Source organism: Choloepus didactylus, chromosome 15, assembly GCF_015220235.1.
Source record: "Choloepus didactylus isolate mChoDid1 chromosome 15, mChoDid1.pri, whole genome shotgun sequence".
In the NCBI taxonomy this organism is placed as follows: Eukaryota; Metazoa; Chordata; class Mammalia; order Pilosa; family Megalonychidae; genus Choloepus; species Choloepus didactylus.
Window position 1 is genome coordinate 21,126,043 of NC_051321.1, and position 131,045 is coordinate 21,257,087.

The 131,045-nt window shown below is 43.3% G+C and overlaps 3 protein-coding genes across 5 annotated transcripts; 1 reads left to right on the forward strand and 2 right to left on the reverse strand.

Moving 5' to 3' along the window:
* The first annotated feature begins 3,195 nt into the window (after nucleotides 1–3,195).
* LOC119510415 (guanylate cyclase 2G-like) lies at nucleotides 3,196–44,873 on the forward strand. 3 transcript variants are annotated; one of them, XM_037804698.1, is made up of 18 exons: nucleotides 3,196–3,582; nucleotides 4,641–4,776; nucleotides 6,348–6,451; nucleotides 7,125–7,288; nucleotides 8,538–8,675; nucleotides 10,866–10,949; nucleotides 11,655–11,756; nucleotides 12,258–12,329; nucleotides 21,132–21,300; nucleotides 22,381–22,533; nucleotides 27,717–27,894; nucleotides 29,183–29,323; nucleotides 30,197–30,389; nucleotides 32,121–32,295; nucleotides 33,181–33,279; nucleotides 34,516–34,607; nucleotides 36,287–36,392; nucleotides 44,740–44,873. In XM_037804698.1, the coding sequence occupies exons 1-17, from the start codon at nucleotides 3,501–3,503 to the stop codon at nucleotides 36,389–36,391; spliced, it is 2,187 nt and encodes a 728-aa protein (XP_037660626.1). In that variant the 5' UTR covers nucleotides 3,196–3,500; the 3' UTR covers nucleotide 36,392; nucleotides 44,740–44,873. The 3 variants fall into 3 exon arrangements, with proteins under 3 accessions (XP_037660626.1, XP_037660625.1, XP_037660627.1); XM_037804697.1 differs by lacking the exon at nucleotides 44,740–44,873 and adding an exon at nucleotides 40,748–41,028; XM_037804699.1 differs by lacking the exons at nucleotides 22,381–22,533; nucleotides 44,740–44,873 and adding an exon at nucleotides 40,748–41,028.
* Nucleotides 40,790–56,495, reverse strand: TECTB (tectorin beta). The gene is given in 10 exon segments (XM_037803878.1): nucleotides 40,790–40,839; nucleotides 41,905–41,937; nucleotides 43,079–43,151; nucleotides 44,819–44,981; nucleotides 48,917–48,984; nucleotides 48,986–49,001; nucleotides 49,161–49,264; nucleotides 54,624–54,696; nucleotides 54,803–54,945; nucleotides 56,286–56,495. Coding segments are annotated over 10 exon segments (933 nt in total).
* Nucleotides 56,496–58,678: 2,183 nt separating this feature from the next.
* LOC119509846 (beta-tectorin) lies at nucleotides 58,679–67,063 on the reverse strand. The gene is made up of 6 exons (XM_037803879.1): nucleotides 66,943–67,063; nucleotides 66,063–66,253; nucleotides 64,580–64,722; nucleotides 64,401–64,473; nucleotides 58,924–59,027; nucleotides 58,679–58,766 (listed from the first exon to the last, which is right to left on the reverse strand). The coding sequence occupies exons 1-6, from the start codon at nucleotides 67,016–67,018 to the stop codon at nucleotides 58,679–58,681; spliced, it is 675 nt and encodes a 224-aa protein (XP_037659807.1). The 5' UTR covers nucleotides 67,019–67,063.
* Between the last annotated feature and the right edge of the window lie 63,982 nt (nucleotides 67,064–131,045).

Here is a 131,045-nt window from a genome sequence, read left to right on the forward strand (position 1 = left end):
AAGGAGAGTGCTCCTTTCACACAAAGTCAAGGGATGAGGATCTGATCCAAACTGAGTTACTCATTCCAATATATTTGAATTTGAATGCAGCTTGCTAGGTTCATCATCAGCAACATTGCACAATTACTTTATGTCATTTAAGAACCATGGAAACAAATGTTAGGAATGTTTAAAGGCCTCACCAGGCTCTCAATAATTTTGTAGAATAGTTCAATAAATATTGCTTATATGTATATAAAATTCATCCCATCCCAAGCTGGGGGAGGGGGGCAGGGAAAGGCATCTAGGAATTTCAATTTCAATTTTAAAACAAAACTTAGTATTTACTAAGGGCATGATCCTATTAATCCACAATAAGAATTTCAGCCATCAGCAAAAATCCAGTAAGTGGAACAATTTCATAGATCTCTAACATGACACAAAAACATGACTGCACACTTACTATCTATTGCGTACCTCACTTTCTTGACAGAGCTTTATTCAAAAAAAAAATTCCAAGCTGATGGATTTCATAAAGTAGATGACAATCTTAATATCATATTGTATTTTACATTCACTCTGCTAAACAAAAGCTCTTAAACAGGCCACAAAACACTGCAACACATTTACTTCCTAATAAAATAAACCTTTTTAATAACATTGAAGTAAAATGGTTTCACTTTTGCATTGAACTGCATACCATGAACTTCTGAAATATAAAACCACTTTAAAAATTAGTATTGGAAGATACTTACAAACTACAGTTTTTAACTCCTGCAGGCTCCTCCTCCACCTGTGCACAGCCCAATCCAGTTCACCTGCCAAGTGCCCAGGAGGGAGTAAAGCCCTGTTCAATAAACATAATGTTTCCAACACCCCCAAGGACCATGGACATTTTGCATGAAACATGAAACACAATAAGGCAAACAATCATGATAGAAGCATAACTTTCTGCTGACAAGACTCTTTGAGGGTCTTGTCTATAACATACATTCTCTGTCCCTGTAATTCATACTTGAAAAACAAATAAAATGCAAGCATTGAAAAGAACCCATCAGTCTTACCTTTCTAAAACAAGTTTGTTTTATGTGATCATGAGAAGCTGAAATGGGCAAAAGGGATTAAAAATGTATAATGATATTCCAGATTTCTTTTCTTTTTCTTTATCATGAAGTATTTCAGGTTGTCAAAAAGTGTCTCAGATTTCTTTGGAATTCTAAATGTGTGCCAGACTTTGCAGATCACTCCCCACTTTCCCTTTTCATTGTCCACCTCCCTTTGTCTTTACTTTTACCCTCCCCTCTGCCTTCAGAGAGCTGAGAAGAGGAGTGGGTAGGCCAAGTGTCAGGATAGGCTGGAAGCCCTTCCAACCCCCTGTCACTTTCTCCCCAACCCTTAACAATCGAAGTCTGATTGGCTTGTAATGGCAGAGAGACTATAGGACTGAAATACACCTCACAATATCCACACAATTGAATTGAAAAGAATAGCATAAAAAGAATAGCATAAATCCATTCTATACATGTGTTTCCAGTATAAGTTTAAGTGGAAAAAAATCAAGCTGCAGAAAAGAATTATCGTGTGACACCATGAGTGTAAAACATATACACCCACATGCAGACACACACACATACACATACATACACCTCCATACATGGTCACCTCTCAGAGTGGGATGGGAGAGAAGAATAGGGAAACTATTGGCTTTCATATATATGCATACAATGTGTGGGGATTACTTTCATAATAGTAACAATATAAATAGTAATAATAATAAAACACATAAACTGCAATAGAGAATTGACTGTACTACATTTTTTCACATTTTTACCACCCATTTGTAGAAGGTAAACATTCTGCATCTTAGCAGACTGAAGCCCCAGGTAAGTTTCTGTTATTTATTTATTTATTTTTGGCTTCCTTCCCACCGTTTATATGCTAGAAGGGGCTAGAAAATGTGTACAGCAGGTCTTTTGGAACTGCTGAGTTTCTAAGGGTAAGGATGTAGTGATTGAAATTCAACATTGACTTAAATGTAGTTCTGTTTCCCAGGTTATTTCATACAGAATGGCTATATTTATTTCATTACTTCTCAGGACAGTTTTTGGAAGGAGGCATTGACAGATTGGAAGACGACGCACTTCCCCAAAGTATATGAGTCAGTGTTTCTCATCGCCCTCAGTTCCTACAGAGACAACCCCGGAGATGGAGGTTTCCGGAAACAAGTCTACCACAGGCTGAAGAGACTGCCCTTCCACAGCTCCATCTCCTCAGAGGAGCAGGTCTGATGTGGGGTTGTCCTGTCCCTTCAGTCTCCCCTTCTTTAAGGATGAAATATTTGTGTTTGGCTTTTGCATTTCTCCCTCTTCTTTCCCCTCTTCCTCCCACCCGCACACACACAGACACACACAGACACTTCCCCCATCTTCTGCTGTCCAAAATAAATAGCAGATTGATGCCCTCTTGTGAAATCTGCACCCGAGGACCACAGAGGGCACACAGGTTACTGGATGAAAGGCCATGTGACCTTTAGAATTGGATACCTGGCCTCCCATCCTAGTCCTGCTACTTATTAACTGTGAGGCTTGGAGTGAATTGCTTACCCTCCCTACACGTCAGTCTATTCATCTGTAAAATGGAACTGATAATGGCGTCTTCCATCCAAGCTATGGTTTGGAGTTTCTAATAGCATGTGGTACCTGAAGGTACGAGAACAGAGCCTGGTGGGTGCTCAGACCATGACAGTTTCGTTTCCTAGGAGGATGCCAGGATGAAGACCAGAACAGAGACCCCGGGGAGGTGGAGCTAGGGCAGGCCCAGGCCAGCAGAGGGGCTGGAACATGGAGAAGCAGTCAGGAGAGAGATTAGCAGCTGGCGGGGATCTGAGTATGTCTGAGGATGAGGCAAAATATTTGGCTCCTGCAAAAAATTTTGTGTAGAGAGACCATTGGCCAGAGCTGGAGCCAAGCCCAGAGGTGATGATGACAGGGGCTTCAATCAGGAATGAGGGGACAACTGTGGACTCCTACACACAAGACACGGTGATTGATCAATGACTATTTGGGGAGCCATCTACGAAATGTCAGCTCTTTTAACTATCTGCCTCATTTAGCCATCTTTATACTCACTATGACAGGTGGTTTAATCTGCATTTCATAAAGGAGGGGGCTGAGAAGCAGAGAGGTGATGGAACTTACCTCAGGACTCACAGCCAGGAAGTGGCAGGGTCAGGATTTGAACCCGTCTTCCTGACTCCAACATCCACGCTCTTTCATTTAATCATTCCACCTTCAGGCTATGGCCTCCAGGGCTGTCCCTGACCTGAGGAACCATGTGATCTAATTGGGGAAACAGGGCAGAAAGGGTGAAGGACTCCTGTGAGTGGAAGCAGAGTGCTCCCAGCCGAGCAATGGGAGGACACGGGCCTTCCCAAGCCCCGTTTGCTGTCCTTTTTGCAGGTGAGCCCTTATGCTGCCTACCTGCATGACGCCATCCTGCTCTACGCTCAGACCGTGAAGGAGATGATCAGGGCAGGAAGCGATTTCCGGGATGGGCGGCAGCTGGTCCGCGCGATGAGAGCTTCCAGCCAGACGGCACTGCAGGGTGAGGGCTTTGACTGCTGCTGGGTTCTCTGAACTCGGGGCTGTTGCTCTAAGATCAGCTCCCTGCTGTCATGGTGGATTTAGCCTGCTCTGCCCAGAAAGCTGCAAAGGTCCAGCGGGGAGGCCTCTGGTGGTGCTTGGGCCCAACAGAGCTGGGTCTGAGTCCCCACTCTGCCTCTTCCTGGCTCTGGAAACTCAGGGAGTCTGTGTCCCCCAGCCTTGCTTGTTAGGAGCTGATGATGGTGCCTCCTTTTCAGGGTAGCTGGGACTAGACCTGTCAAATCTCCATGACCACAGTGCCAGGTACATGTAAGTGCTTAATAGATGGTAGTTTTGCGTCACGTTCCTAATGGGAACACATCAGAGCTAAGTCCACGTGCATTAAGTAGGGTCTGGGGGAGCTGCACGTTACTCCTCTCAGGTCTCTGATTTGTTCCTTTGTGGGTGGCGTTTAACACATGCTAAGCAAGAATAAAGAACAGACTGGAGTGGAACTAAGCAGCTGACCATTGCCTCTGCACAAAGCCAAAACCAGGGGAGAAGGACCCGCCTGAGAACAAAGCTCTAGAGCTCGTGCCCCGGGGGCCTGGCGGTGTTGGAGGGCACGGCGGGCAAGGAGGTAGATGGCCTGGTAGGGCTGGGCCCCCTTCTGGAAGGAATAGCTGCTCCTCAGCAACTGCCAAATACTGGCCTCCTGTTGTCAGATCTTCTGCTTGTTGGCAGGAAACATAAATCTGGAATTTCAGAGGAAATTAATTGGAAAGAGCTTTTTTTTTTCTTTCTTTTTCTCTTTTCTTTTTGATGCTGGATGGGCCCAGCATGGGTCTAATAAAACACTTCTGCTTCTTGATGTGGCCTTGAGCCCCACCGGGTGCAGCCTCGCAACAACCTTCCTCCCCACCTTGACTCTCAAATGGCAAAAACCTCACGCCCGGGTGTTAATGGCTATTTTAGCAGGGATGGGGGAGTATTCTGCTGATTTGAGCCAGCAGGTTGGCATTCGAAGCCCACGAGTTTCTCTTTGTCCTCCTTACCTTGTGCAATCTTCTCTCTTTCCAGGAATCACTGGCCCCGTGTCTGTCGACTCCCAGGGAGAAAGGCACATGGATTATTTGGTCTATGCCCTACAGAAATCTGGAAATGGGCCTGCTTTTCTTCCCTTTCTTCATTATGACAGTGATCAGAAAGAAGTCAGGTACCTGTGTGACATTTCACTGGAGGAAGAGACCTGGGGTAGGGGTGGGCGTCCTGCTGGGCGTGAGGGGATACTTCCCAGCCAGTCTGGGATCCAGTTCCTAGAATATGCCGAGTTGTCCACTGAACTCATAAAGCTTGAATTTGGCCTTAAAGGGCATCTTGCCCTTGACTGTGGGTGTGGTTTGGCCCCTTCAGACTCCAGTTTAGTTCCAAGAACCCCCTAACTTCACCTCCACAGGGGTCTCAGCCTTCTGTAATGTTCCCGCCCAGGAATCCCTCTTGGGTGTTTCTTTGCTCAGGGTTTCTTGTTTGTTGGTGGAAAGGCTCTGAACCCAGAGGGGGTGATGGAGCATAGTGCCCCCACAAAGAGTTGGCAGTCAGAAACTCTGACTCCAAAACAGATGAGACACGAGCACTCTAGGACCTCATTGCTTGTTCTGGGCTCCGAATAACCAGGAATCCCTGGGAAAACCTGAATTTGTTCTTTCAGCTATAAATCAATTAGAAAACTAAAAGGAAATCTAAATGGGGGTGGGACCACTTGATTAGGTTGTTTCCATGGAGATGTGACCCACCCACTGGTGGGTGGGACCTTTTGATTAGAATATTTCCATGGAGGTGTGACCCCGCCCATTCAGAGTGGGTCTTCATAGCCTTGCTGGAGTCCCCTATGAGAGGATAAATGGCAGAGACATTCTGAAGAGAGCTCAGAGAAGCTAAAATATGTAATCCAGAGTTTATCCTCTGGAGAAGCTAAGAGAGAAGCTAAGAGAGAGAAGCTAAGGCAGAAGCCCAGAGACTTTTTGGAGAAAGCCACAGAAACCAGAAGCTAAACATGGGAGACGACCTGCAGACTCTGGCCAAGTGCCTTCCCATGTGACAGAGAAACCCCAGAAGCCATCGGCCTTTCTTCAGAGAAGGTATCATCCTATTGATGCCCTAATTGGGACATTTTCATGGCCTTAGAACTGAACATTTGTGAACTAATAAATTATAAAAGCCAGTTAAAAAAAAAAAAAAAAAAAGGAAATCTAAAACTTAATTCAATTTCTACTTGTCCCCAATGCTATCACCCCAATTCAGATTGCATTTAAGACTCTCACCCCCCTCCCTTACCCTTGTGGAATTTTAATGTATCGTAATGGTTCACTGTGGTTTGGCCTGTGCAATGTCAAGATGCTATATAACAAAATTTGCCTACATCAAACATGGGTAGAAATCCCAGCAATGATGGCGAATTGGTATAGCATCTTTTAAACTGAAAGAGATAGAATTTAAATGAAAAGATTGAGTCAGGTATTCTCCCCAGCAAAAAGATATTGCTTTTCCCTCTATTTGTAACAACCAAAAATGTCTCCAGACATTGCCAAAGACCCCTACTGGGCCAAACTGCCTCCCTCGCCTATTGAGGGGAAAATTGGGTGGATCAGCAGCAGTTTGAATTGAGTCCAAGGCCTGCTTTTTGCAAATTACATATGTGTTTCAGTTGCCCTTGCCACACCTGAGGGAGAGACAACTAGAATAATTTGAGTGGGCACTGACCTTTTACTGTCTTTTTTTTTTTTTAAGGCCCGTGGGGAATTCCTCCAATATTACTTGGACCCAAGTAATAATAAATAGACCTGGCTGTGGGTTCTACAATGAGCTCTGTGAAACCAAGCCTGCTTTTACAGGCAAGTATGGCTGTTTGGAGAAGTTGGTAGGGCAGGATTCTCCAGGGCAGGGACTCTCAACAGCAGCACTGTTGACATTTGCAGCCAGATAATTCTTAGGTGTTTGGTGAGAGGGTTTTGTCCTGTGGCTTGTAGGATGTTTAGCTGCATCCCTGGCCTCTGAGCCCTACATGCCAGTAGCATCCCTCTAGTTGTAACAACCAAAAATGTCTCCAGACATTGCCAAAGTGCCCTATGGGGCCAAACTGCCTCCCTGACCTATTGAGAACTCTAGGGAAACCTGGCTCAGGAACTTCGTTTCTAGGGAGGTAGAAAGAGTTGGGGCAGGGGGAGCATTGCCACGTTTTAGGACCCCAGGCCATGGACTTAGACAGATCATGCCTAGAGGATAACCCTAAGGAGAGCACATAGCAGATGTTTGATGAAAGGTGGTGGTGGTGGTTTTAGAAATCATCATTATTATTTCTCTACCATGGAAGGTTGTGTGGAAGCTGGAGGGGTGTCATGAGGGTATCCCTAGAAGAGATGAAGTCTGAGTGGACTGAGAGTGTCCTAACCCAGCCCCACACTGAGCAGCCTTTGGGGCATCTGCTTGACAGGGCAAGGCAGGGCAGGCATGCACTTACTCCTGCTCTTGGGCAGGCCTGTCTAATTCCATGTCTCTACCCACCAGGTGTGACTGCTGTGATTCTCACGCTGACGCTCCTGATTACCATCGTGGTTGCTGCCAGTGTAGGTGTGATTTTAAGGATGCAGAAGGGAAAACTGCAGAGGCAAAATAAAGACTTCTGGTGGCAAATCAATTATGAGGACATCACCATTCTGCCCCAGAATAAGGTGAGGCCACACCTGGCCCAGACCTGCTCTTCCCTGCTTGCTGCTGGCAATCTGTGGAAGGGACCTCACCTGGGAGCTCATGGGAGCAGGCGGCGGGCTCATTTATACAACCAGCACTTAGCAGAAAGTCTCAAGACCTGAGTTCTTGTGCCACAAGAGTCTCTCTGGGAACATCATTTCACCTCTCTCGGCCTCTGAATCCATAAAGATTCCTAGGTAGTCTCTAAAGTTCCCCTCAGTTCTGTGGGTGCAGGAACCCATATATCCTGCTTAAATGCTACCTCTGTCTCCTGGGAGCATTTAGTTATTTTCAGAACCACATTAACTCCTTTAATCCACTGATGACTAGTTCAATAAGGCTCATTTGCTCAACAAACGTTTGTTGAACTTCTACTGCAGCCCAAGCATAGTGCCAAGCATGCAACCACAGATGAGATGCCTTCAGATGGAGGCAAGTGCTCAAAGAGGGGTCTACAGGGTGAGGTGGAAGCCCTGCAGATTGAGGGGTTAAATGTTTCGGCATCAGGAAGGCTTCAGAGAGGAGGTGACATCTGGGAGAGAGTAGGTTTGCTAGATAATGAAAAGGAGCAAAGTAGCCGAGGATTTACTAGGATGTGGGAGTGGGGCTGAGATCCTTGGTGGGCACCAAATGAAGAAGGCTATCAGGGGCTAAGAGCAGGAGATTGGGATGCATTGGTATTCTGTGCACAGGATTCTGGGACTTTGGGCAAGTGTTGGGGTGAAGGATTTACTGGGGTGGGAGTGGGGTATAGGTGGGGAGGAGCCTGAGCCTAGAGGATTCTGAGCCTTCCTTTTCCCTCATCGACCAAAGCAGCTCTGTTTTGATCTATCTGGTTTCTACATTAGGGTTCCATGGAAGATCCCTTTTGAAAAAACAGAGTTCCTCTGTTTAAACTTCTTCTCTAGGTGTTGAGGAGGCACTGGGTGTTTTAAACAGAGAGGTAGAACATGGTTAGATGTTCATTTAGGAATCTGAGCAGTCTGACCGCAGAGTCTGCCCTCTTAACCATTAACATCCCACTGTCCTTTGTGGCACAGATGCAAAGTGTGATATGCGAGTGGCAGTTAGGAGCTATCACCTCTGGTCAGAGAGATCAGGTTTCAAGTCCTGGCTCTCCCATTTGTTAACTGTGATCTTGGCCCTCAGTTTTCTCATCTATAAATTGCACAGTCCCTTCCATCCTTGACCATGCTACTGAGAGCAAATGAATTGTATCCTTTTTTACAGCCATCACAGAGAGGCTTACCTGGGTCGAGGGAGGACAACAGTACTGCATCGAGTGTGATGATTTCTGGGGACCTCAGCTCCTTTGTCAAGAGCCAGTCAGGGGAAGAGCTCTTTTTTGCCTCACTGGGGCTTTACCAGGTACTTCTGATGGCGAGATGGCTGGATGTCGGGCTCGGTGTGTGTCTCTGTCCTGTTCACGTGCCCTTGCTGTCAGGCAGGGCATTCTGAATAGGAGAACTTCTCCAAGCAAAAGTCAAGCTGGTGCTGTGGCTCTAGACTGGTGCTTCTTCAGACATAACGTGCATATGAATCATCTAGGGATCTTGCTGAAATGCAGATTCTGTTTCAATAGGTCTGGGATGGGGCCCCAGATTGTGCATTTCTAATAAACTCCCAGGTGATTCCCATCTTGCTGGTCCATGAGCACATCTTGAGTAGCAAATATTCTGGTCTAGACTCAGCTCTGCCTACCTAATAGAACTTTCTATGAATATGGAAATATTCTAAATCTGTACTGTCCTCTATGGCAGCCACTAGCCACATGTGGATCTTGAACACTAGTTTGACTAAGGAACTGGATTTTTAATTTTATTTAATTTTAATAAATTTAAATAGCCCCATGTGGCTAGTGGCTACATTACTGGACAGCACAGGGGGAGCATGGATTATTTATCCTTGGTAGTTAGCAATGATTAATCAGTCGTGGGTACTGGTGCTTCTGCTCTGTAAATAGTGGCAGCTGCTGAAACCTGGATCTTAGTTCCCACCTGTCCTTGCTCACCCTCCTTCCTACACCCTGGGCCCTTTTAGCCACTGGTGCTTAGCAGTCCTTCAGAAGTTCAAGTCCCCTGGGGGAAAGTTAAGTAAAGAAGAAAAAAATCTGTATTTATTATTTAAAATTGAGGTCCCTGAGCATAGGGCAGAGAGTTCCAAGCAAGGGAAGAATTGCTCCTTGCTCTAAATTGCAGTTAGCAAAGATTAGAGCCAAAGCATCCTCTATGCAAACAGTACTTTTTTTTTTCCCCTAAATGTTTACTTGCTTCAGCTTTCAAACTACAAGAACCTCTTGGGATATTACCAAATATCATAAGACCCACCATTCACAACTAGATGTTGTGATCCATTGGCCATTTGGAGAAGGAGGCCGTGCATCTGCCATGCCCACCACCGCCTGGTTGACTTCCCCAAACGTGTTTCCCTGCCTGCCCCAAACACCATCGCTGGCTTACCCACTTCATTGTCATGGGGCTACAGTGTTCAAACTCCTGAACAAGGGACTCAAGGCTTTCTACCACCTAGCCCCAACCTCCTTTTATTCTTTTTTTTCTGGAATAAATCCTATGCGTATCAAATTGGTCTTCTGATTATACCATGTATAGATCATCTTCTGACAAGCCATGCCTGCTCTCCCTTCCCCCACCCCATCTGGAATCTTCTTTTCCTTCATGTTTCAGCTTGATCACTTCTTCCAAAGGCCTTTCCTTTATCCCATAGGATCATCGTCCCCTCATGGTCCTGCATCTGTGGCTGTTAATCCCACACTGCCCAATGGCAGATGTTGGGTTGATATTTAACACATACTGAAGTTTATCTTCTTTTGTGCACAGGTTCTCTCTTCTACCCAGCTCTTTCCACATTGTTGTATGTTTTGTGGTGATTGTCACTCTCTAAAAGTAGAGTCAATAGATAATAACAGGAAGAGATGCCATTTACTTAAAACTTAATATGTGCCAGGCTTTGAGTTAACCGTGTTACATATTTTAACTCATTTAATCCTTGCAATCCTTTCTATAACATAGGTATTATTTTTATTCCTTATCTTGCAGTGAGGAAATGGAGGTTTGGAGAAGTTAAATCACTTGTTTGAGGTTACACAGGTAGCAAGTGGTAGAGCTGGGCTTTGAATCAGACAACTGGCTCCTGACTTAAACTATGTCCTCAACTCATTATTTCCTCCAAACGATATTGGGACATGATTGTATAATAGAAAGAGTATACTCTTGGGGTCAGATGTTCAAATTCTTGCTGTACTATCCACGATTATGTGACCTTGGGCCAGTTACCTAATCTCAGTGATCCCATCTGCAAATGAGCTAATCAAACCCACCTTGCAGGGCTGTGATGCCAATTAAATGAGATCTTACATGTTAAGCACCCAGCACAGTGCCTGGACACAGCAAAGGGCCAACCACAGGGGTTGGTTTGGAAGGTGAGGAGTTTGATAATTCCTTTCATAAGTGGATTTCTTGCTAGTCTTCCTGCTTTCCTGGGTGAGCTTTCTCTGGATTGTTCTGGGTTAATAACATTCAACTTTGTCTCTGGTTCCAGGGAAACCAAGTGGCCATTCGCTATGTTGGTGACCGAGCAGAAGCCAGGGTTAGGAAGCTGTCTGTTCTGCAGGAAATCCGGCTGGTGAGGCCACTGCCCTCTTGGGCAAGAGAAAAAGCAGTGCTGCCCTCTGCCCCTGGCCGCCCCTCCTCTGCCAGCTTCCGGTTCCCACCTGTGAAGATAACAGCCGGAAGCTGCTTCCCTTCCCTTGCATCTCCACCAACAGCCCAGGCTTTGGATCTCAGGCCCTCTCTCCTGAACCAGGCACCTGAGTGAAGACTGGGTTCTTCCCTTAATTCTTCCTGGCCTTAATTCCGGCCCTTAATCCTCTGTATCTGTGATGGCCACTCACTTGCCTTCAACCCGGTCCTTGCAGAGAGTCAAGTTCATGGGATCTGACTTCTTGTTCCACATCCATGATCTGCCATGGCCCACACATTGGCGTCAGCAGCCATAAACCCAGGGAAGCAGAGCCAGTCCACTTGGTTCAGTTAATCCCCATAGTTAAGGTTAGACTTCGATCTTGTCTATGGTTTATTTGCTGGAGGCAGACTGCCTGGGTTTACATTCCCAGCTCTGCCACTTGAAAGCGATATGATCTTCGATAAGTTACTTTACCTTTGGACCATCAGTTTTCTCAAATGTAAAATAGGGCAGCAATAGTTCTTATCTCACAGAATCATTTGTGAGAATTAAATGAGAGGAATTACGCAAAGCACATAGCATAGATCCCCAGCATGGAGGACACACTCTATTAACCTGAACTATCATTACCATTATTATTTTCAGATGTGTGAATTAAGGCATGAAAACATTGTTCCTTTCTTTGGTATTTGCACAGAACCTCCCATCTGCATTGTCACCCAGTATTGCAAAAAAGGAAGTCTTAAGGTAAGCAAAATAGTAAATCTTACCTCAGATTTAATTGGCAACAACTAACAAGGAATCTTAGCAATGCTTTTGCCTGTTCATCCCAAGACCTGAATTATCTTGTAGGGCCATCTCCAGGAGATTAAATTAGCAGTCGAGTTGCTCAGTATCTTTTTCTTTGTTTGGGATGGAAACTGCCTGAGCTTGGTTTCATCTCCTAAGATGACAAAAACTACTTGAATTGCATTCCTGGGCCTGTCCTACACACAGCTTATGGTGATGGACTTTATGTCAGGAACGAGGGCATGTATGTAAAACACAAGACTGCGTATTTTCTCAGTCTCAAGTCAACTTAGGGACAGTGATCATGGAAAGATTTCTGATCTCTAGATTTAGATACTCGGCCTCAGGTTGTATTAGTTCTGGCCAAAAATATCTGATGTATTAGTATCAAATCCATTCAACCTATGAAGCATATAGTGCTCCAGGTTGTCACTGATAGTTTGAATAACTATTTTTCAGGATGTCTTGAGAAACTCAGATATTGAAATGGACTGGATATTCAAACTCTCATTTGCATATGACATAGTCAATGTGAGTATAACATAATCTCATTTAATGAACAGATACCATAGAGTTCTTGAATTGGATTAGAATTTTTTTCCTGAAATCTCTGGCCCTCCTTAAATCTTCTTTACAAAGTGATTCCAGCTCTAAAATCTACCACTTTAATCAGATTCTCCCAGTTTTTCTCCCTCCCTGATTTCAAGCAAATTTTGAAAGAAGAAAGTATTTTACTCTAAAGTTGGAATGGATGCTGGGCTGACCCAATTAGGGAAGAGCAGGGTGCTTACATTCTGGGGACTTTGTACCCCAAAGAGAATCTAACTCTTAGACTATGAAGTGAGCTGGGGAGGCAGATTACTAAAACAGCTCCCTTCTTCCTAATCCCTGATCCCTTTCCCCAGAAAGTGGGGATCAGTGCCACAGTAACCACAAGGCTGCTGACCTAAGTGAGAGGTGGGCAATGAATGCAGATCCAAGAGGGTGCATAAGCAGGCAGAACTTGACTTTAGCAAAGGGGGCTGAGGTTGCTGCAAAGAAGAAGACGACAACGACACAACAGCAGAAGCAGCAGCTAAAATATATTTAGTGTTTACTTTGGGCCAAGTGCTTTCTAGCACTTTGTATATCTTAACTCATTTAATTCTCACAAGAAAATATGAGGTAGATTTATTATTGTTTCCACTCCACAGATGGGAAAATGAAGCAAGGAGAGTTTACAACTTGCCCAAGTTCTCATAGCTACTAAATGGTAGAGCTGGGATTCAAACCTAGGCAGTTTGGTGTCCTACACATTTAACCACTATGTAGGAAGTAGGAAGCCCTTCAATGGCAGGAACTGAAGATTGCTTTCATCTTGCGCAATAGGAAGGACTCAGTCAAATATCTAGAGACCCTTCAGCGGCTGGGAAGGGCAATTCAAGGAGAGGTGGAGAGAGGTCCCTTCCTGCTTGTAGCCACGCAGGCAGAGGGCATGCTGAGAGATGGTAGTTAGATCTGAAAGTCCAAGATGACTCATTGTCTCAAAGGGCCGCCATCCAGCTGTGCAGCTGCTGGCAATGAGGGCTGGAGGGGGCAGGAGTGGAGTTGAGGAGATGAGCTGTGTTATTGGGCTGTGTCAGTATTGACCAGCATCCTGGGCTGCTCCCTCAACTTGGGCTAAAATCCAGCTGCTCTTTCTGAGTTTGCTGTGTGTGCTTTTACTGCCAGAGGGGACTAAGCCAATGACCTGGGAGGAGGCCCTCAGCCTGCCACATGGGCAGCAGGGCAAGGGCTAGTTGTTATCTGTCAGTCGACAGTCCATCCACAAAGAAGTGCCAAGAGGCTCCTGTGGAGAAGGCCCTGCCTAGGCGTAGAGAGGGGTACAAGGGTGAAACTTGACACCTGCCTTCTTGGAGTCCTGGAGTCCCATCCTTGGAATATTGGGCCACTGTCTTGCTGAGGGACTTTGGCAGGCTATTTCCCCTCTGTGGACCTTAACCTCCATGTGGGTATAATGAATGAGGTTGGCCTTGTTGACGTCAAAGGGCTTTTCTTCTTCAAGGATTTTATTGCTCTTGTTTCTAAGGACTGTCTTAATGGCCTTGCGAGACTTTGATTTTCTGGGCTTTTATGGGAAGCCAGCATATTGTTACCAAGCAGGGTAGACAAACAGAAACCTCTCATGGTTGGGTCTCCATGGGCAACCCTGAGCCACCACTGTTGTTATTTCAGTAAAACTTTATTGAGCTTCTGTTTAGGGTACACTTTGGTAGGAAAGCAAAGACTTGTTTCCAGCTTTGAATGGCTTTAAATCTAGCTAGAGGGAAAAATAAAGCAACCATCAAGAAATGTACCTATGCAATTTTTAAGTGGCCATGGAATGGTGGTAAAATGGGAGGATCTGATGCGGCCTCCTTTCCACTCTGGACTCCTCTCTCCTTCCCTTCAGTCCCGTATCTTACCCACCAAACCCGGGGAAGTATTCTAGATGCCAATTATTAGTGTCCTGCCCCAATCAAAAGAGTTGATATCATTTATACTGGATGTGAGAAGCAAGCTACTAAATAATTACCAAGGTGTGAATAACTAAAAGATTTAGTGTTTTCAGTGTTGGTGTTTGGCTTTCAAGAAGCATTAACTGAAAGGTTTCTCTGGAGAATATTAGGGTGGGGGGTGAGTGGGTACCTTGAAGGGGGTGGTCTCACCTACTCTAGGTCACTGAGTCTACTCCCTACTCCAGTGCCTGAGAAACAGAGGACAGCTCGACACCTTGCTTTGGAAGGATCTCTGCCTCCTGAAATGGGATCATGTAAGGATGTCACTGATGACAGAATGGGCTAATCCAGGGCAAAGGGACATTTAAGCTCTTCAAGGCCAAATTATTTGGCCAACATTCTTTGGAAGGGGACAAGACTAACAGGAAATGGCAGAATAAATAAGGCAAAGAATGCTTACTGGTCACTCTGCAGACTCTTAGAACTTTGCCATGGGTGGCTTTGACACGAACCCAGGCACTGGTCTACACTCTGAGTCAGACTGTGCTTCTGACCATCATAAAATCGATTCCAATCATAAAATCGATTCTTCTCTATACATCGATTTGACCAGCACCTCCTCTATACCAGAGAGCTTCTGAGATAACTCTGACATCTCAAGCCCACAGACATTTTGATGGGGTACCTAAGCTGGGTCAGGTCCAATTCTGGACATGGCAAGCTCAGAGGAATAAGGCTCATTGTCCTGTCCCTAAGGAGCTCAATACAGTGGGCTCAGCCTGCAAAGAGGCTTTGGAGTGTATAAGACCAATCTCCTCTTGAGTCAGGAATGGTATTCATTGCTAAGGAAGAGAAGCTTTGGTGGATTAAAAGGATGAAAGGCAGTTTAGCATAGAAGTTGTCTTGGGGGTTTGAACCCTGGCTCTGCCACTTGCCACTTGGTTGGATGACCTTAGGCATGATGCTTAACCAATCTGAACCTCAGTTTCCCTGTGTATAAAATAAAGATAACAGCAGTACCCACCTCATAGGGTTGTTGTGAGGTGCCTTCCACACAAGAGGTGCTCAGTAAATGTTAGTTATTAGTAAAGTAGCAGTAGTATTACTTCTGCCACAGATAGCTCCATTGCTAGTACCAAAACACATAGATTTTCTTATTTAATTCTCCCAACAATCCTATGGCATAGGTCTTTACTCTCCAGTATGGTGTCTCCCAGCCACATGTGGCTGTTGAGCCCTGGAAAAGTGGCTAGTCCAAATTGAGATGTACCATGAGTATAAAATTCACACTGGATTTTGAAGCCTTGGTAAAAAAAAAAGTGAAAATACCATTTATATATTTTTTATGTTGCTTACATGTTGAAATGAGATTTTGATATATTGGGTTAAATACAATAAATTAAATTAATTTTACCTGTTTCACTTTTTTAATGTGGCTACTGGAAAACTTAAAATTATACATAGGGCTTGCATTATGTTTCTATTGGACAGTATTATTAATAGAGACCCATAACTCCTGTAATCTGTAGTGACTCTATTGAGGTAGGTGGTATTACCACCCAAAGCTGTTAGGTAATCTGCCCCAGGGCACATAGCTGGCCAGTGCTGGAGATGGACTTTCAACCGGCACTCTGAATCCCAAGTTAGTGCTTAAAACTTACAAACAAAAATAGGATTCAGAAGACCCTTTAGAGAGGCATTGGCATTTTCACTCTAGCTCAGAAATCTCTTGGGTGGAAACAAGTGTGATGGAGGCCCAGGCTAGCCTTAGTTAAGTAAAAGGGCTCTGTGACAGCTCTGTATCCTGTGAAATCTGGAGACTCTCAATTCTCTACCAGCTCCCAGTGTATTTTTTTTTTAATTTTTATTGGGATTGTTCAGATACCATACAATTATCCAAAGATCCAAAGTGTACAATCAGTTGCCCCTGGTACCCTCATACAGCTGTGCATCCATCACCACACTTAATTTTTGTTCAGTTTTTAGAAACTTTTCATTACTCCAGACAAGAAATAAAGTGAAAAATGTGAAAAGAAAAGAAAAGGAAACTCTAATCCTCCCGTATTCCTAACCGACTCCCCTCAATTGTTGACTCATAGTGTTGGTATAGTACATTTGTTACTGTTTATGAAAGAATGTTGAAATACTACTAACTGTAGTATATAGTTCGCAATAGGTATATATTTCTTCCCTATATGCCCCTCTATTATTAACTTCTAGTTGTATTGTCATACATTTGTTCTGGTTCATGGAAGAGATTTCTAATATTTGTACAAGTTAATCATGGACATTGCCCACCATAGGATTCAGTTTTATACATTCCCATCTTTTGACCTCCAACTTTCCTTCTGGTGACATATGTGACTCTGAGCTTCCCCTTTCCACCTCATTCACACACCATTCGGCACTGTTAGTTATTCTCACATCTTGCTACCAATACCTCTGTTCATTTCCAAACATCTAAGTTCATCCTAGTTGAACATTCTGCTCATACTAAGCAACCACTCCCCATTCTTAAGCCTCGTCCTGTATCTTGGTACCTTATATTTCGTGTCTATGAGTTTACATATTATAATTAGTTCTTATCAGTGGGAGCCTGCAATATTTGTTCTTATGTGTCTGGCTTATTTCACTCAGTATGTTGCCCTTGAGGTTTTGTCATCAACCCTTTTTTTTTTTTTAGGAGGTTTTGTTCACACACCATACATTCCATCCTAAGTAAACAATCGATGGTTCTCTGTATGGTCACATATTTATGTGTTCACCACCTTCACCACTATCTATATAAGGGCATCTGCATTTCTTCCACAAGGCAGAAGGGAGAGTCAAAGAAGGTAGAGAAGCAAAAGAAAGAGGAAAAAAAAAGACAGCTAGGAAGTAGCAAAAGGAAAAGTAGCCTTAAATCAAAGTAGAATACAGAGTCAGACAACACCACCAATGTCAAGTATCTAACATGCCTCCCCTATCCCCAACTCTTATCTGCATTTACCTTGGTATATTGCCTTTGTTACATTAAAAGAAGCATAATACAATGATTCTGTTAGTTACAGTCTCTAGTTTACGTTGATTGCATCCCTCCCCCAATGCCTCTCCATTTTTAACACCTTGCAAGGTTGACATTTGCTTGTTCTCCCTCATAAAAGAACATATTTGTACATTTTATCACAATTGTTGAACACTCTAGATTTCACCAAGTTACACAGTCCCATTCTTTATCTTTCCTCCTTTCTTCTGGTGTCTCACATGCTCCCAACCTTCCTCTCTCAACTGTATTCATAGTTATCTTTGTTCAGTGTACTTACATTGCTGTGCTACTATCTCCCAAAACTGTGTTCCAAAGCACTCACTCCTTTCTTCTCCTATCACTCTGTAGTGCTCCCTTTAGTATTTCCTGTAGGGTGGGTGTCTTGTTCAGAAAGTCTCTCATTGTCTGTTTGTCGGAAAATATTTTGAGCTCTCCCTCATATTTGAAGGACAGCTTTGCTGGATATAGGATTCTTGGTTGGTGGTTTTTCTCTTTCAGTATCTTAAATATATCACACCACTTCCTTCTTGCCTCCATGGTTTCTGCTGAGAGATCCGCACATAGTCTTATTAAGCTTCCTTTGTAAGTTATAGATTGCTTTTCTCTTGCTGCTTTCAGGATTCTCTCTTTGTCTTTGACATTTGATAATCTGATTATCATAGGCCTATTCTGATCTATTCTGTTTGAAGTACACTGCGCTACTTGGATCTGTAATTTTATGTCATTCATAAGAGATGGGAAATTTTCATTGATTATTTCCTCTATTATTGCCTCTGCCCCTTTTCCCTTCTCTTCTCCTTCTGGGACACCAATGATATGTACATTCTTGTACTTTGTTTCATCTTTAAGTTCCCGGGGTCGTTGCTCATATTTTTTCATTCTTTTCTCCATCTGCTCCTTTGTGTGTAGTCTTTCAGGTATTTGGTTCTCCAGTTCTTGAGTGTTTTCTTCTGCCTCTTGAGATCTACTGTTGTATGTTTCCATTGTGTCTTTCGTCTCTTGTGTTGTGCCTTTCATTTCCATAGATTCTACTAGTTGTTTTTTTTGAACTTTCAATTTCTGCCTTATGTATGCCCAGTGTTTTCTTTACAGCCTCTATCTCTTTTGCAAAATATTCTCTAAACTTTTTGAATTGATTTAGCATTAGTTGTTTAAATTCCTGTTTCTCAGTTGACATGTACGTTTGTCCCTTTGGGCCATAGCTTCATTTTTCTTAGTGTAGGTTGTAGTTTTCTGTTGTCTAGGCATCTGACCTCCTAGGCCACCCCAATCAGGTTTCCCAGACGAGAACAGGCTCAGGTCACAGAAGGAGGTAATATTCAGTATCTGGTTTCCCTGATGGTTTTTCTTAGATGATTGGTATACCTGTGCTTTTCTGCCTGGCAGGTGCACCTGTCAGCCTGTCACTGCCTGTGTAAGAGGGTATGGCCTGTGGCTCTCCTTCCCCAGGCTTTGGGGTTTGGTTCTGGAAAGGCAGGCAGTAGAACTGGGTCCCTCCCTTTCCTCTTGGGAAGCTATGCCCCCTCCAGAGAGGTCATTTGCATATCAATAAGTTCTTTGTTTCTCTGACTCTGCTGATCAAAGTGTTTTGATTTAAAAATGGCTGAGGCTGTCTTTATTCCGAAGCGCTGCAGGCTGAAAACAGTTGAGGTTTTCTCCACAGAGAGAGAAAGGGACAGAAAAGCTCCCAGGTTCACCCATCAGCCAGAGATATCACCTGCTCCTCTGGACTCCCCATCCTGAGACAGATATGTCCCCCGACTCTCCCAAGGTCAGTTGTCACCAAAAGCCTCTGTCTGCTTGTTGAGGATTTGCTGTCTGTATTGAGCAGTTAACATTAAAACCCCAGTTGGAGCTGGGCTGAGAGAGTTCTGCTCTCTAGCACTGCGCGGCTTCTGTGAGGGAGGGGCTCTCAGCTCTCCGCTCTTAGCGCGGGTCTGCAGTTCTTGCAGATTTTTTGCTGCAATCTCGGGCATTCCTCCCAATTCAGGTTGGTGGATGGTGAGTGGACAGTCACTTTTGTCTCCCCGCAGTTATTCCAGGTTATTTACTAGCTTTTTGGTCATTTATGAATTGTTCTGGGGGGGATTAACAGTCTTCCACTCCTCTCTATGCTGCCATCTTAGCTCCTCTCTCCCAGTGTATTTTGAGAAGGAATGATTCCAATTCAAGCTAGATAAAGCCTTAATGTCAGTACTTTAAGTCCAAGAAGCTGGAAATTTGGATAAATATTGTTTGAGTGCCTCTCACCACAGCCATCGAGGAAGGTGAGGAAAACACGCAACACAACAGTTGGTCCCCATAGCTCCATGCACTATTATGGTTCACTTCTGAAAAGAAGTTGGCCTTTTCTTAACCTTCATTTCACCACTTCTTGGCTGCCTTGGAAATTTCAGAGAAATACAGACATCCATCTTTCCAATCATGTTTCTAAATATGATAGTTCTCATTTGTCAAGTTAATCTCTTCTCCTACCTGACTTGTCCCAATTATCCTTTCCCTCCTAAACTCCACGCCTTTCTTTAAGCTACTCCCTGACCATAGACATCAGGGCCTTCGGGCCCCTCTTCTCCAGGGAGCTGTCCGAAATTAACCACCCTTCCCCCCATCCTGCTCACTTTCTTGTTTTTACTTTCTTAGCACTCCTGCTTGGCTTGTTCTAGGTGTAATCTGTACCTTGTACTTTTCTTTACTAATAAAAACAAAATTGGTATTTCTTTTTAAGCTATTCTTGGGATTCTAATGTGCAGCCAAGGTTGGGAGCAATGGATCTGGGCCAGGTTTCTCAGAGCCTAACAGGCACCTGGAGCCTATGGGGATCTTGTTAAAATGTAGAGTCTGATTCAGTGGGCCTGGCATGGGGCCTGGCATTCTGCATTTCTGCCACACTCCCGGGAAATGTGGCCACCCTTTGGGTGGCAGGGATCTGGGCAGTCTCATCTCACAGAGCGGAAAACAGAGGCCCAGGGAGATCGCAGGCACTTCTTGCAGAGGCTTTAGTGGTAAAGTCTAGGCTTAAATGCATCTTTTACTCTCATCATATACAATCCTACTTTATTATTATGCAATATTATATATTATGTAGTTTTCTATATTATATAATAATAATATATAACCCCCTTGGAACCCAGTGGATGACATCAGAATTTTTCCGTGTTCCTCATTTTGTGGCTTTTCCCTGTGAGCTGCTCAAATAGGACTGTTAAGTGCAGGTAATAGCATATAATTAACAATATACAAGTAATAAAACGATGTCCTTAATTACATAGAGTTATTTCCATATTATTGTATTATTGACATTATTTAACATATTTATGTGTTTATTACATCTATACAACTTTTTCCGTGATAATCTTTTTAGCTTTTACTATTTGCCAGGCACCGTGTCTGGAGCCTCCCGTGCATTATCACATTTAAACTTCACACCCCTCGATGAGATGAGTATTACTGTCACCCCCATTTTGATCAGAAAAACGAGGCTTACAGAGGTAAAGTCACTAGCCCTCTACTAAGCAGTAGAGCTAAGATTTGAATTCAGGGGTCTGACCACTGGGATATATTTATTTTAAGTAGCCCTAACTTCTTGGCTCCATGTTGAGGGTCCAGGGACTGTTTTCTTGTTTTTTGATGTCCCTGCCCATGTTTAGCCCCTTGAGTTAACATGGAGAAGGGGCTGTGTTAGTGGCTCTTGAACAAACAAACATGGACACAGGCAAGACCCCTTTTCTGGGACTATCTGTCTTTCTCTCTATCTGTCTCTCTGCCTCTGTTTCTTCCAGCGGTGTCCAGTGGCTCACGCTCTGTTTCATTTGCTCCCTTTCCCTCTTCCAGGGCATGCTGTACCTCCACAGGAGCCCCCTGGGGTCCCATGGAAACCTGAAGCCTTCCACATGCTTGGTGGATGGTCGGATGCAGGTGAAGCTGTCAGGGTTTGGGCTGTGGGAACTCAAGTATGGACAGACGTATAGAACATATAATGAGAGGACGACGGACTACTCAGGTAACCACTGAAAGATCTTGCACCCACTGGCTATCTGCAGAGTGGTAAAAGGGGCTCCTTACCCCACCTTTGCTTCCTAAAAGCTCACGTGTACAGGTACCTGCAGGTGGGCCTTCCTCTGGAGCTGATGGTATGTCCCTGCTCAGCTCACCCAAGGAGAACAAGAAAAAAGTAGCCCAGTGGGTGGCACTGGGACATGGTGTGATGTCTGGATTACAAGGCTGGGTTCTGTCCCGGCTCAGCTGGGTGACCTGAAGCAGGTCACTGCCCTCATTAATCCTTGGTGCCCTGTGCCATCTTCATCCTTTGTTCACAGCGTAGAATAGGAGGCCTGCCGGGCACTCCACAGGTCCTCACTGCGCTCCAGGATCACTTGGAAAGCCTAAAAAATATATAGGAGCCTGCCCCCTGACCCCATTTCAACCGAATCAGAACATCTGAAGATGAGGGTCTGGGCATCTGTAGAGTTTTTTTAAAAAAAAGCTCCTAAGTGATTCCACTGCCTCAAGTCCAACCCTCCCGGACATATGAACAAACTGAAGCCTGGCGATTGGGGCCCCTTGAGTCTCAGTTCCCCGGCCCTGCTATAAGCCCGTTGTTCCCAGCCCTGACTGCCTCTCTGCTGCAACAGCACATTGCCAGCAGCCTTTCTGAGTGGGTGTCAGGAGGTTTTTGTGATACGGGATAGGATAGTGTCTTGCAGAAAAAGACAAGTGGGGAACTGTCAAGGACCTGTAAATAGCCACTCCTAGTTCCCCCAACCCCCAATATATTTCATTCAGTGATTATGAACCTAATACATGCTCACTGCAAAAAAAAGAGTAGATGACAGAAAGGGAGAAATAAAGTGAAAACCACCTATAACTCCACTCTTAAGTGTTAACCACTGTCAACATGTTCATGTGTGTTTTTCTTGATGATTTTCTCTATTTGCACACCTGGAACCCTATTCACCCTTTAAGTCAGACACTATCAGGGCTGACTCTTCGGGGGCCAGATGCTTTAATTTCTCCCATTTTTCCCCAAGAAAGAGGGGGTGGCGTCTCCAGTTCTTCATGCCGATGACCTGTTGCATTGCAGAGCTCTACTGGACGGCCCCAGAGCTGTTGCGGCTCTCAGAGGCACCCCTGTCAGGCACCCCAAAAGGGGACGTCTACAGCTTTGCTATTGTGATGAGGGAGCTGATCCACCACCAGGACCATGGGCCCTTCAGCCTCAATGAGGGACCCGAAGGTAAAGCTACAGAGTCTCCCTGGAGGCTCTGGTCGTCCGGGCTAGCTTTGCAAAGCTGTTTTTATTAACTGTTTCATTAAGTTTTAAAATTTACAACTTATTCCATTCTTATTTTTTGCTGTTTTAAAATAGAAAACCAGGTGCATTCTGGTTACCAAAAAAAAACCACAAAAAAACAAAACAAAAACGAGTGACTCAGAATTCCATACTTTATTCTTTTATAGCACCCAGCGTGAACCTGTTAGAAAATAAGTCAGATTATGCCCCTTCTCTACTCCAAACCTTCCCCTGACTTCCTGGCTGACTGGGGAGTAAAACTAATTCCTTACCACTGGCCTATTAGACCACTGAAGATCCTAAACTATCTGCCGTTACCTTAGTTTCCTAGGGCTGCCGGAAACATATGACAAATGAAGTGGTTTAAAACAACCGATGTTTATTCTTTCACAGCTCTGGAGTCTCAAAGTCCCAAATCAAGGTGTGGGAGGGCCGTGCTCCCTCCATCAGTGTTGGGGGAGAATCCTTCCTGGCCCCTGCTAGCTTCTGCAGCTGCTGGCATTCTGAGCTTGGGGCTGCAGCACTCCATGTCTGCCTGTCTTCACTCTGCCTTGCTCTCTGTGGATTCTCCTCTGTGTGTCTCTTCTGAGGACATTGACACTGGATTTAGGGCCCGCCTGGATAATCCAGGACGATCTCCTCATCTGAGATCCTCAGTTTAATTACAATTGCAAAGACCGTTTTCCCAAATAGGATGACATTCACAGGTTCTGGAGATTAGGACATGCGCGTATCTTTTTGGAGGCCCCCATAGAGTGTACTGTAAGTCCCTCTCCCACAGGCTCACTCCTCTCCATCACCCTGGCCCCCTTCGTGTGCCTCTGACACACCAGACTCGTTTCCTACCCCAGGCCCTTTGCATATGCTTTTCCCACTGCTTGGAATCTCTTACCCCATTTTCCTTCCCTCTGGTCTCCATCTTTCCTCAAGACTACAGTTTTCCATTGTAAGGATATGCCACCCATTTATTGATTGATACACATTGTGGTTGTTTCCCAGTTGTTGCTTTTTCAAACTGCTGCAGTGAGCAGCCTTGCTGTGTCTTTGCACACGAGCATGAACATTTCTTAAGGATAGCTATCTAGCAGTGCAGCCAAAGAGATGAAGGGCATACACATTTAAAAGTTTTGATAAATGCTACCCAAGTGTCCACTTCCAGAGATATACTCAAGCCTTTTTTTTTTTTTTTTTTTTTTTACTGGGTTATCTTTTAACATACTCCATTAAGGAATTAAGGGCAAAAGTAAGAGAAGATAGAGCAAAATTTAATCAAGATTGTTGAAAACGTATACTAGGCTTAATCCCCTGGAACTGTTACTTTCCACCTTGGCTACCCATTGGAATCAACTGGGAGCCTTAAAAAAAAAACGCTGATGTTCTCACTGTCAGAAATTCTGATGTAATTGGTCTGGGGTGCTGCCTGGGCAGCAGGGGTTTAAAAGCTCCCCAGATGATTCTAAGTGCAGACCAGGTTGAGAAACTGTCCTGGAGAGAGGGTGGGTGTCTGTGCATGGCGGGAGCAGGTTTTAAGTAAACCCAGTCCACCTGTCTCTTATTTTCTTTCTTTTTTTTTCTCTTTTTTTCCTTATCTACCTACCATTTCTAACCCATCCTTAATGGCCTGTCTCAAGCCTTATCTTTAGATTATCGTGCATTCCTTAGAGTCTTTTTCAAGTCAGGGGACTCAATGAGTATATGTAGTTGATTTTAAAACAGATTCCAGTTTCTAACTTATCTACAGAAGATGAAGCAGAGGGGAGAGCAGTCCAGAAAGAGGCAAATCCCGAAGCCAGGCAGAGTCACAGATATTCCCAGACTGAGCTCGGACAGGAACCCACTTCCCTCCCTAAGCCCAGGTACAGCCTGGCTGTGCCAAAAGCGGTCTGGGGGCAGGCAAGACTGTGGACAAGCAGTAGATTTTCCGTAACTGTGGTCCTCTGCCCACAAAGTCAATGGAGCCTGGCCACATGTGACTGTGTATGCACAAGATGGCAATCAGGAAAAATACAGTGTGTTCCTAATTTATGGACAAACACACATCTTTCCTTAACTCCTCATACTCCTCTACAAACAATCGTGGTACTGGGATCTGAATAAATACTGGTTCTCTGTGCACACTGGACCAGTATTCCTCAACCTTTAGTGGGCATCAGAATCACCTGGAGGCCTTGTTAAAACAAATTGCTACATCCCACTCTCTGACTCAGTAGGGTAAGATAAGGTTCTGAGAGTTCTCATTTCTATCAAATTCCCAGGTAATGCTGCAGACCCACAGTTTGAGAAGCACTCAAGTGTGGTCCTAGGACCAACAGCATCTGAACTGGGAACTTGTTAGAAATAAACTCCCAGGCCCCACTCCAGACCCACTGAATTGGAAACTCTGGGATCGGATCCAGCAGTTCTCTGTTTTACCATCCTGATACATGTCCAGCGAGAGAACAATTGCGGTAGCTGGGCTAGTAGACCATCAAGGAGTATAGGATGGAAACAGCTGGCTACACATTACTAAATAATAAGCACATGTCTGCTGAGGTGCAGACCCATGGTTTGAATTTGCTCTCAAAGTTTGGTATTATTTTATGAATTCTTTCATGACAGTTCTTAGAGTTAATGTAGGAAAGCAGAGGATGCAGTAGTGGGAATGTGATTCCCTCGAAGCTGTGTCATGACTTTTGAAGCTGTTGTTGTCCCATGTCTCAAATCACTCTTCATTAGGGAAATCAAACACAATTGCCCACCCCACAGTATTTTTTTTTGTATATCCTTTTAGATTATTTTTTAGGCATTAAAAATGTACACCTAACACAAGCACACATATTTACAAAAACAAGATCATATTTTACAGTTTTGTCACCTGTTTATTACAAACTAAAGGCCATAGTTTGTTCATATTTCCTTAGTTTTTACCTAATGTCCTTTTTTTCTATCCCAGGATCCCATCCAGGATCTCACATTGCATTTAGTCATCAGGTCTCCTTAACTTCTCTAGGACAATTTCTTAGACCTTCCTTATTTTTGATGATCTGAACACTTTTTAGGAGTATGGGTCAGGCCTTTTGCAGAATGCCCTGCAATTTGGTTTTGTCTGATGCTTTTCTCATGGTTGGACTGGAGTTATGGGTTTAGGGGAGGAAGACTACAGAGGTAAAGCACCATTTTACATCCCATCATATCAAGGGTACATACTATCAATATGGTTTAACACTGTTGATGTTGACCTTGACCACCTGGCAGAGGCAGTGTTTGTCAGGTTTCTCCTCTGTGAAGTTACCCCTCCACTCCTTCCATATTCTTCTCTTTGGAAGGAAGTCACTATGTGAAGTCCACACTTACAGGGAGGGAGTTATGCTCTGCCACATTGCAGATAGACTTCTTGTCTATGGGAGATTTGTGTCTTGCTCTCATTTATTTATCAAATTATTTATTTATATCAGTAAGGACTCATGGATATTTATTTGATTTATTGGGTTATAATTAATACTACTTTATTTTGCTGCTCAGGTCACTCTAGCTTTGACCATTAGAAGCTTTTTCAGTTGGCTTCTGTGTCCCTTTGACATACCTGATCATTGTGGAGGTTTTTTATTCTGTTTTGTTTTGTTTTTAGCCCTTCTTTACTTTCCAGCACTACCAGATGCTTCAAATTCATCTTGTATGTTCTCTGCCTCAGCTCTAGAAGCAGCCATTTCTCCGAGAAGCAGCCATTTCTCTGAGAAGCGTTGCTTCCTTTTATTGGAAAATGGTGCTAGAAACCAAGATCTGGATGTTGGGTGTGCTCACTGTGATGGGGGTACCATTGCTCCTAGGCCCTCTCAGCAGGCAGAGCAAGGAAATATATGTGTATATACACATGCATCTGTAATCTATCCAAATCTATCTTCTATCCATCTGTATCTACATTAAGCTGAATTAAGTTCATACTGATGTCTCCAACTCATTCATTTCCCCATGGTTCATTCCAGCCTACCCCCTTGTTTATCTGTAATTTTCCCTCTCCAACAGTGAGAATCCTGGCTCTTCCTATCCTCCATCCATTCACTTATTTGCTCAATCCCAGAGTATAGGTATACCAGATTCAGACTTGCTCACCTGTATTATTGTGGAAACTTTGCCAACTAGAGTTCAGCGATTATGATCAGTTACTTTTATCTTTAGTCCTATTGTCTCCAGCCATTTTCAAAGTCAGCACCTTTTCTCCTCTACCCCCTTTAGTGAGGCTGTGTCATACACTGGTAATACAGTTGGATTCTTTTGTCACAGTCTCCATCCCATCCTGTGGTTCCCTAATCTAATTGATCTTTTTAAAAATTTTAATTCCTTCAGGTTGACTCTATGTGCTGAAGAGTTCTATGGGTTTTGACAAATACATAATGTCATGTGTCCACCACAAAAATATCACATAGAATAGTTTCAGCCCCTAAAAAATCTTGGGAAACCACTGATCTATTTTTCACTCATTAATTTTGCCTTTTCCAGAATGTCAAATAAACAGGATTATATACCATGTAGCCTTTTCAGACTGGCTTCTTTCACTTACTAATAATGTATTTGAGATTCATCCATGTTGTTGTACTTGCAGTTATATACCAAAATATTGGTACATTATTCTCAAAGGACTATTTCCTTCACAGAACTTGGATTAATAGGAATATTTAAAAACCACTGTGGAAGCCAATAAGGAAGTACAAATAGGTTTACAAAATTGGACAGAGGGGCCAAACATAGCAACGTTTATTATTTGCTCAAATAGCTTTTATGTAACATACTATATGGAAAGCAAAATTGCATATGGCACCCTTTGGAAATTTCCAGCACTGAATGCTTGTATACTCCTGAACTTGTATAGGGGAATGCTTCACATCAAGAAAAGTTGATTTATTAAAATTTTTTTTGATCTAAAAACAGTTAAATTAGGGAGTGCTTATTTGTTTTACATTAGGATTCTTCATTTGTCAGGAGGATTCGCAAATTTCCCTTAAAATATCCAGATTCCTTTGAAATTTGAATCTGCTGCTATTTTTTAAAAAAAACAATTTACAAACTTTAGAAGCACGTCTACTTTTTAAAGTGTACTAAATTATACAAAGCTCCCACATTTGGCTATCTCAACCCAAAATGAATTTCAGAAATCATCAACCGAATCAAAGACCCCATGGCAACAGTTCCACTGAGACCTTCCTTGTCAGAGGAGAAGGGCAATGAAAAGATTGTGATCATGGTGAAGTCATGTTGGGATGAATCTCCTGAGAAAAGGCCCACTTTCTCTTCCATCAGGAAAATTTTACAAGAAGTCAGCCCCAAAGGGTGAGTTTGATGTGCAACAGACATTTTCTCCTAGTCATTTAACCATTAGAATTAAAAACTATGTGGTTGTGATTAATTCTGTATGGTTTACTCCATTCACGCATGCATGCATTCTTTCATTCATCGTATACTTACTCAGAGCCTACCATATGCAAAGCCCTGTGCTAGTGCTGATTAAAGTGGAGTGATAAATGCTCCCTTTAATTCATTTGTTACAAAAATGGATCAGAGCATTCATACGTACATTGCTCCCCTTTGTCCATTTCAGACATCACCGATCACTGAGGGCACTCTTTCCTATGGAGTTTGACATAACCTTAGGATATTTTTCGAACCAACTTTCCAAGGGTCATGACTAATCCATTGGAATTGAACTATGGTATGAAAATAATTCACCAACCGTAGAGTACATGATTGGTTCAGAGTATTTGTATGTCTCAGCATTTTTCTCCATAGTGACCTCCTTCATATCAGGATAATTGCATCATCTTTTGCTGCATGAAACAAATGGAGGCACAGCCATGTTAGAGGAAGTTTGAGTTGGCAGAAAGAGCCCTGGGCTGGGAGTTAGACCTCTCCTTCTAATTCTGCCTCTCACTCAGCTGTGAGCTTTTTACACACAAGACCTGCATTCTGAATTTTCAGAATCATAATAGTTTTAAATGGTATGTCTAAGGTTAGTCACTGTGACATGACTTTTTACTCAGAAAATAAGTCCCCAGTGTGAAGTCTATTTCCTCTCTGGGCCTCAGTCTCCTCATCTGAAAGATGAGTTTAAATTATCTCTCTGACGATCCTTCTCACAAGAGCCTAGAGGATCTAAAAATGCCCCCTACATTGGATAATCAGAGAACACTGTCTCTTCCTGAAATCTGCACTTTCAGTTGTCTATGATGGTGGTATGGAGCATATTGGGAAGCAGTGATGGCCGCCATTTGTCAAGTGCCCACCGGGAGCCAGACACAGCATGAGGAACTTGATACACATTATTTCCCCGAATCTTTAAATGGGCCCTGAAAAGGATAGATTATTATCCATATTTTCCAAATGAATAAACTAAGGCTCAGAGAAATGAAAGATGCTGCCTGAGATCACAGAGCCTATAAATGGCAGGCTCTGTTCTTGTGGCCACGTTGCCCTTGTCATTTCACTGCTGTCCATTGGCAACCCTTAAGTAGGAAACCTTAAGGGCAAGACATGTGTTCTTGGAATGCTTAGCTGGAGGTTGTGCTCCATTGTGACCCAAAAGTTCTTGGAAAAGGATGTTAACACCTGGGTTCTTTTAAAGCCACGTGAGCATCCTCGACAGTATGGTGAACAAGCTGGAGGTGTACGCCAATCACCTGGAGGAGGTGGTGGAGGAGCGGACAGACCAGCTGATGGCGGAGAAGAGGAAGGTGGACAAGCTGCTGTCCACGATGCTGCCCAGGTATACCAAAGCATTGTGGGTCTCGACGACGGGGCTCAGGAGCAATAGCATCATCCAAGGGGCCCCACATGGAGGGGCTATCTTATTTACTTTGTTCTTCTTCTAAAAGGATGTCAGGCTTTTCTAAAAGGGCTCAAGCATTTTGCGTGTGATTTGGAACACTCTGTAAAGGGAGGGAGAAAGCCCGGGCATTCAGAGGCAGAGACAATGCAGCATCTTTAACATGGAAGGTGGTGGATGCAGCAACAGGAGATTGCCTGTAGATGGCGCTCTAGTTTCACAAGACTGATTAAGGAACCTGCCAGTATTTCAGATTGTACATCCCACAATACAATATGCACCCATGACATTCGATTCAAAACTTCTTCATTTTGGTTCTGTTTTTCACCTGTGCACCCTCTAAACTCTTGGCAGAAGCATTTCCAGTGAAAACTCCTATACCCTTCTTACCTGTCAACAAAAGACACCGGGAGAGGGTGTGAATGTGTTAATGTGGGACTGGTCAATTGAAGTAAAAATATTGATTTGTAGGGCAGTGAATGATTACATTTGTTTCCACAACTGCAAACTGAGTCTTTACAAGCAAACTTTATAACAAGATTGGAAAATGAGATGCCCTCAGGGGAAAAAAACTCTTTTTGTAAATTCATTTATGTATGTCTCCCCACTCCCCACTTTATACCTACCAACAAACAAACTTCTTTAGAGAAAATACAGTTGGAGAAAAGAATGCCAATGGAATCTCTCTTGGCGATGAATTTTGTTTACTAGAAACCTAATCCATTGACGCAAAAGGATCCATGAGGGATCCTTTGCAGGGATCTCTGGTAGAATAAGATGCTGTTCAAAAATGATCATTTCCTCTGCTTTCAGCTTCATTGGAGAACAGCTTCTAGCTGGAAGATCCGTGGAACCAGAACATTTTGAGTCTGTGACCATCTTTTTCTCTGACATTGTTGGATTCACACAATTGTGTTCTCTCAGCTCCCCTTTGCAAGTCGTAAAGCTCCTCAATGACCTGTACAGTTTATTCGATAATATCATTAAAGTTTACGATGTGTATAAGGTGAGACGCCTGGCTCCCGGGTTGTGAGGTAACACGAGCGCGGGGCCCTGAGGGAGGGTGAAACCCACCCCCGAGGTCAGCCACGAAGAAGGCTCCGCAGCAGGCTGGCAGTCTCTCTCAATTCGTGGCAGAAACTCGATATTTATTCCTGTTTGTTTTCTTAGAAAAGGGCTTGATTAATCACAGATGTATGTGCTTGTCAAGAATGATCCGTTGTTCCCTCTGTTTCCTTCCATTATTTTACCTAACAGTAAAGGCTTTTCTAAAAGAGGCATTGACCACTTACTGGCTAATTCCTTCCTTCTCCTCTGCACCACCCCCCACCCCTCAATGTTTTTCTTTCATATTCAGAGAAGCTTATGTTTGCTCCCCTTTAAAGGTTATTTTCTGGATCTGATGTGGGACTCATTTCTGATCTGTTTCTCAGCAGTTTGGGGTGAAGATAGACCCACATGTTAGACTAGGAGACTTGTGGCTAAAGGTGAGGCAGCAATTACCTGCCTATACTGCCCTGGGGACACCTAGAGTGAAACAAATTTTGCAGGGGGTATAGCAAAAACAGTAACAATTTGGCTTCATTTCAAAAATGCTCATCTACCCAATAGAAAAAGCAGATGGTGGTGATGATGGCCATTTTTTGTGTTTTCTAATTTTTTTCAGCTGCGGTCGGGTCATAACCGGGGACAATAATGGGTGCCTGTGCTTGTGCATGTCGTGTGGGCAGCTACAAGTACACCTGCTTGGACCAGTGACCCCAGGGCTCGAGACAAGGGAGATTTGGGGACAGTGTGGTCATGTCCCTCAGTGACACGTCCTCAGTGGTCATCCCCCAGTGTTTCCCACAAATGTTCCCCTCTCTTCAAGGGGGAAAGAAATGATGGTGTGGGCAGTCTCAACAGATCAGGCACACCAAGCCAAATCCAAACCCCCCTGCTTAGGACAGTATTCTCTGAGATTTTTCCTCTTACTCTTATCTTCTCATTTAGTCTTGTATGAGCTAATATCAAACTTAGTTTGTGTTCCTAAAGGATGTTTTCCTGGAGGGGAAAGGTAATCTAGAGGCAGGTTGTACTTGTATACCAGTTGACTTGGAGTAATTTCAGGGTCACCAGGAGACAGGTGCTCTTACTGCCTGGTTAATGCCTGAAATTCCACTTTTACCCCCATCATCTTTGAATTTGCTAAAATTCACATGTATCTGGAAAGGGTCATGACTTTAAATTTTTATTAGTCATTTATTTTTCCATTGTGAATGAAGGATCTGAAAGCTGATTTTATTAGGAGGAATGGGGGAGAAGAGGACAAATCAGGCAGATACATGTATACATATGGGTATGTATAAATGTATACGCAAGCCCTGATGTGGGGTAAGGACACTTCAGGTTGAGTAAGATGGATTCCACCTGAGCCACCTGGTCCTCCAAGATCCACTCCACCATTATACTGCTGCCCTTCTCAGTGGTCCTGAATTTGGGTTGGGGAAATATGGCCACCAGCAATATCAGATCACAGAGGAAGGAGTGACTGTGGGGTTGAGGGGTCAGGGAAGGAAGGCTTTGTGGAAGAACCAGCACAAGAGCAGGAACTTGAGGAAAGGCTGGGAATTGGGTGGAGTGGAGGAGTGGGAACGGGACCCTTCAACATACGAATGGCAGGGGTGAGTAACGAAGGGTCTCCAACCCCTCCCCCCACCCCAGAGAGCACAAGGTCAGTTTGCTGCTTTATTTTAAGGTTGAAACCATTGGAGATGCATACATGGTGGCTAGCGGGCTTCCTATCCGCAACGGAACCCAACATGTAGACGAGATCGCCACCATGTCCTTGCACTTCCTCAGTGCCACCATCCACTTCCAGATTGGACACATGCCTGAGGAGAAGCTCAGGCTCCGAATTGGCCTCCACACAGGTATACAGCTCTACCTCTACACAGGTATACAGCTCTGAATGCAGATGGCCTATGGTCCAAATATGGTGGCAGGTAGTTCTGGGTTTGAATCCTAGTTCTGAGGCTTTCCAGAGTGATAAGATCTTCAGTGGAAACAAAAGGTTGAATTGTCTTTGCATGTGTATTTCCCTGTGTATTTCCAGGTAGCCAGATTGCTTGGTACCAAGGACACACAAAGACTCCAAGGTTGAACCAAAATAAGGAGGGACCAAAAACTGGGCTACTTTGCCTTCCATGCCTCTGCTTTGAATGCCCTCTGATCTGTTCTTGTCAAACTCTTCCCAAGGGAAGACTCCATGGGTGTGTGCAGAAGGACCCCGAGCTTGGTTTAATGCTCTGCTGTCCTTGTCTGATCTGTTCTGTTCTTGTCAAACTCCTCCCAAGGGAAGACTTCATGGGTGTGTGCAGAAGGACCCCATGCTTGGTTTGATACTGTGCTGTCCTTGTCTTGAAATTCTTATTTTTTGACAAGAGGCTCTGCATTTTCATTTTACACTGGGCCCCACAAATTATGTAGCTGGTTTTGCCCTTACCTACCCTATGAGACTCAACTAAAATAAAACCGTTTAGATGAAGCATTCCCCTGACCCCCATTCAGAAGTAATTACTCCCCCATTTGTGTTTCTGTTGACTTTGTTTACATCTCTAGTGCATGAACAACATATCATTAATTGATTACGTTGATTTCTACAAGGTCTTTCTACTCTAAGACTTATGGCCAAGTTTTGCCTAAGAAGGCACTTAACAAATATTTGTGGACTGGTATTTGCTGACTTGATAGGCATGGAGGGGTCTAGCCCTGGGGAGATGGAGACTGGACATGCTCTTTGGTTCTTTACTCTACAGGTCCTGTGGTGGCTGGTGTGGTGGGAATCACCATGCCCAGATACTGTCTGTTTGGAGACACTGTGAACATGGCATCCAGAATGGAAAGCAGCAGTTTGCGTGGGTATCACTTACAGCACTTTGCGAACACAATAACGCTGTCCCTTCACTCCTCTATCTTTACCCAGAGGGTATTTTTAGAATACCCATTTGCATTTTGTCTACTTTTTTCCATCTAAAGGATAAGATTATCCAGCTCAGATGACACTGATCACAAGCTTTATAGATGGGGTTTTGCACTGTGCTTTCTATCAGCCATGAAAACACAACAGATCTTCCTCCTTCTAAGCCTTTTCATTCTAAACAGTCAGACACACATGTAATAAACTCATTTTAATGTACAGCAGAAATCAGCAAACTTTTCCTAAAAAGGACGAGGCAGTAAATATTTTAGGCTTTACGGAGCATGTGGAGATAATGTGCAAATGAACAGGCATGGCTGTGTTTCAGTAAAACTTTATTTACAAAAACAGGCAGTTGGCTAGATTTGGTCCATGGGCTGTAATTTGCCGATCCCTGATGTAGAATATATTCTTCATGGTGCAGAAGAAATCTATGGCCAGGAACTCTAGGGAACATTATGTTCTTTTGCTTTACAGTAATTTTATTGCATTGACTACTGCTAGGCACAAATAGGCCATTTATCAGCTGAGATGTGGAAAAAATAAATACTCAGTAATTTAAGCTTCAAAGAGTTTAGATTAATATTCTTTTAAATTTACAAATTTCTTTCATTATATAAACACAAAACAGAAGATTTCCCTCTTTTGATTACTGTGTTGTCTAAGTTAATCAATCAAGTCTCAAACTTAAACCTCTCTCTTAGCTTGTAAGTAAAGATTTTCAGGATAAATTTTGAATGTAGAACTCCTTATGTAGGCTCCAAACCTAACTTCAGTTGCAGTTCTGGTCCCAAACAACATTTTCAGTAATATGTCCCAGCCTTGGTACCATCCCATGAAACTTTTCTGCTTACTGAAATCTCAAAAAGAAACCAGTTGACCTCCATCATGGGAAGTACCAGCTTACAAACTGAGTCAGTTCTGCCTTCTGTTTCTATCCCGATACATTAAAGCCTTAGCAGCACCCAAGAGTGTCTGGGCAATGCCTGGGTGGTTGGGGGGTCCCAGCCCAAGATTTCAAAGAGGTTGTCTTTGGGTTGCTTAATGAGAGATCCTGGCAATGTGGGAATATGAGCTGTGTAATGTTCCCTCTCCAAAGCAGCCCCCAGCCTCCCAACACCCATATGAAAGTCATGACCAAGGTCTTAACTTGGTAATGACTGATTTATGGCAGCTCTCCGGATTCACGTCTCTCAGACCACTGCAAGCAGGCTTTTGGCATTGGGAAGGTACCATCTGCAAAAGAGAGGCACCATTCCAGTCAAGGTAAGGCCAAGCCACCTGCATCCCACCTGCCCCATTTGTGTCTCTGATGGTGATGTTGGGGAACTGGATGGGATGATGAATCTCCACGCAGTGGGGCACGGAGACCTCTAAGGTCCATCTCTGGAGGCTCTCATGGCTGCCAGGTCATCTTCCTTCAAAAAGGACAGAAAATACCTTAGCTATCACCTAGACCAGCCCATTCTGGGATGCCTCTTTTCTTTCTGCCACAAGTGGTCCCCCAGCTTCTGCTTGAACATGCCAGTTCAGTTCCCTACACAAAGCAATAGCAAATGCAAGCCCAGGAGTTACAATGCTCACCTTTCCTTCTGTGTCCATTTACCTAGGTCTAAAGTGTCCAGGCAGAGGGGCAAAAACCATTGGTTTGCACTTGGAGATGCTCGGACCTCGTCTCTATACATTCAAATATCTCTTCCCTTTCCTGCCTTCTCCTCTGCCATGGCCTGCAGTCTGTTACTGAAATGTATCATGATACATTCTCATCTTTCTGATAAACACTACTGTTTCCCTGGGGGGAGGGGTGCTCCTCTTGAGGACAAGTCTGTAGGGGAGATGTTCATGCAAATGCTTTAGGGTGAATTCCTTCAGCCAGCCCTTTCCTCCACAGTGGGAGTGATGTTGGGTGTTTGGAGGGATGTGGGGGGCTGGGGAAGATAAGAGAGGGGGTCGGGGTGGCATCAACTTCCCAGTTTACTGAACCTGGCCCTGGCATACTGTATTGACTTCAAGCCAGAGAAGGATTTTTCTAGCAAGGCTGCAGTGGAGATCTGGCTTTGAAGCCTGCCCCACCACTCACTAGCTGCATGGTTTTGGGGCTTGGCTTCATCATCTGTAAAATGAGGGTAGGGCTATCACTGCTGTTAGAAATTTCGGCATGTCGTCATAGAGGGCACAGAGATTAATCGACTTCAGGCAGGAAAGTTTTATTCGAGCAGCAGCATGGTGGGGGTCGGAAAGAAAAGCGCCATCAGCATGGCGGGGTTCTGAAGTAAAGCTTCAGCCCACTTGAGACAAAGGGAGAGCTGTGTTTATGTTTAGCTCTCTGGGGTGGTCAGTTGTTCAAGATGGACAGGGGATTAGCTGATGGTTTAAGTGATGATTGGACACAGGGGTCTGTTGGGGTGGGAATTGAGAAGGCATGGCATTGAGCCAATGGAGAATTGAGTAGTGGGTTTTATGCCCTTTAAAGGACTGGACTGTATATAGCTGGGGAAGGGGGGTTTGGGGCAGGATGCAGTGGCTGCAGCATGTTATTCTGGCCACCAGGAAGTTTTGCACAAAAGGCTTGTCTAATGTGCCGTTTGTGAAAGCCTGCATTTGGAGTGTATTTTCTAACAGCTGCCCCTGAAGAGTGGATGTGAGGATTAAAGGTGAATGTGTATGTGAGGTGCTTCACACCGTTTCTGACTCATGGTAACAGCTCAGTGGATTTTATTTTATTTTTTTAAAGATTTTCTTTGCCACAAACTTTAACTGAAACTGGCCCTCACGTCCCAGACCATGGCTGATCCTCCATTTAGGCATCTCAGCAATGCCTGAGAAAATCATCAAAATGTCAGCTGTACCGGGGTCCTCCCCTCGCTGAGGGAGACCTGCGGTGTCTGCTCAGCGGCAGCCTCCCCTCCCCTGTGAGGCAGCAGCGCCCCCCATTGCCTCCACAGGGCAAAGGAGAACAGACAACTTTCTGGTTGAAAGGCAAAGACGGCCTCGTTTTTCCACTCCCTGAGTTTCCTGAGGAGGAAGCTAAAGTCCCAGAGCTCTTCTGAGGTGAGTATCTTTAAAGATGAGATTGGGGTCACGTGACTGTGGGGGACGATTCACTGGGATCCTGGAACGTCCCACTGAGGGGGTGCGGCTATGGGGGACTGAGCCCGTCGCCCACCAGGGGGCGCCATCCGGCGGACTGCCTTTTCCCGCTTTGGGCTTGGCTTCCAGCCCTGCGGCCAGGGCAAGTGTGGATCCCGATGAGCTGAATAAGGGGGACTTGTTTCCTGGGGTCCAGGGGTGGGGTGCTGCTCCCTGTCTGAGCGATTGCAGTTTCCTCTGCCAGGGAGTCTGCTCCAGCTGCCAGAAATTTCCAGCCTGTTAGCTTGTGAACTTGCACTGAACCCGATTCATTCCAGGAGGGGAAAGAGGGAGAATGAGGTCTGGAGCCGCAGCGCCTGCCCCAGATTGTACCTTGGGGGCCTGTGAGGTGGCTGCTCCCTAAACGTCATCTTCCTTACCAGCTAATCGTCTGCAAGGAGATGGGAGCCCACACGAGTCGGCGTCTTGAATGTGTCAGGGGATAAAACTCTCAGGCGTGAGCTTTCACCAGAATCCGAAAGGGCCGAGGCCATTACAAGGGGACAGCCCAGGACAGTTGTTGGAAACGCCTGGTCCTGAGCTCTGAATTCCTGTGAGCGCTTCAGCTTCCGAATGAATAATATCCTAGTTCCAATTTTTTGCTTTTTTTTTTTTTTCCTATCCACTGAGCAAAGGGTGCAGTCAAGGTCTGAATTTTAAGTGAAATTTTTGATTCATTTATGAAGAGTTTTTCTTTTTTTTTAAGTTTCCCAGCAATAAAGGTGAAACTTCATTCCTACTGTGGATATTTCCCCTTTAAACAAAGAATCGGATTCTATGTCATTTTACTCATTGATATTTGTAATAGGTTTGATGTATTTACAGCACTTCTTTGTTCATTCTTTGCACATCGTCACATCCAAACATCTTCTGCGTGGTAGCCCTTGAACATGGCAGAGCAATGTAAACAAGAGATCATGTTTGAGACCTTTTCCTGTTGTGCTTTCTAGGACCAAGGAAGTAAAAACCAACAAGGCTGGGAATGTTTTCTTTCTTGCTGGACCTCTGAGCTGCCTCTTTGCAGAGATAATTTTTATATTCTATAGAGGGAAATAAATACATTAATAACTACTTTTTGTTCATTGAGAGCCTTTACAATGGGTTTGGTGGAATTTTTGCTTTTCTGAAGCAAGGGTCACTAGATCAGGGCCAAGAGAAGGAAGTGCTTTCCCACTGAGATCTTAGGCCTTTCCATTAGCAATAGTTTTCTTCTGGCCAGCTGTGGGTGACTGGGCTCTGCGACTGTCACAGACTCCCTTTTTCTATAATATGGTTCCATTTTCATCATTGTGGGCTCTGATTCTCCCTACAGGCCCTCAGCATCGGGCCTTTTGACTGACATTTAGCAGGGGAAAGGCAGAGGGCATTTATGTGAAGGGGACAGGGGAATTATCCCCCGTTATCCCAGAATGGAGACAATGAGCCAAAATTTATCTTCTCATGCCTTGTAACTTCTTCCTTTGTTTGCAATCAGGGCTTCTGGAACCCTACTTTGCTCAACCATGAAAGGGAGCAAGACAGCCTCTGCTATGAGTCCTCTTGGACTCATCTATCCACCCATCCACCTAGCCATCCACACACCCACTCAGCCACCTACACGTCCATCCATTCATATGAACATTTCCTTAATTCAAGGAGCATTTATTAAGTGCTTACTCTGTGTCAGGTACTGGGGACATGAAAGAATATAAAACATTCCTTGATCTTCTACTCATAGTTTAGTCGGGGAGAAGGAGGCATAAGTTATGATAATGCAATATATAAAGGACTAATATGGATATGTGCAAAAGTGCAGAAGTAACTAAGCATTCTGGTGTTACTTAAAAGAGCATTAGATGTATGACACTTTTACAAATAGTTAATAATAAAGTGGTATATGGGAAAAATGTACCTATTGCAAACTATAAACTATAGTTAATAGTAATATATTACTATTATTTCATCAACAATAACAAATGCATCACACCAATACTCGGAGTCAACAGTAGGGGTTGATTAGAGGTATGGTGTGTTTTGGATTTTCTCTTTTATGGCTGTTATTTTTCTTTTTGGAGTAATGAAAACGTTCTAAAATCGATTGTGGTAATGATTGCACAACCAAGTGATGACACTGTGAGCCACTGATTGTAAACTCTGGATGGACTATATGGTGTGTGAATATATCTCAATAAAATTTGCATTAGAAAAGAGCATTAGAAAAATGATAGTCAGTGTAGGGAAGGAGGTGGCATAAGACAACTGTCCCTTATTATCCCACCTTTGTATATGTATTGAACGTATGTGTGTGGTTTTGTTCCCTCCCAGCCCTCATCCATATGCTTACAGAAGTTATGTTCATATAATACTTTTTAAACTCTGCCTTTTTCACTGCACACTATATTAGCATTTGACTTCACAAACACATACACATAAAAACACATTTGCATGCATGTGCACACACAGACACGCACACCATGAAAGCATGCACACACATTTTAGGGATACTGATCAGGAATTCTGATGACAGCAGTTTCTTAAAATATGTATCTAGTAATGTTTCTATGTCTACCAAAAATACCTAAGGGAGAATGCACTCTTCCTTCTCTGGATGTCTGTTTTATGCTAGCACTAATGAGAATTTACAAAAGGGATTGTTCTGAGAGTGCTTTATCTTAATTCCAATAGAGAAGTTATGAGGCAGGAAGGGCAACCAAACACCATGGGACTGTTGGTTCACTTTAAGTCGAAGCACATCCAGTTGCTAGAGACATTACGGCTTTACGGGCAGGGATGACCAAAGTAACCTTTTCCCCCAAATGTAAATCATAATAAACGGCTTCACCTCCTGATATTGGAAACCCAACAGTAGAATTTTTGAAATGTGGATGTAGGATAGAATGATTGAAAGCCTGTGGTATAAATGTGAATCTTAGAAACCCTGGTTGTAAAAACTCTTGGGAAGATGGAAGAATTGGCTATCAATTTTATATATTTACACTGTAAACTGTGGTCATAGGTTATTTATTTTACGATATTTTATTTATTTCACAGCACCAGGTAGAGATACAAAATCATAAGAGTGATGATAAAATAAACCAAAACTAGCACATTGTTTTTCTCTGACAGCCAAGGATTTATAATTATGTCTATGTGTATTCTACTTAAGAGTTTTTGACTAGAACCAATAAAATATTCCTTCTGTCGTTCCTGACGACCAAAAAGTCTGAGTTTATAGAAAGAAGAGATTCCAAACTGGTTACAGCACCAGCTTTGAGACCAAGATTAGTCTACATGGGGTCATTTGACTCTTGTCTACTGCTAAACAAACATGTGCTATGTCTCTAGAAAATTGATAACTGGTTTAATTTCTGAGTTAATTTCATAAGTTAATGAGACAAAAACAGAGGTGGGCTTGACTATTTAGGAAAAGGCTAAATGAGGTCAGATCACTCTGTAGGAATGAAGATACTGCAGTAGAGCAAGTAGAAAAACAGAGCCTCGAGCATCACAAGCCGTGCGGGAGGCTCGGGTGGCGAGCTCCAAGAAGAACCCTGCCGTAACACCACCCCAGAGTCCTGTTGGAAGCAGTGGTTTTATTTCGGCAAAACCACGTTACCTATGATGTTCACATCAATGGGAATTTTATACATGTTGTAGTTTTATTTCTATTTGATTGTCTCTTGATTTTAGAAGTATATGTAAGCTATAAAAACAAGGACTTAATACCGATATAATGCCTATATAATGTTTATACATATATAAGAAACTCTATAATAAAAACAAATTAGGTTAGCACTGGGGGCTCTCAAGAATCATTTTCCCTTACGTTACTCAAGTTGGAGCAAAACATTGATCTTCCTCTCTCATTCCCGTGTCCTCACTGTAAGGACTGGAACCCGAGCCCAGTCCTCAGGCAGAATCACACAGCATCAGTGATAAAGCCCCTCTTTGGCGAAGTTGCCTATTCCTCTGCATTTTGTACTTGGCATTGGCTTGTGTATCTGCTCTACAGCCTCCTCAAAATGCTCAGCTTTACCTGATTAGATGTGCTAGCCTTTTCCAATGAGAATAGTTTTCAGAGGTGTCCACTGGGAGGCAGAGGCTCCTCCCCAGCTGTAGGACCTACGAGCCATGGGGAGTAGCAAGAGGAAGTGGGGCACAAAGGAAAAATAATCACTGAAATTTACAAAAATGACTGGAACACATCTTTGGCAATGTGCTATTCTCTACTCCTCAGCAATATGGTCTTCTGACTGTTCTTTTTGGCAGCACAATAAACGTTTCTTTCTCTTTGGCAGAGGAGGTGACCTTGGGTGGAGGAGCAGCTGCCTGGCTTTCTCCTATAAGATGGCACAAATCCCCAGCATCACGATGAGGTGATAGAGAACATCTGTGAACCAGAGGGGACAGGGGGTCAGCCCGCTCAGAAACAACTCAAGGACAACTGAAGGACAAAAGAGTCTGCTCAGGGGTTCTTCAATGCATTTTATACAAAGTCAATTTTGTTAATCCCTTGAGCTTTCTGTAGCTCACATCTATCAGTAGTTGTGACAATGAACCTAGTTATGGAAGTCTGACAAATGGGAATCTGAACTTGGATAATGAGTGAGGGCTCACTTGTAGAACTTCCCTTGAAAATGAGAAGCTATAGAAAGTTAGTTTACACTGTTTTCCTGTAATTGTGGAGAGCAAAGTCCACGCCTATGAGATTAATAAATGGAACAGTCTTACCCATCTCTGCATAGTCGCCGCCTCCTTATTCAGGCAAGGTTTTGAGTCACAGCTGAAATGTTTCTTCCTCAAAGAGACTTCCCTGCTATCTAAATCACTCTCCCATACCCACCCTCACCCCTCACACATATGAGGAAGGGCTGGGGTCTCAGCCTGGTTCCCTGCTGTAGCCACCATGCCTGAGACACTGGCTGACCTTACTGGATGTTTGCTGTGTGCTGGGCATTGCTCTGTGCCCTCTGACTGAAATATTTAATCCATACAACAGCCATCTCTGATAGGGAAAATTATTAGCCTAATTCTTCCAGTGGAAACTGGGGGTCAGAGAGGTGTGGTCATTCCCAAGCCCCCCAGTTGTGAGTGGCAGAGTCATAGCAGGGACTCAGATTTGTTGAAAGGATAGACGATTGAAAATCATGTTCTCCAAATGAAGAAACCCAAGTGAAGCTTTGCTGAGACTTGGGGGAATGGGATCCAATTCTGCTTCCTAGGCTTTAACCCCAGATCCTCTGTCCCTTGAGGGCTCAGGAGCTGGCTGGAGAGAGAGGGAGAGAGAAGGAGCTCCCCACCTACACTCCCTCCTCTGGCCCACTCAGGTGTGCTCTAAATTGTAATTTTCCATTCTTTAAGGCTTTGCTGCAGCCAATGTTAGCATCTTTTACAACATACACCTGCCTTTTAAAAGCACCCCATGACATTTCCCAGAGGTGTCTCTTTCCCTTACCTGAGAAGCTATGGAAACTTGAGAATCCCCTGCCTATAGGGAGCAAACAGAGAAAGCAGAAGGTTTAAGAAAAAATAATGGTACGAGAAGTCTAAGAGCTGCTCTGAAACACAAACCTGAATTGTGATGAAAACTCTCAGCTCCCTATTGCCTTATAGGGCAAAGTTTATAGCGACCAGGTTCTCAAATCTTTCATCTCCTATCATTTCTCCCCTGCTCTCTAAGGCAGGGGCCAGTAAAATTTTTTTCTCTAAAGGGCCAGATGGCAAATATCTTCAGCTTTGTAGGCCATATGGTCTCCATCGGAACTATTCAACTCTGCTGTTGTGAGAGCAGCCATATAAAAAATCTAAAGGAATGAATGTAGCTGTGCTCCTGTAAAACTTTCTGTATAGATGCTGAAATTTGAATTTCACATAATTTTTATGGATCATGAAATATTGTCCTTTTGACTTTTTTTTTTTCCAACCACATACAAATGTAAAAGCCACCCATAGCTTCCAGGCCACACTGAAGGAGACAGCAGTGTGGATTTGGACCACGGCCGTGATTGGGTAACTGTCTTCTAAGGTGTAGCTACCAAGGCCCCCACCTTCCCACAGGTCTTACTCACCCCTTGGGTCACACCATCCTTCAGGGCCAACTTAAAGATCATAGACAGGGGTCTTCCCTAAGCCTGGGACGAGGCTGACCCCCTAGAGGTATACTCCCATAGCACCCTGCCCCTATCCCACCCTTCTTCCATGACTTGCTTCACAGCTCTCTCTTTGCTAGATGGCAAGTTCCTCAATGACAGGCTCAGTGCAGGGTCTCATTAATTTCTGGGCCAAGCACAGAGCTGGTTGCTTAATAAAGGTTTGTTGACTTGATCTGGCCATCCCTGTACATTTCATTGACTCTTATTATGTACCGCATGCTGTGTTGGGAAGCTCAGCACTTCCTAATTCCTTGGGGGCATTTGAGTTTGGGCAGCAGGTAGAGTTTCTCAGGGTAGTTGACAAACCAGCTCCTTAGCTTGGCAGGAGCTGGGCCCCAGCTGGGAGGCCTCGAGGAGCTTCGAGGCGGTGTCTACAGGCACTGCTGGTTTGGCAGCTCCGTCAAAATGCTCAAACCGGCCGTGCCTGTGGACGCAGCCCTGAGGTGCATCAAAGCATTTGGGAAATGAGGGGCTTACTGCGGAGGGAGAGCTCCACGACCAGGACGCCCCCCGTCTGGTCCCGGAGCAGGCGCTTCCGTTTATCGCAGGTCTGAAGACCCGGGGAGAGCAGAGAAGGCAGAGTGGGATGAGCAAAGGAGAGAAGAGAGAGGGAGATTTACAAAAACATGACAAACCCGATGGAATCAAATCCCCCAGTCGACAGACATGAGTTACCTTATTTATTATTGTTTTTTATAACCAAACTTTTTTTTTTTTTTAATCCCTTCTCCAGCTTTCCTTTATTGCCTCTCCAGCCTCACAAAGGGGTCCTGAAAGAGTCATGCTGAAAAGGTCACTGGGTGGGGGAAGGACTGACAGCCTCTCTTTTGACAAGAAGGCTTTCACCTGCTGTTACTCTTTTCACAATGATTTGAGAAGAGGATGCTTGCACAATGTCTTCCGGTTCAATGTGGCATCAATACTTATCATTGGATGCACTTTGTAAAGCATCTCTCCCATCCTTTCCCTGGCCCTGCACCCTCTGACTGCTTTCCCTCTCACTCTTTGTGCTCATAAACCACCATTTTGATTGTAGAGATCATAACTTTATTTTATGTTGGATCCGATAGGCTACATGGACAGGTATCCACTTCAGAAACACTGTGCCCCTCCCCACCTCATCCAAAGAGACCAGAGAAAGTAAGTTTGGAGTTTAGCACTTGTAAGTCTCTCAGAGGCAGTTCTCAAACATCAGAGTTACCCGGAGGGCTTGTTAGGGCACAGATTGCTGGGCTTGCCCCAGAATTTCTGACTCAGTTGATCTAAGGTGGGGCCTGAGAGTTTGCATCTCTAACAAGTTCCCAGGTGATGCTGACGCTGCTGCTCCTGGGCTACCCTCTGGGAACCACTGCTCTAATGCTGACTGAATCTGCAGCAACTTCTTGGTGGGGGGAAGTGAAGGGAAATCTGACTCCTGGGCATGAACTACACTAGACACGTCTTCAAAGTCCGAGTCCCAGCTGCCGTCCCTTCTCTTACTGAGCCAGATCAGCTGTAACCCTACGTCGCGGATTTCTGTAGCATGTCTCCGAAGCTGTGGAGGCAGACGCTTAAGCTGCCCAGTCAAGAGCTAAGAGTATGTCGCCTTTGACTTGTCTTAAGAGCCTATGGCTGCCACCTAGACCTTGAATTTCCATTGTGCTTTAACTTTTTCAAAGCACTTTCTGCGTCTGTTATCACTTTCATTTTACCTAACATTGCTTTCTGAAAAGGGAAGGACCACCGTTATTTATCACCATTCAATCTCTAAAGATAAGCCAAGGTTCCAGTGGGTTATGTGACATGGGCCATACCTTGTAGCTTGCCCAAAGCTGGGCAAACGTGGCCTGGATGGTCTGCCCCTACCCCCAGTACCCTTGTCCCCAGAAGGCCCTCACACTGGGCGGGGGAAGGACTGACAGCCTCTCTCTTGACAAGAAGGCTTTCACCTACTGTTACTCTTATCACAACGTTTGAGAAGAAGATGCTTGCACAATGTCTTCTGGTTCAATGTGGCATCAATACTTATCATTGGATGCACTTTGTAAAGTGCATCCTTTCCCTGGCCCTGCACCCTCTGACTCCTTTCCCTCTCTGTGCTCATAAAACACCATTTTGATTGTAGAGATCATAACTTTATTTTATGTTGGATTTGATAGGCTACACTCATCTGCTGATGGTCTCCGCAACCACCCGCTGCCCTGGGCAACATTCTCCTTCCGGAGCAAAGTGACTCACCACAGGGCAGGAGAGCTTCTCACTGTCACAGATGAACGTCTCGCAGTGCAGCCACACCTTGGAGAGTTTTGGGATGTTCTGGAACCGGAAAGCATTGAACTGGAAAGTTGCCCTGTGATCTTTCCCATTCTCATGTACGAGGACCGTCTCATCTGTGGGGCAGCTAAAATGAAAATATTTCCTTCTTGAACTTGAGCAAGGGCTTCTGGGGCATATACACACACAACAACAACAGCACTCCTCTGGGTTTTTATACAGAACTTTATTACTCTAAAGCACTTTGACTGATGGCAACTCATTGAAACTCATGACAACAGAGGGATGAGATGGGTGTGACTGTTCCCCTTCTACAGATGGGGACAGCAGGGAGGGTGAACTATGACAAGCCACAGACCTGGAAAGTCACCAACCTCTGTCCTGAAGAAATGAAATCCCCAAGAGATAAAGACCCCTCGATGACTGGGGCATCACCCAGGGAATGTGGGATACTACAAGATAAAGACAATGGTGCTAAGAAACAGGAGTTCCCAAAGTGCCACCATGACTACCTAAGGCCAAGTCACACCCTACACTTCTGTGTGTGTGTTTTGGGAGCTTTTGCCCCTGGAAATTTGAATTTATATTATATTATTTAAAATTATATAAATTGTGTTGTGTAATTACCTTTGCCAAAAATGTAGTCATATTTTTAATATAAGCACAAAAAACATGACTGGAAGTATACCATCTAAATGTTAAAACTGGCTATTATTAAGTCATGGAATTATGAGCTGTTTGGGTTTCATTTTTGTATCTTTAAGTATTTTTCAAATTCTCTATAATGATTATGGAATGTTTTTACAGAATTCCACAGACCCAAAAGTAATGATTCAGTAAAAGAAAAATTGGTGACACAGATGAGCATCAGTCTAAGTCAGTTGTTCTCACATGGGGGCCACTTTGTCCCCCACCCCAGGGACATGTAGCAATGTGATCGTCATGACTGGTGGGAAGGATGCTCTGGGCATCTAGTGGGTAGAGGCCAGGGATGCTGCTAAACATCCTACAATGCACAGGATGACTCCCTGCAACGAAGAATTATCCACTCCAAAATGGCAATAGAGCCGAGATTGAGAAATTCTGGCTAAAGGAAAATACTCTTTCATTTAACAAATACATAACTGATTGTCTATTTAAGTGCTAGGCATTCAATTAGGTGTTGGGAAGAGACACAGTCATTCTTGGGCCTGAAGAGTGGAGGCCCCCACAAGCGTGGGAGCTTGTCATCTGCAGATGTGCAAAATAGGTAGGAGCAGATGTCAAGAAGCACCAGAGAGCCTTCCCTCTATGGAAAATGGTCTATGGTCTGAAAAGCTTATGGTCAGTGGGTAGCTTCACAGTGGACCCCAAAAGTTAATACCCCTCGCAGTGTCTCCCTGACTCGATTGTAAATCCAGCTCAATACATACCAAATAGTGGTCCAGTTGCCCCAAGGAACGTTCATGATATGTTCTGCCCCTCATTCCAGCAGAACCAGATTTTAGGGGTCAAATTAGAGGTAGGACCTAAGGAATGCCAGCTCTGAGGGTTAATGCATGAAATGAGCAAATACTCTGCCCTGATGTCAGCACCAGGAGTTGGAAACCGGGTTCTGTTTGTGGCGGCCTCTCACAAGTGATGGAGCTGGGCATATTTTCCATGTAGTGAAATGTGACTCTTGATGGATCATTTGATCAATAAACCCGAGATCCTTGGACGAACTCAAGATGCGAGTCCTTAAAATAGCTCCTTGCAGCCAGAGTGTCAAGGCATGGTGTCAGCCAGTGGAAACAAATGTAAGCAGACACTCGGGGGCATGGGCAGGGGAGAAGGCAAGTAATGGGCAGGCCTAGATCCCTTGGCACTGCCACCTCTTGGCACTGGCTGTAGCATCTGCCCCTCAGGGACAGATATCTCTGGATAGTGTAATGTCCCACAGTGAAGATTTCACACCAACATACCATATCCTTCCCTACATTGATCATCCTTGAGATGGTTATGCTATTTTAGGTATACTCATGTGCTCAGGAAAATTCTTGATAATATATCTATTCTATTCCCCCCAGCTGCTCTCAGAAAACTGGGGTTTCCTCCAAAAAGGCCCAATGTGAACAAAAAGTATCTGGGAGGTTTTGAGAGTGGACTTTCTAATTCTCCCCTTTGGGACTGGTCTTTGTGTGTGTTATCTCAACCAGGCAGAATATATAAATAGACCAGGCCTTCTTGGATTTGACGGCACTTAAATGCAGATTTCCAGATTTCACCCAATGACTTTCCAGTTTGGTGGGTTGACAATGGGCCTGCATGTTTAATAGGCATTCAGGGTAATTTGTCTGCACACTGGAGTTAGAGGACCACTTGTATGATGACCGCAAAGCCACAGGCATTGCTTTTTCTGCCATATTATACATTGTCAGGTGGGAGCAAAAGCTCCAGAGCCATCCGCAGGGAGCTGGCTCCATGGTGCGGTAGAAGCCTTTGCCCATGTGTGGCCAGTCCAGGAGAGAGGCCCCCAGTGCCTGGTGGTAATTTCAGGTCCCTGACATCATTTGATTATACCCTTGTCAACAGAACCAGAGTGAATCATTCAATGGCAAATGTAAACAAAAGCTCCCAAACTAAACCTGAGCTCCCTTCACTGCAGAAAACGTGGCTGGGTTGTCCGTGTTCTGCCTTGTTGGCCTGTTCTACCCAGACAGCTCAGGAGGTAATGCTGCCTGGTTTGAATCCCAGATCATCCCATTACTAGCTCTAGACCTTGGAAAGGTTCTGGACCTGCCTGGTCTGTTTTCTCTTCTGTAAAATAGTGACTATCATACTACCTGCCTTATAGGGAGCCTAATGAAATTTAAATAGATGAATGTTTGTGAAGCAACTAGAACAATGTCTGGTACATAGGAAGTATCATGTAAATATTTGCTAAATAAAAATAACAGTCAAAGATCCATGGTGGTTCCATCTTTGCTATCTACTTGCCTTTGTCCCCAATTTTTACTTTGTCCTGATGGGTTCTGGTGATAAGGTGGCACCCTGGTCTGCTGTGCTTTGGGGGATGGCCTCTTTTAATTTACTGTTAATTGTGTGGAAGTCACCCAAACCTCTAATCTAGCTCCACTTCTCACCTGTTTTTCAAAGTTACAATATTCAGCACCTCTTGGACAATTGTTATCTCAAAATCAACATGTCTAACCAGGAACTCATTGCATCCACACTGCCTTATCCAGAAACCCATTGCTCCAGCAGCCAACCACAAGCACAATTCCTCATTGGAAAAATACATGGATCCACAATCTCAAAGCCATCTTTGACACATATTTCTTGAACCTACTGTGTCCTTCCCTCCATCTTATATCCAATTAGTTGTCACTCATATACACAATTTTCCTTCCCTTTTATGACCTCTTTTCCATTCACTTGGCTACAACCTCAGTTCAGGCCTCATCACATTTTGCCACAACCTCTGGCCTGGTCTTTCCACCTCCCTTTACTGATTCTAAACCATCACCTGCATGGTTCCAGAATTGCCTTTCTATGGTGCAATTCCAATACGTCTTTCCGCTACTCCAAAATTTTAAGAGCTCCCCATTATATTACATTAATAATAAAAACAATTATATTCCACATGCATTGAATAGTGACTGCATTATGTGTTAAGCTTTTTACATGAATTATCTAGTTTAGTCCTCATCATGGTTCTGGTGTCAGACTAACTGGACTTGAGCCAAGACTGCTCACCTACCTACCTACCCACCCACCCCACCCACCCACACACATACACACACACACACACACACTATGTGACTTTTCTTACCTCTCTGTACATCTGTTTCCTTATCTGTAAAAGGGGGATGGAAATAATAATACCTACCTTGTTGTAAGACTTAAATGAGTTAATGAATAATAGAGTTCTCAGAACAGTACCTGGTACCTAGAAAGCACCTAAGGGCTTCCTGGGGTTCAGTACTCCTGGAAACACAGGGCCTGTCGGGGATGTGACCCCTAACAGCCTCCACTCTACTGACTCTGTGGATGTGCCTGGCCCCGCTGCTCAGCCCTGCCCTCCGGAAAAGGGGTACCTACCCCTTGTTGATCAGCTGCCACTGCAAGGGATACATGAAATCAGCCGAGGGTGTGGCCCAACAGCTGTTTCAAGACCACTTTAAACCTGGAAATAAGGCAAAAACAGCATCATTTCAGCCAGAGTCCCATGTCTAGAAACATCTGGGTATTAAAAACCCTCTCGGTTTGTCTTTTTTATTTTCTTTAAATATAAAAATAAAAAAAAAAAAAAAAAAAAAAAAAAAAATGGAGGAAACATACTTACCTAACGCTTAACCCTTTGGCTTCTACTCCTGCGAACAGATCTGAACCGATTTCGGATGCCTCCAGGACAAAGGGGGCTTCTTTCTTAGTGGAGAACTTGGCATTCTTTGGAAGGAAATTGACACTGGGTATTAGGACCACTCAGACTGTGCAGTCGGGTTCAGCAGGAGCAGAGGCATTGGGGGCGGGGGTGGGAATCAGCCCAAAGGCACGACCTGTGAGACCCCCGTGGGGCCCCCCTCATCCAGAGACGTTGTACCTGCTAGGAAGCCGTGTCCTCTTAGAACGGGCCGAGGGCATCACGTGTTCCAGGTTTGCTGATCACAGTGAGACACACGCTGTATGTCTCATCTACGCCCATGGGGACAATATTTGGCTGAAGGTAAAAACGGAACCTTGGAATGCCGAGGCCCTGTGTTCTGGTGAATCACCCGAGAGCTTGGGGACCAAACACATACTGTCCCTTTCTGCCCTTGCTCACCTCAACTTTTTGCCTGAACACACTTTCAGCCTGAGTTGGAAAGTTTATGATCTGATTCCCATTATAGTTAACAGTATCAAGAATAACCACGATTATTAAGCACCTACTATGTGTCAGGGGCTGTTCTAAATGCTGGGATTGCCTCTGTATGAGATATTCTGTATATCAAAGCAAAGATCTGTCTTCAGTGACATGACATTCTAGCAAGGGAGCCAGACCATAAATAAGAAGTAAGGAATTTTTATAGTATCTTAGAATAGAATAATACATTATATAGAAAAGCTATAAGAAATACAGAGCCAGGGCAAGGCAGATTGGGAGTGCAAGGGGGGGCAGGTTGCAACTTTAAGCAGCATGGTTGGGGAGCCCTTGTTGAGGATGTGACATTTGAGCCAAGACTTGAAGGAGGTGAGGAAGGGGCCATGCAGCAATCCAGGGAAGAACACTCAGCCAGAGCAAGGGCCCTGTGGCAGCAGTGATCGAGGAGGATGGGAGGAGCAGGACAGGAGGCCAGAGAGTGATGGGTGGACCTAGGAGGGCTGTAACTTCAACCCTGAGTGCAATGGGAGTCTTGCCACGATTTGAACCCGGGAAGCCCCAGATTCTGATCACTGGCCTGGCATGTGTGGCCTTCACCTGCCATCTTCATCAGGCCATTATGAGGAGTTATATAGAGCAGCAGTGTTTCCAGGACTTACTCAAAGGAGGCTTATTATTCCATTCTCTGAGTCTTGGGTACCTTCAACTCTAATAATGACCTTGAACTCCTGTCTGGGTATAGCCTCCAGAGACAAAAGCATCATAATGAAAGGACAAGGATCCTGGATGAATCCTAACTCCTATCACTAATTCAGGACACACTCTAGGGAAGGCAGCCTTTTGGGCCTCATTTTCCCCATCTGAAAATGGGAATAACCTTTGCCTTTGCCTGCCTTGCAGGAATGTTGTTACGATGGTCATTTTATGCTATAGAATCATAAAGTTTAGCAAACCAGGATACTATTTAAAAGAGGACATATCCTGCCTTGGAGATTTGCAGAACTGTAAGAGCTAGACAGTGACAAGAGGAACTAATGTTCAGCAAGGACTTCTATTTAAAATGGACTTTTACCCCCTAAGAGTCAAGAACACAGAATTCAGAATCTCTTCATGTTCTAGCAGCTCCTAGATCACTTTACTGATGGCAGATCCCTGACTCAGGAAATCCTTCCATATGTTTTCCCAAATGTCACCCCCCTGTGCTATTTAAATGGTTATGATAATTAAATAATAATATTCTTTATCATAAGTGATTTACTAGCTTAATATGTAGGTTGAAGTAATAGAGTTACAGTGATTTTTAGAGTTCCTTTTTATTTTCTGAGATTTATCATATTTCAAGAGGCCATTCCCAAAATGTGAGAATTAACTTGGGGACCACAATGAGTTCCCACCTGGCAGATGGGCTTTTCCCAGCTCCTCCTAGGGATTAGCCAGTAGAATTTTTGGAACATTGGAATAATGCCTATACTCATAGAAGAACCTGCCTGATTCTGTTACAAGGTGGAGATTTCTGAAATAAAACACTTTAAATTATCAGCTTTTCCACCTTCTCATCCAACAGCTAAAGCAATACTTGGCATGATTTCCCCTACTTTCCTTACAAGGTGAACATCAGGGACCTATTTCCAGATAGCTTAACTCTGTAGTACTGACAACTCATTTTGACACCCTTGGAAGCATAAAAGTACCACATAAACTACTCATGGAGCAGATGGAAGGCTGCTTTGAAGATCATGCCATCTACTCCCTTTGCCTCATCAAAACGTTGAGTTACGACCAGCTGTTGACACAAGTAGGGATGTGTATACCAGTTTTAACAGCAGTTCATGTGGAAAAGATCTGGGAGTTGCATTGGCTCACAAGCTTAATGTGAAATAATAGAAAGGAAAAACTGCCCCAAAGCTAAAATTATCCAAGGGCGTATCCCCCAGAACAGAGAAGGTCACCTCCTCCCCACCTTGCCCTGCATTAGTCTGACAAGGTCTAGAATAAAACGTTTCAATGCTGGATTCGCCTGTTGGGAAGTGCACTGCCCAAATGGAGCATACTCAGAGAACAGTGACTAGGAGGATAATGAATGGATGGCCAACAGTGGGAAGAGGTTCAACTTGGGGAAGTAGGGGGTTGTGGTTGTTTTGAGATGTTCACAGGACGTCAGCAACATATTGACATGGTGTTATTTCAGGAGACAGAACCAGGACCAAAGGGCAGGAGTTCAGGGGATCAATTTCATATGCCAATTTGTCTAAAATGGGAAGACCCAACTTCCCATTGCCCTTGGAAGAGGCTGGGGGGAGGTTGCTTGACCCCTTGGTAATCTTGCAGAAGGGTTTGGGCTTGGCTGGAAGGTTAAGGTTGATGATATCTGAGGTTTATTCTGATTCTGGGAGTCTATGACATTGGCTTCTATCACTTGCATTTATTCCTTCCCAGCTTTTTCATTTCTCTCTGTCTAAGAGGAATGGTCAGTGTGGTTTTGGCTGAATGAAGGTCATCCTAATCCCACACTGACATTGATGTCCAGCCCTATAAAATGTTGGTTGCTAGTTCCTCTGGAGCCTTCAGAGCTTCCACTTAAATGGGGTCTAAGTCCACAATCACAGGAGCATTTGCTAAGTGCTTCTTAAGGGTGATTTCATTTAAACCTCACAAGAAATCTCAGGGTAAGTGCTATTAATGTCCCTATTTAAGACATGCAGAGATAGAGGCCCAGAGAGGTTAAGCAAGTTGTCCAAGGTTACCCAGCTAGTAAACGGCAGAACCAGATTTCAAGCCAGTGGTCTGATGACAAGGCCCCTTCTCTTAACCACAGATCTAGGAGCCTCTGTAGCTGCACTAACTTCCTTTATTTTGATTGGGACTCAAAATAAGTTTTTTTTTCTTGGAATACCAACCACAGGCAGTTGGCTGAAGTGAGTGGGAGGAGGAGAGAGAAGAAGAGACGAGGAAGTATGCCAAGTAGAACTGGTACTTTTGGAGCCTAGCATTTACAGCTCTCAGAATCCTAGTAATTAGCAGGGTATTGATTCCGATGTTCTATGTAGGGCATGGCTCTGTCTCTGGTAATTTGATGGAGATATATGCAGCGAGCAGTTGTGCTTAGAAAAAAAAAAAACACACAAGAATGCTCTGAAGCAAGAAGAAGGGAGGACAAGAAAAATCCCACTGCCTGGGTCAAGCATAGGAAATGAAGGCCGATGGTGTGAATAAATCAGAACAAGAGTGTCGGTTGTAAGCAAAGCTCCTCTTTGCTGAGGTCTTTATCCTGAGGGTGTTGCTAGGCCCAGGGGAGGCCTTAGCCTTATTTCTAGAACAATTAGGAGGAGGCAGAGGATGACCTGGGTGATACTGAGCACATTCCTCTTAAGTTGCTTTTTGTTTTTCCTTCTTCCCAGTTCTATTATGTTTGGAAACTCAGCTCAGCATGGCTGATGGTGGGTGGTGATGCTTTTCAGCAATCCTGATACCTCTCCATTTCCAACTATTATAAAAAACCTGCCTAAGATTGTACCTATAATTTTCTCTGGTTTACAATAACAGTTATGCACTTACAGACAGAACTCAGTAAATGCAGCTTGTCATCAGGATATCCCTGAGACTGTTGTCATGCGTGGAAGCCTATTTTTCCCCTCTGTTCAGCCTTTCATCAGCTCTAACAGTTGGTTTCACCCCTTTCATCATGCTGGAGTCCCACATTGTGTTTATCCACCCTGATCACAGGCCAAGCGCGGTGGGATTCCTTTTTCAGGACTTAATCACCTAGTGGTGTGGCCAGGGGCAGATCCAGGTTGGTGGGTCCTTGCAGCTTATACAATTTGGGGAGTCCCTTTAAATAAGAAGGAATCAACATTTTGAATACAAAATTAGACACAGGGCCTTAAAAGGGGCCAGTGGGGAGGGGGTCCTAAAATTTAAACTTCACTAACATCACAGTGAGTTTATGGGTGAAGCCAAGAGACCAGGGTTAGGAGATCTGTGGCCTGGACTGGGCACTGCTCCGAACACCAGTGGGCACGTGATCAAAGCACTGCCTCCTCTGGGCTCTAGAGCCTCAGCCATAAACCGACTAGGTTATTCTAGGATCCTTTCTAACTCTCACCTTCTGAGTCCAGCAGGGTTAGCAGCTTCCAGGGAGCAAGAAAGTCTGGAGTCCCAGCTAATATAGTATTTTCCTTTGCGAACGGATTGGAAATGGTGCCTTTCAAAGTATACCTTCCAATTCTAATATTCTATGCAAGTTTTCTATTCCTGCCTGCATCTTCTCCTACCCAGACAGGCCAGTGCCTCTGGGTGCAGCCCTCTCTGAAAGCTGCAGATCTAAAACAGAGCACCACTTCTAAACAGGAGGGCAGCTGGGCTAATAATGGCCATGTATTTAGTTTCTCTGGAGCACTTTATTCTGAGAGAGACCAAAGTGTGCCTTTAACTTTGATATTAACATAGGCAGCATGCCTGAATTAGACACCACTAATTCAGAGGAAATCCACTAACTGAAGGGCTTTAGAGTCCAAAGAACTAGGCAGGAAAGGGCACTCCCAGCCCCTCTCCTTAGCCATGTAAAGTTAGGTCCTAAATTTAAAGCTCTGGAGTGGGTTGTAGTGGAAACTAATCTTGATTAAGAGTCAGAGACCTTGGCTGTATTCCTGTCTCTTGACAGTGGGCAAGCCATGCATTCCTCTATCTTCAACTTCCTCATCTGTATAATGGAAAGATTGACCTTATGCCTCTGTGGAACCTTTTGACTCTTCTGTCCAGTCTGTGGACCTGACTTCCTGCTGCATCTTGTCTTAAAGATGTTTTAAAACTTGACCAAAGCTTACATCAACCTGAATTCACGAATGGGGCTCTGCATAGGGTTTGGGAAGGAGCAAGTCCCATGGAAGGATCCCATCATCCCCTGGAAGGCCACAGGGCAGTAAAGGGAGCCTGGGGACCACTTACAGTATAGAAGTTGAGAGACAATTGGCTTTCGAACGTGCCCATGCTCCCATTCTTCACATGGACAGTGGCCACTCTGAAAAGGGTAGAGAATTTTCCATAAGGACTGAAACATGCCTGATTGTCAGGTACTGCAGAACACACACACGGCAGCCAGCCCTCCACTCTGCAGAGCAACTTACCTTTGGTCAAAGGCAGCCTGGTTCACCAAGTAGGTGGAGTGGTAGGTGCAGGAGAAAGAGTAGTTTACGGGCTGGTTTTTCACAATCACAGTGCTGTCATTGGAGACAATGTGGCTGAAGAAGTGATAGATGGGGGGCTTGTACTGGAGAAAGGAAAGAAAGCAGTTAGGGTGGCCCCATCTTCCCAAGACAGGGATGGGATTCTGGGAGAATGGTGATGGCACAAGAGAAAGTCCAAGGGGGAGGTACAAATGTCTCCATAACAAGTAGAACCCACTCTTTTTTTTGCCTATGGGTGAGCTAATAATTTTTGTAGAGAGTTTTTGAGTCTGTCCAATTAAGATTGTTTAAAATAACCTAGACTGAATGATGTACACTTAAAGAAAAGCCATATACACATTTGGCCTCTGACTAAAAAGAACTATCTCAGAGCTCTCTGTTTCCTAGCATGAACTTTTTATCCATCTCCCCTGCCCAAGTATCTCAAGTGATTGCTTTTGCTCATCTTCCAGTTCTAGAATGTTACTGTTGGATTCTTTTCTCTTTCTTTCTTCCAACCAGGAGAACTATTTCTGAGACTCCTCTGACTTCTTGGACTCCAGAATCATAGAATATTAGAGCTGGAAGGGATCTTGAAAATCCTCATGGGAAGACTTGCCTAAGACCACACAGGTGATTTCTAGTTCACCTTACCAACATATTCAAAGAAATGAAGAAACGATAACTTTTGTTAATCATGCCCAGGACTCTTCCCACTAAATCACTGAATCCTCATGGGAACTTTAAGAAGAGGAGGTGGTCCCAGAAGCTCTTGGACCTCTTCTTCTGAGAGCCATTAACATACAGTCTTCTGGCAGCCAAGGCAGTAGAGTGCTAGACTGCTGCTGAAGGGTCAGAAGACTTAGTCTCCATTCATAACTACATCCCTCCTTGTTTGGTGACCTTGGACTAGTTGTTTTTTGGGGGTGGTCTCAGTTTTCTCCTCCGTCATACAAGGGTATTTGGCAAGAGGATATCTGTGGTTCCTTTAAATTGTATGATTCCATGTCTTGGGTACTTCACAAGACCCAGTGCAAATTGTGTTATACTTTGCTCACTCCTTTAAAATAACTTCCAAAATGCAATTTATTACCATATCAAAGACTGGAGGCAGAGGAGGGTCTGTCCACCCCTGGAAGGATAGTAGCTTGTGAGATGGGGGTGGAAGCAAGATGGGGGTTGGAAAATACACTTTGCTCTACCCCACAGAACGTGGTCTAGCAGGGTGTGGCAAAAGAGAATAAAATTCACATCAAGAGTCATCCGAAATAGGTGGAGGAGAAGAATTTAAATAACACTAATATCCCAGGAAATTTGGGAATACGGATTGGCTTTTAAAAGGAAATTGGTGAATTCTGAAACCTTTTAAGAATGGACAACAAATATATTCTTGGGCCCAATTGCCTTATCTTAAATTACTCCCCATGGTTTGGCCTGGGCTTACCTCGGATTGGGTTCCACAGTAGGACTTGTTTTTAGGTGACAAATCTGGGATTACAAATTGGTAGTAACCTCCTTCATGGACTCCGTTGTAACACAGCCCTCCAAGGGCCAGCTGATGCAGTTCCCATCCATAGGGACACTCAGGGATTTTGGTGATGATGGTTTTGGGATAACAAAACACAAGAATGACATCTGGAAATAAAACACACATAGTTTGAGAACAGATGTGATAATCATATTAATCTATGTCCCACAGTGAAGATTTCACACCAACATACCATATCCTTCCCTACATTGATCATCCTTGAGATGGTTATGCTATTTTAGGTATACTCATGTGCTCAGGAAAATTCTTGATAATATATCTATTCTATTCCCCCCAGCTGCTCTCAGAAAACTGGGGTTTCCTCCAAAAAGGCCCAATGTGAACAAAAAGTATCTGGGAGGTTTTGAGAGTGGACTTTCTAATTCTCCCCTTTGGGACTGGTCTTTGTGTGTGTTATCTCAACCAGGCAGAATATATAAATAGACCAGGCCTTCTTGGATTTGACGGCACTTAAATGCAGATTTCCAGATTTCACCCAATGACTTTCCAGTTTGGTGGGTTGACAATGGGCCTGCATGTTTAATAGGCATTCAGGGTAATTTGTCTGCACACTGGAGTTAGAGGACCACTTGTATGATGACCGCAAAGCCACAGGCATTGCTTTTTCTGCCATATTATACATTTGTCAGGTGGGAGCAATAGCTCCAGAGCCATCCGCAGGGAGCTGGCTCCATGGTGCGGTAGAAGCCTTTGCCCATGTGTGGCCAGTCCAGGAGAGAGGCCCCCAGTGCCTGGTGGTAATTTCAGGTCCCTGACATCATTTGATTATACCCTTGTCAACAGAACCAGAGTGAATCATTCAATGGCAAATGTAAACAAAAGCTCCCAAACTAAACCTGAGCTCCCTTCACTGCAGAAAACGTGGCTGGGTTGTCCGTGTTCTGCCTTGTTGGCCTGTTCTACCCAGACAGCTCAGGAGGTAATGCTGCCTGGTTTGAATCCCAGATCATCCCCTTACTAGCTCTAGACCTTGGAAAGGTTCTGGACCTGCCTGGTCTGTTTTCTCTTCTGTAAAATAGTGACTATCATACTACCTGCCTTATAGGGAGCCTAATGAAATTTAAATAGATGAATGTTTGTGAAGCAACTAGAACAATGTCTGGTACATAGGAAGTATCATGTAAATATTTGCTAAATAAAAATAACAGTCAAAGATCCATGGTGGTTCCATCTTTGCTATCTACTTGCCTTTGTCCCCAATTTTTACTTTGTCCTGATGGGTTCTGGTGATAAGGTGGCACCCTGGTCTGCTGTGCTTTGGGGGATGGCCTCTTTTTAATTTACTGTTAATTGTGTGGAAGTCACCCAAACCTCTAATCTAGCTCCACTTCTCACCTGTTTTTCAAAGTTACAATATTCAGCACCTCTTGGACAATTGTTATCTCAAAATCAACATGTCTAACCAGGAACTCATTGCATCCACACTGCCTTATCCAGAAACCCATTGCTCCAGCAGCCAACCACAAGCACAATTCCTCATTGGAAAAATACATGGATCCACAATCTCAAAGCCATCTTTGACACATATTTCTTGAACCTACTGTGTCCTTCCCTCCATCTTATATCCAATTAGTTGTCACTCATATACACAATTTTCCTTCCCTTTTATGACCTCTTTTCCATTCACTTGGCTACAACCTCAGTTCAGGCCTCATCACATTTTGCCACAACCTCTGGCCTGGTCTTTCCACCTCCCTTTACTGATTCTAAACCATCACCTGCATGGTTCCAGAATTGCCTTTCTATGGTGCAATTCCAATACGTCTTTCCGCTACTCCAAAATTTTAAGAGCTCCCCATTATATTACATTAATAATAAAAACAATTATATTCCACATGCATTGAATAGTGACTGCATTATGTGTTAAGCTTTTTACATGAATTATCTAGTTTAGTCCTCATCATGGTTCTGGTGTCAGACTAACTGGACTTGAGCCAAGACTGCTCACCTACCTACCTACCCACCCACCCACCCACCCACACACATACACACACACACACACACACTATGTGACTTTTCTTACCTCTCTGTACATCTGTTTCCTTATCTGTAAAAGGGGGATGGAAATAATAATACCTACCTTGTTGTAAGACTTAAATGAGTTAATGAATAATAGAGTTCTCAGAACAGTACCTGGTACCTAGAAAGCACCTAAGGGCTTCCTGGGGTTCAGTACTCCTGGAAACACAGGGCCTGTCGGGGATGTGACCCCTAACAGCCTCCACTCTACTGACTCTGTGGATGTGCCTGGCCCCGCTGCTCAGCCCTGCCCTCCGGAAAAGGGGTACCTACCCCTTGTTGATCAGCTGCCACTGCAAGGGATACATGAAATCAGCCGAGGGTGTGGCCCAACAGCTGTTCAAGACCACTTTAAACCTGGAAATAAGGCAAAACAGCATCATTTCAGCCAGAGTCCCATGTCTAGAAACATCTGGGGATTAAAAAGCCTCTCGGTTAGTCTTTTTTCTTTTCTTTACATATAAAAATCAAAAAAAAAAAAAAAAAAAAAAAAAAATGGAGGAAACATACTTACCTAACGCTTAACCCTTTGGCTTCTACTCCTGCGAACAGATCTGAACCGATTTCGGATGCCTCCAGGACAAAGGGGGCTTCTTTCTTAGTGGAGAACTTGGCATTCTTTGGAAGGAAATTGACACTGGGTATTAGGACCACTCAGACTGTGCAGTCGGGTCAGCAGGAGCAGAGGCATTGGGGGCGGGGGTGGGAATCAGCCCAAAGGCACGACCTGTGAGACCCCGTGGGCCCCCCTCATCCAGAGACGTTGTACCTGCTAGGAAGCCGTGTCCTCTTAGAACGGGCGAGGGCATCACGTGTTCCAGGTTTGCTGATCACAGTGAGACACACGCTGTATGTCTCATCTACGCCCATGGGGACAATATTTGGCTGAAGGTAAAAACGGAACCTTGGAATGCCGAGGCCCTGTGTTCTGGTGAATCACCCGAGAGCTTGGGGACCAAACACATACTGTCCCTTTCTGCCCTTGCTCACCTCAACTTTTTGCCTGAACACACTTTCAGCCTGAGTTGGAAAGTTTATGATCTGATTCCCATTATAGTTAACAGTATCAAGAATAACCACGATTTATTAAGCACCTACTATGTGTCAGGGGCTGTTCTAAATGCTGGGATTGCCTCTGTATGAAGATATTCTGTATATCAAAGCAAAGATCTGTCTTCAGTGACATGACATTCTAGCAAGGGAGCCAGACCATAAATAAGAAGTAAGGAATTTTTATAGTATCTTAGAATAGAATATAATACATTATATAGAAAAGCTATAAGAAATACAGAGCCAGGGCAAAGCAGATTGGGAGTGCAAGGGGGGGCAGGTTGCAACTTTAAGCAGCATGGTTGGGGAGCCCTTGTTGAGGATGTGACATTTGAGCCAAGACTTGAAGGAGGTGAGGAAGGGGCCATGCAGCAATCCAGGGAAGAACGCTCAGCCAGAGCAAGGGCCCTGTGGCAGCAGTGATCGAGGAGGATGGGAGGAGCAGGACAGGAGGCCAGAGAGGTGATGGGTGGACCTAGGAGGGCTGCAACTTCAACCCTGAGTGCAATGGGAGTCATTGCCACGATTTGAACCCGGGAGCCCCAGATTCTGATCACTGGCCTGGCATGTGTGGCCTTCACCTGCCATCTTCATCAGGCCATTATGAGGGAGTTATATAGAGCAGCAGTGTTTCCAGCTGACTTACTCAAAGGAGGCTTATTATTCCATTCTCTGAGTCTTGGGTACCTTCAACTCTAATAATGACCTTGAACTCCTGTCTGGGTATAGCCTCCAGAGACAAAAGCATCATAATGAAAGGACAAGGATCCTGGATGAATCCTAACTCCTATCACTAATTCAGGACACACTCTAGGGAAGGCAGCCTTTTGGGCCTCATTTTCCCCATCTGAAAATGGGAATAACCTTTGCCTTTGCCTGCCTTGCAGGAATGTTGTTACGATGGTCATTTTATGCTATAGAATCATAAAGTTTAGCAAACCAGGATACTATTTAAAAGAGGACATATCCTGCCTTGGAGATTTGCAGAACTGTAAGAGCTAGACAGTGGCAAGAGGAACTAATGTTCAGCAAGGACTTCTATTTAAAATGGACTTTTACCCCCTAAGAGTCAAGAACACAGAATTCAGAATCTCTTTCATGTTCTAGCAGCTCCTAGATCACTTTACTGATGGCAGATCCCTGACTCAGGAAATCCTTCCATATGTTTTCCCAAATGTCACCCCCCTGTGCTATTTAAATGGTTATGATAATTAAATAATAATATTCTTAATCATAAGTGATTTACTAGCTTAATATGTAGGTTGAAGTAATAGAGTTACAGTGATTTTTAGAGTTCCTTTTTATTTTCTGAGATTTATCATATTTCAAGAGGCCATTCCCAAAATGTGAGAATTAACTTGGGGACCACAATGAAGTTCCCCACCTGGCAGATGGGCTTTTCCCAGCTCCTCCTAGGGATTAGCCAGTAGAATTTTTGGAACATTGGAATAATGCCTATACTCATAGAAGAACCTGCCTGATTCTGTTACAAGGTGGAGATTTCTGAAATAAAACACTTTAAATTATCAGCTTTTCCACCTTCTCATCCAACAGCTAAAGCAATACTTGGCATGATTTCGCCCTACTTTCCTTACAAGGTGAACATCAGGGACCTATTTCCAGATAGCTTCACTCTGTAGTACTGACAACTCATTTTGACACCCTTGGAAGCATAAAAGTACCACATAAACTACTCATGGAGCAGATGGAAGGCTGCTTTGAAGATCATGCCATCTACTCCCTTTGCCTCATCAAAACGTTGAGTTACGACCAGCTGTTGACACAAGTTAGGGATGTGTATACCAGTTTTAACAGCAGTTCATGTGGAAAAGATCTGGGAGTTGCATTGGCTCACAAGCTTAATGTGAAATAATAGAAAGGAAAAACTGCCCCAAAGCTAAAATTATCCAAGGGCGTATCCCCCAGAACAGAGAAGGTCACCTCCTCCCCACCTTGCCCTGCATTAGTCTGACAAGGTCTAGAATAAAACGTTTCAATGCTGGATTCCGCCTGTTGGGAAGTGCACTGCCCAAATGGAGCATACTCAGAGAACAGTGACTAGGAGGATAATGAATGGATGGCCAACAGTGGGAAGAGGTTCAACTTGGGGAAGTAGGGGGTTGTGGTTGTTTTGAGATGTTCACAGGACCGTCAGCAACATATTGACATGGTGTTATTTCAGGAGACAGAATCAGGACCAAAGGGCAGGAGTTCAGGGTGATCAATTTCATATGCCAATTTGTCTAAAATGGGAAGACCCAACTTCCCATTGCCCTTGGAAGAGGCTGGGGGGGAGGTTGCTTGACCCCTTGGTAATCTTGCAGAAGGGTTTGGGCTTGGCTGGAAGGTTAAGGTTGATGATATCTGAGGTTTATTCTGATTCTGGGAGTCTATGACATTGGCTTCTATCACTTGCATTTATTCCTTCCCAGCTTTTTCATTTCTCTCTGTCTAAGAGGAATGGTCAGTGTGGTTTTGGCTGAATGAAGGTCATCCTAATCCCACACTGACATTGATGTCCAGCCCTATAAAATGTTGGTTGCTAGTTCCTCTGGAGCCTTCAGAGCTTCCACTTAAATGGGGTCTAAGTCCACAATCATAGGAGCATTTGCTAAGTGCTTCTTAAGGGTGATTTCATTTAAACCTCATAAGAAATCTCAGGGTAAGTGCTATTAATGTCCCTATTTAAGACATGCAGAGATAGAGGCCCAGAGAGGTTAAGCAAGTTGTCCAAGGTTACCCAGCTAGTAAACGGCAGAACCAGATTTCAAGCCAGTGGTCTGATGACAAGGCCCCTTCTCTTAACCACAGATCTAGGAGCCTCTGTAAGCTGCACTAACTTCCTTTATTTTGATTGGGACTCAAAATAAGTTTTTTTTTCTTGGAATACCAACCACAGGCAGTTGGCTGAAGTGAGTGGGAGGATGGAGAGAGAAGAGACAGGAAGTATGCCAAGTAGAACTGGTACTTTTGGAGCCTAGCATTTACAGCTCTCAGAATCCTAAGTAATTAGCAGGGTATTGATTCCGATGTTCTATGTAGGGCATGGCTCTGTCTCTGGTAATTTGATGGAGATATATGCAGCGAGCAGTTGTTGCTTAAGAAACACACAAGAATGCTCTGAAGCAGAAGAATGGAGGACAAGAAAAATCCCAACTGCCTGGGTCAAGCATAGGAAATGAAGCCGATGGTGTGAATATAAATCAGAACAAGAGTGTCTGTTGTAAAGCAAAGCTCCTCTTTGCTGAGGTCTTTATCCTGGAGGGGTGTTGCTAGGCCCAGGGGAGGCCTTAGCCTTATTTCTAGAACAATTAGAGGAGGCAGAGGATGACCTGGGTGATACTGAGAACATTCCTCTTAAGTTGCTTTTGTTTTTCCTTCTTCCCAGTTCTATTTATGTTTGGAAACTCAGCTCAGCATGGCTGATGGTGGTGATGCTTTTCAGCAATCCTGATACCTCTCCATTTCCAACTATTATAAAACCTGCCTAAGATTGTACCTATAATTTTCTCTGGTTACAATAACAGTTATGCACTTACAGACAGAACTCAGTAAATGCAGCTTGTCATCAGGATATCCCCTGAGACTGTTGTCATGCGTGGAAGCCTATTTTTCCCTCTCTGTTCAGCCTTCATCAGCTCTAACAGTGGTTTCACCATCCTTTCATCATGCTGGAGTCCCACATTGTGTTTATCCACCCTGATCACAGGCCAAGCAGCCGGATGGGATTCCTTTTCTCAGGACTTAATCACTAGTGGTGTGGCCAGGGGCAGATCCAGGTTTGGTGGGTCCTTGCAGCTTATACAATTTGGGGAGTCCCTTTAAATAAGAAGGAATCAACATTTTGAATACAAAATTAGACACAGGGCCTTAAAAGGGGCCAGTGGGGAGGGGGTCCTAAAATTTAAACTTCACTAACATCACAGTGAGTTTATGGGTGAAGCCAAGAGACCAGGGTTAGGAGATCTGTGGCCTGGACTGGGCACTGCTCCGAACCACCAGTGGGCACGTGATCAAAGCACTGCCTCCCTCTGGGCTCTAGAGCCTCAGCCATAAACCGACTAGGTTATTCTAGGATCCTTTCTAACTCTCACCTTCTGAGTCCAGCAGGGTTAGCAGCTTCCAGGGAGCAAGAAAAGTCTGGAGTCCCAGCTAATATAGTATTTTCCTTTGCGAACGGATTGGAAATGGTGCCTTTCAAAGTATACCTTCCAATTCTAATATTCTATGCAAGGTTTTCTATTCCTGCCTGCATCTTCTCCTACCCAGACAGGCCAGTGCCTCTGGGTGCAGCCCTCTCTGAAAGCTGCAGATCTGTAAAACAGAGCACCACTTCTAAACAGGAGGGCAGCTGGGCTAATAATGGCCATGTATTTAGTTTCTCTGGAGCACTTTATTCTGAGAGAGACCAAAGTGTGCCTTTAACTTTGATATCAACATAGGCAGCACGCCTGAATTAGACACCACTAATTCAGAGGAAATCCACTAACTGAAGGGCTTTAGAGTCCAAAGAACTAGGCAGGAAAGGGCACTCCCAGCCCCTCTCCTTAGCCATGTAAAGTTAGGTCCTAAATTTAAAGCTCTGGAGTGGGTTGTAGTGGAAACTAATCTTGATTAAGAGTCAGAGACCTTGGCTGTATTCCTGTCTCTTGACAGTGGGCAAGCCATGCATTCCTCTATCTTCAACTTCCTCATCTGTATAATGGAAAGATTGACCTTATGCCTCTGTGGCACCTTTTGACTCTTCTGTCCAGTCTGTGGACCTGACTTCCTGCTGCATCTTGTCTTAAAGATGTTTTAAAACTTGACCAAAGCTTACATCAACCTGAATTCACGAATGGGGCTCTGCATAGGGTTTGGGAAGGAGCAAGTCCCATGGAAGGATCCCATCATCCCCTGGAAAGGCCACAGGGCAGTAAAGGGAGCCTGGGGACCACTTACAGTATAGAAGTTGAGAGACAATTGGCTTTCGAACGTGCCCATGCTCCCATTCTTCACATGGACAGTGGCCACTCTGAAAAGGGTAGAGAATTTTCCATAAGGACTGAAACATGCCTGATTGTCAGGTACTGCAGAACACACACACGGCAGCCAGCCCTCCACTCTGCAGAGCAACTTACCTTTGGTCAAAGGCAGCCTGGTTCACCAAGTAGGTGGAGTGGTAGGTGCAGGAGAAAGAGTAGTTTACGGGCTGGTTTTTCACAATCACAGTGCTGTCATTGGAGACAATGTGGCTGAAGAAGTGATAGATGGGGGGCTTGTACTGGAGAAAGGAAGAAAGCAGTTAGGGTGGCCCCATCTTCCCAAGACAGGGATGGGATTCTGGGAGAATGGTGATGGCACAAGAGAAAGTCCAAGGGGGAGGTACAAATGTCTCCCATAACAAGTAGAACCCACTCTTTTTTTTGCCTATGGGTGAGCTAATAATTTTTGTAGAGAGTTTTTGAGTCTGTCCAATTAAGATTGTTTAAAATAACCTAGACTGAATGATGTACACTTAAAGAAAAGCCATATACACATTTGGCCTCTGACTAAAAAGAACTGTCTCAGAGCTCTCTGTTTCCTAGCATGAACTTTTTATCCATCTCCCCTGCCCAAGTATCTCAGTGATTGCTTTTGCTCATCTTCCAGTTCTAGAATGTTACTGTTGGATTCTTTTCTCTTTCCTTCTTCCAACCAGGAGAACTATTTCTGAGACTCCTCTGACTTCTTGGACTCCAGAATCATAGAATATTAGAGCTGGAAGGGATCTTGAAAGTCCTCATGGGAAGACTTGCCTAAGACCACACAGGTGATTTCTAGTTCACCTTACCAACATATTCAAAGAAATGAAGAAACGATAACTTTTGTTAATCATGCCCAGGACTCTTCCCACTAAATCACTGAATCCTCATGGGAACTTTAAGAAGAGGAGGTGGTCCCAGAAGCTCTTGGACCTCTTCTTCTGAGAGCCATTAACATACAGTCTTCTGGCAGCCAAGGCAGTAGAGTGCTAGACTGCTGCTGAAGGGTCAGAAGACTTAGTCTCCATTCATAACTACATCCCTCCTTGTTTGGTGACCTTGGACTAGTTGTTTTTTTGGGGGTGGTCTCAGTTTTCTCCTCCGTCATACAAGGGTATTTGGCAAGAGGATATCTGTGGTTCCTTTAAATTGTATGATTCCATGTCTTGGGTACTTCACAAGACCCAGTGCAAATTGTGTTATACTTTGCTCACTCCTTTAAAATAACTTCCAAAATGCAATTTATTACCATATCAAAGACTGGAGGCAGAGGAGGGTCTGTCCACCCCTGGAAGGATAGTAGCTTGTGAGATGGGGGTGGAAGCAAGATGGGGGTTGGAAAATACACTTTGCTCTACCCCACAGAACGTGGTCTAGCAGGGTGTGGCAAAAGAGAATAAAATTCACATCAAGAGTCATCCGAAATAGGTGGAGGAGAAGAATTTAAATAACACTAATATCCCAGGAAATTTGGGAATACGGATTGGCTTTTAAAAGGAAATTGGTGAATTCTGAAACCTTTTAAGAATGGACAACAAATATATTCTTGGGCCCAATTGCCTTATCTTAAATTACTCCCCATGGTTTGGCCTGGGCTTACCTCGGATTGGGTTCCACAGTAGGACTTGTTTTTAGGTGACAAATCTGGGATTACAAATTGGTAGTAACCTCCTTCATGGACCCCGTTGTAACACAGCCCCCCAAGGGCCAGCTGATGCAGTTCCCATCCATAGGGACACTCAGGGATTTTGGTGATGATGGTTTTAGGATAACAAAACACAAGAATGACATCTGGAAATAAAACACACATAGTTTGAGAACAGATGTGATAATCGTATTAATCTACATGAACAATAATGTATTCAAGCCACACCTGAACGTGCACAGCAGTTGGCTGGAAATACTTTCCCAGTTAATCAAGAGCTATGATGAAATATTTCCCCAAACTTCAGTCATCGAAGTTCCACTTTCATAGTTTTGCTACATCTGAATAATATCTGCACCATAATTTACTGAATATGTTTTAAAATTGTCCACTTTTAAATATTAAAGTTATTTTAAAGAATAGATCTGGGAAACCATAGACTCGATGCATTTATTATATATAATTGTTCAAATGTCCATGAAAATTAGCATATAACTTAAAATGGAAAATGTCCATTTCATACCCAACACTGTGTAATACTGAGTTGTGGCACAAAACTGAATCCAACAGTCAAATAGAAAACAATGTGGCGATTACGTGTGTGTGTGTGTGTGTGTGTGTGTGTGTGTTGTAATTTTTTAAAAAGTCTAAGCTTCTTCAATGCATTTTTACTTCCTGTGAAAAAAGCCTACTAGCATTTGGGGGTTTAACTTGGCTTCGACTTGGCTACACTGCTGCATTTTCATAACAAGGTGAGCACAGTGCTCTGAGCTTTGCAAAGGGAACACATCAGGAGACTTTCCTTTCCGGGAAAATGAACGGGCACAGAGCATACCTGCTTTATTCGGAATGCATGACCTCGCAGAGGCTTCTGCGAAGACGGCCAGCAGGACGAAAGCCCTCATCACCATTGCTTCTCGGAACCTGGTCTTCGCTGAGTGGCCAGACCAAGCTGGCTGATGTTCCAGGTCTTGCCAGAGCCCAAACCTCGATCATTCTAGGTGAGAGACACAAGGAGAAGATAAAAATCAAGGGTGAGAACAAAGCAGCACACACAGTCTTGGGGGAAATTCCCAAGGCAGATCAACCATGCAGCCCCATCCCTGGTTCCTAAGGATTCCTCGTCAGTGCAGAGGCGAGAAGCGGCTCCTACCACTGGAAGCGTCCGTGATCCCCGCGGCTGCTCATGTTCCCAACAGTCTCATTGTCCCCGGACTGTGGGTGCTGCCTCCCGGGTGCTCCCCGAGCCTCCAGCCCCAGGCCTGGTGTGGCTTTATATAGACCACAGGTGTAAAAGAAACCGGCTGCAGATAAACCACAATGACCACGCATTATCCACTGTGGGGGGAATAAAAGGGGACCGATGGGAAGCTCAGTTACGGCCACTTGAGTCTATTTTCTTTTACTTCACGGAGTTGGAAAAACCTTTTTTTTTTTTAACTGCTTCAACCAGGATTGGAATAAAAAGTTGAATTTTCTTCCCTCATACAATTGCCAATTGCAAGCAAACTATTTCTGCACATTTCTAGATGGCAAATTTCTTTGCTTTATTTCTTGCTTTTTTATTTTTCCATGTAGGCTTTCTAAAATCTGAACTTAAGATGACTTTCAAGTTACTAAATTTACAAAAATAGGCTATTTTCGTTAATGCAAATATTTTAAAATTAATTTTTAAAATACACTCTGTCTAGAACTTCATTCTGAAATACAACTTCTAATTGCAGTCCTCTATGCTTTTAAAGCTTTCTTTATCACCCATAACAAAGATGTTGGAAGGAATTTGGAAAGGCTGTCAAAATTCCATCCTTAAGTCTCCAAACAAGATCCCACTGAAAATAGCTGATAAAAAAAATGTTGCTCCTGGGAAAGTTCTAAATATATTACCTGGGATATATATATTCAGAAATTTAATAAATTTAAGAATGAAAAATAAGGGTTTAATTTTTGTTTTTATGGGAAAAGCACACTTGTATGAATTGAGAATCGATTGTACAGAAGCCACTTCATTAAGCCTCTTGAGAGAAAGACATAAAAAAGTGTGGAAAAGCCAGTCCTGCAGGGGTTTATAATGCAGCCAAAAAGATAAAATATTTATATCCAATGACTCAGAGTTGGAATACCCAGTTAAGTCATTGTTCTGCTACTTACCATAGTTCCTCCGTCTTAAGATATATGCCCTTCCCTCTAAACTCACGTGTCTCAGAAATCTGGATGTATCTTATAAGCAATATGCATACATAATATGGTAGGATTTCCTAATTTCCTGAAAACCCATTGTTAAATTGATAGTATGTTTTACAATAACAATGTCTAAGAATTGAGGAAATAGCCACATAAGCCATTTAGGATGTTGGTGATCTCGTTTCCTTCTCTCTAAATTGGAGGCAGTAGCTCTGGGCTTACCTCACAGGGCTGGAAAGCAATGACGTGAAAGAGCTTTTGTAAATTATGAAGTACTGGTAAATAAACAGATTACATGAAAAGACAACTAACAATTCCTGGCAACATGTAGGTGTCCCACGAGCTGCTTTTCTTTTCCTCAGAAGTATCACAAAAAGTCTCATCGCAAATTCACGTACATCTCTACTGAACAACACATACAATGTATTTTATGGCTAAAGAACAAACAAGCTGAAGGGGGAGAGGAAGAGGGAGCAGGTTAATTTTTTAAGAAACTAGGATCGAATTTGGTAAGTCCTGGAAACATTGGCATGTTTTACTGGCCTCCATGGTTCATTGCAGACATTTCTGCTTTGAGTAGGAAGAAGGCACTTGGGTATCCCAAGTACGTGTAAATTCTCTTGAGTTTCTCTTCCTAGGGCTCAGTGTTCACTCTCCACGCTTCTTCCTCCCTCTTTTTCTTAAACATTCATCAAGCCCCTGCTGTATGTCAAGCACTGGCCTGGGCTCTGGGAAGATACAGAGAAGTAAGACCCTGATTCCTGTCCCTGAGGGAGGAGTGGGGGTTGCACGAGGTGACAGACGCCTGTACTGGGGAAGTAAGACAGGAGCGAGAGAGGGAGGACACACATGCTCGGCGGAAGTAATAAGGAAGCAGAGTGAGGTCACCGAGTCCTAACTGGCCCAATTGCAGGGTAAATGGCCCCTGTGATTTGACATGAATGATTATTCATCTCTGATGATTTGGTAATGCTTTTCTATGTGCAATTCCTGTTTCCGTTTCAAGGGGATCTTTTTCACACATCTTCAAAGATGTCGTTCTTTTCAGCCAACCTTGGCCCAGGCAGGTCAATAGAATCATCTTGCCTCTGACTTGGAAGGGTGGCAGTGGAAACAAACGCCTTGCCCAATGGCAGTGTCTGATGAGCCCCTGCAAGTTGCTGGGAGGCAGTCAAGTGTAAGTTTGAGCAGTTAGGCTCTTCGAAAGTCCACCTCTACCACTTGCAGGCTGTGTCCTTGGGCAAGTTCCTTAGCTTCGGTGAGTCTTAATTTCCCTCACCTCTCAGAGGAAATGACTGTATCTACAACAGAGTGTTACTCAGAGGATTAATTAAGATACATGTTTATTAGCATAGACATAGCTTATCTGCCTCTAAAGGACGGGGTATTAGAAAAGTCATTCATTGTGAAGCTTAGCTGTGCTTGGGAAATCCAGAGAGAAGCCTATTAGAAGCGGCTCACCACCAGACGGTGTACTTTGTTGTTATCACCGCTGGATTATGGCGTATTTACTTAAGAACACAAGCTCTATCCATTAGAAGTCACAGCTGTCACAATTCCAGTTCTGTGACTTTATAAAAGCTTTTTGACCTTTTCCAAATCTGTAAAATAGAGCTTCCTATTGCCTATGGTTGTTGCAAAGACCTAATGAAATAATGCATAGAAATTGCCCAGCACAGTGTCCTCAGTAAGTGCTCGCTACCATAATGCTGATCATCTGAGGTTTGTATCCTCAGGCTGGAAATACGCGTCAGTCATGTTCCCGTATGAACTCTGGGAGTTTTCTAATGGTAATATTTCTCTCTTTAGAAGCCCACCTGAACAAAAGAGCAGGTGCTTTTGATTTCTAGAGATGCCTGATAATGATAAGATCCTGAGACAGAGAAAGAAATCTCTCCTACAATTTCCTCAGCGAGGAGATCCAGCTAACAATCAGGTACATAATACTCCTTTCAAGGGCAAGTTGAATGAAGTAGGGGACGCAGATTCAACTTTTGTGGCAGGCTGGTCTCTAGATGTGGAATTTGCATAAGAAACAGAACGGGACAAAATGTACTTGGGCTAAACAGTATTTGATACTTGCGCTCATAAAGGGTAGGAGGCTCCTATTTTTTCCTGGTCATTACCCACCAGTCCCCTGTCCCTACCCCATCTCTGCTTTCTAGGGCTCTTCTCCCTCCCTGAGATGAAGATGGTGGGGGGTGCCACTGGGCGATGGGATCTAAAAGCAAAGTGTCCTACTGAGACCCAGTGCTATTTCTTGGGAAGCACACTGATAATACTGATTGGAAGATCTTAACAATCCCAGGGTCTTGAAAAGAGCCCACTGAAGAGTAAATAAGGGTTTTACAGCAGACTCATCTGAAAGGTGAGCTTGTCTCTCTTGCATCTTTCTTTTTGGGAATTGCTGGGCAATAGAAGTTTCCTGTTCTAGTTGAAGGTCCTGAATGATTTGTGAAAACTGGTCCAGATCAAAAGGGTTGCCAGTTGCAAACTTCCAATCAACATTTTCATTCTTAGCTCAGAAATCATATAGGTGATGAATCAGTGAAGATAAACAATACAAAAAATAACTCTTACTAAGGTAAGAGATGCTACTTTTAAAATAAAGCTAATAAGCATGCATTAAAGTTTAAAAGGCTGCTTTATTAACCTATTTTTTTTTAAAGGCAAATTGTTTTGAGTGCATTAAATGCTGGGTTTGTTAAATGGATGCCACTGTTTACTTAGGGTAAGTCAAGCCTTCTTGTGCTTTGTGGGAGGTTCTGTTTGCCAGTTTGCAAACAAGTGGGTGTTCCCACCCAAGCTTCAGTGGCCCAAACCTCCCTGTGAATTAACAGTTCTCCAGAGAAATGGGGGTTCTCCAATTTCCTGGAGGAAAGTAGACTTCATAGACTATTTTTTGTTGGAAAATAGACTTTATAGATGAGAATTAAGATGTGAGAAAAGATTCTCTACTGATAGAGCAGTGGGAATCCAGAGCAAGAAGCCTTGCTTCCCGGATCCCTCATCCAACCCCTGCAGCCCCCACTTTCAGAGAACCAGATGGCTCCCAGCAGATAAACTGGACTCTCCAGGACATCGTGGGTTCCCGTCTGGCTAATTTCCCAGCATCAGATAACACCTTGCCATATCTCTTCTTACCCTGTCATCCCTCCTAGCCTGTCTCCCTCCCCCATCCTCACCCTCCTTTGGCAATCACAGGACTGGAGGATAAAACAACGTGTCCTCCTCACTTCAGGATCAGAGATCTCATCTGCAGTCTAAAACAGTCAAGGCAGATCATTTATTCTGTTCTTGAAACTTCCCAAAGAATTGTACATTCATTTTTTCACTCGTTCACCTAATATTCATTGAGTATCTGTTATATGGCAGGCTCTGTTCTAGGAGCTGCGTAAACCAATACAACCAAGTTGGTCACACTGAGTTTAGAGTCATGTGAGTGTGTGTATGCCTGCTTGTGTGGTAGGGATAGACCACAAACAAGAAATTATATATGTGTATATTTTCCCCCTATTTGGGCTAAATACAGGATATTGAGGAAGGACATGAACTGGCTTTAGAGATTAATGGGGCAGAGAGGAGGCATCTGCTTTAGATGCTTGGTCAAGGAAATCTCTCTGAAGAGAGACTTAACATGAGGCCTGAAGCAAGAGAAGGAGCAGAGGTGAGTGCCAATGGTATGTGTGTGTGTGGGGGGGGGGGGGGCAGAATATTCCAGGCAGAGAGCTTGGCACTTAAGAAGGAACTAATGCAGAATAGAGACCCTGTATTCACCAGTCTGTACACTTTATCACATTATTTTTTTTAAGTTTTTTTTTCAGTATTCAATCTCCCAGACATCCTTGCAAATTTTTCCTGTTCGAACTGAAGTATACTGCCTGCATATTTTCTTTCCCTGTATGGCAGATTAGTATCACTTTGATTATAGATGTATAATAAAATCAGAGTAATTGTCCTGATTTCTAGGAACCAAAGCTAATGCACAGACTAATTCTCTAGGACCCATGTCTGTTTTGGTTGACTTTTTTTCTCCCCAGGAACCTCATGAGAAGCTGTTCTCTCGCCCAAATGAGTCCCTCCTGGCTTTTCCACTGTCAGCCAAAATTTAACCAAGCTTAATCCTTTTGTAATCATGCCAGAGATGGGATGAATTTCACTTTCCTTCATTGCTCTGATAGTGTGTTGGTAGAGGTACTAGCCAGTCCTCAGATAGGTAGAGAACAGGTAGAAGGAAGAAGCAGCAGAAAAGTCACCACTGCAGGTGACTGTGCTGTCACAACCACGCTTCACTTTGTTCTCAAATGCCTACATGCTCTTGGTGGGTGGCAGGCATGGAAAATCCACGGTTTGCTGCCATTTCCTCCTGTATCCATACCAGACATCACTAATCAAGACTCTCTTCCCTCTGACCTTAAACACAACTTCAAAAGCCTTCTCAACACTGTACTCTATTATTATTCAGTTGGAATTAGCATAGGAGTTGAACCGTATTTGCTGTTCCTGGAGTAAGCAACTGCACTGCTTCTAGGACTGAGAGGCACATCCATAATGCACCATATGCCTCTCCTTCATAGCATTAGTCATAGTTGTGACTTCACCTTTTGCACAGTCTCCTTCACTAGACTGTGTACTTCATCAAAGCAAAGACCACGTCTAGGTTTTTTCTCAGCCTTAAATCCCAAGCTGCCAGCCTAGTATCTGGTACATAGTTGATTTATCACCTATTTGCTGTATTAATGAATGGGACAAAATCATTCTTTGTAAGAAGCCAAAGTACTTTGCAAACTGCAACACAACTATCCCCAAACACTAACTGGTACTGAAGGATGTTACTTGTACCCTGTGAAGTCAATTAACTTGCATTAGATCTGGGCCTGAGTTAGCACATAGATACCTGGAAAGATCTTTCTGAAGCTGTCTCTGCTCTTCCTTCAACCAAATCTTTGCATTCAATACTAGTTCTGACTTCAGTAGCTCCCATAGTCACCCTTGATTAAGTGTTTCTGAAGAGAAGGATGACATATTGCTTCGAAGGACTTTCTATGTAACTGCAGTGCACCTGCCTGTAAAGCTTTTCCTTCACAGAGAACCAAATTGCATCCCCAGGTGGTGGAGGGCTGGGTGTGTCTTCTAAATCCTGCAGCTGCAGCAACATTATCTCTGCAAAATGCATTGCGATTAAATGAGTTTTAAATGATCCCATGTCCCAAATTCTGAGTAGTTCAATTTCTCTCTTTTCCCTGACCGTGCTTATTGGGTATCAATAATGATGTGTGATGTTTTAAAGTCTATTCCATATATGTTAGTGAATACATTGTGCATTTCTGTCCCTGGAGAATGACAATGACTGTGTTAAGAATTTTGGAAAAGGGAAAATTTGGGAAGTTACAAAGGTAGTTTCTGCTATTTGTATAAAGTAGGCATGCCAACTGTTTTTAAAGACTAAAGAGTAATCATTTTAATTATTATAAACAAAAGCAAGTTATAAATCATAGCAGAATTTCCATCATATCATCTGTAATTCATTATTTGGCAGAGGGAAATATAAGCAGCAAGTTTATATTGTAAACTTTCTTCACATGGCAAAAATTAAAATACCAAACCCTTTTGGTAGACTGATTGGTCTTTCGATTTCTGAAATGAAGCTCTTTGCTTGTACAGCCTTGAGGTTTAACCATAGGGAGATGATAATTAAAATGGATTCATTGATGAGTAGCTGTAAGAAGCAAGGCAAAATGCTGGAGCAATATAAAGACATAATTATGGTCTCATTTACCAGCCATTTTCTTAAAGCCATAAACCCAGGAATGTGATGGACCCAAGGGGTAGGATATCAAAAATTCTCAGGCTGATGTCCTTTCTATCTTAGGCCAAGACTTCTGGAATGGAGAGTGGAAATGTTAGGTGATTTCAGTTTTTAGGAGGTTTCAGGAGGTTGAAGGCCATTGCATGGAAACCAGGGACAGGACCATATTGTACTTCACTGACACAAGACATTAGCAGCAGAGAAATATTAGGGAAGAGCTAAAGTGGTTCCACAGGCCACAGAGCTGGATATTGGATGATGGGGGAATTTCTTATTGATGTTTTGCATGTTGGTATGTGAATGACTTCTCCACTATCCAGGCAATCACACCCATTCTTCAAGAATAAGCTCAAGGCTACCTGCCTTGTGAAGCCATCTCAGATTCTCCTTCCTTATAGGGACTCTCAACCTTTGTGAACTCCTGTTGTCTGCATCATATATAAGGTATCTAGCATGTGCTGCTATGTGGATGTCTTGTCAGAACAATTATACTGAGAGTTTGTATGTCTTTGTATTTCCTACAACACACACAAATGTCATAATGATCATTTATTGAGGGATTATTATATGTTAGGTTCTGTGTGAGAATATAGATAGGTAGGTAGGTAGGTAGATAGATACATACATACATACATACATACAAAGCCCAAAGTCTCAGTGGCTTAATATGATAGAAATTTATTTTTCACTTATGAAGTTGCAAATAGGTGTTTCCAATTGACAGGTGGTCCTTCCACGGTTATCCAGGGTCTTGACCTTCTTGCATCTCAAAGCTCTGTTCTCCTGTGTCCTCAGAGATCTCTGTATTGATCCAGAAAATGGAGAAAAGCATGGGGGATCTCCAATAGGAAATCTGTAAAGACTAGACTACTCATCACTTCCACTCACATTTTATTAACTAGAAGTCAGTCATGTGGTAACAAATAACTGCAGCTGTCTGTCCAGGAAGAAGAGGAGTTGAACTGATAGCAGTCAAATACATATAACTACCTTTTGGAAGATTGTGTGCATGTGTGCATGTGTGTGTGTGTGTGTGTGCGTGTGTGTGTGTGAGAGAGAGAGAGAGAGAGAAACTTTTTATTTTTTCAATGCAATTTTTTTTTTTCATTTTTATTGAGATTGTTCAGATACCATACAATTATCCAAAGATCCAAAGTGTACAATCACTTGCCCCTGGGTACCCTCATACAGCTGTGCATCCATCACACATAATTTTTATTCAATTTTTAGAAACTTTTCATTACTCCAGACAAGAAATAAAGTGAAAGATGAAAAAAGAAAAAAAGAAAAGGAAACTCTAAACCTCCCCTATCCCTAACCAACCCCCTCAATTGTTGACTCCTAGTATTGATTTAGTACATTTGTTACTGTTTATGAAAAAATGTTAAAATACTACTAACTGTAGTATATAGTTTGTAATAGGTATATAGTTCTTCCCTATATGCCCCTCTATCATTAACTTCTAATTGTATTGTCATACATTTGTTCTGGTTCATGAAGTGATTTCTAGTATTTGTACAGTTGATCATGGACATTGCCCACCACAGGATTCAGTTTTATACATTCCCATCTTTTGACCTCCAACTTTTCTTCTGGTAACATATATGACTCTGAGCTTCCCCTTTCCACCTCATTCACACACCATTCGGCACTGTTAGTTATTCTCCCATCTTGCTACCAACACCCCTGTTCATTTCCAAACATTTAAGTTCATCCTAATTGAACATTCTGCTCATACTAAGCAAGAGCATCTACATTTCTTCCACAAGGCAGGAGGGAGAGTCGAAGGTAGAGAGGCAAAAGAAAGAGGAAACAAAAAAAATGACAGCTAGGAAGCAGCAAAAGGAAAAATAACCTTAAATCAAAGTAGAATAAAGAATCAGACAATACCACCAATGTCAAGTGTCTAACATGCCTCCCCTATCCCTCCCCCCTTATCTGCATTTACCTTGGTATATCACCTTTGTTACATTAAAGGAAGCATAATACAATGATTCTATTAGTTACAGTCTCTAGTTTATGCTGATTGCATCCCTCCCCCAATGCCTCCCCATTTTTAACACCTTGCAGGTTGACATTTGCTTGTTCTCCCTCGTAAAAGAACATATTTGTACATTTTATCACAATTGTTGAATACTCTAGATTTCACCAAGTTACACAGTCCCAGTCGTTATCTTTCCTCCTTTCTTGTGGTGTCTCACATGCTCCCCATCTTTCTCTCTCAACCATATTCATAGTTACCTTTGTTCAGTGTACTTACATTGTTGTGCTACCATCTCCCAAAATTGTGTTCCAAACCACAGACTCCTGTCTTCTATCACTCTGTAGTGCTCCCTTCAGTATTTCCTGTAGGGCAGGTGTCTTGTTCACAAAGTCTCTCATTGTCTGTTTGTCAGAAAATATTTTGGGCTCTCCCTCATATTTGAAGGACAGCTTTGCTGGATACAGGATTCTTGGTTGGTGGTTTTTCTCTTTCAGTATCTTAAATATATCACACCACTTCCTTCTTGCCTCCATGGTTTCTGCTGAGAGATCCGCACATAGTCTTATTAAGCTTCCTTTGTATGTAATGGATTGCTTTTCTCTTGCTGCTTTCAGGATTCTCTCTTTGTCTTTGACATTTGATAATCTGATTATTAAGTGTCTTGGCGTAGGCCTCTTCATATCTCTTCTGTTTGGGGTACGCTGCGCTTCTTGGATCTGTAATTTTATGTCTTTCATAAGAGACGGGAAATTTTCATTATTTCCTCTATTATTGCTTCTGCCCCCTTTCCCTTCTCTTCTCCTTCTGGGACACCAATGATACGTACATTATTGTACTTTGTTTCATCCTTGAGTTCCTGGAGACGTTGCTCATATTCTTTCATTCTTTTCTCCATCTGCTCCTTTGCGTGTAGGCTTTCGGGTGTTTTGTTCTCCAGTTCCTGAGTGTTTTCTTCTGCCTCTTGAGATCTGCTGTTGTATGTTTCCATTGTGTCTTTCATCTCTTGTGTTGTGCCTTTCATTTCCATAGATTCTACTAGTAGGTTTTTTGAACTTTTGATTTCTGCCGTATACATGTCCAGTTCTTCCTTTACAGCCTCTATCTCTTTTGCAATATCTTCTCTAAACTTTTTGAATTGATTTAGCATTAGTTGTTTAAATTCCTGTATCTCAGTTGAAGTGTACGTTTGTTCCTTTGACTGGGCCATAGCTTTGTTTTTCTTCGTGTAGGTTGTAATTTTCTGTTGTCTAGGCATGGTTTCCTTGGTTATCCAAATCGGGTTTTCTCAGACCAGAACAGGCTCAGGTCCCAGAGGGAAGAAATATGCAGTATCTGGTTTCCCTGGAGGTGTGTCTTAGAAAATTGCTCCACCCTTTGATGCCTCGGGTCACTGTGCTTTTCTGCCCAGCAGGTGACGCCTGTTAGCCTATAATTCTTGACTGGTGGGAGGGGGTATGGCCGAGTTCCCCCAGGCTCTGGGGTCTGGTTGTGAATGGAAAGGGCCCCACCCCTTTCCTCCTAGAGAAGACAGACCCCTCAGGTGGAGGTCATTAGCATTTCAATGGTCTCGCTCTCTGTGCTGTCTCCACCCTTCTCCGCTTCACAGCCCTGAAAACTGAAAATGACTGGGGCTTTCTCCCCTGAGCCGAAAAAGAATCAGATAGTCCCCTTCAGACCCAGTCCAAGGCTCTCCAAGGTCAGTCCTCACCCAAAGCCTCTGTCTGTTTTTTGGGGCTGCGTACCTGTAGTGAGCAGTTCACACTCGCTACTTAAAACCCCAGTTGGAGCTCAGCTGAGCTGTATTCGCTTGCTGGGAGAGAGCTTCTCTCTGGCACCACGAGGCTTTGCAGCTCCGGCTATGGGGGAGGGGGTCTCCCGACCTGGTTCCGCAGGTTTTACTTACAGATTTTATGCTGTGTTCTCGGGCATTCCTCCCAATTCAGGTTGGTGTATGATGAATGGATGGTCTCGTTTGTCCCCCCGCAGTTATTCTGGATTATTTACTAGTTGTTTCTGGTTTTTTGTAGTTGTTCCGGGGGACTACTTAGCTTCCACTCCTCTCTATGCCGCCATCTTGCCCGACTCCTCAATGCAATTTTATTGAGATGTATTTACACACCATACAAACCATCCAAAATATACAATCACTGGCTCGCAGTATCATCACATAGTTCTGCATACATCCCATGATCAATTTTAGAACATTTTCATTAATCCAGAAAAGAAATAAAAATAAAAAAGAAAACCTAAATCCTCCCATAGCCCTTATCCCCCATAGTATTGGTATGGTACATTTGTTGCTGTTGATGAAAGAGTATTAAAATATTCCTGGTAACTGTAGACCATAGTTTGCAATAGGTACATTTTCCCTCATATACCCCTTTATTCTTAACTCCTTGTAATAGTTCATACATTTGCTCTAGTTCATGAAAGAACTTTTTTATATTTGTACAGTTAATTGCAGGCATTGTCTGCCATAAGAGTCACTGTATTATACGTTCCCATCTTTAAACCTCCAACTTTCCTTCTGGTGATATACATGACTCTAAACTTCCCATTTCCACCACATTCACACACCATTCAGCACTGTTCGTTACTGAGAGGATTCTTTTTATTCCCATTTTACAGATAAGAAAACCGAAACTTAGAAAATTAAGTCACTTGTGGTAAGTGCTGGCTTTTGAATTTGACCCATGGTTGTCTGGTCGTAAAGCCACCACGCTATATTTGCTTATTAGTCTTGTTTCTTAAACTATTCTGTTGTTTTGTATTTCCTGTCACCATTATTATTTAGGCCTTACAGCATCCTAACAGCTGCTATAATAGCCCTGAGCTGTTCTCCCTGATTCCAGTCTATCAGGCAAATTATTGACAGATCAGTCTTTTTAAAAGACAGCTGTGATCTTATCAATTCACTGTGAAAACCCTCAATGAGTGCTCAGTACATGTTTGTTAATTGATTCTCTAATGAATAAAAAGTAAAGTCCTTGGCCTGGGTTCAAGGCCTCAGATCAGGGAATTACCGAGAAACAATCTCATATTATACACTGGGTCCCAGAATGTCCTAATGTTCTATGAGCAGCCCTAAAGAAGGCTGTGATCGGAAACATTTATTCTGGATTGTTAAACAATGATTTTTTCCCTAATCTCATTTTAGGCAGCACTAGGAATCTTGCTCTTGGAAAATCTTTAGGTTTAGCCCACTCAGGCTTCTGTCTTTGGTAGGAGAAGACAAGAAACAGCCTTTGGAGAGCCACGTGGCTGTCACACTGTGTGGTTCAAGTCATCACCCACTGGGTGAATCACCGCCTCTACACTGGTTGTGGGCAGGGAAAAGGTCGCAGATGGTTCCTGAGCCTGTGGAGGGCTCTATTTCATTAATCCAGTGGTTTAACCAGAAAAACTAGTTTATGCACAATGATGGCAGCAGGTTTTCTATAAGGAAGGGCTTTAAGGCAGCAATCTAGTTGAAAAAATGGAGTGTTTGCTGAGTGATTAAATATACTTTACATAAGACTGAGAAAAATCTCAATTGTTCATATGGAAGATTGAAATGGTTGATGCAGATTATAGATAAACTGCAGTCTCCCAGCCCTCCCCACTGTTTTATTATGCTGTTGTCCAGGAAACGCTTTTTGCAGATCTGAGACCCTCTGCCCCTTCTTCGTCACCATCGAGTACCACCACCTCTGCTTCCTTTGGAAACACTGCACAGTTATTCCTAGCAGCCCAGCTGCATAAGAAGCTCTCAACCAGCAGCCCCATCCTGGGCCCTGGCCCAGCTGAATTCCAGAAAGCGTAGTGGCTTCTTTGTTGGCAGCCAACTGTGTGGGAAAAAAACATCAACAAAAAACAGCACAAGGAGCCCATTCTCCTTCCCTGTCCTCACTGCTGAAGTCTAAAGAGCAGGCCCTGTGGAGATACTGGGAACAAGGGTTGGGTGTAAACTTCACACATTTCAGAGTGGCCAGACCTCCTGACCCCAGGCGGGCAAGTCTCAGGCCTCAGGGAGGGTGGACGTGGGTTTCAGACTTGGTGGAGGACAGAAGAATCTGGGCTTCTGGGCTGGAGGTGTCACTCGTTGTCAGAGCTGGGAAGGACTTTGGTGATTATTTGGCCAGAAAGGGTACATCTTGGCACCATGTTGCTATGCCCGAGGCAGACATTTCACCCACTCCACTGCCTGCTGAGTCCCTCTGGATATCCCTGTTCTAAACGCAGGAGAAGATCTGATTGGTCAGCCAGGGCTCCACTGGCAGAGTTCTTTTGCCTGGTCAGTTCCATCATCAGTTGCGGACCAGCCTGGTGTTGGACCAATCCCTGGTCCAAGCAGCTGAGATCAGAGGTCAGGTTCAGGTTCAGGGAACTATAGCTTCCCCTTCCCTAAGAGAAGGGCTGTAGACATAGGAGGCCTAAAGTGTTATGCCCAGGATATATAGACAGACCATTTAACAACATCTGTTTCCTTATCCACAAAGTAGACACATTTTTACAAGGAATTTTTCAAAGTCAAACTGCAATGAGAACTAGTAAGCTATTTTGTAATATTGTAATTCCAGCTGATAATTAAGCTGTATTTAGCAAGTTAAAAACACTTCTCATGTATTGACTAATTTATTCTTCCCCACAATCCTGTGAGATGGTTACCTATGGTGAACCACAATGTACAGCTGAGGACATTGAGACACAGAGAGGCTAAGAATTTTGCCTACATCACACAGCTGGTGAGTGGAGGAGCGTGGCTACAATCCTAAACTGTGTGACTCCGGGGTCTGCATTAATACAAGAGGTTATTAATCCAAATTCAATTTATAAAGTAAAAGGAAAACAAAAATGTTATCAGCATGGTATTTGGCAACTAATAAATAGTTGTTAAATGAATGAAATAAAATAAGAAAAATGAACAAAATATATAGAGGCCTTGGCATGACAATTCTTAAGTATTTAGGTGGTTTTTCATCTTGTTAATAATCTTATTCTTGAGTACAGAGATTAAGTCAGCACTCCTCAAACTTTTGGCTCACAGGGTTTTTTTTTATGTTCTTCAAAATTATTAAAGAGCTTTTGTTTATGTGGGATGTGTCTATTGATACTTAAACATTAGAAATTAAAATTGAGAACTTTAAACATATGCATCAACACATTTAAAAGTAGTAATAAACTATTAAATGTTAACATAAATAGCATTTTTTTAGTGAAAAATAACTAGATTTTCCCAAACCCCCAAATTTCGTAAGAGTGCCAGCAAATCTGCCTTGTCAGCCTGTATCTGCTCATGTATTGGGAAATCAGGTCAAAGCAGAACATGCCAGGTAAGAGTTAGCAGGAGAATTTCAGGTTTTAAATTGTAACAAGTATCTTTAATGTCCCCCTTAATAGAAGACACCTGGATTCTCATATCTGCCTCTATGTTCAATCTGTTGCAATATGTTGTTTTTGTTGAAGTATTTGAAAATCTGCCTTCACTCAGATTTGGAGTTAGAAAAAGGAGGAATATTTTAACAGTCTTTTTAGATCACTGTGAAATTCTTTCTTTGATACTCGACAAACCTGGACAAACAGTGCTTTCATAAAGTTTAGAAGCAATGTGAAATCTGAAACCGTCTCAGTGAACTTTTCATAACTTTTTAACATTAAAATCCATTGCTCTTTGTATGGATATTTCAAACATGCATGATTTGAACATTATGCACTGGCCTTTTGGAAAATATTGGTTCCTGCCTTCTGCAGGTCTTCCAATTGGTGACACATTTCATTATGTATCAAAAATATCACATTCCTTAGTATCAACAAAAGCTTATTAGGAAAGTTGTTACGTATTAAGAAGCCATCAAGAATATGATGGTAGGTATATGTTTTTAAAAATGCCACTTCTCCTGTGAAGTCCAACTTTTATCATTGGCAACAAACGCCATCAGTCGTTTTCTTGTCATGACATGCTCACTTTATTCATTTTAGAGAAAACGTCTGTCAAGGGTACAAGTCTAAATAACCATAGTTTGTTAATTGTGCTTTCAAGTAAACATGTTCTGTGTACAAGTGACTGTTCAAACAATTGAATTCAATCTTACAAGTGTTTTTCCTCAACGTAACTATCATACTTTGGTATGCTGCAGAGTGCTCTCGCTTTATCATATGCAATATCAACATTAATATTAATATTAAAAGATGTGTACTCAAAGGTCAGGATTTACTTCAGCTAATGATTTTTGCTGCTTCATCGGATATTATATGAAAATGGCTTTTTTGTGTTTAACTGCCAGTGTGTTTGGAGTTTGTTATGGTTTGACACCACTCCCTTGATTTCTGCAAAGGGGCCAGTATTTTCCCCACCATTGCTTTTGCAGCATCATTGCAAGTGGATACCCACTGAAAATAGCAAATGATATCTTAATATTATTATGAAAATGGTTTTGACTTCACTGACTCCCTAAAAGTGTCTTGAGGACTCAAAGAGGCCTGCAAACACACTTCAAGGACAGCTGATCCAAGTTAATTACACAAGATTCCTTTGCATCATCATTTTCTAAGCACTTTGAGGCTATCCACTGTTTGCTTTAATGATCACTCATTATTATTATCACGGGTTGAATGTCTTTCTCTTCCACTATCCTGTGTAGTGCTGTGAGGGTCAGGTTCTCTATCATTCATGACTGAATTCCTAAGACCCAGCCTGGTGTCTCACACTTAGTAAGTACTAACTAAATATTTGTTAGATGATGACATAAAATGCAATAATTGCTGTCCGTATTTCTTTTTTTATCTAACCAAGAGAAAGTGTCATAGCCTTGGCCTGTGCGTATGATGCAATTATTTGGTAATGATGGGGAGGGGTGTGTGATGGTAGGAAGGTAGTGTGGTGATTAGGGGAAGGCCATGGACATGAGCCAGACCGGCTTTGCCACTAAGCTATTAGCCCCTGGAAAAGTCAGTTAACCTCTCCTTCCCCTACCTTGTTTGGAAAAAAGGTGGTAATGTAACATCATCTCAACAGGTTATGGTGAAATTTAAATGGGATAAAGCAGAGAAAGTATTTGGCGCCTAGTAAGTGCTCAATAAACTGTAGCTATTGCTATCACCTTATCATCATCCTCAGGGCCTAGTGAGGCTAGTTTTATCTGGCTCTTTCTTCCTGGGCGTTCAGAACCCTTCATTTAAATGATGTCTTTCTTCTGAGTCCCTATAGTTTCTGATGGATAGGCTTTCAGAGGCTCCCCCAATATGGGGATCTGCGGACCTCCCTTTTCACGCCGCCAGCACAGTGGCCTGAGAGAGCCCGGGTACTTCAAGGGTTCCAGGTTGCTGGCCCCCAGCACAGTCTTGCTTTGCGATCACATTGTATGGGATCGCTTCTGCTCATGAACTCTGCCCTGTCAGCCTGGGTCTGCTCATGCATTGGGAAACGAGGTCAAAGCAGAAGAATATGCAGGGTCCGGGCTTGCAGGAGAATTTCAGATCAACCCTTACCACTTTCACTTGCCGTACCAGGACAAGGGTAAGGTATCTTTCTGATAGCGTTTTCATTTGCATTTTTTCTTAATAGGCTCTGTCTTTACAGAGCCAATTAACTTAGTGATTTTTGTGAACACTGATGATTTCCCCATCTCATTAACAATTGACAATTGAAGGGCTTTATCTGGCAATGACCTAGTGAGCAAATAGGTTGATGCAAATAATGATATTGACATTCTGGGATCATGTAGAATTGTGCCCGTGTATGCACACCTGTGAGATCTGCTGTGGAAGATCACAGGGCAATGATTCTTTTCTCCTTTTGAGAGAAAAATCAAAACAGAGCACCACAGTGAGTTGAATCTGAGCAGTTTGGGGGCTCCACAATCAGGTCTGCATTTTTTTCCAAGTATTACAAATGCTGGATAATTCTGCAGTCTTGTGTCCTGGCCTTTGGGCCCTACAACCTTCACTAGTTACCTCAGACCATTTACACTGCTTTAGTTTCTGGTTTGAAACCAACTCTCTGTTCTCTTTCTGCTGGATTAAAAGGCTATGAAAAATCAGTTCTCCCCAGTGGACTTTAAAGATGGTCAGAATGGGAAGGAAATCTATTTGCTGCTCTGTGCACACCTCCATATTAACCATAGCATAGACTGGTTTCAAGCCTGGCAAGCAATTCAAATCCCACTAGCCCCAGCCCACACACCCAGTTCTGGCTCCACCCTTAACTCACGGTGCCATCCTGGGTAAAGGGCTCCACTTCTCTGGGCAAGTGTACCCCATGGCCATTCATTTCCACCAAGTTCCCCCCAAAGTTGTGATGTTGGTCAGAAGAAAGGCATTCAAACGTGTTTGAAAAATTAGAAGCTATATATAAAAACATATAATTAAATATAAAGAATTAATGCAAAATCTATCTATATACATGTATACCTAAATGAGATAGATCTTGCTAGATAGAGAGACAGCAGTTGGGTGGAGGGTGTGAAAGCATTTTCAAAACTATGAGGTCACACACCCATGCAAGGTTCGAAGGGATCACCATTTCTGGTGGTATTTTTTTTTTCCTGAAGAAAGGCTGCCAGTTAGACTGTTTTGTTGAATCTGCTTTATTGGCTGTGCAGGTGGAGTCAGTCTTGGGGCAGTGGCTCTGAGCTGTGGTTTTCATGGCCAGGGTTAGCCTAAGACTTCCCTGAGGATCTTGTCATCCTTTTCCCTTCAGGTCACCTTCTCCTCATTCCTCCTCCTCTTTTTGTATTTTTATTTTTTCTTTCCACAGAAGTAATACTTGCTCATTGCAGAATATTTAGAACATGTATAAAATATTAAGGAAGAAGAGAAAAATACATAATTCCATCCCCTTGAGGCAAACACTTTTAAGGCATTTTCCTTTCTTTTGTGATTGTTGCTATTGTTTTTTAGCCATGCATTCTTAAATATCAAGGAGAGCCTATTGTTTATGGAATTTTGGAATCCTGCCTACCCTCATTTCTGATTACAGCATAATAAAATCTTGACATACTCTGGGGATCTATTTCAGGACTTTCTGGAATTACCATATTTGCTGACACTTGTGTAGATTATAATTTCCCTTGAGATGCATTTCGGGATCTTCTTGAATCCCATATTTGCTAACTCTCGTAGAGCATACAATTTCCCCAATGAAGCCTCTCTGCCTTGTACCACCTAGGTTTCTTTTCACCCACAGTTGGCTCCCTTCTCAGGGTTGTTTCCTATTACTTTCCATGAACTGGTACATAAGTGATAATGACCACATTGCACTGTGGGTGTTGGCTGGTTGACTGGGCTCCATCGCTGACTATGGAACTAGATTCTATAACCAATTCCTCTCCTGCTTAAGACTCAAATTCATATGACCAGAAAGAACAAATGACTCTACATCTTAGTCTTTTAGGATCACTTGTGAATAGTTTAACCCTCAAACATTCAAACTACAACTACCAAGCGTGCCCTGGCCCCCAGGCTGTTGGGTAAGAGGGGCAGTTCAAGATTTGCTTCCTTGCCTGTCCTTGATCCTCTCCTAGGTAGAGTTTGAAAAATTGAAGCCTTGGAAGCTGATCACCTCACTTAGCCCCACTGCCATCCAGGGAGGGGTGACCCATAGCAAAAGTATTTTCCAGAGGATGAAAGGGATTGGGTTGGGGATAAGAGCAACATGACCCATAAGCCGCCCATTTTAATCCCCCATCAGGGGCCAGTAGAGGTTCCCTATCAAATGTCCAGTGGAAAAATGCAAATATCAACCTCTCCCCTCAGCACTTGAGCTTATCCTGTGTGGAATCAGAATTCTCTCCCCTACACCACTCAAGCCCATAACTTCCCGCCAGTGCCGCCTTTTCTGAACTTGCTGAAACCATTATCCTACTGAAAAATCCTCCTTTCTTTCCTACGGTTGCGATTTTAGAACACTGATAGCTTCCCCTGTGGAGACGACCTCATTGTCCGGGGCCTCTAGGAACCAGTATTAAATAACGTCAAGGTGGCCCGTTGGAGGTGGCTCACACTTTGCAAGTGAGAACATGACAGGAAAGTGCCTTTAGGAAAAAAGAACAAAGTTAGCACATCAGTGATGCTGATTTGGTCTTGGGTTTCAGCCGACCCAGTAGCATGAGAGGGGTGCGGTTCTCCATTGCTCTTCTTTTGATGGTGTGTCAACTAGTTTATTAAAGGGAGAGGGATTTTCATCCTTCAGAAAAAGGGATCCTAGTGGAGGCCCTGATTTTTTGTGTAATCCTTCTGCAGCCCAATGCCATTCGCTTCCTTCCTCAAAAACTTTCAATAACTCCTGATTTTTTCCAGGATAAAATTAAACCCCAGATAAAAATACTTGGGGTCCCCAATGATCCGGCTCAATTTATGATTCCAGTTTTATTTTCTTCTTCCCCATCCCCTTTACTGGATTAATATTTCTCTCTCTCTCTCTCTCTCTCTCTCTCTCTCTCTCTCATTTTCTGTTAACTAATGTTTCCCAACTTTTGCTCAAGCATTTCCACTCTGCTGGTAATATGCCCCTCAACCCAATTCCTCCTTTCTTTTCAGGATCATTTCCCATTACTTTCCCTTTCCCTGAATTTCTAACTATTTCCAAGGGAGCATTCCATTACGTTGGAGGTCATGGACTTTTCAACAAGCAGATGTCTTTTGTTTGGCCCTTGTGAGGTTTTATGAATTTGAGCCAACATTTTAAAAAATAGGGAGATTTCATATAAAAACTTAATTTCTAATTTACCCTAAAAAATGATCAGCTCTGACATTACTCTGCCCAATGTCTGCAGTAGAGCAGCTCCTGCCCCTGTAGACAGAACACACACTCTCCTGATGCCATAGCCTCAAACCCTCTCCAGAATTTGTACCTGTACCTCCTCCTGCATCTCTTTCTCGCATTCATGTTTCCTGTCTGGACCCTGTAGACATTTGAGTGTGCAACTCCTGCTTTAAATAAATTAATTATCATGTAATAATAAAATAAACACACAGTCTTTCAAAGCATTCTTAAGACAACGCAGTTAAAGAGCAGCCTGGAAGACGACTTGGCAGCATGGGAAGGGATGTCTGGGTGATCTTCTGGTGAAAACCTAATCAGCCCCACCGTGGTTGGGCCCCATTTGCACTTACCAGGGCAGACAGGCAGGGATGCAGTATGGGGGGACAGGAGAAACAGAGGAGTCAAGGTGTTGCCCAGGTTTTCATTCATATTCATTTCATATTGCAAGAATAGAATTGCCATTTACTGATGTAGGAAGATCTTGAGAAGAATAGGCTGGAAGGGAATCCACAGCTTGGTTTTCTTGGTTTTTGTTTTTTCTCACTGAGTACATATCTTCTTTTAATGACCCCTTTTAATTCACAAAGCTTTGTCATATTTTATGGCTGTTTCATATCAACTTTTAAAAAAATTATTGTGGTAAAATATATATAGCATAAGATTTGCCATTTTAACCATTTTTAAGTGTACAGTTCAGTGGTATTAATTACATTGACAATCTTGTACAGCGATCCCCACAAATATTTCCAAAACTTTTTTGTGACTCCCAACAGAAACTCTGTACCCATTAAGCAATAACTCCTCAATCCCCACCCTTCCCCCACACCCCCCTCAGGTCCCTGGTAGCCTCCAATCTACTTTCTGTCCTCATGAATTTGCTGATATCTGGAAAACATTTCGTATAAGTGGAATCACACATTATTTGTCCTTTTGTATCTGTGTTATTTCACTTAGCATAATGCTTTCAAGTTTCATCCATGTTGCAGCAGATATCAGAAGTATCTGTTTTGAGTCCCTGCTTTAAATTCTTTTGGTTATATACCTAGGAGTCGAACTGCTGAGTCATATGGTAGTTCTATGTTTAACTTTTTGAGGAACCACCAAACTGTCTTTCACAATGGGTGCACCATTTTACCTTCTCACAAGCAATCCTTTGAGGTTCCAATTTTTCCACATCTTCACCCATACTTGTTATGTTCTGTATCTCTCCTTCTCTCCCTCCTTCTCTCTCTCTCTCTCTCTCTCTCTCTCTATATATATATATATATATATGCACACATACACACACACACACACATATATATAATACCATCCTAGTGGGTGTGAAGCCCATAGCTTGGTTTCAAATCTGTTAGACATGATGTTCCTGTACTTCCAAGTGCAAATGTCAAGCATGCAGGAGGATATGCAAGGATATGCAAGCTTGGAGTTCAGTTACATTATTGTAACCTCCAAGGGAGCCCCCCAAGTCTATTGCGCTCATTCTGTCAGACAGGGGCCCTGAAGGAGTATGATGGCCACTCAAATTAGAGTTATTTAAAGAGCTATTCACCAAGAGACTATTTTCCCAGGTATGATGGTTAGGGTCATGTGTCATCTTGGCCAGGTAATGGTACCCAGGTGTCTGGTCAAGCAAGCACTGGCCTAACAGTTACTGCAAGGACATTTGTGGCTGGTTAATAAACCAACAGGCTGGTTTCTTAAATCATCAGTCAATTGGCTGCACCTGTGACTGATGACGTCAATGAAGGGCGTGTCTTCCACAATGAGCGAATGCAGTCAGCTGGATTTAATCCAATCAGTTGAAGACTTCTAAGCAAGACAGATAGAGGACCTCTACTTCTTCTGCTGCTGACCAATGAAGCATTTCCTGAGGAGTTCAACAAAGTTGCCAGTTCATTGCCTGAGTTCATCGAACTACTGCTGCCTGCCCTACAGAATTTGGACTCATGCATACCCACAGTTGTGTGAGACACTTTTATAAATCTTATATTTATAGATATCTCTTGTTGATTCTGTTTCCCTAGAGAACCCTAACTAATACACCAGGTGTGGGACAGATGTAGAGAAGCATCAAGAACCCTGGAGTTAGTAACTGTGGGGACTGAAGAGGCGAGAGATGAGGGCTCGTGAGGGAACCTGGAGACAAAGCAAGCCATGTGGATAGACACACCCAGGGAGGGGACAGGGAGGAGATGCACCCAGCTTACAGAAACACCAGTGTGGGAAGTGGGGGCAGGTGGCAGGTGGTGGGAGGAGCATTAAATACCCTGACCTTGTTCTCTCCCCCAGTCTCATACTGGTCTCTCCACTGGGAAACCCTATAGGAAATCAGAGGAAAAGGGAGTTTGTTGAGGTGGTTCACACAGGCCATATTCCTGGAGCAGAGAGCAGGTGCAAGCTAGATCTGGATGCATGTGGAAACAGACTATAAAAAAGGTTAAGTAATTTGCCCAGTGTCACATGGCTTAAGAGTCAGCCCATGTGATTCCCAATTCTGTGCTCTTAACTCCACATGCTGTGGCTTCCCCTAAACAGCCCAGAGGGCCCTGGGCCATGAAGAATCTTCCTAACTTTGGAAAACAGACAATGAGATAAATTAGGGGAGGAAGGAAATATTTGCACAGGAGTCCGTCCGTCTCTAGACGATGATGGCACAGGTGCTGCCCTGAGCCAGGAGGGGGAAGCAGGGAGCTCAGGACGAAGGTCTCCACCATTGAACCAGTTGGAGTGGACAATATTTGTCCAGCCTGGAAAGAGAATTAACAGAAGGTCTTAGGTGTCATGGTCTGTTGTACAATGGAAAAATTTACTTAATTTACTTCAGTGATGGAGGTATTGAGGAATAGATGAAAAGGACAGTTACATTCTGTCCTGGAAATAAGGGATCAAGATGGAGGCCTCTTGATCAGAAGAGAAACTCAGAATTGAGGGAAAGAAACTGGGAAGGTGCAACCTTGTTCTTTCAGCCCTCTTGGCAGCAACAAACAGGCTCCATCTCTGGTGCCGACTCTGACTGTCTAGAATGCTGTTAAAAGCATAGTGGGGTCAGCATTTGGAAAAAATGCTGTGACTTACTAGTAATGCCTGCTAAGGGCATTGAATGGAGCATATCAAAATGAATGACATACATTTGTATCTTTGGTTGAGTTCATTTGGTTGTTGATAAAGCATTTCACAACCTCTATTGAGATCATGGCACTTTACTATAAAAACGTGATGACAGTTACTCTGAATTTTCTGAAATTCTTTTTGTTTTCCTTTGGTGTTCCATACTTTCCAAGTTTTTGTTGTTTGTTTTGTCTTAAGTGAAACTGCCACCCGTTTTAGCTGTGTTGAAAGGAGCTGAAGAGCACCCTTTTTTTTTGATGATGCTGGGCTTGAGTGCTGAAAGGGGGAAGCCTGCTCCTGGACTGGGGCATTGGTGACCCAAGAATTGGGAACCAGAGCTGTGATCAAGATTACTATGTTGCTGGGACCCTTCTCTCTTGCTTGAGCCAGGAAGTTTCTGGTTTTCATTGAAGGGAGATCATTTCTTTCAGCTCTTATGAACCAATGCCAGTCAATAGCTTGTCCCATTTGGGGGATCTCATGCTTTCACCATCATGCCTGCCCCCCGAGATCTTCACAAAAGGTCAAACCCATGATGCCTCAGAGGTGGCTCTGATGGGGAGGGGGAATGGCCTGAGCACTGCATCTCACTCTCAGGCTTGGCAGAATGTAACCAGCAAATAGGTGGTGACAGCCTTCCAGAGACCTTGTGATGCATCCTTTCAGTCTTTCTCCTGGGCTACCTAGTGGTTTTGTTCTAAGAAACATTCAGGGAGCATCAGGGTGTGTGGAGGGGAAGAAGGAAGGGGCTGAGGGGTAGGACTAGTTGTTGATTCTTACCACCACCTTTGGAGAAGGGGGTTGTATCAGAACCTTCCGGGGGTGCTTTCCCTCCCCACCCAGGGAAGTTCAGAGGGGATGGCATGGGGAATGCGGAAAAGCATGCTTATTTTGGAAGAGCCCCTAGGGAATTCTGGTGGGTGCTCTCTGGCCTCTACCCAACCTACTCATGGTGTGATTGGAGGGCTCCTTTAGCCACTTTGCCTCTTAATTTCTCTTGCTCACTATTCTAGTCTAAGATTTCTGCCCCGGAGCCAGTCCTTAGCAATAACCCTGACACTGTCTCTTTAAAACACATCAGGTCAGTAGGGTGGTGGACACAGGGCTGACCCACATCTGGAGACAAGCTTGGGTTCTAGTCCTGGCACTGAAGAGGGGACCTTGGTTAATTGACTCCTTCTCCAACTTCAATTCCCCCATAGGTGCAATGGGAAAACACGACTCAGGGATCTTGATGCCACCTTCTTTTTCTCTGTATAGAATCAACTCTAGACCCCTCCCACCTGGAGCCACCCAAGGGAAGTCCTGTGTGCCTTCCTCTTCTCCTCCTGCCCTCCAGCTCCCAGTAATTTCCATACCCAAAGGTCAATGGGATTACTGTGGGCAGCCTCTTGAAAGGGGAAAATGTCACAAAAGGTCAACATGCCTGCAGGGTGGGTTGTGCATGTGAGCATCTGGGTGCAGGGGTGGGCATCGGAAGACAGGAGCTGAGGGACTGGGGAGGTGGTGGAGGGCAAGCCTGCGTTAGTTGAGGCCCTGGGAGCTCATGTTCCCTCCTTTCCTGTTTGTAATTCAAACTGTAAGTACAAAATAGCAAAACAGATACCAGGAATCCAAGGCAGGTCTGAATTTTTTATGCTTTTTTAGAAATGTAAAAAAAACTGAATTCTTCTAAACATATTCTGTCTCTCTTTCTGGGGTGGAGAACGCAGCCCCTGGCCTCCTCAGCAGCTGGGGAAGGAATAAGTGCCTCGCTGGTGAGAGCCACTCTTTTCCTCGTCACCACGTCCTTGTCTGATCTGGGGCACCTCATGTCACTCGGAGTCTGAGGTGTCTCATTTCCAGAAAGAGGAGTCAGGAACAAAGTTTCTCTAGGACCCCTGATAGCACCGACATTTTACTCGACAAATCAAGCTGGTGCTTTGGTCTGTTTTTTAAAAGTCCATCTATCCAGGAGTCTCTGCTGTTTTTTGTTAAAGACAAACTAACAATTAAAAGCTGAAAAAAACTGTAGTGTTTGCCTAAGAAGTAATGACGTCCTGAGAGAAGCCTGTCCAATCTGTCCAGCTTGGGGGACTGAGGACCCGGAAGTGTGGCTAGGAGACCAGGGACAATAATCCTCTTGGGTGGTGTGTTTTGTTTCCTGCAAATGGATACATGTTTGGAGGAATAATGGGTAAGAACATATGGAACATTCCATTCTAATATCATCTGGCTCCTGCCCCATATTATTAAAGGAAGCTTGCAACAGTGAAAACATTTTTCCCAGAGCTTTTTGTTTCTCCCTTCTGCTTTTCAAAAAGCCTCCTTTTAATCTCCAAAGACAGTGAGAGGGGAAGGGTCCTGGGGGAGGTGACAGGTTTGGCTTGTCTGTTGTCTCATTTCAGCCAACCCCTCTCCCCTGTTCTCAAGGCTCTAATAGAGAATCAGGAAAGCTATTTTTTGGAGGTGAGGTGGGAGGGCAGGGTAGGTTCATGGCAAAAGTGCCCATTTTCCAGCCTCTATGTTAGAAAAAACATGAGAAATTGGAAGGAAGAAAAATGTAATTTTTATCAACAGTTGAGGGCTGGAGATGGTGTCGATGTTGGGGGTGATGGGGCAGAACCACAGTGTTTCCTCCTGGCTGGTTTTAGTATCTCCCAGACACTGGCTGCTTCTAAATTTCAAGTACCTTGGGAGTGATTGAAGGAGGCAGTGGGTTGGTTCAGCAACCAGGGCATTGTCCTTCAGGGAGGTTGTGTAGGGTGGTGAGAATGTGACCTTCTCATTTCTTCTAGATGACACCATCCTGAGGCACCATCTGGGTAAACACCTGACTGCCTAGGACAGGCTGCTGCCCTCTGGAGTGGGAAATCCTGGGATTTGAAATATTCAAAGAGAAGAGTCTCTATTTTTCTCCTACTGGTTAGAAGAAAACCCAAGTGTGTGTGTGTGTGTGTGTTTCCTGTAGGCAGGCTATGACTGGGTATTTCTGGAGACCTTGAGAATACAGATATGGGACTAGTGTCCGCTTGTCCACTGCCTCACACCCTTGGCCCAGGGGCAGGAGTGCTTCTGCTCCTTGTCCCTCTAGGTTGTTTTGCAGGGAATTCATCCTGGCTCCAGCCAGGAGGAGCCAGGTTGACATGTGGATCTGTGAATGTCTGGCCTGGGCTCCCGGAGGGCAGAGAACTGCCCCCCAGCAGCACCTGGTCTTGAGAGAAGGCCTGATTGTGAAATCTGTCTGAAACTTCCAGGTAAATCATCTCCCAGGCCCTAGTGCCCAGGAGTGGTCCCCACCGGTAATTGATGGAATGCAGGGTGAGATTCCTGGTGTGACGAATGTTAATTCAATTCCAGGAGTGTTGCTTGGATTCATTCCTACTTTGTGGAATAATAGAATTCTCCATCCTTTGTCAGGGCCTCACTGATTGCTAGTGAATTATCTGGAGGAATTCAGGGCTAAATTGGCAAAAATGCTTCCTTTGAAAGGTCATTTCTATTGATCATGGTCATGTATGCACAACTATGTGATGATACTGTGAACCATTGATTATATACTTCAGATAGTTTGTGTGGGGTGTGAATATATCTCAGTAAAATTGCACACACACACACAAAAGTCATTTCTAAATGCTGCCAGTTATGGAACATAGTTTGAGGCATTTAGCAAGCATTGTCTCATTTCTCAAAGCAACCCAGTGAGGTAGATACTTTAAATATCCCTATTTTTCAGAGAAGGAAACTGAGGTTTAAGAGTTTAGGCTGGTGAGTGGTAGAGCTAGGATTAGGAGCTCAGACAAGTCTGGCTTCAAAGCCCCTACTCTTAGAACTGTTTTATTTTCCCTCATGATGAAATGAAATAAATGGAATGTGCAGTTGGAAGGGACCAGTGGGCCCTGTTTCAACAGGCTCCTTTTATTGATGAAGAAACTGAGATGTGGTGAGAGTTCATAGCAGTTGAGAACAAGCCTGGATGCATCCCTTGGAAAATCTGAGACTGGGCAAGTTACTTAATTTTTTTCTACCTCTATTTGTTCATCTGTAAAATGGGTGTAACTGTCCCCGGTTCATTATGTGATTGTGAAACTTCTATGAAATAATAGCTATAAAGTGTTTAACACAATAAATGTCAGCTATTTTTGTAATTATTTTCTGTAATAGTGAAGAATTTGAAATAAATTCCCAAAAATATTGGTCAAATAAATTATATGTATATACATACATAAATACTTAATACATATGTATTGAATATATATTTAGATATATATGGAAATGTATATAACTGAATAACTGAAATATATATTACTAATTGAAATATATAATTGAATATATATTGAATATATATACACGTATATACCTACACGTAGATATAACACAATGCAATGAATAAAATCAAAAGACTAGAAATCATATTTTTGGAGAATAAGGATATAGGAAAATGCTCACAGCTTAATGTTTATTGAAAAAGTAGGTTGTAAAAAGTATATGGTATGATCCCAAATTCAAATTATCAATATTTTATCTGTCTATCTATTCATCCATCCATCCACCCACCCATCCATCCATCCACCCATCCAGAGAGCTAAACCAAAATGCTAATAGTTATTCAGTTGTTATCTCTGAGAGAGGGTATTATGGGTGATTTTTGTTTTCTGGTTTATACTTTGCAGGATTTTCCCAATTTTATGGAATAAAATAAATTATTTTTAAAAAGTAAGCAGTGCCTAGATTTGATCAGAATTTTGTCCTCCTTAGTGTTTAGTTGATTTGTGGCCTGGGAGGTTTATGGCTCTGGGCTTCCTGTCACGTGCAGTAAGAATAGCCTGCCGTTCTGTACCTACCCTCCATCACGAAGGCCTCAGCCGGGGGGTGTCAGTGAGAGCCTTCCATCCTGGGCACAGAGTGAAGACACTCACCCAGGACCATGCAGCCCTGCAGTCTGGCACCAGGGAGCACTTAGTTCGTTGACTATCACTGGCAAGCTTGCTTTTTTATTTTTTTTTAAGCCTTTTATTTTGAAATAATTTCAAACTTACAGGACAGTTGAAATAAAGAACAAAACCAATAAAAAGAAGTCCAGTGTACCCCCTACACAAATATCCAGATTACCAACTTTAACGTTTTACCATATTATTCTATCATCCATCTATCATCTATCTATCTATCATCTATTTTCTATCACCTATATATCTATATAATCTGCATCTATCTCTCATCTGTCTATTTTCTAAATATTTAGGGGTGGGTTGCATCCTGTTTGCTTTTTGAGCTAATTCTTTCCCCTCTGTTTTATACTTTACTTTAGGGATTTGTATTTGGTGAGCTTGCCAGGCTGTGTTTGGAGACGTGGGCCTGGAGCTGGCGCTTTCAGATGCACATTGACGTGAGGTTGTAGTGAGGTGGCCCTGCCCCACACTTCTCAAACTTTCCCACCTTGTATGTAATTGGGTTATACCCCATCTTAAAAATCCACAAAAGCTTTGTAATGCCATAATATGTGTTTGCTTTAATAAAAGCAAAAACAACACTTAAAACTTGGCATAAAAATAAGATAAAATAAAAATAAACTGTAGTAAAACTGATGTCCCAGAAAGACAGGCTGATTTGTCCAGAGTCTTTGGGCATCCCTGGCTCCTGCTGCACTCCTGCGGGGATGCCCGACTCAGTTTACGAACACAGCTTTGTAACTGCCAGGCCTCTCCTTTCTGTTCTCCCTTTGTGGGATCTGGAGGATGAAGGCAGACTTCTGCAGTTCTTCAGAAAGAAGCATCTGCAAGGGAGTTTCCCTTAATACTATTGGCCAGTTCTTACCTAGCAAATCTTTGACGCGTTATCCTTCTAACAAGGTTTCTGTCTTTCTTGTCCAATTTACTACCAATCCCTCCAAGGAGGTGAAGAAGGCAAAGTCCACATCCTGCTAACATAGGTCTAATGTGTCCATCTTATTCTGATGACCGTAGTGCTGACATGCAGAGAGAGAGGGATTGGGAAGACAAGGGCATCAAAATTCATTACTTGTGGGCTGGACTCAGTACTACTTAGCCCCTTTCCACAGGCCGCCACCCCGCGAGATAAGAGGTATCATCTCCATTTTTCAGATGAAGAAATGAAGGCTCAGAGAAGTCACTGAACTTCCCAAAGGCACACACCTGAGGAGTAGAATAAAGGTTGAAAATTGCCGATGTCAGTTTGCCTGCAGGGACCTGCCTCAGGGCACTCTTACTGATTAGTAGCAAGTCCGTTTCCAGCTGAGGGCTTGTGTAATATCCCTGTTTTTAAGATTTGGCCTTTGAGCAAGCGTTAATTTAGGGAGACTCTTACGTGGGAAGAAGGGCTTGGCAACCTAAGAGAAACCGAAAAGCTTTAACTAGGTCTAGATTCAACTTTGATAGTCCTCACCTTCTTTTCCTTAACTGATTAACTACTATAGCAAATGGTTATTGAGGAGGTTGAACATTTGTCGGATGTGTGAGTATCCACTATGTACATAGGCAGTGAATCTTAACCAATTTGGGAATCTGATGAAAGCTATCGATCCTCATGGCAGAAAAACTAACATCCTCAAAAATATTTATGTGCTCTTTGAGGGGGTTATTAGACCTGCTAAGATATCTGTCCTTTGAGTTCCTTGGCCCAGGGGAACCACCTTTGGTATCCAGTCATTTGGCCAAGCAAGCACTGGCCCGATTGTTACTATGAGGATATTTCATGGATATAAATCATTATCTATGGGTGATTACATCTACAATTGACAAAGGAGATTGCCTTCATCATCCAATCAGTTGAAGGCTTTAAAGGGAGAACTGAAGATTTCAGCAATCAGAAAGAAGGATTTCTATCTCTAGCTCAGCCAGCCTGCTTCTGCTGGGGAATTCAGCATCACCTTTGTCAGAGTTCCGGACCTGTGGCCTGCCCTATGGAATTCGGACTTGCCAATCCCCACAGTTGCGTAAGCCAATTCCTGTGATAAACCTCTTAATATTTATTATATATTTATCCTGTTGGTTCTCTTTCTCTGGAGAACCCTGACTTCAAATGCAGGGATGATCTAGATTGAATTCTCTTTTTGAAAAGAAGGAATCTGAGTCTTCAGAGAGTAGGGAACTTGCCCAAACTCATGGCTGTAAAGAGAGAGAGGGGACCAGACTGGAATTCATCTCCCTGAGCCCTCAGTCCAGCCTTGCTCTGTTGACCCCTCCTTCCCTGCCTCTGTGTGCCTGCTTGTCATTCAAGTGAGACACTCGGGGATATTGAAAATGTATTCGACTTTCAACATTGCCAGATGATTGCAAGTAGCACTTGATGAGTTGCTTTGATGTCCAAAATTTACCTTTCTGGGTCTTATCCGGAGTTGTTAGATAAGCAGAGTCAGGTAGGCTTTAGGAAATCTGGGGCAAACATGAGCAAAGAACACCTTGCAGCAATTGAACTTTGGCCTGCTTGAACTTTATTCGTTTTGAAAGATGCTGCCTGACTTTGGAGCCAAAGGTAAATTTGGAACTGGAACTATGTTAGGTGAGATGATAAAGTGCAGCCTACATACAGTCTGCTATGGGAGAAAATGTATCTGTTTTTCCTTCAGCACGTATTTAATGAGTGCCTACTCTTTCTCTATGCTAGTTTCTGTTTAGGCCTGCCTGATAGGGGAAGGCAGACCATAAACAGAATATATATGTAACATGGCAATAAGGACCATGGAGGAAAGCAATGCAGAAGGTGCTAGGGAGTGACGGGGGTAGGGACAGGGGTTCAAAGAAAGCCTCTCTGAAAAGGGGAATTTTTTAAAAAGGTTTTTATTTTGAAATTATTTTAATCTTATAGAACAGTTGCAAAAATAAAATCTATACAGAAAACGCCAATATAACCCCTCCAAAACACACCCAGATTTATTAAGTTTTAATTTTGGCATTTTGCTACTTTTTTGTTATCATTCTATCTGTCTATCTATCTGTCTATCATCTATCTATCTATTTTCTAAACATTTGAGAGTATATTGCTTACATTATGTTCCTTGAACACTCAATAGGGAAGGGGATATTTGAGCCACGCCTTAAAGAAAGTTAGAGAGTGAGCCACACCAATGACTTGGGGAAGAGTTATTTCAGGTAGAGAGAGCAAGAAGCACAAAGTTCTGGGCCAGGAGCCTGCCTGGGAGTGGGGGAAATAGCAAGGAGGCTTGAGTGGCTGGACCTGTGAGCTAACCAGAACTTGTAGGACATGAGGTCACGTGGTACCAGGGACTGTAGTTTTGCAAGGACTTAGGGCTTTGCCTTAAATGAGGAGCTAGTGAAGGGTTTGGAGAGGAGGAGGGATGTAACCTGTTGCATATTTTAAAAGGATCCCTCTGGCAGCTCTGTTAAGACTGAAGGGAGGCAATAGTGGAAGCAGTTCGAGTAGTCAGGATGCTGCTCAATTGTTCAGGTGTCAGTTGACAGTGGCTGGGACAAGAGTAACAGCAACTGAGGTGGGAGAAGTGGTCTGATACTGGATGTATTTCAAAGGCAACATTATAAGAAATCATCCTGTGCATTTTTACTAAACAAATATGTGATGCATCTTCTGCATTCAAGAAACACAGCATAGCTTTGAAGCACTCACCATGAAGATGAAGTGTGCCAGTTTGACTCTGTTATGAACCTGAGAAAAGCCTATGTTCTTTTAATCCAATCTTGTGGGGGTAGACCTACTGTTGGATGGGACTTTTTGATTAGGTTGTTCTCATGGAGATATGACCCCACCCATTCAAGGTGGGTATACTGGTTTGTATATATTATGTCTCCCAGAAAAAGCCATGTTCTTTGATGCAGTCTCGTGGGGGCAGGCATGTTAGTAGGGATTAAGTTGGAATGTTTGGATTAGGTTGTTTCGATGGAAATGCGCCCCACCCAACTGTGGGTGATAACTCTGGATAATTTCCATGGAGGTGTGGCGCTGCTCATTCAGCATGGGCCTTGGTTAGTTTACTGGAGCACTATATAAGTTCAAACAGAAGGAGCGAGCTTGCTACAGCCAAGAGGGACACTTTGAAGAACGCACAGGAGCTTAGAGAGGAACTACAGTTTACAGAGACATTTTGGAGATGGCCTTTGAAAGCAGACTTTTGCTCCAGAGACGCTAAGAGAGGACAAAAGCCACAAGAGCAACTGAGAGTGACATTTTGAAGAGAAGCTGCAGCCTAGAGAGGAATGTCCTGGGAGAAAGCCATTCTGAAACCAGAACTCTGGAACAGTCGCCAGACATGTGCCTTCCCAGCTAACAGAGGTTTTCTGGACGCCATTGGCCATCCTCCAGTGAAGGTATCTGACTGTTGATGCATTACCTTGGACACTTTATGGCCTTAAGACTGTAACTTTGTAACCAAATAAACCCCCTTATTAAAGCCAATCAATTTCTGGTATTTTGCATAATGGGCAGCATTAGCAAACTAGAATGGTGGGTCTTAATTCTGCTTGCTGGAGTCCTTTGAGAGAGAAACATTTTTGAGAGAGCTCAGAGCCGAGAGAAGCTAAGAGAGAAACATCCAAAGACATTTTTGAGAAAGCCATTTTGAAATTAGGACCCAGGATAAAAAGGACCAGCAGACATTGCCATGTGCCTCCCCATGTGACAGAGGAACCCCAGATGCCATTGGCCTTAATTTGGACATTTTTATGGCTTTAGAACTGTAAGTTTGCAACTAATTAATCCCCATTGTTAAAGTCAACCCGTGTCTGGTATATTGCATCCAGCAGCCTTAGCAAACAGAAACATGAAGCAATAAGAAAAGTAAAGAAATAATAGTAATACAAGACAGCGTAAGACAAGAACCAAAGAGAGGAGCAAATCACTGGGGGAAGTCACCTGTCTCAGTACAGGGATAGTGGAAAGTTTTGCTCATTTGGCATTAGAGATGGGTTTCAGGAATGGATAGGATTTTTGAAATCTTGTTATTTTGCTGATCATAAAACTATTATATATTCATTGTGAAAAACATGGTAAAATACATAAAGAGACAAATACAAAATAGACACCCTGAATACCCCACTCAGAGATAATCACTAGTAATATTTTGGTGCATTTTCCTCCCCCTTCCCCTACACACACGCACACACACACACACCATACACACACACATACACACAATGAAATTTGGATCAAACTATGTCACAGATTTGTATGATCATTTTTCATTGACCAAATTGTGAGCTTTTTCTAAACATATTCTTTGAATGGCCAATTTTATTGACTGCCAAGTTTTTGATTAAGGTGTACCAGGATCGATTCAACAATCTTCTGTTAAGCATTTAGGTTGTTTCCACTTTTTCACTGTTATGTAGCCCCCTCATTGCCATTCAACATACTCATTACATTGAATGTTCTTTTTCATAAGTCTTTCTGCATATTTCTAATTATTTTCTTATGAGAAATTATTGATCTGGAATTATTGGATCAAAGGGTATGTAAAAAAAGTTCTCAAACATATTATATCTATTAATCAACCGCCTTTCAGAAAGGTTGGAACAATTTACATACCAGAAAGAAATCTAGAGGAAATTTATTTTGTTATATCCATATTAATAATGTTCATTGTTATTTTAAAGTAAATTTTCAATTTGAATGAATCTCACTTTTATTTCTGTATCAGTTAGCTTTTGCTGCATAACAAATTATAATCCCCTCCCAATAGTGGCTTAAAAAACAATCATTTATTTAGCTAATGATTCTGTGGATCAGCAATTTGGGCTGGCCTTATCTGGGCAGTTCTCCTGCTGGTTTCAGTGGGGACCACTCATGCATTTGAGATGAGCTGCTATCAACTAGGGGGCCTACTTCTGAGGGGTTGGCTGGCTATAGGTGGCAAGGGCAGAGGTGGTGACTGGATAATGTGCCTCTCACCATCTGTCAGGCTTGCTTGGGTTTCTTCACCTGGTTGAGAAGGGGTTTGAGGCATAGCAGAGAGAACAAGCCCCAGTACACAAGCACTTTCCAAGCTTCTGCACACCTCTCGCTTGGTAACATCCCTTGGCCAAGGCAAATCAAGTGACTGAGCTCAGGGTCAGCATGGGAGCACCTCAACATTACATGGCGAGGAGGTATGACTAGGAAGAGGGAACGGATCAGTGGCATTTTTGCACTCTACTGTAATTATCACAAATAAAATGGAACAAAACCAAACATTTAGTGAGCAATGAGCTGTGTGCCAGGCAAACACTATCCAGGCATTATCTCACTTATCCTCAGAACTCCCGCCCTATTATTATCTCCATTTTTATGGCTTGAGGACAATATCAGTCAGGTTTCAACCAGAGATGCAGAAACAGGAGAAATATATTAAAAGATTTATTGCAAGGAATTGGCTTGTGTGATTGTGGGGGCTGGCTGGACAGGTCTGAAGTCTGTAGGGCAGGCTGGAACTCGAAGGCATGGCAAAACTTCTGTCCACAGAGGGAGTTTCTTCTTCACTGGGGAAGTCTCAATTCTGTTCTTGTGGCCTTTCACCTGATTGAGCCAGGCCCACCCAGATTACCTAAGATTATGGACTTTAAACACATCCATAAAATGCCTTCACAGTAACGTCTAGATTGAAGAACTGGGGACTGTAGGCCAGCCAAGTTGATGCTTCAAAAGACCATCACAAGGACTTGAGAGGTTAAGTAACCTGATGTCACATGGCTATTAATGTCAGAGCTAAAACTTCTGAAGACCTTGGTATTTCTAAACTCTCCACCCCTGTTTATGTTGATCTTTGATTTTGAGTGATGTTGGAATATTTTATAGGTACTTTTGGCATTTAAATATTCTTTCTTTTGTAAATTCCTCATCTCCATTGTGGAGTGAGGGGAGCATCTTAACAAGTAGAGGTGTGGGAGGTATCTGGAAAGAGGCAGGGTGCATTTGAAAATGCAGAGGGGGACACTGAGGGATTATAAGTGATTGACTTTATCAGCCATGCTGGTGCTTGGTGGGAAGTGGCCCACATAAGTCTGAAGAGATGGGTTGTGCTAGATATGGAGAGTCCTGAGTGTCTTCTGCAGTGGAAAGAGTACTGGACTGGGCATCAGAAGACTGGAGCACAAATCCCTGTTCTGCCTCTTGTTGTGTGGCCTCAACTTGCTGCTTTGCAAAGTGTCCACCTTGACCTTAACCAGCAGTTTCTGTGGACTGTGGATCCAGGGGCCTGTGAGTTTCAATGACTCTATGGGCAGACAAATCAAATGGCAGGTCTCAATATGTGATGTTTTTCACTTGCAAGTGCTGTAGGGATGACCAAGAAATTCCATTCATTTAAAAGTGTTACTGAATTAATAGAAGCTATTTCTCAGCCCATAGACTCTGCAAATATAAAACTAGTAACATATGGGGAGGCATTGCATTTATCTTTAAAACGGGGTTGAAAGGTGGATGGATTGTGTCAACAACAAGGTTCTATTGAATTGAGGAGGAACCAGGAGACGTGTTGAATTTCTCACAGAAAGGGAGAGATGTCAGTGGAGCTGTCTTCCACGGAAGTCCCTCTGGGTGGTGGGGGCCATGCACCATGTTTCTCAGCCTTGGAGGCTCATTGGAATCACCTGGATGGACCTGATGCCTGAGCTCTAGCCCCAGAGATTGAGTTAATTGGTCTGTGCTGCTCCCTAGCTGTGGAGCTAGCGAACCATTGGTTCAGGGTGGCATTAGCTCCATCAAAAGGATAGGCCACATGAGGAAAGATGAAGCCTGACTTTGTTCAGGTGAGAGGTAATGAAAGGGGATGGGAACAGAAGGGGGAAATGGATGGAGACTCTTCAGAGACGTAATCAACCGCACCTGAAAAATGATTGTGTTTGGGAATGGAAGCATTCAGAGGTATCCTGAGGTTTCAACACTAATATTAATAATTGCAATAATAATGTAGGAAGGGAAGGGAAAACAAACCTTTAAAAATGCTTATTATGTACCAGGCACTCTGTTAAAACTCTCCCATGTGTAATCTCTCCATCTCTCTTATTCCTCACAGCAAGCCTGTGAGATAAGAGCTATGATTGTCCTCCCCCCCTCCCTTTTTTTACAGATGAGGAAACTGACACTGTGAGGAGTGCAACAGCTGCTAAGTGGCTGACCCAAGACTCAGCTTCTGGTCTTTCTGAATCACACTCTGAGTCCTTAACTTCCAGTCCACCTACCATATGGCCAGGCTTGGGTGACCCTGGCAGCGTCCTGACCAACATGAAAACACTGTTTTGTTTGTTGGTTGGTTTTGCCCGGTGCTATGGCAGAAGTGGCCCAGGCTGGTAACTAGTCAGGACAACTGTGTGGGTCCTATCTCCAAGAACACTCCTTAGCTCTTTTGGGTGAGCGCCCATGGGAGGTCAAATACACACCCAAGAGTGGCCATATCTCAACCCTAAAAGGCATGAATGTTACTGTGGGGAAATCTTTGATCTGAATAACCAGGGGTAGCACTTCCAAACTTCCAGCATTTGCTTGCCACCTTCAGGTCTTGGTCACATTCTCCCACAACCTCTATCCTAGGTGCTCTAGGAAAATCCCTCTCCAGGGCCCGCTTCTCCCTGTCTCCAGGTGACAAGTTTAAGGAGGACAATTTGGTAGGCCTGATAAATGCAAATAAATTACTTTGAAGAGATGATTTGAAAGTTGTGTTGGCAAGAATGAACATGTAAGTGCAACTGGGATGCACTTCAATAGGAAGGCTGCAATAATTGCTGGCCATTGGGTTTGCTACCTGAGGGAATGATTTTAATGTGAAAACAGTTAATTGAGTTTTTATCACTTGAAACATGTGAAAGGTGTAGCCCCTGTCCTTAAAGCTCAAATGCAAATTCACTCTGGCCTGAAAGACTCTGCTTTGCCCTCATCTGTAAAAGTGATAATAATGGCTAATGCTCATTGAGATTTTATCAGTTAATTCTTACAATAACTCCACAAAGCAGGTCATTGTTATCTCCATTTTACAGATGAAAAACTTGTGTAAGTTTATGTAGCCCTTAGAATGTGGAACCAGGGTTTGAACCCCAGCAGCTGTCTCTCCCCTGCTGTGTCCACTAACGGAGTTATTGGGAAGAAAAAAAGGAGATAAAGATTATATCTGGGGGTAGTATCCCCAACCAAGCCACTCTTATTAAATTGAATTCATTAAACAAATATTGAGTATCTACTGCGTATTAGGCACTCTGTTGGTGCTAGGGAGACAGGTGAATCAAAGTAGCTGTCATCCCACATGGACCTTACAATCCATGCAAAACAGGCACAAATCCAATAACCACACTAATGGATGTAAAAGTACAAACAGATTAGCATTCCAAAGAAAATGTGGCCAGTGGGAACTGATCCAGACTGAAAGGGAGGGATACCTAAAAATAATGTGATCATTATTATTTTGGGGAGGAGTGGCTTAGATGGGACGCTATGCAAGGGTCTGATAAGTATTTGAATAAATAAGTAATCCAGTGTTCTTTCCATATCGTGGGGTGTGGCTCATTAGTGGATTGTGAAATCAATTTAGTGGTTGCAAAGAATGAAATGGAATAGAATCGAATATCAGACATGGTAAGCATTGCCCATAGTAAGAAAAGTTTTGTAAAAATTTAGTCATATATGAGTGTGTCCTGAGTCCCCATGTAAAACGTATTTCTTAGGTGTCATCTTCAAAAAAGTTAAAGAAAGATTAGCTCAATCTATGTAGATCACTCAGCAGAGTTCAAAGCTTGGTGGACAGTAAGTGTTTCGTGAGATGTAGTAAAAGGAGGGTGAGCTTTTGTGATCAGGTGGGACCCCAAGTTTGAATCCCAGCCTTGCCTTACTCTATCAGAATGACTTTGGGCACTGAACTTCTCAGAGCTATCTCCTTGCCTGAAGGTAAGAAGAGCTCTCTGATTGATTGCAAGGACAGAATAAAGTAATACGTGGGAAGTTTCTAGAACAATGCCATCTTCCTTTCCACAATGGCCTAGTCACTTTCCTCATGCATGTATCTTGCCTAGACAATGAACACCCAGGGTCCCTTCCACCATGAAGCAGATTCTCTTTGTGTCCCACATCAGAGACCCTCAGCCCACCTCGAATTTTAGGGCAGCGGTGGTGGACAGCCCACTGCCAGCATTAGAGTCAATTTCAGGGCTTTCTCTGAAGCTGAGGAAGCTCACTCAGCCCCTGCATAGGTGTAGCCTGGAGAAATCCTTAACCAAGAGGGGATGGGACCCCAAGGATAAATGCCCCAATCTCTCATCCTTCACTTCTGAGCCACGTTCTACCCAGTGCCTCAGAGGGTCCCAGTGGGACTGAGCTCCAGTCTCGAGGTGGTCACCAGCTTGATAACACGTGCTTACTGGCTTCCCCTCCTGGTCTCTCCTCCCCCGTCCCTCACTCCTGCCTCCTGGAATCTCTCCCCAAGGAAATAACAGATCCCAAGTGCTTATTACAAGTCTCTGCCCCCAGGGAACCAACCCAAAACAGACCGGCACCCAAACAGACTTGAAAAGACTGCAAGAGCTCTGGGGTGAGGAAATTCCACGCAAGCTGCTGACTCAGTTCTCTTGACTCATGGAAAGTCCCCAAAAGCCCACACCATTTTGTTTTTTTTAGCCTCCTCCTTTTGAGCTTGAGCTCGACCTGGGTTGGTTGATTTTTTTTTTTTTTTTTACCTTCTTTTGTGTCCTAGATGATTCAAAGAATTAAATGCATCACAATAAATGCATGAAAGTAACCACAGTGTCATTTTGTGAGCATGTAGTGTATCTCTTGCATTCTTTTAGTGTTTTTTAAATAAAAGTTTTATTAAGATAGGATTCACATATCACATAATTCACCTATTTAAAGTGTGCAATTCAATGGTTTTTAGTACATTCACAGACTTTTTCAACTATCACGACAATCAATTTTAGAACATTTTCATCACCCTAAAAAGAAACCGCATGCCCATTAGCAGTCACTCCTCATTCCCCACTGCCCCTAATGCCCCAGCCCTAGGAAACTACTAATCCACTTTCTGTCTCTATAGATTTACCTATTCTGAACATTTCATATAAATAGAATAATACAATAAGTAGTCTTTTGTGACTGATTTTTTTCACTTAGCAAAATATTTTCAAGGTTCATCCATGTTGTAGCATGAATCAGTACTTCATTTCTTTTTATGGTTGGATAATAATCCATTAGATGTAGCTATTAAATTTTGATTGTCTCTTTTGTTCACTGCAGTATCCGTAATACCTAGAACAGTGTCTGCCAAAGTACTGTTGAATAAATGAATAAAAAAATGAATGAATTATCATTGATAGCTGTTATAACAGGAATGAATCTTGGTCCACAAATCCAGGTATGATAGAATTGTAAATGTCTTTATTTCCCTATTGCCAGTTAAATTCCTATTTTGAGCCCTATCCTTCAATTCAGGATTCCCCCAGACTTTTGCCAGTGAATACTGTAAGATGCATTCTGCCAGAGAAGACACATTTCTTTAGGGTCATCACCCACCCACACTGGGGTGGGTACCATCTCACACTCTGAGATGTCCTCATTCCCAGAAGTTGTAGGCTTGGAAGTCCCTTCAGGCATGATGCAGAGATCCTGCCCTTTTTCCTGGCCCTTAGTCCAGGGATTTTCCTTGAAGCTTCCATGCCCTCCTGGGTGTGTAGGGCTGCCAGCCAGGCTTCAAGAGGCTAGCCAAGCCTCCCTGCCTGGACACATATCCTGTGGCTCCTTCCTTGGGATCTTGTCGCCTCCCTAGGTGTTGTAAACTGACCCAGGTCAATTTATTCACAATTCTTAAGTTCTTCTTTGGTAAATACTGGCAGGCTCCAGTAGTAAAGCTTACAGTGAAAGCAAATCTCAACTGGAATTCTGCCATGTGTACATTTGCTTATTAGCAAACAGGCATACAGACAGATGGAATTCTGTAAACTGGATGACTCAGCTCTCTGGGTTTTAGGCACTCCCACAGTAGCTTGTATGAAAGGTTCTCTTTGGACAAATGTAACCATATTTTAGCATCAGGAATCAACTAATCGACTCAGAATTAGACGTTAAACCCTCTAATTAGCCTGAGGACAGAGTCCTTAGCACAGGATGCCATTCCAAAGAGTTGGGCTACTGGGATCTCTAGATTCTCCTGCCCTATTCTCAGCAAGAGCGGAGTGTCTGAACACATCTAGCCAATCGACGCTTCTTGATGAATTCATTCTGCCAAGGAAAAATGGTTTCCAACATCCATCATAACTGTTGTTTCCAACGTGCATTAGAACAGTCATCCGCTGTCGGAAGGGCTGGCCGTAGTCTCTGTTTATTAGTACACTTTCAAATGCTAACCAACACTTGGAGTATGTATTCTTGATTACTGTACTTCAAATGTTAACCAATCACTGCTGGAGTGTAGGTTGAAACTATGATGCCTACATCCCACTCTCTATACTGCAATACTTAAAAGCAAAGTAGAGAAGAGACAGTATAACACAGGGCCTCTGACTATGAAGTGTGGCACAGGAGGGTGACCACATAATTCATCGTCCAAACTGGGATCACATGAGAGGATGAAAGGGGAGCTTATAATCATTCTGCCAGGCAGCAGGTTTAAACTGGGACTGTCCTATGAAAATGTATTCACCTCGGATAGTGGTTCCCTCTACTCTCAGATGCCACAAATCATTGGGGGATTGTGATGTTCTTATCTTCCGGGTTTGGCCTGGATCAATGGAAAGGGTGGGCAGGGATCCACATCTCAATTCCTCCCCTTCCTTGACCAGCTTTCATAACTAAAAGAAGGTAGAGTGCAGTGTGTTCAGACTCTGAAAATGACATTTGGGCAACATCCCAGTCCTGTGCTCCAGCCGGAAGGTGAGGTAGCACCTCCGAACCTAACCTCAACTTTCCTAACGCTGCCCTCAGCATCTGCTGTGTCAGGACCTGGGCATTTGTCATCTAAGTGCAATTCTGTTCAGGTCTCTGATAAATACTTTATACAGAGCAGAAACACACACACACATACACACACAACACTATTTTTTATGTATAATGCTTTCTCCCAAACTCTGAGCCCTTCTTGCTGACTTCCTCTTGTGGGGTATGCAAATCCAAAGGAGCTGAATTGCTCTGCAAAAGTGAGTGGTGAGATATCTAGAAACCTGGGGTGGGAAGGAGGTGAGGGGGCATGAGCTGAGCCCCAGAGTCTGGGAAAGGCTGAGAGGGGGACTCCCCACTGGAATGGGGCCTAAAAGGCAGAGAGTGAATACTGGATAATATAGGCTGTCCCCACCTCCCATAAATTTATTCATTCATTCAGCAAAGAGTTCTGAAACACCTTCTAAAATTTTCTGAATGCTGGGACTATAACAGCAAACTTGACAGACCAAAATCTGTTGTCATGTAGCTGATACTGTAGTGGGGAAGAGAGGTGATTAGCAAGGAGAACAAATGTTAGATAGTGACACATGCTAAGGAGAAATCCTAAGTCAGCAACAGGGGTATATGGAGCGGGTGGTATGTGAGAGGGGAATGGAGTTGAAATTTTAGATAGGGAGGTCAGGGAAGGCTTCATGGAGGAGGTGACTTTTCACTGAAGACCTAAAGGAAGTGAGGGAGATAGGCCTGCAGATATCTAGGGGAAGAGCATTCCAGACAGAGGAACAGAAAATGCAAAGACCCTGGCATGGAGGCATGCTTGGAGTGTTTAAGAAACACCAAGGAGGTCTGTGGGGCTAGAGTAGACTGGGACAGGGGGAGAGCAGGACAAGCTGAGGTCAGAGTGGTGATCATCCACAGTGCAACAGTCACCAGTGCTTGCTTAGTTTTTTGTGTCAAGGTTGGAGCACGGTCAACCATAGGGACGAGGGGGCCAATGAACTTTGAGGGGACGCATGCATTAGATCTGGTCATCCGCATAGCACTGCAGTTAAGGAAAATGGGACTCCACAGGGCACAGGAGTTGGCCAAGATCACACAGCTAGGACAGTGGACCTGGATTTGACCCTGTGACTGTAGAACCAAACCTAGCCCTTCCCACTATAGTTAGCTAAAAGGTGGGCAGCCAAGGGGAGGAGACAGAGAGTTAGACAATTCATAAGTGGAAGGGGGTTGGATAGTGGTGCTGACACAATACTCAGAGGGTGTTGTTCTCCTACACTTGGCACCACTGCTTAAATATGCTGGGGTGGGCAAGGGCACAACTTACGAGGTTTTGCTCTCCACTTGTTAAACTGCAGTTGAAAAGTTATTACTTCTATGTATATATGCTATATTCTACAATAAAAATGATTTAGAAAAACCACATTATCTATCGCAATCTTATTAATATCATAATCATGTTAGGGAGGTACATTTACATGGAAAAAATAATGATTATCTGTGAACTTACCCTAGGCTGAGTTACATGTTGGTGAGGATTAAATGAAACTCTGGCTTCCCCCTACAATTTCTTAAAAGTTAATCCTTCCAAAGCTAACAAATTTGAACGATTACTTTTCTAGTAAAAGTACAAAGAAAATTTGTGCCCCTGCACATTTACAAATAAATAATTAACTTAAAAAATATTCTGACACTATAACAAAATTCCCTATTTCCAGTTAAGCAAGCTCAAGTTTGCAAAATTATGTACATAACATTTGTAAATTTATTTTAGGCACTTTAAAAACAAAAAAAATCTCATTTTTACCCTAAAGGTAAAGCAGATAAAATTTTCATTTCTAGATGAGAAAACAGGCACAGAGAAATTTAGTCCTCAAAATTTAGTCCTCCAGATCCAACCTACTTGTTTTCCTTTCCTCCACCTCTCCCCACTTTGACATTAAAAGTTTCATAGCCAAGGTTTTCATTTACACACCCAACAAACATTTATTGAGTGCCTAATATGTGCCGAGTACTGTGACAGCGGTGAGGGCACCAGGAAGTCCCCAGCCTGATGAAGCTGGCAGTCTGGTGGGAGGACAGAAACAAGGTCACCGGTGGGCACTCAGGACATGTGTTGTGCTCTGCAGGAAAGGAGCACGATGCTGAGATACAGACGGTACGGGAGGACTGATTAAAAAAAAAAAAAAGCAGGGACTCAAACAGACACTTATACACCAATGTTCCTAGCAGCATTATTCATAATAGGCAAAATGTGGAAACAACCCAAATGCTCATTGACAGGTGAATGGATAGAGGAAATGTGGTCTATCCATACAATGGAACATTATTGAGGCATAAGAAGGAATGAAGTTCTGATGCATGCCGCAACATGGATGAACAGAGAGAACATTATGCTGAGTGAAATAAGCCAGACACATATTGTATGACTCCACTTCTACGTAATATCTAGAGAGTAGGTTAGAGGTTACCAAGGGCCAGGAATTGAGGAGAATGGGGAGCTCTTGCTTGATGGGTACAGAATTTCTGTTTGGGGTGATGAAAAGTTTGAGGAATGGATGGGGACTGTGTGGATTGAATCATGTCCCCCACAGAGACATGTTCAAATCCTTTTCCTGGTCCCGTGCCTGTGAACTCATTTTAAAATAGGACCTTAGAAGATCCTACTTGGATAAGGCCAAATTGAATCAGGTGAGCCTTAATCCAATATGGCTGAAGCTTTTATAAGCAGAGGAAATTTGGGTGCAGTTGATTAGCAGAAACCAGTGGTGGAGACACGAGGAGACAGACAGTTGGGTGACAGAGGATTGCCAGAGAGCCATCACCTGAACTCTACAGATGCCTGGAGAAGGCACAGCCTGGTGATATTTCAATGTTGGACTTCTAGCTTCCAAAACAAAACTGAGAGGGAAAAAATTCTTATTGTTTAAGCCAAGTAGTTTGTGTCATGACAGTGGTGATGGAAACACAATGCAACAATGTAATTAATGCCATTGAATTATACACTTAAAAATTATTAAAATGGCAGATTTTATGGTGCGTATCTATTGTCACGATAAAATCAAGAAAAGAAAAAGAAGCCTTGAATGTAAAGGACTTTGTGTACGATTTACCTGAAACCTAAAGCAGAAGTGAGAAACGGCTGCATTTCTGGTGGGTCAAGTTCTCAGTAAGGATGTGGACATCTTTTGGCGAAGCTTCATGCACTGCTGGCTTCCAGTGGGTGTTTCAGATCTGAAGGCACAGCCCTGTTGGAATTGTTAGTCCTTGTTTCTCCCTGTCAGTGGGGGAAACTGGGGACTCATGGGAGGAAACTGAACTTCATCTTTGATTTCCTCTTCTACCTTCATACCCAATCACCGATTTTGAGTGATGGCACCTCCAGAATAGTCTTCAAGCACCCACTTGTCTCCATTCCCTCTGTCATCACCCTAGTCTAGGTTCCCGCTTCCTGCAGTGACCTCCTGACTCACTCCGTCCTGTCTGGTTTCCAGAGCAGCTAGAGTGATGTTTGTAAGCAAGACAAGGATCACTCGGCTCTTCTGCTCAAACCCTTCAAAGTTCTCCATTGCTGTCACTTAAAGCCCAGACTCCACGCACCCCCGTCCCCAGCCCGTGTGATCACTCTCCAGCCCCTTCTCCCCCCCTTCACTTTATAATGTAGCCATAATGAGTTATTCACCCCAATCTTTCTCACCTCCTGCCTGTTGCTCTTCTGGCTGCAACAACCTTTCTCGCTATCTTCATCTATGTGACACCTACTTGAAACTTAGGTCTCTCTACTTGGGAGTCACTTTCTTCTCCAAATTTCCCTGACCCACCATGCCTAGCTCTGAAGAAAGCTGGCATCTGCCTGGAATTGCTTGAGGAGGTTTCTGAAGCCACTGATAGTGGGAAAGACCTGCATATGGTGAAGGGTGTTTGCAATGGAAGGAGGAGGGGAAGTACAACTAAATACCATCCCTGATGTGATCCTTCCCTCCCCAAGGTCTAATCCACTCCTGCCCTACAACATCCTCTTCAACTGCTTCTGCTCACACAGATCTCTCCTTTTCCATATGCCTTTGCATAGTCTCAGCGCCACAAGACTTAGCCAGCAATTGTGCTATAATTGCATTAGGCTCTTGCTGAAGACTGGACGCTCCTAGGGGACAGGAACCTTTGAATCTCGTCCTTTATGTTCCCACCTAGCAGAGTGGGACAAACAGCTGCCGAGGGATGGATAGCGGCTCGCAATCTTTTGCTCCGGCTCCCCAATAATTTACAGCTATTCACTTGTTCTCGAATCCAAACTCCTCTCTACAGACTCTAGGCCCTGCAAGCTCCAGTCCTGCCCTACCTTTCTGACCCCATCCCCTGCCTCTTGCCTCTTCAACCACTCTGTGCTGCCCTGCTCCGCCAGTCTTGGTCTTCTCAGGGTTTGATCCTTCAATGTCACCTCCTCAAAGAGGCCTTTCGTGACCACCCACCCTAAGCCTTCTTGACTTTCTAGAAGGTTATCCTGCCTTATGTTCTTTACGCCACGTTCTCACTTTCTGAAATTACTTATTGCTGTGTTTCCATTATTTTTTATCTGTCTCTCCTACCCCCTGTCCCCAAAATATAAGCTCCATGAAGGCTGGGTTTACTCTGTCTCGTTCACAGCTGTCTCCACAGGCCTGGCACTGTTGTCGAATGGATAGACAGATGGATGAGTGAATGAATGAATGGGCCTGCCTCCCTTTGAGATTGAACCAGCAGGAAAGCCCTCTTTTCCCAGACTCTTAATTCTCCAAGACCTTTGGGATTATGGACTCTTCTCTGCAAATTCGGGAGAATTGTAGATAGCCTCTTGCTTTCCAGGAGCAAGCCAGTGTTCATTTGGAAGGAAAAAAAAAAAAGAAAAGAAGGTAAATGGTTCTGGATTTGTATATGGGCTGGGCTGCTTTAGGCAGTTATGCCATCTTCCTGCTCCCAGCCTCTCCAGCCTCTTGGAAAGAAAGGAGACCGTGAAAGGGCCCTTCAGCGGCCATCTTTGCCAAAACAATAAGCCACATTTCCCAGCTGAGTCACCAGAAAGGAACAAACACCCCTCTATCAGGCTTGAGGCAAAGCGGGGAGTTGAGAATCCCCAGAAGAATATTAAGGGGGTTTAATGTTTCTCAGCAGAAACTACTTTTGGAGAAAGGAAATGTGGAGGGGGGTTGGGGGGTGGGAGGCATTTTACTGTATCCTTTTTTATCGTAACAAACAAGGACTGTTTCTTAGTAGATGCTTTGTTTTTGCTGCAATTTTAATTCCCAAAGCCTCTTTTTCAGTTGATGCTCAAAAGACTCCCTTTCCTCTAAGTCCAAGTGAGAGCCATTTAACCCCTGATGGCTGTTTGTTTTGAATATTTTTTTACTGTGGTCAATTTGGAAAACTCCAAAAAAGCAGAAGGAAAAAAATTAAAACAATCTTGATGGTCAGCACTCAGGGGTAACTCTCTAGGCTTTTACTTCTTTACATGTATAGTTATGAAAACTAGGAACATATATACACTCACTTTTTCATCTGACAACATATCATAAACAATCATGAATGTACTTATTTAAGCAAAAAAATTTACAATTTCTTATTATGATATATTTTTGTTATATAAAGCTAAAAAACAAAACAAAATTATAGCACAGAGAAATAAATAAAAATACTGTAATTCTACCCCTCTGAGATAAGCACTACAAAACTATATATACAGATATTTTTAAAAAAACCATACTTAGAAACATAATTATATTTAAAAACATATTCTCAAAAAATAAATTTAGGGTCATGTTGTACATTCAGTGTGTCTAGGGGAATCAAGGCTTCTTGCATAAAATAAGGAATGACTAATACATGGTATTTTAAGGTTTAATAACTCTGGGAAATATGATTTATCCCAATTTTCTATATGGGGAAACTGAATCCTGGATTTTGTACAACTGTTAACAGCAGAACCCAGTTCAAAGTCAGGCGGGTCTGACTGCAAATCATGTCCTCTTTCTCCTTCATCTTGCTGGCCATTGGAGAAGGAAAAACCAGGTCCTAACCCAGGGTTGTTGATCGACAGCTGGCAGATCTGCTTTGGCAGATGATAGCTTGTGGTCTAGTGATACAGCAGATACAGCCTCATAGAGATAAATGCTATTTTATTCTTGCTTTTCAGTTTATTTTTCTAGGCTCTGGATATCCAAATGTTGGTAACATATTTAATGCCCAACATCCTACAATCACTAATCCTTCCCCCCTACCTCCAATCCCAGGAGCATCAGAAGATGTGAGAGGTATTTCTAGAACACAGACCTTATCATTAAAATCCTGAGTCTTCCCATTCTCAGGCCAAAATGAGTTTTCTCATTTCAAATTTAAGCTTCTAGTAAAGCTGACTGAGGGGCGATCAAGATAATCAAACTCAACATCTTCATTTGATAATTCTGAAAACTGAGTCCATAGAAGTTAATTGATTTGCCTGATTGCAGTGTCCAGAGAGCAGATCCTAGATCTCATAGCTCCGCTCTCCTAGAATACACTCAAAAATCCACATTATGGCCATCTGAATAAAGTATGTCCGTAAAATAAGGGCAAAGGAGACTAGCAAGCCCCACTACATTATTTTGGTTGGGCGCTATGTCTCATCTCCCACTTTGGAGGCGAAGGTCAAGGAAATATGCCATTGATTGACATGAGGATGTGTGTGCGTGCATAACAGTTTTATTAATGTTTAAACTTTCACACAGTGCATTCTTTATCCTCAGTTTAAAAAATGAGTTAAATGCTTTTGAAAATGGTCTCTTAAAACTTGACTGTTTAAAATCTATTTTAAACATTATATGATTATTATATGATAAATATGTGGCAATGCCATTGGTTCAGTCAAACCTATTTCAGTCTCCCCTTCCCTACCTTTCTTTTCCAGGAGCCTGGAAATGAGAATTGCCCAGTTTCCCTTGCAGCTAGGGCTGGCTGTGGGATTTGTTCTGGTCCCAGAAATGAAGGTAGATTCCTGGCAAAGTCTTCCCTTCCCAAATAAAAAGGCAATGACTTAAGAAGAGAATACTTTTGCCCTTTACCATTCCCTCTTTTTTTCTTATGTGGACATGATGTCTGGAGCCATTTAAAAATCGCTAGTACAAAACCCATAACTAAAGGTTAGCAGGGAAGTAATTGGAACTCTGATGATTTTCATGACAGTTTCTCCTGCTCTGGGCTGGGCTATCTACCTCTGGAATTCCTATTGATGATAAATGAAGTCCTTTATTTGTTTCAAGCCACTGTTTGTGAATTTTCTGCTACTTGCAGCTGAACATTCCCTTCACTGATATGGGATGCCTGACATTTTATTATATCTTATAATAGTTATGTCTGTCCTTTGTCTCACCATGCCCCATGCCAAATTACCAACCCTCAAACTGTAACTTGGCAGGGCCATATTCACAATAATACAATGTCTAATCCAGCAAGGTACCTGCCTCCGATGTTCATTTTAGTGGGAATTCATAACAATGGCTGAGATTTCACTCAACTATTTTTAATGAAGGTTGTACGACTTTTCTGTCTTCACCCACCCTTCAGTAACCAAGTCACCACCCCCAAGGCAAGGCCGAGCTTATACTTCTGTGTATCCATCTACAAAGAGTGCCTTGTGCATGGTAGAAACTTAATAAATATTAGTGGCTTTCCCTACATGGGACATGACTCCCAGGGGTATAAATCTTTCTGGAAAGGAGGGACATGACTCCTGGGGATGTGCCTGGACCTGGCTTCATAGGATTGAGAAAGGCTTCTGGACCAAAAGGGGGAAGAGAAATGAAACAAAACAAAGTTCCAGTGGCTGAGAGATTTCAAACGGAGTTGAGAGGTCATTCTGGAGGTAACTCTTAATGCATTATATAGGTATCCCTTTTTAGTTGTTAGTGTATTAGAATAGTTAGAAGGAAATATTTGAAACTGTTATCTGCAATCCAGTATACTTGATTTTTGAAGACAATAGTATAATTATATAGCTTGCATGGTATGACCCTGTGATTGTGAAAACGTTGTGGCTCACACTCTCTTTATGCAGTGTATGAACAAATAAGTAGAAAAATGGGGACAAAAAGTAAATGAATAATAGAGGGGGAGAAGGGGTATGGGATGTTTGGGGTGTTCCTTTTTACTTTTATTTATATTTTTTGGAGTAATGAAAATGTTCAAAAATTGATTTTAGTGATGAATGCACAACTATATGATGGTACTGTGAACAATTATAGTACACTTTGGATGAGTGTATGGTACATGACTATATTTCAATAAGATTGCTATAAAAATTATTAGTGGCTTGATTGTTTGAATTTAACTCTGATTTCTTGGCTAGATGATACATAAGGGTTTCTGAGACTACTGGTTTAGACATCTTTGCAGCAAATTAAAGCTGTCAAATGGGCATTAACTGTCATACTCTATTGTTTAAAGGATGTTTTCCATGTCCTGTCATTCATCACTTGATTATTGTTACTGGCAATATATCTCAGACCAGTGATGAGATAACTGTTTGGAAAGATAGGCTGTGTTTGGAAGAGCCTGGAAACGATTCATGAGGAGGTTATAATTCTGCTCAAGTTGTCTTGTCATGACTGCAAATAAAATGCAGTGAATTAGTTGAACTATACCTTGTGCATAATTAAGGGGCTGCTGTTCTTGTCTGTCTGAGCAGGCCCTGAGTCAGCAGGGAGACTCACGGCCAGGCAGACAAAGAGGGAAGAGGGCATCATGGCTGCCTGATGAGCCTTCAAAAAAAATTGATCCTGACTGTTTGTGGTTCCAAAAGTCACCAGGTATTTGCCTTGCAGTTCTCCTTGGTGTGTAATTGAGCAACGGTTGGGGGAGACAACCTTGACCTCTGCCTGACCACTCACAGCACCAGGATGAGAGTCAACCACTCAATGCATGTCTTCAGTGCATGTCTTTCTTTGCCTGGCTCATCCATCTTCTTCAGCTCCAGGGCCCTGCATGATGAGGAAGAAGTCCCTAGAGAGAATAGTTTTATTGGCTTTTTCCCTGGGGGAGGCCAGAGGGCCAGAAGTCAAGGTCTTGGTTACTGCTGGAGCCTATTGGGCTTTGGACCTCACAGCCGATTAATCAGGTGGGTCACTTGAGCAAGAGAAGAGTCAGGGTGGCCAATGGCTGGACTCCAAGGATGGGAGGGGTCACAGAGGGGCAGATAGAGCAGAAGGGAGGGCTCTGGGGCTAACTGGAAAGAGTGGAGCAGAGAAACCACTAAGTTCTTGTATGCTCCATTCATCCTCCAATCTATTTGGCCTAAGAAGTCAAAGTTGAGGTTTAACGGACCCTCCTTTAAGGAAAGACCACGTTAAACACCGTAAGTCATTTTCTGTGCTGAGGCATCAGGAGAGGGTCCACAGCAAGTGAAGGGGGAAGATGCTGTATTGGTTAGAAAGAATCATGTGTGTTTGCCTGTAAAGAACCTTAGAGGCCCTGTAGACCAGCAACTACCCTTTACTGATACGGAAATGCCCAAGCAAAGGAGAGTGGCATGCCCAGGGTCACATGCGATCAGGTGGAACCAGACTTCTTTATGCTAGGCCTGGTGATCTTCCCCATGTCTCTCCACCTTCCAAGCCTCCTTGCATATTTTCAAGGGAAAATTGACTCCCCACTCACCTTCGACCTCTGTGTTCTGATGCAAGTTCCTTCTCCTTTCCCTCCCATTCTCTACCCACTGCCCACCCTCCTTTCAGGGGAAAACCCGCCAGGTTGCAGAAGTGCATGTGTCCCAGGGCCTGGGACGTAGCAGAAGCTTAGGCACTGGGAGTCTTCTCCCTTCTTCAGCAACTCCTTGGTCCTTGGGGCAGTAAGTCTATCATCAAGAAGCAACTGGAAACCCAAACTGCATGATTTCTGTGCGATAAACTAATTTATGAACTACTTTAGGACAAAAACTTTACTTGACCTCTCCTGTAAATTCAAGTCTAGGATGGGTCTGGCACGTAATAAATGCCCAATATAAGCTTGTTGGAAAAAATGAATGAGTGCTACAGGAAAAATGTGACCTCAGAGCAGTAGAGGGGGGCAGGTGTCCTCAGAGGAGGTGGAGCTTGAGCCAGGCTCCAAAAATAGGGCTACTTGAGGTTCCTTCATTTATTTGTTAAATTTGTTCAACAAATACTTGTTGTGCCAGGCATTCTTCTAGGCACTAGGGATACTACAGTGAACAAAACAAAGTTAAAAATCCTTGCCATTATGAAGCAGACATCCTAGTGGAGAAGGGCAGATAACCACCAAACGATGAAATCTGTAGTGTTTTATTGTGATTCATGGTGATACACTCAATGGAGAAAAACAAAGGAAGGTAGGGGGGTCAGAGATGCTGGATGGTAGTAAGGAGAGGGGAGGGGGTTGCCATTTCACATGCAGAGGTCAGAGAGACTTCAGTTATGAAAAGGTGACCGTTACCTATTTTATAACGGAGTACAGTGCCAGGGGAATCCTCAGATTCCCTACATCCCCAACCTAAAAGTTTCTTTTTCCTTCACTTCTACATATAAACCTCAGAGTAGTGAAATCAGGTTGGCTGGCTGGCACATCTGGGGTGGTGGAATTGTGGGGTAGAGAGGAAAGTGTAATGGTGACACCTGGGTCAGGTGGCTCAATGACCCAGATTTGAACCTCAATTCCTAGCTTTCTAAGACTCAACTTGGTGGTCCCTATTTTCAGGCATCTTTTCTGCAGGAGCCCATGTCCTCTGAGGCAGAGCCTCTACAAGGGCCATCTTTTGATGCTTGGGGTCACCTCCAGGATTCTGAAATTGTGGGCAGATTCATACCTGTGTTTGTAGTGGGGAAACTGGAAAGTGCCTTGTAGTGAAACTGCAGCACGTTCTGCATTCTAAGCAGAAGCTGAAATACGTTCTGGGAGCAGGAGCACCCAATCCTGGGAGGGAGTCTGGGAGATTTCCAAGTCAGGCAATCCACATGGGATCACAGGGGAGGCCCTAACAGGCCAAGTCATCCCAAGGCACATACATGGAACTGAGATGTTAAGTGTTCTGCTTCATGCTGTGAAAGGATATTTGCATTCTGCAGAAATGACTATGATATTAACTGACCTGGGGTTACTGTTGTTTGGATAGTAAAAAAAAGGTGATCCTGGAGGTGGGAAACCTTGGGGTCACTATGGTACATGTACCTTTTCTGTGGACAGAGTCCATGGCTATCATCAGATTCCAAAAGAGGTGGTTGAACCTCAAGTAGCAAAGTTCCACCCATTTAATATTTATAAAGGAACTTGGCTTCTTTGGGGCAGGAAAGTAAATTTTGGGCCATGCATATGTGCATATTTTACTTTGATCTTTCTGATGAGCAAGTTGAGCAAGGAGAGGAAATGCCAAGGTTGCCTTCCCCAAAAGCAGCAACAGAACAGCTTCTGGTGTTGGAGAGGCCAGAGGAGGCCACGGGAGCTGTCCACGGTGGTCTCTGCTTGGAGAGAATCTAAGACAGTCTGGACCCCTGTCCTAAGCACTGTGTTGTCCTACAGAGGAGAGGATGCAGACTTTGTTTCCTGGGGTCCAGCCCCGGATCAGGGAGCCCAGTCCACTTCCCACCAATGGAACCACAGAGCAGACATTTATCTGTCCATAGTAACAGGGAGACTCCCCACCTCCCAGGAGGTGGGCAAAGGGCAATAGAAAATTTGGACCCAATTCTTCATGCTATAGAAAATAACTGTGATCATTTTGCATGTAATGATTTAATTTATTACTATCATTGTTATCACTGACCTTTTATTTCACATGGCTGAGTTTTGGCTCCAGATCAGCATATTTTGCTTTGAAGAAATACTTGATATTTCAAAATACCTTTGTATGTATTGTTACTGGGTCGCTGGCCTCAGTGTTCTCATCTGGGAGTGGTGGGAAATGAACAAGATCAGGGGAAGAGGACACACCTCCCTTCACTTGCCAGATCTGCTTCATCTGTAACTCAATTTGAGGAGGATTCTGAGGCCACGTCTAAGCTCTAGCCGAAGGCACCTCCTGATTGATCAGCTGCGGCTGCCATGAATGTAGAGGGAAGGAATTCAGTGCCTCAGCCCTGTACATGCCTTTTATGTTTACTAAACATAAGAGTCCCTGTCTCCAGGCAGGAGGCAGCAGACTGCAGCCCGTGGACCAAATCCAGCCCATAGCCGGTTTTCGTAAATAAAGTTTTGTTGAAATGCAGTCACACTCGTTTGCTTACATATTTTCTGTGGCTGTTTTCACACCACCACGACAGAGACTACATGGCCCACAAAACCTCATATAGCCACTATGTGGCCTTTTACAGTAAGTTTCCCAACCTCTGCTTTAGGGCATTATTGTCATTTGTTGAAATATGCATCCTGCATGTCCAAGAAGGAGGTAGGGAAGACGTTATTAGTCCAAATTTATGAATAAAGGAAATGTTGCAAGGAGAGAAGCTGTCATGATGCCGGGGGCACTGTTCGGGGCCCTGGGCCCACCATCTGTAGCCCATTCCATCCCACATGTGGCAACAAGTAACTCACTGAAGAGGAGAACATCCTACAGATCAGTGCAGAAGAATTTATTTAATTGGTTTTAGGATAAGAATTTCAAGCCTTCAAGTGTAAAGCCAGAGGTCAATAGAATTTTTTTTTTTCACACACAAGCAAGGGACCATGGAGAGCCCTGGTTATTAGTGAAGTTAAGGTACTTCAATTTTCAGCAGTTTGGGTCCTCAGAGAAGCAGAGGCTAAAACAGGATTAGCTGAGCAAGAGATTTTTTGGGACCTGTTACAGGTCTGACCCCTGTGAAAGGAGAGAGCGGAGGGAGGATTGTGTAGGAAGAGCCCCAGACCATAGCACGGCTCAGAGAAGGTCCCCGCTGGCTGGTGGAGAGCCACATGGGAAAGGGGTCTGCTCTAGTACCCCCACTGTGCTCAGTCACTAATGGGGAACAGCCAGGGGGAAGCGAGGGTGGATCCAAAGGGACAGCACCTGGAGGCTGGCAGTCAACTATGATCCCCCGGCAGGGTCTCTTGAAGGCAACTCTGAGCAGCAGGCCACCGTGGCGGCCAAAACTCACATTGTTTGCTCCCGCATCCCGAGCCAGGCTCTGTGCTAGGCCTGGAGGCTGCAGGAACTTGCAAAACATGATTCCTATCCTCAGGGAGCTCATGGACTAGCTGGAAAGAGCAAACATGCACTCCTGAACAAGCCAGTATGAGTTCCAAATGGCAAAGACAGAGATAACAGAGGCAATGGAGTAGATGGATTGTCGGGAGCAATGTGTGCTGTGGGTTCAAAGAGGGACCCCGGGAGGAAAGCTTAGGTCGTGCCCTTTGGGTGTGATGATGGGCACATGAGCTGCATGTTCTGAGTCATTTCAGCCTTCCCCATGCCCACAGGTCACCTCTACCCTTTTGGGGTCATCTGAGCAACTAGCAAGGACGAGGCACCATGCCAGGTGTGGGATTATGGGGGTCCCCAGTCATAAATAAACTTACAGTCTTGAAGAGGCTAACAGGTACTGAAGAGACATTTACAAAAGCAAATTGCACTCTAGAAATATGTGTGGGTTTGCATGGGACTCCTAACGACTGGGATCCAGCTAATATTCAAGTGAGGCAAAGCTAATCACTTAGCTATGCCATATTTGTTAGGCCCTGTAAGGCATGAGGCAATTACAGGAAGGAAGTCTTTTGTTTCCATTATGAAAAAAATTTATATAGAGAAAACATTATGAAAAAAATAGAATAATGAATCATAGAATGGACCCCAACTGGACTCATCACTCCATTCAACAATTATCAACTCATGGCAGATTTTGTTTCATCTTTACCTCATCTACTTCCTCTCTCTTGTATTATTTGGGAGCAAATCCTAGACATTATGTAATGTCCCTGCTGAGCATTTTGTTGTGCTTCTTTAACAAGTATAGACTTTTTTTTTTCTTTTAAAATGTTAAAGACAATAGTACTGACACACATTTCACCTTCCTGAGCCAAACTTTTCTATCTGTAAAATGGGCATAATGGTATCTACTCTGCAGGATTATCAGCCACAGTGTATACAAAGTTCTCAGCCTAGAGCCTGGCTGCAGTCAAGTTTGCTTTTATAATGTCAATACATAAGGTCTATGCTGTGCAATGTGGAGGAAAATAATAGAACGTCAATGCATGATTTCTGCCCCCAGTCTTTTTGTCCAATTAGAAAGATTAAGAAATGTCTTAGTGGTGAAAGTTTTCTGCCTTCATAGAACCCTTTGAATGGGAAATGATATTTAGTGAAATTGGTTTCCTGGCAGAATTGCAGTGATGTTTTCATACATTCAGGATCTATTATCAAGTTAGAAACCCTTATTTACTTAAATGTTTGGCTTTAAATATTTAGGCTACACCAAAGCACAATTCCCAAATTGCCCCATTACTCTTCTTTTGAATAGATGTTATCATTAGCTGGATTTCTTTTTAAACACACACGTATGTTCCTTCTTGCTTACACACAATATACATAAACAACACACACAGTCTTGCATCCTTTTTATGTATTTTTTTTTTTGGGGGGGATGGTGGTGATTTTCACAAATTCCAATTACTGACCATGAGTTGAACCTCATTTAGTCTCATCAGTGAGAAATGAGATCTGGGTTTCCACCCTTGGAGTATTAGCCATTTTGCATAAAATTCCCTGGAAATCTGTGCATCAGGAGGGAGTGTTTTTATTCCTGGTGACAAACTCAATTTCATTTTAATATCCTGCCTGGTCTCTCAGAATTTATACAAGAACAAAGAAGAAAAGGCATTTTAATTCAATCGCTTGGACTTTCCTTTTGCTTTCTGACCACAATTTGAAGAAACTGGTCTTTTCCTTGTAAACCATTTGGGAAATGAGCAATTTTTATTTTCTGAATATTGCCAGAACCCAAATATTATGGTTCACTGGGATCAGTGCCTGAGACTCATGATCATGATGTTGACAAGGTCGATATTGCCCTTACTACATGCCAGGGGCTGCTCGAAGAACTTTATATATATTAACTTGTCTAATCTTCACAATAACCTTATAAGCACTATTGTTATCCCCATTTTACAGATGAGAAAGCTGAGGCACAAAGAAGTGACATGCCCAAGTCCACGCAGCCTGTACGTGGCAGAGCTGGGATTTGAAGCCAGGCAGTCTGGCTTGAGGGTCTGTGGTCCCAGGGATCTGATCCCAGGGGTCTCATGGCACAGGCCAACTGAGGAGACACTAAAAGCTCACATGCCAGGTTAGCCGTTTAAAGGAGAGGGGACTGAAATCCTAGTGCAAACTCGCTGGTGGGAACCAAAATCCTTCAAGAAGAAGTCGCTTAGAGCAGGAACAACTGCTACCAAATGGATTTGGCCTGAGAAAAAGGGGACCACAACTTAAAGCTCAGCAGGCAGCAGATTTGTCAGACATTCCTAGTGGAATCTGGGTCTGAAAGGGTATGTTGCCAACATTTTCCATAAGCTCAGCTCAGGCTGTGCTCTGTTCTAAGAATGTGCGTATCTTCACTCAGTCAAGGTTCAGAATAACCCTATAGAGAAGATACTTTGTACACTCCATTTTAAAGATGAGGAGACAGAAGCACAGAGTGTTTAAGTGACTTGCCCAAGGTCACACAGCTAACAGTGGCAACGAGGTTAGAGCAGAGTCTCCGGAGCCAGATTGCCAAAGTTTTAATCCCTTTCTGTAAAATGAGTTGATGACTGCTGGTCCCAGAAGATTTGTCCACAAAGAAAATATACATGAAAGGGCTTTGGAAACTGCCTAGAACCATCCAAATGTGAGCTGGTGTTTACTCTTGGGGGGCTCTAGGCTTAGGCAGCAGTCTCAGAACCCCTGGGCTCCTCTTTTTGAAAATTCTGTTTCTGAAAGCCTCAAGCTTCAAGCCTCAAGCCTCAAGCCAGACATCCTGGGAAATGCCCTCAGATAGTACAGAAAAGGCCTGCGCTGTTCAGGAACAGCCAATTCAAGCTGTGCTCCAGAGAAAACTGGCGGGTAAATAAACAGTGACTCAAGCTGCTGGGAAGCCTCAAAGACCAAAGGCTCACACCCAAACAAGGAGATCCCCACCTCACATCCACGCTTAGCTCTGCCACTACCGAAGATGATCATTTCATGAGATTTCAAGGGCACTGGATCGTGGGTTTGGGGAAGGTGTGGTAGATACTTTCTCTACACCCATACCCAGTGTGCCAGTTTGGATATATTGTGCCCCCCAAAAGCCATGTTTTAATCCAATCTTGTGGGGATTTGGATTAGGTTGTTTCCATGGAGATGTGATTCACCCAACTGTAGGTGAAACATTTTGATCAGCTATTTCCATGAAGGTGTGGCCTTGCCCATTCAGGGTGGGTCTTAATTAAGAGGCCTTTAAGAGATGCTTGGGAGCGGACAGAGATGCTAGGAACAAATCCAGATGCTCACTGTCACCTAGAGATGCTTGGAGATGCAGACAAAGGACCAGCAGAAGCCAGCCATGTGCCTTCCCAGCTGACAGAGGTGTTCTGGACGCCATCGGCCATTCTTCCAGTGAGGGTATCCTCTTGTTGATGACTTAGTTTGGACACTTTTACAGCCTTAAGACTGGAAATCTGTAACCAAATAAACCCCCTTTATAAAAGCCAATCCATTTCTGGTATTTTGCGTAACAGCAGCTCTAGCAAAGCAGAACACCCAGGATTTGTCTTCCTTGTCCAACTCCGTTACATGTATACCCCAGAAGAGTGTGCCTCAACATGTGGTGTAGACCTCATCTTCACCAAATCTTGGAGAACCTGTTGAAATGCAGACTCCTAGGCCCTTCTAAGTCACAGTCTCTCTGGGGTGGACCTCAGCAATCTGCACTGTCACCCAGCCACACAAGTGATAATTGTGCAAATGAAGATTGAAGAATCATTGCTCTAAACCGTCATCCCATGAAGGCAGTGGCCATGCTCCTCTTGTCCACATCTGTATCTCCAGTACCTTACCTATCATAAGTGCTCAAAAAATGTTGAGGATAAGAATAAGTGAAAGCATGGTCTCTATGAAAAGGCTAATGCTTTGTGTTGATAGACACTTCTGTGTATAGTTATTCCATTCAGTTGGCCCCTTCCTGCCCATTTCCTCATCTGATCCCCACTGTCTTTATTGTGATTTATATATACCTGACCTCTGGGATGTAAGATAAGAATAGGCATTTTCTCACAGGTTTCTTGTGACTAAGAGCTCCTGTCTGAGCTGTCTTTTCAAAACATAAAATTGAATTCTGTCCTTTTCCAACTTATAAACCTTTAGTGGCTCCCTAGAGCTTTCAGGACACTCAAAGGCCTTGGCTTAGTACCTAAGCCTTTTCAGAAACCAGAACTAGTGATTCTCAAATGTTAGTATGCATCAGAATTACTTGAGGATGCAAATTCTTGGGTCCTGCTCCCAGGGTTTCTTGGTTGGGCTGAAAGACCTACCCCAGGAACAGGTGCTCAGAAAATACATGCAGTATGCTAATTACCCAGGTCACAGGAACCAATTTTTCTACTCAGGAACTAACATATAATAGGAAGACGGCCTACTATCCAAGGACAGACTTTTACACCACTTAGAAGAAATTAAAATTAGACCAGTCATACCCTTCTCTAAAGGCAACAGAACACACAAAGATGAAACCAAAGAGACACACACGTGAATTATACCCACAAAGAGATGCATTCTCACAGTTATGAATGATATGGATCCAGATACATATTTAAGTCATATATTAAAATGCAAACACAAATGATTTTGGTAGTCACTGAAGGAGGAATAAGTGTGAGAGACAGAGAGAAAAAGAATCTGAATACTCTTTTATGAGGGCCAACATGAAATAAGAGAAGGATCACTAGCTTTGGAGTCAGATGCTGTTCTGGTTTGCTAGTGCTGCTGGAATGCAAAACACCAGAAACGGATTGGCTTTTATAATAGGGGGTTTATTTGGTTACACAATTACAGTATTAAGGCCATAAAGTGTCCAGGGTAACGCATTGACAGTTGGGTACTTTCACTGGAGGATGGCCAATGGCATCCGGAAAACCTCTGTTAGCTGGGAAGGCACATGGCTGGTGTCTGCTTGCTCCCATGTTGTGTTTCAAAATGGCGTTGTCCAAAATGTCTGCATCAGCTTCCAACAGCCATCTTCAAAACGTCTGTCTCAGCTACAGGTAGCTGTGAGCTCCTCTGTCTGAGCTTATATAGTGCTCCAGTAAACTAATCAAGGCCCAGGCTGAATGGGCGGGGCCATGCCTCCGTGGAAATTATCCAATCAGAGTTATCACCTACAGTTGGGTGGGTCACATCTCCATGGACACAACCTACTGCAAAGGTTCCAACTTAATCAACACTAATATGTCTGCCCCTACAAGAATGCATTAAAGAATATGGCTTTTTCTGGGGGACATACTATATACAAACTGGCACAGAAGCCCTAAGGTTCAAGTCCCTGCTCCACATATTAACTGTGTGGCCTCAAGCAAGCAGTTAACCTTTCTGAGCTCACTTTTTCATTCTCTGAAATAGGCACACATGTTCTTACCTTATAGGGTTTTTACGAGGAGTACACATGACAGGGAAAACATCTAGACCAGGACTGATCCATGGGAGTTGCTCAGTAAATGTTGCTTCCTTTTACCAAGGTGAACCTCCAATACACACTTGCCTTGTTCTGCATCCCGATGCCAATACTCTCTGGCACTCGGAAGGGGGTCAGATCTAAAAGTACCCTTTCACTTTCCAGAAGTAGAGCTTGTAGGTGGTCCAGAGATCTAAGGGGTTTGGGACTAGCTCAGGACTCCTTCCTACTCTTGGACAGCTTTTCTAACCATCTTGCCTTTTTTCTTCTTCTTCTTTTTATTAGAGAAGTTGTGTGTTTACAGAAAAAACATTCATAAAATACAGGGTTCTCATAAACCACCCTATTATTAAACACCTTGTGTATTAGTTAGGGTTCTCTAGGGAAACAAAATCAATGAGAGATATCTATGAATATAAGATTCATAAAAGTGACTCACGCAACTGTGGGTATGCACGAGTCCAAATTCCGTACGGCAGTCAGCAAACTGTCAACTCCAACGAAGATGTTCAATGAACTCCTCAGGAAACAAACTGACAACTTCAGGAAATGCTTTACTGGGCAGCCAAAGAAGAAGTGAAGGTCCTCTATCTGTCTTGCTTAAAAGTCTTCAAATGATTGATTGGATTCAATCCAGCCAACTGCATTCTCTCATTGTAGAAGACACATCCTTCGTTGAGTCATCAGTCACTAGCTGCAGCCAATTGACTGATGATTTAATAAACCAGCCTGTTGGTTTATTAACCAGCCACAAATGTCCTCCCAGCAATGGTTAGGCCAGTGCTTGCTTGACCAGATAGCTGGGTACCATCACCTGGCCAAGTTGGCACATGAACCTAACCATCACACCTTGCAATAGTGTGGTACATTTGTTACAACTGATGAGAGCATATTTTTATAATTGTGCTATTAACTGTAGTCGATGGTTTAACTTAGGGTTCACTGTGTTGTATAGCTCCATGGATTTAAAAAATTTGTATTCTAATAACATAAATATAAGCTGAAATTTCCTCTTTAAACCACATTCAAATATATAATTCAGTGCTGTTACACTCACAATGTTGTGCTACCATCCCACCATCCATTACCAAAACTTCTCCATCATCCTAAATAGAAACTCTGTAGCTTTTAAGCCATAACTCCCTATTTGCTCCCCCTACCCTGTCCCTTGGTAACCTATATTCTAGATTCTGACTCTATGAATTTGCTTATTCTAAGTATTTTGTATCAGCGAGATCATTCAATATTTGTCCTTTTGTGCTGGCTTATTTCACTCAACATGATGTCTTCAAGTTTCCTCCATGTTGGTGGCATGTATCAGGACTTCATTCCTTTTTATTGCTGAATAATATTCTGCTGTGTGTATATACCACTTTTTGTGTATCCATTCATCAGTTTAAGAGCACCTGAGAAGTTGCTTACATCTTTTGGCAATTGTGAATAATGCCACTATGAACATCAATGTACAAATATCTGTTTGAGTCCCTGCTTTCAATTCTTTGGGTTTATATACTAGAAATGGGATTGCTGGTTCATATGGTAATTCTGTACTTAACTTTCTGAGGAACTGCCAAAGTACTTTCCACAATAGCTGTACCATTTTACATTCTCACCAGCAATTAATGTTTCTTTTTCTCCACATCCTCTTCAACACTTGTACTTCTCCACTTTTTAAATAGTATCCCTTCCAGCGGGTGTGAAATGGTATCACATTGTACATTTGATTTGCATTTCCCTCATGGCTAATGGTGTTGAGCATCTTTTCATGTGCCTTTTGGCCATTTGTATATCTACTCTGGAGAAATGTCTATTCAGGTCTTTGCCCATTTTTTAATTGGGGTGTCTGTCTTTTTGTTGTTGTGTTGAAGGATTTCTTTATACATTCTGGATGTTAAGCCCTTATTAAATATGTGGTTTTCAAATTTTTTCTAAGAGTGGCTTGCATGATGTGAACTGAATTCTGCAAATAATGGGTCCAAATGATAAAAGGGAAACCAAATGAAGTTGGCATGATCTTGGTGCAATGAATCAAGATCCAGGGGCTGTGAAGGGCCCAAATGGTTTCTGACCTCAGTACTCCCTCACCCCTGCTATCCATTCTGTCACCATTCTACCTCCCAGGTGAGAAGCTGTGGCCCAAGTCCTTCATCCGTGCTCACCCAGCCTGCTCGGCCTCCTCTCTCTGCCCATGAAGGACTTTGCCCTTCTGCGTCTGGTGATGCTCTTTCAAGGCCATGGACTTTGGTTGGACTGGACAGGTGATGAGAATCTGGGTGACCATGTTGCTCTCAGTCTCCACAATGCTGTTGCTGGCTGATTTTCTTTCCATACCACTCTACCTTATGCATCTGCTCTCACTGTTTACTAAACGAATTCAGTGATGTGGATGAGAAATTTCTGGCTGCAGGTCAAACTAGGAACTTGGCCAGCCTTTCCAGGAGACCCTCTCCCTGCTCTCTCAGTTTTCTTCCTTGATCTCCTACTTTTCACAGCCATCCTTTCCCAAGGTCCTCAAACTTCCATGTTCTCTAAGCCCCAACCCCTCCACTGTGTGTGGCATCTTCCTCACCCAGGCCAGCCCTTACGTGCAGTGCCCCATCCAAAGTTACCCTTCTCTAGAACAACCAAGACCTCTGGGGAGGCATTGTTCTCAGCTGCTAGGAAGAAAGCAAACTGACCTACCCTGTGTTTTGGAATGAGATATCTCCTTTGAGTCTTCAGTGGCTCCCTTCCTAGCTCAGGGCCTTTAGATAAGATATTTAATCTCCCTGAGCCTACTTAAAAATGTTAAAATTGCAATCTGTAACAACAATTTGTTTTCCTAATTGTTATTTTCTTCATAAATGATGATAAAGCAATTCTTTCTTTTTTCTTTTTAAGTCCTAGAAGCCAAGGTTGAATATGTAGGAGAAGAATAAAGATCTGTTTTGTGCATGAAGAGCTGGTGTAGAAAGAATGTAGGACTAAATTTTGGCTTCAATTTCTGGCTGGATGGGTTTCAGCAAGTTACTCAAATTTTCTGTTTCTCTATGTCTTCATCATTAAAATGACAGTAAAAACAAAACCTCCCTCTTGCCTAGGTTAGTTGGGAGGATTACATGAGATAGAAGGTGTGACTGTGTTTGAAAATCTGTGCAAAAGTCAGACTTGGCTTCTGCTATTACATTATAACTTCTGGCTGCAGAGAGGCCCTTCAAAGGCTAATTGTCTCATCTGCTTTATTTCCTTATTTCCCTGCTGTGGCGCTGTGAATCTGTGAACAAAAGGGATTAGAGACTTGTACAACCCAAACATCTGTCAACACATGAATGGATAAATAAACAAAATGTGGTATATCTGTACAATGGAATATTATTCAGCCATAAAAAAGAATGAAGTTCTTATGCATGTGACAACATGGATGAACCTTGAAGACATTATGCTAAGCAAAAAAGCTAGACAAAAAAAGACAAATATTTTATGATTCTACTTATATGAAATGTCCAGAATAGGCAAATCAAGAGACAGATTATAGATTGGTTGTTGCTAAGGCCTGGGGGAGGTTGGGGGGAAATGGGGAATGACTTCTAATGTAACTGAGAAATTAAGAATTAACAAATGATTATGATTACTGAGTCATTATACAAATGTGTTTTTTTCTTTCCATATTGCAGAATAGCCAAAAGTTAATACAGTACCTGAAATTACTGAAACTCAACTAGTCTCACCCCTATTTACAGTTACTATTGCAATGGTTATTCTAGCCTAGTCTCAGCCCTATTTGTATTTTCTTGTAATGGTAACAACTCCACCTCCCCTTGTTTGAATCCATGAAAACCCTGAACTCCTTAGTCTTGGGGAGATAGATTTTTGAGCTGATAGGCCATCTGGTCTCCTGCTTCTTGTGTAGCGACAAACCTTTCTCTCTTTGAAACTCTAGTGTCATGGATTGGCTGTTATGCGCATTGGGCAGAAATCCCTGTATTTGTTCAGTATCACTAATGGGTAAAGGGTTTCTTTTCAGGATGATGAAAATGTTCTAAAATTGATTCTGGTGATGGCTGCAGGAGTCTGTTGACTGTACTAAAAATCATCGAATTATGCATTTTAAATGGGTGAATTGTGTGCTACATGAATTATATCTCAATAAAGCTGTTATATTAAAAAATAAAAAGGAGTGGAAATACAATTTAGTTTTCTCTTTTTTTTATCCCCCACCCCCCCACCCCCCACAGCAGGAGGCCTGCAGGGAGTTCCCTTGGAGAATGCTACCATTGCTAATTTTTACCTTGCTCCCTTTGGGCAGCCACAAGACTTGCCCCCTACTGGCTCTTGCCAGTTGGTTCCATTGTACCAGGGTCCTCTTAAATAAACTGCTCCTGTGCTGTATAAAATTGCTTCCTGAGGCCAGGCAACCATGTCACCTTTTGCTCATCTTGGTATCTCTGGTGATTAGCATAGTTCCTAATACAGTAGAAGTAAAATAACTTTGTTGAATGAATGGTTATTGAGCATAACAAAAGGGTTCCTCTTAAGTTCCTTTCAATATTGAACTCTAAAATGTCAATCCACATTTAAGGGTTTGTTTGCAAATCTTTGGGGCCTATAAGACCTTGATAGGGGGCTGGACTTTCTCACACATTTAACCCCTGCAGCCACTGGTGAGGAAGAGCTAAGTGACAAGTTCAAAGTCACCAAACTAGCAAGATCTGGGTCCATTATTCACCCCCAG

Coding starts and splice junctions, on each gene's coding strand:
- LOC119510415 (XM_037804698.1), top strand. CDS start 3,501: ATGATCAGGGCAGGAAGCGATTTCCGGGATGGGCGGCAGCTGGTCCGC. Junction 21,301..22,380: donor GAGGACGACGGACTACTCAG/GTAACCACTGAA, acceptor GTTGCATTGCAG/AGCTCTACTGGACGGCCCCA. Junction 22,534..27,716: donor CCTCAATGAGGGACCCGAAG/GTAAAGCTACAG, acceptor AATGAATTTCAG/AAATCATCAACCGAATCAAA.
- LOC119509846 (XM_037803879.1), bottom strand. CDS start 67,018: ATGGTGATGAGGGCTTTCGTCCTGCTGGCCGTCTTCGCAGAAGCCTCT. Junction 64,723..66,062: donor ACTGTGGAACCCAATCCGAG/GTAAGCCCAGGC, acceptor TCCTTTCTCCAG/TACAAGCCCCCCATCTATCA. Junction 64,474..64,579: donor CAGGCTGCCTTTGACCAAAG/GTAAGTTGCTCT, acceptor TACCCTTTTCAG/AGTGGCCACTGTCCATGTGA.